A 121,263-nucleotide genomic window follows, 5' to 3' on the forward strand; every position below is an offset into this window, starting at 1 on the left:
CATATGCAATGACAGACGTAATTCTGCATGTCGTTGCCATGGGTATCTCATCGTTGGCGTTCGGTGCATGACAGATTTTAATACTCTTTGACATTTGCGTGCAGAAAGAAATAGCAGGCGTTTTTCCCGTACCGTTTGGAAAAGGGACTCTTTGTAACTTGAAAAGCGTGCGGGAAAAGGGTTAAACATTTTTTTTTGCATTTGATTCATCAAGCTATGGTTATTTTACAGCAATATTTTGTTGAGCGAACTGTTTTGTGTTTTGGAAAAGAAAGTTTCTGAATCACAAACTGTTTGTGTGTGTGTTTTGTGCTCAATTCAAATATTCAAAAATTATGAATTGGAATTTCATTCTTATATTGGATTATTTAAAGAATTTTCGCAATTTTTTTTTACAAAAACTGAACACAGTTTTTTCACATTTATCTAGAGCTGTCACTTTTTGGATGATAATATCCAATAATCACAAGAAAATTCTCAATTTTGTTTACATTTCAGTAAAGCACTGTTGAGAATCGCACTCCTCTTTCTCAAATCGGGAGGCTCGATCCTTACCTATGAAATACAAATTCGATTCCTACCAGTGTTGAATTGAAATTATAGTGAAATTTTTTTGTGATTATTGAATATTATCTTCCAGGGTGGTCCTGCAGACTTGTGTATCATTATTTTGACCAGAGACAAAATAGTGATTGGAGTCCAAGAGAAAGCTTCAATGCAAGAACCCTTAGCTATAAATATTTTATGATTCTGTTTTCATCCTTCAGGATGGAAAATAGCAGAGTAACTGCTATTCGCTTATGATTTGCTTTTCGCCATGGACAGGTAAAAAAAAATCTTTCCGATTCTTAAAAATTTTTTTCACGGAAATTCTTAGAAATTGGAGTATCTATACCCAAGGAATTAAATCTGATTCATCAAAGGAAAATGCCATTAGAAAATTTTCAAGGTACTGTTAGCTATGTATAATTCTTGGCGTTTTGAGTTGAATTTGATTTTACGTACTGAGAAATTGTTCAATGTAGCCACTGGGGTTACACAGAGGCCTGCAAATAATGATTCAAGTCTGACTGCTTGGTTAGAGAAATACTTTTGGACGCACCAGCCATAGATTAACTAAATAATATAGATGAACCACTCTTGTATCTGGCGTCATCTGTTGAGATGGTACACTAAACACGAAAAATTATTCTAAAAGTGATGGTTAGATGTCGTTACATTTGGGGCAAGCAGATCGTTACCACTCGTGAATGATCGTGATCTACTGAGTTCGACACGAATAATGTCCGTTTCACCTAACTTTTCAGTTTTCAGACAACTGATTGGGCGGACTTTTTTCAGGAATCGTCTTATTATAATTCGTTCGCACCAACCTCAATTCCAATTGACTTAGCTAAGTTTCGGATATTGGCGGTAAAGCTGAAGAAAAGTTCGAAAGACCACGTTATGATGAAAACGTTTCCATGGAAACATAATCAAACTTCAAAAACATCAATGAAATCATTCGAAAGCTAGAGAATTCATTTCAAGTTTTATGTGATATATTGTCAATGAAATGGATTGGATTGAATATGATCGAGTGAAGAGACAGAGAAGTGCTCAGAGATATTATCTATATTTCTGGTAAAGAAACTCTAGAAGTCTAAAAGAAAGTGCAGTAGCTTTGAACATACGAAGTACCTACTGAAAATCGTAGAAGATTCGTATTCACTTTCATTCTTCATTGAAAACAATTTCGCAATCAACAGTTAATGCGAACATTTCTCTAATTTTCCTTTGGAAATTTTTCAAAGATCTTTGTCTAGCCTGGATTATTATTACAAGAAAATTTGAAATATGCGCTGTAGAATCCTTTTCAATTTATTTTTTTTTCAAATTAGTACCTGTACCGCAAAAACAGATGACGCTGAGGCTTGTTTCTAGAGTGAGCTATCTATTCTCTGTTCAATTAATCTATGGCACCAGCTTCAATTGGTTTGAATGTCAGTAATAAAATTTCTAATAAAATGGTAAATTGTAAGACAGCATGTAAAATGTTAGAAAAATTGATAGGTTGTATGGTACTTGAGGGTTTAAGACTCGCGGAGTTTTTTTAGCTATTCATATAATGCAAGTATGTCTTCTGTAGGTAATTATATGGAAATTGTGCAGAATATTGGGAATATTACCATCTTCGCACAGCATGGGACAATGTCAGTGAATGGAAAAAAGATACAGATATTCTTATCGAGAGAATTTGTCTAGACGAAGATAGAATCAGACAGGGTGAGCAAGTTAAGAAAATGTACCTTAGTCATAATGCAATGATGTTAGTTCAAGAAGCAAAGTCGAACAGACAATAAGAAAGATCAATTCAAGAGTGCTTCAATGTGGCAAGAAAGGACACATAAAAAAGTTCTGCAAAGGTTAACCTTCTGTCAAATATATCCAATATTGTAAGGAAATTTACTCGTGTACCTAATAATCGCAAGCAAAAAGGTCATTTTGCTATAATCACCGTTGGTCTGTCTACTATCAGTTTAGACGGTATTTACCTAGATAAAGGCAAGGATAATGCGGTTAACCGTTTTTACGGTTTTTATCCTTTCTGACCTTCCAACTTTCATCTCCACTGCTCGTGTCGAGAGAAATATTAATATTGTCAAGATGGCAGTGAGTTTTTTCAAACAGAAGATAGAAACATCAAATGACAACAAAATGAACCGAGGCGTTTTGCTGAATCTTAAAGAGTTTATACCACGGGACTTTCTCGACGTCCGTATAAAGGGGGAAAGACTACCAGAATAAGGTGTTGCTGGAACACTTGAACAATAAGTAAAAGTTACGAATATTACAACAGTTTCCACTTCCGTTGAAAAGATGGCAGCACTAAACGAACGTCTTTTTTCAATTCCACCAGGATACGGATTGTAGCCAATGGCGAGACTTTTTGAGAAATTTCTTCATGTGGAAATTCATAGAAGAGATAATTGCACCTCGGAAAGTTAACGACATGAATGAATATTTGTTCTTCAATGAAAAAAGAAATTTGTTTTATTTTCCTTTTGACGAATGAAAAAATTTCTGACTTTCCCAGGTGACGAACTGATTGAATTGAATTATTATCAAAACGCCATAAAAATTAGTAGTTTTTGACGTAACATATCCATTTTCTCTTCTTGAACTGACCACTATAACGGTGTGGACCCCTCTTAACTTACGGACCTTTCAAAGGGACTATTTTTTTTCTAACTGAATTATGAGACGAATCTTTTACGTACTGGATAACTGATAGGAAATGGTTTCCATGAATAAGTTTGAATTTGATTTCGGGCTTTTAGGTTTTAGGAGACTTGATAATTTTATATACCTGAGGAAGAGAGAAAACTCAATGTAGACTCAGAAACTGCATTATCTTTCACAATATACAGTAACCAAATTTTTCACTTCAAATTTATTACAATTCTATCAGTGTTCAGTTTAAAAAGCCCAGAAACCAATAGAACTTCCTTCTAGCTTTTACGTCGCCGAAGAAATTTTTCGAAATTGTATTAGATTCAATTTCCCCGAATAAAAACATTCAAAAAGCAATCTCTGACTTCCGTTAGCGTATCTACAAGAACCTAATTTGTCCCAGGATGGCAGACAAAGTGCCCTGTACGGGAGACAAATAAGGTGTATTATATAGCAACGTTCGCAAAAAGCGCGATAAAAGCTTATAAAACAATTGTGTGTCATAAAGCTGATATATTCCCGAGGGATGAGAAATCGGTCCTTCGAAACTTGGAAAGCATCTTTCACTCCGTCAGGAGTCGGATAAACTTCTGTTCGTTTTCTTCACAGAGATTTTATACAACATATTATGTTCTGAAGGGATTGCAACCAGCATCGCATCAGGTATTGATATTTTTCAACTGAACCAATAAATAATAAAGATGAAGGCGTCATAATTGAATAAACTTTATGTGATACGAGCAAAATGCAAGAATGTATTTTACCCGCATCAGCTAGTTATTTGGGTAGATATGGACGCAACAACCATCTCATTGCAGAAAAAATAGTTTAAAACTGAAACAATGGATAGATAGGTTTATTGAAAACGGCCGTAAGAAGAGATTCAATTATATCTGAGACCATTCACCGTTACAGATTTTCTTTCTAGATCCGTAAATATTATTCTTTAGTTGTTAGTTGTTTTGCTTTAGTTTCAGTGAATTCCGAAGAGTTTCAAAGTACAAAGTAGTGAAAGTGAATTAGTGAGTGTGTAAATAAATTAGAGTAGGTCCTTGTATATGAATTAGTGTAGTAGTTGTATAAATAAATTGAAAGTTTTGGAAGGAAGACAATTTGATTAACCCGGAGAACGTTACTTTCATTTCCATTTTCTTAGGAAAAGTAAAAAACTTAATTTCGGAAAATCCTTTTTATTTGATCCACAGTTCCTGACCATGCAATAATTTTCGAACGACTTTTTGAGGTTTTCTACAAAAAAATTTTTAATCAACAACTAGGAAAACCGAACACAACTAGACCCTTAGGAAGACCACCGAAGAGATGGGCTGACTCCTGGACTTCATCGTCACAGGACATCGAATGAAAAGTTGGAAAAGACAGGACATTGTCCTAGCAAAAGGAAGAAGAAGAAGAAGAACTAGGAGGAGCAAGACAAACAACAAGTGGTACAAGAATCAAAATGGACCTCCGCAATCTCACGAAATTTCATGTTACTGCAGATTGCCCTCAAATTAATATTCAAACCAATCTTAGTAACATATTGGTAACACAAGATAGCGCTCACATCACTTGAGTCTTGTTAGAGTCACTGTATTTAGTCGCTTCGTTTCTCATCTTTCTTCTCTATTATCTTTGATCTTTCCATTTTCGAACTTTGTCTGAAGCTTTATCGCCCATATAATACTTGGCTTAGTAAATCGGAATTAGAATCAGGTAGCAAAAATAGTTAAAGTAGGTACGCTCTTGTCCTGTAAAGTAGGGCATAAAGTCGTGTCAAACATTGAGACTCGGTAGAACATGTTCACTCGCGATCGGCTTCTCCCGAACGTAGCGATACCTAACCATCAATTTTATAATAATTATATTATTCTTCGTATTTAATTTTTCTCAAAACTAATGCTATAGTTTCATATTCTTCCTTCATGGTAGTAGAATGACCAATAGGAATTGAGCCATATTTGTTACCGTTATGTTAAAGAACACATTTTAAACTACGTTTTGAACTGTCAATATACCATTTAACCTGTAACGTGTATCTCAGAAACTAGAGCTGATGGAAAAAATCTGGTGGCATTTTTGGAATCAGCACATTGAAAACATCTAAAATCAGATGGATTAGATTTCCGGCACCAAATTTTTTTTTTCATTTTGTTGGCCTGTGTAATTTTTCGTGTTCAGTGTACCACCATAGCAGATGGCGCTGAATTCAAAAGTGGTTTACAATGAACTCTTGTTAGAGTCTTTAACTGTTGTTAGAGTCACTGTAGAATGATTTATCTATATTTTTAAGTTGATCTATGCTTATGATAATCAAACTATAATGCAATTCAAATATTCGCCCTTATTGGAACAGACTTCATATGAACTATTCAAATATATCATAAATTGATAATCTGCAGCGGTTCTCATCAGTTGGAGACTTATTTCAATGAACAATCATTGAGTGTCCGTTATTGCTTGAAAGCAATGAATGGTCCTTATCAACCTACACAGCCGACAGAGTGGGGGGTTACATCGCACTGCTACCTCAAGTTCTATTGAAAAGGTCTTTTAGAGTTGACTGATTGTGCTCAACAATACGAGGATGTATTGATATCTAGTGAGCCTAGACATGCATAAAAAAAATTACGTTACCATAGCAACGAACAATAACTCATAAGAAGTGTCAGTGTGAAGTTTAAGGTCAAAAAAGTAAACCATAGTTACGCAATAAATTTAAACAAAGGAGATGTCAACAGAAATTGTGAAAATCGAAAAATTGGAGTATCGAGCCATCATCAAGTACCTGCATTTAAAAGAGTTAAGAGGTAAGCAGATTTACGAAGATATGCTTAATACCCTTGGTGGTCATTGTCCTTGGTATGCGACGGTGAAAAATTGAACTGCAAGCTTCAAAAGAGATAAATTTTTCATTGAAGATGATGACCGATCGGGAAGGCCAGTTTCTGTGACAGTCCCCGAAAATATCGATGCACTGATGCAGTTCATAACATGATTTTATCAGATCGTCGAATTGATCTAAAACGGATATCGGAAGCACTGAATATTGCATACGAAAACGTTCATCATATAGTTCACGTCAATTTGGACATGAGAAAAATTGCTGCAAAATGGATCCTCAAATGTTTGAATGTTGACCAAAAGCGTGCAGGGGTAGAAGAATCGCGTTCGATCTGTGGTCGATTTGGAAACGATGTAGACTTCTTAAACCGAATTGTTACTATGGATGAGACTTGGGTATATTTCTACGATCCAAAAACAAAGCAACAATCGATGGAATGGCGACACTCTGGTTCTCCAAGATCTAAGAAGATTCGTGTCCAAAAATCGGCTGGAAAAGATCTTCCTTCAGTTTTTTGGGATTGCCATGGAGTAATCATGAATGATTAATTTTTTGGATAAGGGTAGAGAACAATAACCGGAGATTATATTAGACATTTCTGACTACTCTACGGGAAAAAATTAAAGAGAAAAGTAGCGGAAAACTATCCAAAGGTGTTTTGTTTTTGCAGGACAACGCCCCTGCACACAAATCTCATTATGCCATGCAAAAAATTCGTGATTTAGGGTTTGAATTACTAAAACACGCCCCCTTATTCACCAGATTTGGCTCCATCCGACTAACATCTCTTTCCTCAACTGAAAAAAAGTTTAAAATGTCGTAAATTTTCTTCCAACGAGGAGGTATTTAAAGCTGTGGAGGTCTGGTTTGCAGAGCAAGAAGAAACATTGTTTTTGAAAGGTCTAGAGACGTTGCAGGTTCGCGTTAATATAATGTATCCAATTAAACGGAGAATATGTTGAGTAATAAAATATTTTGACATTGAAATTTTGTTTGATTCTATAGTAGGCTAAGAATTTCTCAATATATCCTCGTAGACAGAGTGAAGAGCTTGATCCTATGTACTGTATCAAGATTTATCGAATTGTTGCTCCTCCCTGTTCTCCGTTTTTTCTCTCAAATCCTATTCAACAACGAGATTGTAATAAATACTCGTGCAACTGCGTATTCCAATTTGTGTTTTGTCAACAACAAAAAAAAACATAGTATCTGAATAAGTCCCGTTTTCGACGAGACACTATTTACAGAGCTTCTCTCATTAATTTCATCGCAAGTTTCAATATTCGAACAGAAAAAATGAGAACGAGGGACGAGAATAGCTTTTGGACCAAAAACGTCATTTTCAGTTGGTGTGTTACTCGTGTTAGCTTAATATTCAGTATCAATCGATAAAAACCTGTAGCGATCTCGACCTGGAACTTTTTTAATGTCTGAATGAGTATGAAATTCATAGTCCTCCATTATTTCCGTTTACCTTCCTTTTCGTAATGAATTTAAAATCTCAGACATTCGTATATAGTCATTTATATTTGAAGCAGTCATTACAATATTGTGTTTTTTCAGTTTTCTTTTCATTATTGGGCCTATATCAAGGACTTAGTATCACAAAATACCAGTTTTCTTTCTGAACAAAGAGATGCAAAAACTTTTGAGTGGCTAATACCCGATTTCATAAAGCTTGATCGGGGTATCAACGCTTGATTGACAAATAGACGTCAATTTGTTTTCAATCGATAATTCAATCATGATTATTCAGAATATCATTCTCGCATCCAATTATGAGATTCATACTTCCATTCAATTATTCTCAATTGCTTCTTCTTCAATATATTCAGAAATGAGAAAGTTTCCGTGATTTCGTTTTAGAAATTGGCGACTGTCAAATCGTTGATCGGACAATCAAAGTTTTATGAAACCCGCTGTAAGTGAAGTAAATTTCACTGCAGTCTTGGAAATTCTTGAAAGTAGATCAGTTCGGGGCATTCTCTTTCAATGGAAAGAGAATGCCCCGAACTGATGAACTGATGAAAAAAATGTTTTTCATCATTCATTCATTCATTCATTGCTGCATCCCGTTGCCGGGAATGAATCTACAAAAAGCCCAAAAAAGGGAAAAAACAAAACAAAAAAGTGCGAACAGACTTAAAATTTTTCAGGGCTAATTGCGGCTGTGTGCTCTCCTGTGACTGTAGAGACCCAATCGTGACCTACAAATCCTACCACATTCCGGGCATGGATAGTCACCAACTAGATCTGGCCGCCGCTGTATCCTTCTCGAGTCTCCATTATAACTGTGTACCAAAGACCTCCACTGAGACCTGTCTAACGCTAGTTGTTCCCAGTTATGATTGGCATTAACTGATTTTATGGATTGATGTAGTGTATCCTTAAACCGCTTATACTGGCCTCCTGGTATCCGGGCACCCTCAGTGAATTCGCCATATAGAGCTATTTTGGGGAGTCTTGCGTCTTGCATCCTCAGAATGTGGCCGCTCCATCTGAGTCGGGCCCTCGTTACTTGAGTCTCAATTGTGGTACAACTCGCGCGTTGCAAGTTTTCTGCATTCGAAACTTTGTAGAACCATCTGATGTGCATTATCTGTCTTAGATGACGTTGTTGCGTTTGATCAAACTGTTTAATATGTCGCCTGTAGGGCGTCCAGCTTTCGCTTCCGTAAAGAAGCGTTGGGAGGACCACTGCTTTGTAAACAGCTGTCTTGGTCTTCAGATTGAGGTCGTGATGCCGAATTGATACGGTTTTGTATTTCTGTGTCTAGATGAGCCCTAGTATTTATGAAGCTTCCCAAGTATTTGAACTGCTCGACCTGTTCTAGAGTTTCATTCTCCAGGCTGATATCTGTTTGAAGGCTTTCTGGCGGACTTACCAGGATTTTGGTTTTGTCGATATTGAGTCTAAGGCCTAAAGCTTCGTATATATGTTTATAGAAGTCGAACATTAGTTGTAGATCCTCTGAGTTGCTAGCGATAAGTGAACAGTCGTCTGCATATTGAAGTTCAGTGATAAACTTGGTACGGGTTTTTGCTCTGAGGCGCTTCAGGTTCATCAAAAACATAGCGGATGATCTAAAAGCTACGGATTCTGACCAGAAGCGAAATTAAAAAATCAACCAGATAACTCTTATACCAATATCAAGTACAAGGTCAGCTTCTAAGGTGAAAAGTTCAATTAAAATTACCTATCTGAGATTTGGGGCGAATTGATATATGCCACCTATTGTCAAAACGACAAAGTAATAAGTATCCTCGCTAATCTTCGCTGGTTACGATCCTTACTTATAGTCCATTCGAGAATGATTGACATCTTTAGTGATTATGGAAATCGAATTTAAGTTGGTAATAGTTAGGTTGAGATTTTGTGTTGTGAATTTCAGGTTGGTATTGTGAATACACAGTAATCTATATACCTATTATTATTATTATGTACTGACCGATAATTTGGATTTTGTACTGCTGTTTATGTTCTGAATTATCGAACAAATAAAAAACATAACTACATATATCAATTTCATTTCACATCCCTTCATCTTCAAATGCTAAATATCTTTTATACGACAAGGAATGAGAATGTTTCCTACGCATGATATACCCTTACATATATTGATGTTATACAAAAACCGCAATTTGAAATATCAAGCGATCTGTCCGAGTATATTTACAACAACAAAAATGTATCTACTGTCTTTGTAGCGGTACCCTTCAACTATCTACTGCGTTTCACATGAATTCAGCGCTCTTGTTTCAAGGGAGAAACGATAAAAACCTATAGTATCTTTATACAGTGCGAGATGCCCTTCAATATGGAATATTTCAGCTTATTTCGTGAACAATTACAATCCACTACACTCACGGGGAGAAAGGGTTTTTTTACTGAGGTTTTTCCCTAAGCTCTTGTATCATACACCAATTTGTATGGTACCCCGTTACGCTAACCTCTGCTAAAACTGTATCTCATACACATGCTATAATTATTGTTTGCTGTTCAAGATTGTAATGCTCTATATCAAAAGAATATATATATATATATATATATACAAGGTTGAGCATAAGTCTGGAATAAAATTAATATTTCTTCAATAACCAACAAACGAGCATTAAACGCCTAAACCCATCAATTGATTTTAAACTCATTTTCTGCGATAAAATTCAGTGTCTTTCTTCAACTCCTTAGCCGTACCCCATTCAACTTCCGTTTTCAAATGGAAACATAGGTATATGTAATAGGTATACCTCATTCGCTTCAATAAAAGCACTCGGTTGGTCATGAAATAATTTTCTCAAATTTTGTAACTACAAACTTATGATAATAAGGCATAAGGACGTTTCCACAATTTATTAATTTACATTACAAAAATGTCGAAATTTATTGAAGAAGAGAGAAGAGTTGAGGGCCGCTCATTCAAATAGTAACCCTAAAATCTATAAGATATATCAGACTTTATCGTACATATTCAATTTAAGTAATAGTTATTTACGTAACGAGTAGGATAAGTATATCATTAAAGCACAAAAATGTCATATATTGAACAACGAGGCTTAATATGAGTCTTCGAGTATTTACGTACAAGGTTTTATCTGCGACTGAAGACTTATTATCTTTCCGAGAAATATTCTGGAATATTCAATAAGTTCGAACTTTCTTTCATTCAAATATGCAATCTCAGAGATAGATTAGAACCTATGTATGCAGTTCTGTTTTTCCACGAACAATTGAATGAGAACGGTATCTATCCGTTGCTACGGTTACATATATTATGTTTCTATAACAACAGATATAAGTGCCGTTTGAACCCATATATCTATTATACCAATATTAATAACACGCGTTCTATGCTATTGGAAAAAGTGTGACAATCAGGGATATTGAATAGTTTGTTTTCACCTTTGACATTTTGAGCGAAAAGTTCATGATTGCCTTCGGAATATCAAATTAATCGAGAATGTATCCATTGTTTTTCAATTTCCAGATGGATCGGATCGAAAAGAGATCAAACCAAATATGTGCATAAAAACTATTCACCCAATATCATGATTTATGAACTGTGAAATCATTAATAAGTGCCGAATATGAATGGTATTGTCCATAGTTAGTGAATTCAAGAGTGACATAATAAAAAGTTCGTTTTATTACTGTTTCATACAAGTTTCAATATTGCGTGTACGTGCATACAGCATACATAGTTCATAATTCACATTCTGAAGCCAATTCATGCATCCGACATTCTGATACACCACGGATTACAGAGTAATCTGTGCGATGCACTACCGAAACCATTCTTTTAGCTCAACTTCGCATTCGGTGGCTGTCAGCCTATTCTATAGATAAAGCACTGTAAATAACTAATTTGGGCTGAATTTCCCCATTTTGTAAATCTGCTCAATAATGAGCAACATTTAATGTAATGATACATATATAAAAGTAACTAGAGCATTTTCTCATTGAAAAAGCATGCTATGCTATGCGGTATGTTGAACATTAGATGGAAATTTAGGTCTGAAAGAACCCACAAATTGAGATGGAATTAAAACTCTACTGCCAAGACTTATGCCAGACTTATCTGGAATAATCTGGATATAATGTAGATTGTAGGTAACATATGACGGTAAACAAACTGTTTTCACAGACAAAATTTCTTCTGTTAATTTCCGTTTGTTTTTTTGTAGAAAACATAATATTTTACTTTTGTTATGAATCCGAGCGCCTAGTATTGCAGCGTAATGAAGTTTCATGAATTTTTACTTCTAATCTGATTATAAGAAATCAACAATAAAATACAAGGTACCATGTAATGTGAACCTGAGTTTGAACCTGATATAAACCAATATCACCACATTTGTTAGGTTAAGATCGACAATATTCGGATGATTGTGAAAAAAAAATCGTTACTTGTGTAGTTGTGTGTTGTAGACGTGTTGACCCATTAATCTGACAGTAATCAGTGGGGGTTTTCTTAATCTGACACTTTGAAGATGATGAAAATGCATTTTTTTCGAATATCTCCTTGCCTGTACCTCTAATCGTTTTTGTATTCATTATAAAAGTTGTGGATAATAAACTTTTATACAACTTCCGTCTGAAGCAATTTTACCTACTCTTAACCGTTTTCTAGTTAGAGGGGATAAGGGTGAAGACCTTAGCTTAGTTCATTTATTTTTTGTGCAGCTTCAAAACGTCTGGCAAAAGTTTTGGCCCATGGAAAGTGTCTGTCACTTATAATACAACTTCAGAATAATATTCTTCAAAACACATATAAAAATCAGCCATGAGAAACTAAGTTAAGTAACACTTATTTTTAGTTATCTTTGCCACCTGGTATCTCCCCAGGTGTCACTAGGCAAGCTCCACAAGTTCGCAGGTATTCAAAGCACATGAGACTCTACTGAGATCCTAAAGTTTCATCTATGTGAAAATTAAGTCTGGTCGCTCTGGGATCTTGGACTGAATTTACATTAATCGACTTACAGCTCAAAAACGTTTGAACGTAGAAAAAATTCCTTGAGACTAAATTTGTAGGAAATGTTATGGTCTACAACTTCTATAATGAATGCGGAAAAGATTTGAAGTCCAGGGGAGGAGATAATTCAAAAAAACTGATTTTTGTGACCTCAATGGCCAATTTTTATTGTTTCGGCTTGCTAAAACTGTCAGATTATATTTTTTCCGTTATTCTTGAATCATTAGCTTCAAAATAAGAAAAAACGCCACCGCGCTTGAGAATGTACACGTGACGTTTTTTTTTGCAACTTTGGCGCCCTCCCACACATTTTCGACAGGCTTAAATTGTCAGATTAAGAGAATATATACTTTTTAACATGTAATTAACCACATATTCTTTAATCTGACACGCTCGAGTATGTACAATGATCGTTTTTTTTTTACTATTCTGACAAGCTGTCCTAGACAATTCCCCCTATATACAGGTCTAATTTTTGGCAGAGGTACTCTACAGTGTCCAAGGTATCTCTCCTTGTATTAATCTGACACGCTCGAGTAAATCCAGAATTTTCCTCTTCGGCTCTCCAACTATTGTAATGGATCCATAGACGCACTAGTATGGTTATGGAGATTGTTATGATATTTTCAAGAGTGTCAAATCACACTCATTATGTGACAGTTGTAAATAAATTTATATTATGTTTCATCTGAATCTGAACGACTTACCTACTTCTATATTTTAGCTGAATGTTTTACAATCAGAAAGATTATATATAAGAAGAATAAGGTGGATGACAGAATTTCCTTCTATTGAGAGATCTAGAAAGGTGGTGGCATTTGAGGACTTTATTTCAGGGTCAACAAACGCAAAAAAGTTACTTCAGTGTTAAGGATCTCCGATTAATATTCCAGAAATTTGAATTTTTCTATTTTTCATGTTCCTTGTCCTACACATTGTAGATGTCTTAAAAATATATTATTATTTACACATTTACAGACGAAAATATGAGCCAGTTGTCCTGTCAATTGTTAATTTATGTGAAATTTTTAAAGTAGAGGGATAAGTTCCTCTTGCCTAGAACTCCTTTTAATTATTTTGACTTTCATTAATGCAAGATGATTTTTGATTACTTTCTTGTAATTATCCATTAGATAATTCGTTCGAGAGATACCCATTCCCTACCACTTCATCAGATGCATTTTTGGGTTCATTTTTTTTGAGTTTTACCTTTAACCTTCAGCCAAAGAGGATAACCAACTCCTACTCAAGAAACTGCATATTATGTATCAATGATTAAATTTTCTTCCATAGCAAAAATAAAATATATTTAAAAACTGATCTCTTGTCCTTTCCATGCAAAGAGCTAGAGTACCTGAAAATCCCTTCAATCAGTTTGTATAAACTTAAATTAAGTTCGTTATGTTCATTTATATAGAAAGAACAACATAGCCCTGATTCAAAACCCAAAAATGTTATGATAAACGACATAAACGTAATAACACATTTTCGTACTATGCAGTGTTGAATGTGTCGAATTTCCATGGCCAACTGAGTGCTTTTATAAAAGTGAATGGATTATGCCATGATTGTTTTTTTAATTAATTATAAATTTTATTGTTCTTCAAGAGACTTGTTCCTTCCGATAACTGCAAAATTAAAAAAAAACAAGATTATAGTCGAACTAGATTTTCCGTGAGCTTTCAAACGAGCCCACACATGGTATATGTTTCCATTTCCAGGGGTTGAAGAAAAACGCTCAATTTTATTGCCAGATAATGAGTGTAATTAGAAATCAATTGAATTGAGTTTTCATTTTGGGTTATCGATTATTATTATTGAAGAAATATTAATTTTATTCCAGAGTTATACCCAGCCCTGTATCAAACAAATTTGTTCATCGAATATGAACCATAGAGGGGGTGACCAATGGACTTTAGAGTATGTAGGTATAATTCAGTGGAAAACGGTAAAACACAGGTACGTTCACATTCATCATATTAGTATCAGAACCGATATCTGTATTTCAATTTCTCCCTTCCTTCATGGACAAAAGCAACCGTTGGTGGGATATCAAATGGGTCCATAACTAGAATAAACTGCGCCATCAATCGTACGTGGATCTTTCAGATGCATCAGGAATATATCTACCGTTACCATTAATTCGACACCTGACTGATGACGCTCGAAATCCAATGAATGAACTTTATGGGGGACGTCCTCGACACAAGCGACTGTCGCTTGTCGATGGAAATGCAACATCCAGCATCAAAAAGAATGTTATGTTCCAATGAACATGTCTTCAGCTTATAGCAGACAACTTTCCTTCAAAGCTTCAATGCTTGGGTCACAATATTTAACTGAATATTGAGTTGCGTTGTCATCGGATATCCCATTGTTCCAATTCGGGAACGAATTAACAAAAATCGAACGGCATATGTAATAACATTGATTCCATCCTGTAAAAGGCAAACCGGTACATCAAAAACTGAATAAACAAAGCAATTAATCGAATTATGTCAAAAATGAGAATAACATAAAGCGTCGAGAACCCAGTGATAACTCTGTAGTGTTGTAACTATACTCCATTCACTTTTATTTTAGCACTCGGTTGGCCATGGAGATTTGACACATTTCACTCTGTATAGTACGAAAATGTGGGGTTATGACGCTTGTCAAAACATTTTTGGGTTTTAAATCAACGCTATGTTGCCCGTTCTACGTAAAAGTTTCTGTTATTACGTTTTTTATCACAATGTCGAATCTCTTCGGAAAATATGTGACGAACATAAATGAAGTTTATACAAACAGATTGAAGGCATCCAAATCTAGTTATTTGCATGGAAAATACAAGAGATCAGTATAATATCATAATATGCACTAGCTTGAGGAGAGTTAATGTTGGTTATCTTCTATGGCTAAAGTTTGAATACGTTACATCAGTTGTAGATTTCAAAAATATTAACCCAAAGATAAAATGCATATAATGCAGTGGTTGGGAATGGGTATCTCCCGAAGGAACTAATAATAATTACAAGAATATTAAATTCTTCAACAAAAATCATCTTGCATCAATATAAGTGAAAGGAATTAAAGAAAGTTTCAAGTCAAGATGCACTTCACCTTTGAACAAAAATTTCACATGAATAAACAATTAACATGACAACTGGCTCGTAGTTGTGGCTGTTCATCTTAATACATTGATATAATAATAGTAATTAGGTTTTTATTGGTACCTTTAGACATTTACAATGTGTAGGACAAGTCGAATGAAAAATAGAAAAATCAATTTTCGGTAACTTATTCTACGATGACATTGATCGAAAATCCTGTAGTAAACTTTTCGCATTAATTTACTCAAACATAAAATTCTCGAATGCCACCACTTTTTTGGGTCTCCCAATAGAAGGAAATTCTTTGTCATCCTCTTCATTCACAATCTTTCTGATTGTGGAAATATTCAGCTGAAATATAAGTCGTTTAGATTCAGATGAAACATTAGGTATATAAATTCTCTTATATTGAATATGTTCGCTACCGTCTGACGTATTGTGGATTTTAGAATATCAGGGTATAACTATTTGATTGAGCGGACCTAAATTCTAAATAGCACTTCCTGAAACCCTATCTCTTCGGCATTTTCGTAATAAAAATTGATATAAGTTGTGTCAACGACGTTATGACATTAACGACATTTCATAAGTGCCAACCTTACTCCGTTCTAGTTACAAAAACTTGAGAAAATAATTTCATGGCCAACCGACTGCTAAAATAAAAGTGAGTGCAGTATATGCACTTTGGTGACGTGTAGTTGAGGATTACCGGTTCATCATCTAGAGGCCGATCTGAGGTCCGCAGGAATTCTTGGATATGAGGTTTGAAACCTCTGGTTTCATCCATTATTAATTGATTATGGATTGAAAATATTTTCTTCCTGTTTCAAAAATCCATTTTCTTATCATACTTTGTTGTTTCTTGATATGTCTTATGTCTTTCAGGTTCTTCGGGATCTTATTGTTATAAATGCGTGGAGCTAAGTATGTGAAGCGTCTTTGCCCAATTCGCTTTTCCGCTCGAGGAATCACGTGGATTCATTGCCCGCGATAAGAAGTATAATTCGTCTGAAGAAAACAAGTGGGGCTTTCCGAAGATTACCCGGAATTTTTTTTTGTGTAGCAGGGGGAAAATCTGAAAGACAGACAAACACACCCTCACCTGAGGGGGAACAAGTGTGGGGATTCTCACTCTCCTGAGCTCTAGACCCACTAAAAACCCTAAACTGCTTCTTTATAGGTTCCGGGCATTTTGCCTATTAACCAGTTGACTCTTATGATTTCTGGACTCTCACACGATCATAGTCGTGTTGATAGTTGTATGTTGCCTATATCTTTTATAGGTTAAGCTCTTCTTTCGTTACTTTCTAAATCCTTAACTGATGTCTCGGTCTTCGGTGATAGGTTCTTGACCTTCTAGCTTCTTATGTTGGATCGTAGTCGACTAATCTTCGTAGTTCCTCATTTGGATGTTGTTTGGCTTTGTCGAATATCCTTTCCGCCTTTCTCTTCATAAATTCTGTAACTGGTTCCCATTCCAAGTCCTTGTAGATTTGTTTGTTCCTAACAAACCAGGGTACATCCATCGCCATTCTAAGGAGTTCATTCTCAGTGGCCTGTATTCTCTAGATGTGGGTCTTGGCTGCGAAGCCCCATGCCGCCGATCCATATGTGAGTTGTGGTTTTAATCATCGTCAACTTGATGTTCCTATTCATATGACTTCTTCTGCCTATGAGTAGATAAAATCTACTCATTGCGGCTTTTGTTTTATCAACTGCACATTTGATGTGGTTTTTCCATGTTAGTCCTCTGTCAAGCTTCACTCCTAGATATGTTGCGTCATTTTCCCATTCAACCTCTTCTCCATCAACTTCAAGGTTTTCTTCCATCCTCAATCTTCTCTTTTGCAGTAATATCGCTTGAGTCTTTCTTCCATTGATTTGGATTTTTCATTTGATGCACCATTTGAGTAATTCATCTATGGCTTCCTGCAGTCTCTGGTGTATAATCTCTGGGCGTCGATGTCTGAACGCTATTCCAGTGTCATCTGCGTACAAGGTGAGCATATTTCTAGCATTCTTGGGGATACCGTAAACGTATACAAAAACTTGAGAAAATTATTTCATGGCCAACCGACTGCTAAAATAAATTTTAATGGGGTATAGAACACTAACAACTGTAAGGAATTATCATTTCCTTCGCTGACGAGACTATTTCGAGAAAACTACTATAGGTTACACGATGAATATCCAGTAATCCGAAAAGAAGAATTCAACAAAATAAAACTTAGTTTCCAAAGTTTTGAAACCGGACGTTTTTTTCACTGCGTTGTATAAGAGCATTTTCACCTGGACATCAAATACACCCCATTAGTCATCCTATCATGCTATGCATCAACTGTGTTCATTATGTATTGAGAGCAAAACTTCAATATTGGGAATTATAATGGGCGACTAATTTCCACGAGAGCAATTATATGATAAATTGGAAGAGCATCAGGGGTAAAAGCAGCCGCGTCATCTTGGGACTGGCAGGGGTTCTCATCCTAGCGAACCGTGGAAGTTTGTGGCTGAATTCTTAAGATATCTATTATTGAAATTTGGTAGGAAACAAGGACGTTAAGCACGGCAGGAGTTTGTAAACTTTAATAGGAGCTCTTTGAGTAATGATGGTAAAATCAGTATAGTCTTAGTGAAAGCAATTCAACAACTTTGAGTGTCAGTGAAACTTAAATCTACAAATTCAGAAGATTTTGAGTGAGGAACTTCCTTCGTGTATAACTTATATTTCGAGGATCTCTATTGAGAAATATACCCAAAATAATTAGTAGGATATCTAGTTAGACTAGACCAGTGCATAAAAAAAATATTGCGTTACCGTGGCAACGAACAATAGCTCATTAGAAGTGTCAGTGTGAAGTTTGAGGTCAAAAAAGTAAACCAGAGTTACGCAATAAATTAAATGAAAGAAGATGTCCACCGAAAAAGTGAAAATCGAAAAATTGGAGTATCGTGCCATCATCAAAAACCTGTATTCAAAAGAGTTAAGAGGTAAGCAGATTTACGAAGATATGCTTAATACCCTTGGTGATCAATGTCCTTCGTATGCGACCGTGAAAAATTGGACTGCAAGCTTCAAAAGAGGTAAATTTTTCATTGGAGATGATGACCGATCGCGAAGGCCAGTTTCTGTGTCAGTCCCCCAAAAGATCGATGCAGTTCATGACATTATTTTATCAGACCGTCGAATTGGGCTAAAACAGATATCTGAAGCACTGAATATTTCATACGAACGCGTTCATCATATAGTTCACGTTAATTTGGACATTAGAAAAATTGCTGCATAATGAATCTCCAAATGTTTCAATGTTCGATCTGTGCTCGAATTGAGAACGATGTAGACTTCTTGAACCGAATTTTTACTATAGATGAGACTTCGGTACATTTCTACGATCCAGAAACAAAGCAACAATCGATGGAATGGCGACACTCTGGTTGTCCAAGACCTAAGAAGTTTCAAGTCCAAAAATCTGCTGGAGAAGTTCTTGCTTCAGTGTTTTGGGATTGCCATGGAGTAATCATGATTGATTTTTTGGATAAGGGTAGAACAATAACCGGAGATTACTATTCGACATTACTGACCACTCTACGGAGAAAAATTGAAAAGAAAAGATGCGGAAAGCTATCCAAAAGTGTTTTGTTTTTACAGGATAAGGCCCCTGCAACCAAATCTCATGTTGCCAAGCAAAAAAATTCGTGATTTAGGGTTTGACTTACTAGAACACCCCCCTTATTCACCAGATTTGACTCCATCCGACTATCATCTCCTTACTCAACTGAAAAAAAGTTCGAAAGGTCGTAAATTTTCTTCCAACGAGGAGGTTATAAAAGCTGTGGAGGTCTGGTTTGTGGAGGAAGAAGAAACATTTTTTGTGAAAGGTCTAGAGACGTTGCAGGTTAGGTGTAATAAATGTATCCAATTAAGAGGAGAATAATATGTTGAGTAATGAAATATTTTGACATTAAAATTTTGTTTGGTTCTATAGTAGGCTACGAATTTTTCAATATATCCTGAGAGCCACAAAGAATGGTTTACAAGAATTTCTATGAGGGATGTCGAACATGATTCGAATGACTCTCCACAAATTACACAGATTACTCTGTAATCTATGTTACTCTCTTTTGAGTAATGAACACTCTCTCGCTCTGTACGGAGTTACCAGAAAATATGACGTTGTAGGAGAGGTGGCAGTATACTAGACCGAAGTAAATACACTGCGCAAAAAAATTAACGCACATTCTGAAAATCTCAATTTTAATGAAAGTTAACTCTACATTGACTTCATAACTTTATAACAGTCAAAGATATTCCACCCCATACCATAATCGATCCTCCCCCGAAACCAGTAGTATTCAGGAAATTGCACTGAGCATATCTTTCATGTGGACGTTTGTATACAAGGGAACGTCGATCACAATAGTAGAGGCAGAATCTAGAGTCATCTGTGAAGAGAACTCTTTCCCAATCGGCCTCTTCCCAATGGATGTGCTCTCGCAAAATCCAAACGCGCCCTTCGATGGGCTAGGGTAAGAGCTGGGCCTCTTACCGCGACATGAGGCCTTAAATCATATTCTCTGAGGCGATTTCTTATTGTCTGAGTGCTAATTTGCACCTCATGAGTTTGCTCAAGCTGAATTTGAAGGAGGCGAGCGGTTGCAAACCGTAGTCTCAACGAAGAAACTCTCAAGTAACGTTCTTGAATGGCAGTTGTTACCCGTGGTCTACCCTGTCCTGGTCTTCGGACATTCATACCTGTCTCCCTGAATCGCTGCAACATTCTGGATACACTTGTATGGGAAACTCCAAACCTTTCTGCAATTCTTGTGTATGTCCACCCTTCTTCTCGCAAAACTACCGCTTGGGCACATTCCTCTTGGGTCAAATTGCGTGTTTCGCGTTGCATAGCGATCGAGTGTAGAAAATCAAACGAAAGAAAAACTATTGATCACTAGAATTGATCGAGAACAACTGATTTTAGAATGGAGCCAATACATTCAAAATCTGATAATATCATCTTTTTTTATTCCTGCTGGGAAAAAACATCTGTATTGAAGAAAACCGTTGAAGATGGATAACAGATGCATGCATAATTCTGATAAAATAATTATCATTGAGAACACCTTCAGTTATAGAATAAATTTGAGATTTCCATAATGTGCGTTAATTTTTTTGCGCAGTGTAGAAAGCAACGTCGAGTAAGGCGTGATTTTTTAATTTCAATCCAATTTCGTTTGATGCATTCGACCATACGTACGATACTGATTTCATATGCCCGGAATAACGCCATCATCGCATTCTCTTTCCATGTCATTTCGAACTTTTTGTGGACTCCTCTGCGAGTGAAAATTAACGAACATGAAGGTACATCGCTGAATTTCGAGCAGATGTGATACTGTATCATAGAGAGGATAATTATATGACCCTCATAATTCTCTTTGAGAGGATACAGAATAGATACCCTATCAGTTCAGCACTCAGGTTTCAGTCGTTAATCGTGGGAATAATAATAATCGATCGATTCAAAAATTCATAACTTTCGAACTCCTCTCATTTACCACGGTTGGATCTCTGAGATAAGTTTCGGGAGAGATATTGAATAACGAAATCATAAATTTATCCAAAATCCGTTGCTGTGGGTGGTGAAGATGAAATATTCCCAGACTTTGCTGCAGAGTTGGGCAATATACTATAATATTTCGAGAAGCTGTGAAAAATTAACGAAGTAACATCTTCGAAATTTATTATGTGAAGGTTCAGCATTGAGAAATGTTCAATAAACATAATAAAATAAAGCTGGAATTCATTTTCAATCGAAATTATTCAGTTGACTACCTTTGTGTCAATATATCTATAACGGGTGGCCCACCCCAGACGCGACGCTCATTTTGAGGACGTAAATGAAGATATTTTGAAAATCTTTTCTTGTGGTTTTTGTACGGTAGAACAATTTAAAATTATTGTCATATATACAGGTTGTTCGAAAACAAAGAGACCAAAGTTACATTTTTTTAAATGTAGGTATTTGACGTCAAAAATGGAATGGCAAGCTCAAATTATGATGAGTTTCTTCAGATCACCTTATACCTTAGAAGCACCATTTACGTGATAATTGCGAAAAATTGAAAATATGGAGTTTTTTAAATAGCAATTAATGAAGAAACTAGTTACGCCAGCGATACAGACAGAGTTTTTTCGATTAGAAAAGTTGGCTACTCCTACACATTAAAAAAATTTCAACTCTGGAATATACAGAGTGATCATAATTAATTCTCAAACATCAACTACAAATAATCGTCAACGAATTTTTTGTGTAAATCCAGACTTTGCGTAAGTGACATGGAAATTAAATTCTACTATCATCTAAACCTATTCTGCCCTCCAAAGCCAAAAAGGCGTATCTCAAATTTGCTTGTTTTGAGATGTAAGAAATTTAAATGAATTTCAAAACCGCACCTACGAACATTCGAAATTGGGATTTTTGTTAAGGAAGTCTTCATGCATTGCGGTGAATGGTAGTAACTCTATTTTGCTAAGGAAATGGATTAAATACAACTCAAAGTGTCCTTATATGAAGAAATAAGAAATTCAGTGAAATTTGAGATACGTCTTTTTGGCTTAGTAGGGCAGTATTGCTCCGCAATGTAAGACCAAACGAATATTTATCTCATATTTCCGTATTCCTACTACCTACTATGGCATAAAAATCATTCTGTAGGTAGGGGAGTCCGGGAGACTTGCCCAGGTTAGGAGACTTGAACCACCTCAAATATTTCAATTCAACTTTCGCGATACCGGTATCGTAAATAGCTTGCGACATACTCGTAAAAACTAGTGGCGGCTCCATTTTGGCCGCCATCAGAACAGTGAGAGGGTTGAAAGTGATTTTTTTGTTAGCAAGTAAGAAATTGAATAATTTTTGTTTGTTACAACGTCTGAAAAGTTTAATAGGTGCGTGGTGTTATTTAGTTTTATTGCTTTCATTGATTGATATTGTTTTACAAACGATGAGCCTTTTTAGTAATATTTCTAACAGTGAGTTTCATAACACTTTGATTGTCTGATCAACGATTTGACAGTCATTCGATTTCTATAACGAAATCACTGAAACCTTTTCATTTCTGAATATATTGAAGAAGTGGCACTTGAGAATATTTGAAGGAACATCATAATTTGATGCGAGAATGATATTCTGAATGATCATTACTGAATTATCGATTGAGAATAAACTGACGTCTATATTCGTCAATTAAGCGTTGATTCCCTGATCAAGCTTTATCAAACCCTGGGTAAGAGTTTCAAGAAATTATCTGTTGAATAGAGTTCGGGAAGTTCGGGAAACTTGACCTATGCTACGGTCGGGAGACCATAGCAGAGACATAATCAGTGGTCCAAGTTTCCCGCACTGAGATAAGATGGAAGATTGCTTCAAAAAAAAAATTGAATAATAGAAATAAATATAAAAAAATATACAAAGGTTTAAAAAGTGAAAAACATCTTGGAACTAAGTAAGAGTGACTCTGAAATAGAAAATATGTATTTCATACGCTGATACATCTGATAATGAAAACCTTGACATAGACAACCGTTGGTTATTGGAAATTGTTTTCTTTCAATGTTTTTCCTGATAAACAAACTTATGGTCAAGTCTCTCTCGACCCCTGTTGAACTCTCCCATAAGTTAGGCAGAAATGAGCCGAGCCAATTTTCAGTTCCTAAAAAAAGAATTGCTGTACCCAAAATATTCATCTCACCATCACTCTACTACACTGAGCAGAAAAATTAACGCACATTCTGAAAATCTCAATTTTAATGAAAGTTAACTCTACATTTACTTTATAACTTATTTTTATGTTCTCTCGGGAAGGTTTTGAACGAAACAAGATACATTAAATGGAAGAAAAATTCAGGATTTCACCGAATCTTATGTGAAAGAAGAGAAATGAACAATTTTCAAAATACTGAAATGCTGATAAGTGATTTTATACTTACTATTTCCACCCCTTGCGTTAATTACAGCTCGGCAACGACGGTTCATACTCAAAATGACTGATCTTAAAAAGTTCTGATCTAATCCTTCCCAGATTTCTCCGAGTTGGATTCCTAAGTCATTAAGAGTAGCTGGATGATTTTCTGAACTTCGCAGCCTTCTATTGAGGTTGTCCCAAACCTGCTCAATCGGATTGAGATCTGGACTTGCTGGCCATTCAATTCGAGAGACTTCAACCCCTTCAAGGTACTCCCGAACGATGCGCGCACGATGGGGTCTGGCATTATCGTCCATAAAAACGAAATTTTCACAATGTATGGGGCAAATGGCACTACATGCTCTTCAAGAATGTTCCTTATATACTTATCAGCATTCATAGCTCCATTATCGACGACCACTAGGTCTGTGCGAGCAGTCAAAGATATTCCACCCCATACCATAATCGATCCTCCCCCGAAACCAGTAGTATTCAGGAAATTGCACTGAGCATATCTTTCATGTGGACGTCTGTATACAAGGGAACGTCCATCACAATGGTAGAGGCAGAATCTAGACTCATCTGTGAGGAGAACTCTTTCCCAATCGGCCCCTTCCGAATGGATATGCTCTCTCGCAAAATCCAAACGCGCCCTTCGATGGGCTGGGGTAAGAGCTGGGCATCTTGCCGCGACACGAGGCCTTAAATCATATTCTCTGAGGCGATTTCTTATTGTCTGAGTGCTAATTTGCACCTCATGAGTTTGCTCAAGCTGAATTTGAAGTAGGCGAGCGGTTGCAAATCGTTGTCTCAACGAAGAAACTCGCAATTAACGTTCTTGAATGGCAGTTGTTACCCGTGGTCTACACTGTCCTGGTCTTCGGACATTCATACCTGTCTCCCTGAATCGCTGCAACATTCTGGATACACTTGTATGGGAAACTCCAAACCTTTCTGCAATTCTTGTGTATGTCCACCCTTCTTCTCGCAAAACTACCGCTTGGGCACATTCCTCTTGGGCCAAATTGCGTGTTTCGCGTTGCATAGCGATCGAGTGTAGAAAATCAAACGAAAGAAAAACTATTGATCACTAGAATTGATCGAGAACAACTGATTTTAGAATGGAGCCAATACATTCAAAATCTGATAATATCATCTTTTTTTATTCCTGCTGGGAAAAAACATCTGTATTGAAGAAAACCGTTGAAAGTGGATAACATATGCCTGTATAATTCTGATATAAATAATTATCATTGAGAACACCTTCAGTTGTAGAATAAATTTGAGATTTCCATAATGTGCGTTAATTTTTTTGCGCAGTGTATTATCTATCGTTACCTATTTGGGCATGATATCATCACGCAAAAAAATGAGTTGCTACCATTTACAGATACAACTTAAGTGCCTTCAGAGTGAAAAGGGGTTCAACTCTTCTGGTTGGTAGAAAAACTGATCCTTGCTTATCCTGACCAAAACAAATATATTCCTAAAAGTTCTTCATCATAAATTCATTAATACTGAGTGTTCTGTTTTCTTTTTTCATTTAATGAGGTTAACTTCTTAAACCGATAAGTCATAGGAATTCTATGCTTAAGCGTCGTTGAAGAACTTAATCTTCGTTTAATGAAACGGTGCATACTGCATACGGCCATTAGTAATCAATAACTCCGATTGTTTCGAGTGCATGTTCATTATTAGGATTATTATACAGAACCTCGATAAAAAAAACTCTCATCCGACAGATTTGATTCATCATTGAGTGTGGGACGTATTTTAAACCCATGCCGTGAACTAATGAAATATTTCCAAGTTATTCAGGTCGCATATGAGAATTCGGGAAAACAGAAATAGAAATAATGAATAAAGGATTGATTAATTAGTGTTGAGATTAAATTACGAGAGTAAAGCAAAACCTTGTCTCTTACTCAGTCAGAAAATGCACGATGACAATGTGTCATAATGGGATTGATTCGGTCGGTAATATTATTAGGAAATGGAAATATCGTGTAAATGGAGTAAACAGTACTCCTCCAAGTGCCAACCGGACACGTCGAAAATATCAAAACTGGGGACAATTCCGTACAATTGTCGTTGCAATTATGCGAGCTAGCCATGAACGAGCGTAGGAAATCCCAGAGAAGTTGAAACATCCTCACGCAACTGCAGACCGCTTTCGGGATCATTGTCCTCTCATCAGTACAGTGTAGCGTTAAATTTTCCAACCGGAGGATGGGGTCTTAAATGAAACCTACGAGATTTTCTACACTCGTTCATGACTAGCTCGCATTCCACGAAATTGTTGTCACCTGTTTTGATCTTTCCAAAGTGCCCGTTTTGGCACTTGGGCAAGTACTGTGTACTCCATTTTCACGGTATTTCCTGACAGAATGTGGTCTAGCGAGCGAGCCCTCTTGACTCTCCTGCGGTCGCTTGACGAATTGTTGTACATTCGTTGACTGCAGGTAATAAGTTGAATTGGCTCAGTCTTTGTGGCGCATCATGATGATAATTGAAATAAATTCTCAAAACGTCGCCTCGGCTTCGTTTAATATAGGTATTAATATTTAACGCTACACTGTACTGATGAGTGAACAATGATCCCGAAACCGGTCTACAGTTGCGTTTAGATGTTTGGATTTATCTGGGATTTCCTATGCTCGTTCATGACTACCTCGCTTTATAAAAATGACAATTCTATTCTATTGCTGGCAATAGAGATGTTAAATAACAATCCCCAGCAGGGTTCAACTTCGAAACCATCATGTACAGGGAGGGCAAAATTCGATGAGATTTAATGGCAGCTCTGTAACTGTAAGAGATAAGAAAAAATCGATGCCACGTTTCCGACCTCGATTTTCAAAAGAATGATAATGGACAAAAACGCATCTCTCTATCTTCTTCTGTGATATCGTAAAACAAATGTTACATTCTTCAGACACTTTTTCATGTAGAATGGTGTGGCGTATTCAAAGATTTTTTTTCAGTCCGCTACTTCAGTGATATAGTGATAACTTTTTTTTTTTCAAATATAAACCCAGTTACATATTCCAGTCCCATATTTTTTCTCATTCAGAATATACAAGGTGTACCTAAAACAATCCCAAATTGGCCAAATTTCACGGTTTTCAAGATATTTATTGTTTTTGTATTTTTAGAAAATTTCCAAGTGCTTTGAATAGCCAAAGTATGAATCTTTGTATGAACTTCAATAGCTGAATATTGCTACAATAGACGCATGTGAAATAATCATTAAAAATAAAATAAAATGAATTATTACCAAATAATTATTTTGGAAATAAATGAAGAGTTCAATATAATGTATATGCCGTATAATTGATTTTGTAAAAAACAAAAACCAAGATAAAAAAATCATAATAGCTAGGTATAATCATTCCTTAACATTAGATAATAAATGAGCTCAGAATAACGATTTTTAGACTATGTTTGTATGTTTGGAAATCAAGTACCTAGTCATGAGAATGAAAAAATACAGAATGTCTAGGCTTATGATACCTTTTTGGAATGTGCACTAACTAAGCAAGTTTTTAAGATAATGGCTACCAGGAGCGTCCTACATTTTCATTACGCTGTAGCTGATCAAACTTCAAAGAAATTTAATTTAGTTCTCAATTTTTTTTTTTCACTAGTTTTCAACTTTTTACACTCGTTTGATTAATTCAAGTCTTTGTTTCCGATAGCTGAACTATCTGATGTGAAATTAAAAAAAACATATCGAAATACCTCTCCATTTGTAGAAATGGAACTAGAAAAACTGATCGCACTTGGAAATTTCATAAAAATACAAAAAAAATAAATATCTCGGATACCGTGAAATTTTTAGTAAGGTCGAAATTTGGAATAAGGGAGGACACGACTATGTCTATCTATAGTTACAAGTTTATCCATTGTTTAAGGGACACCCTGGATAATATACGTCGTGTCTCTAATTGAATAAAAAATACTCGATCAAGTTGGCAGGTCATTTTCATTGATAATACGATAATGAACTTCTGTATTGTGTCATGTAATATTTGTTTTTCGATATCACTGAAACTTCAGGAAATGGAGGCACCAATTCAAAGAACCGAAAAACGAGTTTTACCTTATAACTTGAAAACAAAAAAGGATAGTGAGATGCGGTCATTATCCATCTTTTGTAAATCCAGGTTGGAATTGTGCCACCTCTTTTTCCCCAGCTCTTAAGGTAACAGAGCTGCCATTCAATCACATCGAATTCTGCCCAACCTGTACCAACATATACTCTTCTATTGCAACATGCATACTTACCGTATTATATAAGCATCTTTTAGGAATAAGATTTCTCTTCTTTTTCAGGTTTGATGTTCATTGAGAGTATGTATAGATAGACCTCTGTTAAATCGATGAATCAATATATTATATGTGTAATAATCTCCAGTTTTCTGAGAAAAATTGGAGTTCATTTTAGTGCATTCCTTTCATTTCACATTTCCGCCTTTGAAAATATTCAGTACCTACATTCATTCCGATAGACAGAGTAAATGTAGAAAACCGTTTATCTGTGTTTAACGTTGTTTTTCTCGGATGCCGATGAAGATTTTGACGTTTTTCTGATGTTGATATGCGATAAACCGGAGCTGACGACGTTTTTCACTCTTGTCGCATTCTGGAATTTTCAGATTTTTAACGTGTGGGGGGATTTGCCTATAAAAGCAGACGGCCGCGACGGCCACTTTGACTCTTTTACGCTCTGTACTCTCTTTTCTCTGCGATTCGATTTTAATTGTGTGCACGACAAGCCGTTCAGCGAATTTAGAATAAATTTTGTATTACGAAGTTAGTGCTCTTAGGAATTAATTTTAGTTTTCGTTTGTTTTCCGCCAGTGCCTGAAATAAAGGAGGTAGGTCCCCGTCTTTACCGTTCAGTTTCTTCATTAGACCTACACCGGTTACTTCTTTGACACTGCTGTACTGTATCGCTTTCTGTTATCTTTTATCGTACTTTACCCTGTTACGCGAGTCTGATTTTTCCCTTCGCTATCAGTCATGGTGCGTAAGCCCTTGGGGTAGTGAAGAGAAAGTCCCGTCAACCCCCCTGTTCGCGTTCCGCGTCATAAGTGTTGAAATCGAAATCTCTTCTTTTCTATCAGTCATGGTGCGTAAGCCCCTGGGGTAGAGAATAAGAGATACCGCTCGTCGTCAGTAAAATCCCGTAGTTGCGCTAAAAATAGACCTTTTCTTCGCTATCAGTCATGGAGCGAGACCTTGGGGTAGCGAATAAAAGTCTCGAATAGATCCGCCCTGGTTGTGTTTCTTTTCATTTCTGGAGAAATACAATTAATTACATCCCGATACCGTATAGCAAGTCATTTCACTTCGCGAGGTCATCCTTAGTATCCATTTCGTTAGTTCTGGTTGGCGCATTTTATTTAACAACCTTTGATTTTTCACCGTACCCGGTATAAACTTTACAAAGTGCTCGTGATCGGATAGAATTTCCAGAATGTATGTTTTCTGATAGATTCGCTCATATTTTATAGCTACACATATTTCCGTTGTATATATAATCAGTTTCCGAAGGTGTGAATAAACTGGTACATAATTTGATTTTGACTACTTCGTTATCGCTACCACCCTAGATAACAGCGAACTCTGTCTCCGACTAGCAGCTACTCTGGTAGGTTTGCTATTCTTCCTAGTGAAAAGAATAGCTGGCGCTCGAGATACAAGTGTTTCACAAAGTGCCTTTCATTAAAGAAGAACTTATCCTGAACCATCCTATAATTTCCAACAAAATGAAATGAAAGATTTTTTATTCATTATTTTTCATAATTTTACAATCGTTCCAAATCAGAAACAAAACACATGAGGATGGTGTACCTAGATAAAAAAAAATTTCCTCGAACGCTAAACCTGAATTAATTGCCTGAGAATTGTTCGATTTTCCGTATAATCTAGTTCGCGTCCATTGCCTTATCACGTGGTCTTATCATCATTCTCGCCTTCTGTAAACTGTAACTAGGTCCTCTGAAATCCCCCCAGTACATTCCTTGGTAAATTAAAGTATCAGGTAGTTCTCCATTCAAATATTTCCCGTTCAAATTTGCTTCATCGCAGGCTTTATACCACCATGCACCATCTGTAAATAAATATATTTTCGATTACAATCATAGACGGAAATAGGGGAGGGCCAGGGGGGGGGGCGTGCCCCCCCCAGATGCCCATGGTGCCCCCCACAGAAAAGAAGAGAAATAGGAAAACAAGAGTAAGAAGCAGTTATTCTGGAGCTTTTTCGTTTTTTTTAGCCACTTCTAGAATTTTTGCACATCTTCTCCATTCAACATCTTTACCTCGGGGGCGGTCACCTCAGACCTCCCTAAGGAGTGCCCCCCCCACAAAAAATGTTTATTTCCGCCTATGATTACAATATAACTGTGTCTGCTGGAATATCAAACTAACTTAAAATTTCCAGTCTATCCAGGGATTACCTGGATAATTCATAAAAATCTTCTTTATGACGAATCGTTAAAAATCACGAATATATATTATATACAGGGTGAGTCTTTGTCTCGTAGAAATATTTTAACAGTAGATTCTTGAGGTCAAAGGAAACACTTTTTTCCATTACCATTTTTTTCGATTCGGCCCCGATGAAAAGATATTTTAAATTTTCATAATAAACTGTGCCAGCTCTGGAAAAACAAAATAACTTTCAGTATAACTAGCTAAATCTGTGACACTACACATTTGTGGATCTTTTATACAGAGTTGTATACAGCAAATATTTCACAGATAGTTTTTGATCTTTGAAGAAATTATTCGAAAACGGCGCTTTATACGAGAAAATATGAGGAATACTTTAATTTTACAAAGCGTTCAAATATTCATTATATAGCGTCCAACTTATAGTCTCAAGAGTTGGGTTCCTCGAGTTTTTGGTATTTGTATGGTATGTAATGGAGAATGAGAAAACTTGAAGACGTGGGTGATATCTTGTGTTTGAGAAAGATTCATCAAATAAATGAAAAATTATATTCTGAAATTCATTTCATTCGATTAAACCGTTTGTGAGGTAAGTAGAACTAAAAATAACATTTTTTTATGGTTTTTCAATAGCCTGTATCTTCTAACACGAGCTGATTCGGAAAAAATGGTTAGGGAAAAAAGAGTTTCTTCTAACCTCTAGAATCTACTGTTAAAATATTTATAGGAGCCTGTATATACAGGGTGTTCCAAATTAAGTCGCCATTATTGCCAACTCATTATTGATGCTACGAATTAGGTTAAATGGGCTACAAGTAGCATTTTCAATGATCTTCTTTTTTCGAATTCTTTGTTTTTTGGCGAATAAAACCTTTTGATTGTCCAAACACCCAAAAAAATATAATCATTCGTATAAGTACCAAAATTGGATGTTTGGACAATTACAAGCAAAGAAATTTTTTGTGCTAGTGAATGAAATAAATATTTCCACATAAGTCGTTCATTTTGAACTTTAGGAAGAAAGGTGATGTTGAGAATGTTATTACGAATCGAAATGCATGATAAAATATAGGATATTCTATTTAAAAATATTTCATTTTGTGAAATAAAATGAAAACGCGACTGTCAATTTTGTTTCTGTTGTCGGCATCGAGAAGGCCATTAAAATGCTACTAGTTTTCCCATTTAACCGAATTCATAGCATCAATTATAACGGAGTTGGCAATGGTACCGACTTAATTTGGAACACCCTGTATTCTATCCGTCAAAACAGTATCTCCCTGTTCTTATGACAAATCGGGATTTTTTTTAAGACTCACTATGAGATCGTGCACAGCTTCCCTCATCCCAACTATCTTGATCCATGTCTTTCGTACTAAATCTACTTCCTGCATGATATCTCATGGAATCTCCGGCATCACCCTCATAACCAGTTAGCAATTTTATCGAATATCCTTCCATTTCAGAGCCAATGCTGAAAGCTCCATAATGGGCGTATTTTCCTGTGGACGTATGGTCGACTAATTGAATGAACAACTCGTTTATTTCGTTGCCTGAAAAAGAAGAATTAAACATCAGAAAAAGTTATATGACCAAAGGAAAGCCTTGGCGCCATTCAATAAATCCATTTTAATTCAAGTTGTTTGTTTCATAGTAAAAGAGATATTTATATCAGATGATTGACATCGTAAATGAGATATTGATATAAAGAATAAATATACTTCATTCAACTTTATTTTAGCAGTCGGTTGGCCATGGCAATTTGACACATTTCACTCTGTATAGTACGAAAATGTGGGGTTATGAAGCTTGTCAAAACATTTTTGGGTTTTAAATCAACGCTATGTTGCCTGTTCTACGTAAAAGTTTCTGTTATTACGTATTTTATCACCATGTCGAATCTCTTCGGAAAATATCTGACGAACATAATTGAAGTTTATACAAACTGATTGAAGGCATACCAAATCCAGTTATTTGCATGGAAAATACAATATCATAATATGCACTAGCTTGAGGAGAGTTAATGTTCGTTATCTTCTTTGGCTTACATCATTTGTATTATAGATTTCAAAAATATTAACCCGAAGATGAAATGCATATGATGCAGTGGTTGGCAATGGGTATCTCCCGAAGGAATTAACAGATAATTACAAGAATGTTAAATTTTTCAATAAAAATCATCTTGCATCAATATAAGTAAAAGGAGTTGAAGGAAGTTTCAAGTTAAGATGCAACTTCACCGTTGAACAAAAATTTCACATGAATAAACAGTAAAAGGCAACTTGCGCGTATTTGTGGCTATTCATCTTAATACATTGATGTAATTATAATATTTAGGTATTTATTAGTACCTTAAGACATTTACATTGTATAGGACAAGTCAAATGAAAAACAGAAAAATCCATTTTAGGGAACTCATTCTACGATGACATTTATCGAAAATCCTGTAGTTAACTTTTCGCATTATTTCACTCAAACATAAAATTCCCAAATGCCACCACTTTTTTGGGTCTCCCAATAGAAGGAAATTCGTTGTCATACTCTTCATTCACAATCTTTCTGATTGTGGAAATATTCAGCTGAAATATAAGTCGTTTAGATTCAGATGAAACATTATATAAATTCTCTTACATTGAATATATTCGCTACCGTCTGACGTATTGTGGATTTTAGAATATCAGGGTATAACTATTTGAATGAGCGGACCTGAATTCTAAATAGCACTTCCTGAAATCCTGTCTCTTTTTTCAATCACTTTCGGCATTTTCGAATTTTCGTAATAAAAATTGATATTAGTTGTGGCAACGACGTTATGACATTAACGACATTTCATGAGTGCCAACCTAACTTCGTTCTAGTTACAAAAACTTGAGAAAATTATTTCATGGCCAACCGACTGCTAAAATAAATTTGAATGAAGTATACATATTTCTATTTCCTGTCAGGCCACATTTCAGGATTATTTATTCTTTATCTTTTGTTTTACAACTGTAAACAGTTATATGAATAACACAGATTTTTCTCAGAGTTTACTTCAATTTGTATATGTTGAATGAGCTCACATCTATCATCTATCATAATATCTGGTGATTGCACCAACTTGTTACGTCAGTCGTCAATCCTGCATAACTACATAAATGAAGCCCTTGTTCTAATTTTCATCGATCCTAATCAGCACATCAAAATGCTGGATTAATAATTAGCCACAATTCATCCATATATACAATGATTATCTGATTTCATGTGTATGTATGAGGAACATTTCTGTCATGTAATGGTCAATTATGCACTGTCTTTGTCAACACGACCAATTACTCATATTTTTTGCAATAAAAACTGAGAACCTCCTCGAGAAGGAGAACTTCTGAACTGAATGTCATATAAGAATTTACTAGAGCAATCAATATAATACAAGAAACTATGCATTTCTGTAGCAAATATCAAGTATAAAGTATGGACGAGTTTTTTTAATATAAAGGACTCATATATCATACATTTCTTTTCAAAATACAAGAAAAAAACTGTTTAATATGACATAAAAGAATGGAAAAAGTTAATCTGATACGGGCATCTGTAAAGAATGCCAGAAAATGGACACCTTTATATAAGTTTTAAAGGTGCATTGTACGATTTCGGAATCTTCAAGAACTTGCATATTCTTAAAATTACTGGCAACTCACGCATACATTTTTTTTCCACTGCGAACACTTTAACACTAACAAAATATTCATACAATTTTATATACAGATTTTTGATTCAAAAAATTACAAAGCAAGTCATATGATTTTCTGCATATCTAATCTATTTGCATATTTTATACAGAATCTTTTTATTTACCACTAAAAAAACTGTAGATTCGATTTATTTGCAACCGTGGTATGAAGAAATTCAACGTGGTGTAGTGGAAAAATAAACTTCTACAAGGGAATAGATAATTTTTTCAGAGCATCCAATAGCTCTTCTATGAGGTATTTCAGGATTTTTCCATTCATTTTGTGATTCCTATATATAAAAAATAATGATAAGGATCCAAATACCTTTTCCTATGCTCTTCATATACACTGCGCAAAAAAATTAACGCACATTCTGAAAATCTCAATTTTAATGAAAGTTAATTCTACATTGACTTTATAACTTATTTTTCATGTTCTCTCGGGAAGGTTTTGAACGAAACAAGACACATTAAATGGAAGAAAAATTCAGGATTTCACCGAATCTTATGTGAAAGAAGAGAAATGAACAATTTTCAAAATAATGAGGATAAATTTTTAATAATTTTCAAAATACTGAAATGCTGATAAGTGATTTAATACTTGGTATTTCCACCCCTTGCGTTAATTACAGCTCGGCAACGACGGTTCATACTCAAAATGAGTATGAGTGATCTTAAAATGTTCTGATCTAATCCTTCCCAGATTTCTCCGAGTTGGATTCCTAAGTCATTAAGAGTAGCTGGATGATTTTCTGAACTTCTCAGCCTTCTATTGAGGTTGTCCCAAACCTGCTCAATCGTATTGAGATCTGGACTTCTTGCTGGCCATTCCATTAGAGAGACTTCAACCTCTTCAAGGTACTCCTGAACGATGCGCGCACGATGGGGTCTGGCATTATCGTCCATAAAAATGAAATTTCACCAATGTATGGGGCAAATGGCACTACATGCTCTTCAAGAATGTTCCTTATATACTTATCAGCATTCACAGCTCCATTATCAACGACCACTAGGTCTGTGCGAGCAGTCAAAGATATTCCACCCCATACCATAATCGATCCTCCCCCGAAACCAGTAGTATTCAGGAAATTGCACTGAGCATATATTTCATGTGGACGTCTGTATACAAGGGAACGTCGATCACAATGGTAGAGGCCATGGGCGCCCGCAGGGGGGGGCCAGGGGGGCCGCGGCCCCCCCTGAGATTCCGATAGACACCGTTAGAGAAATTTTTCTTTCAGTAAAACTAATCGTAGATGATATTTTGCCCCCCCTGAGAAAAATTTCTGCGGGCGCCCATGGTAGAGGCAGAATCTAGACTCATCTGTGAAGAGAACTCTTTCCCAATCGGCCTCTTCCCAATGGATATATGCTCTCTCGCAAAATCCAAACGCGCCCTTCGATGGGTGGGGTAAGAGCTAGGCCTCTTGCCGCGACACGAGGCCTTAAATCATATTCTCTGAGGCGATTTCTTATTGTCTGAGTGCTAATTTGCACCTCATGAGTTTGCTCAAGCTGAATTTTAAGGAGGCGAGCGGTTGCAAACCGTTGTCTCAACGAAGAAACTCTCAAGTAACGTTCTTGAATGGCAGTTGTTACCCGTGGTGTACCCTGTCCTGGTCTTCGGACATTCATACCTGTCTCCCTGAATCGCTGCAACATTCTGGACACACTTGTATGGGAAACTCCAAACCTTTCTGCAATTCTTGTGTATGTCCACCCTTCTTCTTGCAAAACTACCGCTTGGGCACATTCCTCTTGGGTCAAATTGCGTGTTTCGCGTTGCATAGCGATCGAGTGTAGAAAATCAAACGAAAGAAAAACTATTGATCACTAGAATTGATCGAGAACAACTGATTTTAGAATGGAGCCAATACATTCAAAATCTGATAATATCATCTTTTTTTATTCCTGCTGTCAAAAAACATTGAAGAAAACCGTTGAAAGTGGATAACATATGCATGCATAATTAAATATTGATGATAAAAATAATTATCATTGAGAACACCTTCAGTTGTAGAATAAATTTGAGATTTCCATAAGGTGCGTTAATTTTTTTGCGCAGTGTATGTATAAATACAGGGTGAGTCTTTGACTCGTACAAATATTTCAACAGTAAATTCTTGAGGTCAAAAGAAACTCTTTTTTTCCTTACAATTTATTCTGAATCGGCTCGGTTTAAAAGATACAGGCTGTTGAAAAGAAATGTTATTTTCAGTTTATCTCACAAACGAATGAAATGAATTTCGGAATATGGTTTTTCATTTATTTGATCAATCTTTTTCAAACACAAGATATTACCCACGTCTTCCATTTTTTCTCATTATGACATTATGACCATTAAGCACCATAAGAATACCAAACACCAACACTTAAAACTAAGTTGGATGTTATCCAAGGAATAGTTGAACGTTTTGTAAAATAAAAGTATACTTCATATTTTCTCATATAATGCGTCGTTTTCGAGTAATTTGATATTCAAAAATTAAAAGTTATCTGTGAAATTCGAAAAATTGAGTACTTTGGCCGAATACAACTCTGTTTAAAAGATCCACCGATGTGTAGTGTCACAGATTTAGCTAGGCATTCTGAAGGTACCTTTGTTTTTCCAGTGATGGCAAAGCTCATTACGAAAACTTAAAATGGTTACATCCTTTTATCCGGGCTGAATCGGAAAGAATGGTATACGAAAGGAAGTGTTTCTTTTGGCCTCAAGAATCTGCTGTTAAAATATTTGTACGAGTCAAAGACTAACCCTGTATACATCAGATGAAGAGATGAATATGAAGAAATTTCGTCATTGTAGGATATGAACTTGAACAATGAACTCCTCACTCACCCGTCATTCTGTATAAATTGTCCAAACCAAACCAAAACTCTCCACCCAAATTGCCGAAACCATGTTTGTAGTCATGCCATCCAAGGTAGAAGTTTTGAAATCCATCGTATCTATTCTGAATCACAGCCCAACCTCCGCCAGCTGTTTCCATTTCACAAAGAACCATTATACCTTTATGGTTGTCCTCGGGATAAACTTTATAGATTCCAGATTTTTTTCCCTTCCTCTGAAGATCAACGCAATCCCTAGGTTTATCTGTAGGTTGAATTTCACACTTTTCATTTCCTGAATGTCGGACGATCAGGTGGTGTTTAACTTCACCCATCGCATCGTTGAAGTAATCTTTGTTTATTAAATGGCCGTGGTTGTCCGCAATATTCCTAATAAAAAAAATTAATTTTCGAAACTTATGACTTGAAATTTATACTCACTCTGTATTATTTCTGACTGAAATTAAATCTTGCTTCAAGGACTTCAGTTCAGCGTTGTTAAGCTTAATCGCTGCTATAGCTAGATGAATTCCTTTCGATAAGGACTCGATCTTTTCTTTCAACTCCATTATCTCTCCATTTTTATCTATAAAAATTCCCTAAATGAGAAAGGAAATTCCATCATCAATGCAGCAGCCATAATTTGATATACAAAAAGAAATGCAAGACACATTGTGCATTTCTTGCTTGCCACAATAAGATGTCTTCCTGGATGAATAGATTTTTCTGTTGAGTTGCAGAAAAAATAAGGGTTTTCCCAAACCACACATCATCAATAATAAAAAAAATATTTAGGCAATTGGAAGAACTCCTATCAAGAACAGATCATATAGAGTGTGTAAAAAGTAAAAAATTCGTATCGAATTTTCCCTACGCAACTTTTCATGTATAAGTGGCAACCAGAAATAGATTCCTGGGGATGATTTGTTCATTAATGGGGTTTTAATTTCAACCCTTTCCAAATTACTTATGAAATTCCGATTTATCGATAGTTGGACGAAAAAAAAGTTGTTCTGAAAAAGTTTGCTTTTGTATCCAGGAGAGTGGTTGATCAATATTTCACTAAATCCTCAGTTCAGATTTTCATTTATCGGTGAATCGAAAGAAATATATCTATGGAATTTTTTTATCAATTTTTACTGCTTGGAAAATAGTTGAAAAATATTCAAAAGTGGACCTTGTTAGATTTTATTTTTCTCACTAAGCACAAAATTTAGTCTCCCATCATATTTCCGTGCACTATATTTTAATGAAAATCTCCCTCTTGATCTTTATGTTGTTTTGAAACTTTTTTGAATTATAATATAATGCATGTACCTAGTTTATAATAAAAATTGTTTACCCTCATTAAAACCTCTTGCAATTACCTTCACAAGAATAAATATTCAATTCGATAATTTAAATTAAAAAACTAATTAACATGACATGATGACAGAGATAGACTCCATCTGCGTAAAACAGACTTGAGTGAAAGAAACACATCAGTATGACACATTCATTGAAGGCATTCTGCGAATAACCTATATACCTATTGGTTATATTGAATATTTTGAATGATGTTGCTGTGGTAAGATTTGATGATTTGAGATTGTTTGAGGACTGGTTAGGCGTGTATCATAATTTTGTGGTAGGTAAAGTTCTACAAGTGAAAGATTAATCATTTTGATTAATCATTAGTTGGTCATTAGTTGAACCAATCCACGTTTACTATAATCCTGAGAAATTCAAGTAGAATATGATCTCACAAGGAAATGAACCATCAGGTTGATTGTTTCATTTATCATATAGGTGACATCTGTAGATGCTGTGCGACAGTTTATACTAAGATGTTAATACCTTGTTATTTTTTCACGATATTAAAAATACAGGGTAAGTCAAAAATGTGTAGCTTTCTGCCCGAGCTTTCTGGGGGAGAGTTCATTGAAAAATAAGTAAGTCAATATTGCAATTTTAGCTATTGTATACAGGGAGTTTCATTGGTAAATGAACATACAGTAAGCTGAGCTAGAGCTACCCTAGACGAGTCCAAAAAACCCATATATGATAGGTCTAATCAATTCCATAACCGAGATACAGGGTGCTTCATGTATTCACCTAAAATTTCAATTTCTCATAACTTTTGAACCAACCAGTATAGTCGGTTGATACTTGGAATATATGATTCACTTGCACAGGTCGATAGAATCACATTTAAATCGCCAAAAAATTCCAGGTCCGTAATTAAAAAATATGGGACATCTTTCAAGCTGGCATTCAACACTCTGTATATCAAAATTTTTGGATTTGATGGAGATATTTGAAAAGAGCAGAAAAATTTGAATGAGATTCAGTAGATATCATTGTTCCGCACGTCATTTTGCTCAAAGGAAACTCCAGGGAAAACGAAGTGAGAAATGTTTTCTTTGCTTATTTTCCAAAAATGTATGGTCTGGCGTTTATAAAAATCGATTAATTGGACCACATGTCAAGACAGCTTACGGGTGATCTTCACTTAGATTTCCTCCGAAATCATCTTCCTGTATTTCTCGAAGGTACGGACATTGCAGGAATGCATTTTCAGCATGATCGCGAGCTCCAAACCATTCAGAGTAATGGTCAGACATTTTTTGGATCAGCACCAATCCAAATATGTGGATAGGTACAAGTGGACCTCATGCCTGGCCCGCTAGATCACCAGATTTCAATCCGGTTGATTATTTTATTTGGGGTTATTTAAAAAGTTCAGTATACTCATCTGAAATAGGAAGTGGGGAGATTCTCATTCAAGTGGGGGGAAGTCCCCTGCAATGAATTACGCAATAATCCAGACATGATAAAAAAAACTATCAGACATATTTTGAAGATGGCAAGAATGAGTATTGCGCAAAACGGTATTTTCGAGCACCTTATTTAATTTACGTTAAGTTTTTATGTTTCTTTATTTATTTATTCATCGTTATTGTCTTCGAATAAATTTTTCTTAATCAATCATGTTTTTCCGGTAATAACTTGAAATGATTCTTCAGAATATTATGAAATACGAATGTGCAATAAATGGGGCAAAAAAGCCAATTCGATCACAATGTACGATTTTTCTGAAGATTAGAGTAATTCCAATATACAATTTGATCTTTCCCTGGAGTTTCCTTTGAGCAAAATGACGTGCGGGACAATGAAATCTACTGAATCTCATTGAAAATTTTCTGCTCTTTTCAAATATCTCAATCAAATTCCAAAATTTTAATTTACAGGGAGTTGAATTCCAGCTTGGAAGAAGTCTCATATTTTTCAAATGCGGACCTGGAATTTTTTGGAAATTTAAATGTGAATCTATCGACCTGTGTAAGTGAATCATTTATTCCAACCGACTATACTGGTTGGAATACATATGTATTCATCTAAAATTTCAATTTCTGAAGCACCCTGTATTTCGGTTTGGAATTGATTAGACCTATCTGATATGGTATTTTTGGACTCGCCTAGGGTAGTTCTAGCTCAGGTAACCGTATATTCATTTACCATTACCAATGAAAGTTGCTCCTTTTCACCATCCTTGATCGTGTAAAGAGCCAAAAAGTTCGGATTGAAAAAATATTGCTCTCTTTTATCAGCTGATTCAGGACATAGTCGGAATTTTTCAATAAATAGGTACTAATACTTCATAACATTAATTGGCTTAAATTTGATAATAATTAACACATTTGAATCCAGTTTCAACAACCAATCTTCAAAATTGGTAAAAAGCAATTATAAACCGAGTAAAAAGTATTTATTTGACGAAAATTTCAAACTCCTCTTCAAAAATGACAATGACTGCATTAATTTCGGACCAAATATTATAGAGTACATTCATATTCTATGTGCAATCTACGCTGCAGACTACATTTGAATTCCCAACATGCAATATCAAAATAATATCAATGATTTCATCCCTGCTCACTGGAATTAGTCCTACTGAATGTTTCATATCAGTTTGTGTAAAGTAATAAAGCTCTATAACATTGGCATAACGCAATTCAAGCAGTGAAAAACCGTTGCACCATGTAGCTTTCATCATCAGTATTAAGCGGAATGAATATTCAACATTCCAAAAATGTTTCCCGTTTTCCGAGGTATCTCTACTAAAACGAATTTCCACTTTTGAAAGTACAAAACAGAAGCTCGTAGCGAAAACATTCAAAGTTGTAAATTCGCAGACAATCCCTTAAATATTGAGTTTTGGAAGTTTGAGAACTCGATTTATCTTTATATCTCCTTGTTTCTCGAAGAATTTATATCACATGGGGTCTCTTTTCCCAGATATACTTGAGAGGAGCATTGCAGATTGCAAACATATGTTATACTTTCGTCAAAAGTGCAGTGTTCCTGTGCCATATACTCACCGAGGGCGAAATGAACAAGTTCGAAAATATTTATTTATTCACATAAACACATTATTTGATTATTTGAAATGCGAAATATAAAGTGATATATTTACCCTGAATACTGACTAGTTTTGAAGTCGAAACTTGGAAACTATAGACTGACTACATATAAAATAAATAATATCTTATCTCAACATTCAGAGTTTCATTATATATTCTTGAATTCTCTCAAACCAGAGGTATCGTCACTGTGCAAGGACAATATCCTTATACGATGCTTCTAGCATCGTTTTTAAATGAAAGCCAATTTTTACCATCATTTTTATTGATTTATCTAAGTTTGTTTTCGAGAGAAATCCTGAAAAGCAGGCTACGTATGAAAGGATATTTTTATTCGTTTTTGGCCTCTATTGACACAGGTATATATTATTTTTTTCACATGACTGCAAATTATTCACTGAATCATTTATCTTCTAAGAACATACTTATATTTGCTTTCGATATGTTAGTCTAAATTCTATTTATTCACGATTTGATGTTCTTGTGTCTTTTTCTACTATCAACTTTTCGAATGGTATCTGAAGTTTATTAGTATTAGGTACCTATAATCATTTTGTTTGAATACAATTTTGCATCTGGTTGTCCATTTCATCCTTATAATTATGTATAACGCTGTTATGTGTATTTATTTTTATTCTTTTGTTCGTAACACAGAGGTAACCAAAGGGTGTTCATTGAGGAATGCACCTGATTCACTATGCTCGTTAGTGAAGAAACATTATGTCCCCTTCCGATCTAGGCTGTCAATGTGTCAAAAATGTGAATTTCTCTCATGTGATGGCCACGCATTAAAAGCTTGTTGTTAGTAACACAGAGATTTCCTAATGACCCTATAATAGACGACAGCCATCTCGCTGGGTGTTTTCTGACAATTTAGAATTGGCAATTCCTGTACTTGAAGCTGTTGGTGCTACCCAAAATAATTATTATGATATAATGAGGGAAGAAGAAGTGAGTTCGTGAACCCTTAAATCTCGCATAGTTCCCTTTGAAAAATCGTTTTTCCTTTCAGAAAAGAGCTATTGACGTTAATTAAACAAGAAAATGTTGAGAAAAGATCAGGCTTCGAAAACTCATTTAAGGGGAAGTAGTACATACGATTCGAGATCGAGACGATCGGCATTGGTTGCTTTACGGATGCAACCCCAAAAACGGAAATGTGTCATACAGGGTGGTCCAGATCGTAACCAAGAAATTTTAACCACGTATTCTACATCAAAAATAAGCCCTAGTTTGTCATATAGACATATGTCGAAAAATGTTTCCTCTCCGAGATATGGGGTGGTAAAATTATAGAAAAAAAAATGTTTTTTATTAATAACTTTCACACTGCTTGAAATATTTATATGAAATTTTGAGTGAGGAGCACTTTTTGCATAATATCATTCCTTTTTTATTCTACCAGTGGCGAGAATTAATATTTTCAGATAAAAAAATGATACGCCACTGGTTTTTCCGACAATAAAAATCATTATTTAAATTCTTATTTAATTTGGAGCAATTTCGGTTTCTAGACTTTTTGCTGTACGAGGCACCGTTTCCGGTTAAAAAAATAAAACACATTCTCATGTATGAAGAAATCGCCAAAATTTGATATGGTAGGTATAATGATAATAAGACTATTCTTTTTGCTATATCAAATTTTGGCGATTTCTTCATGCATGAGAATGTGTTTTATTTTTTTAACCGGAAACGGTGCCTCGTACAGCAAAAAGTCGGGAGACCTAATTTGCTCCAAATTGAATAAGGATTTAAATAGTAATTTTTATTGTCGAAAAAACCAGTGGCGTATCATTTTTTTAACTAGAAATATTCAGTCTCGCTGCAGTACGGACGACACTGGTAGAATAGAAAAGAAATGATAATATGCAAAAAGTGCTCCATGACGCCCAAAACCTATGTCTCGAATTTCATGAAAATATTTCAAGCAGTGTGAAAGTTATTAATAAGAAACATTTTTTTTTCTATAATTTTATCACCCCGTATCTCGGAGAGGAAATATTTCTCGACATATGTTTATATGACAAACTAGGGCTTATTTTTGATGTAGAATACGTGGTTAAAATTTCTTGGTTACGATCTGAACCACCCTGTATATTTGAGCAATAGCAATTACGAACTGATACAGTTGAAAAATTGAAATTACAATGCGAGGGGTAATATTAGGAATATTGAATAATTTTCAGTTATTCCTGAATTTCAGCGTAATTTTAGTATATTATATCGGTATGAAAATTTTTGCAATATACAGGGTGTCCCAAAACTAGTGAATCAAACGTCACACCACGATAGAGTAGACCAAATATTATAGAATGACACCAACATTAGTTCAACAAAAAAGTACCGTTTCCAAAATAATCAGAATTTTATTAAAATACCTAAAGTGGCCGATTTTCGAACTATTTTTCTTAATCACAGGGCCAGTTTGTGACAAAGGATATCGATTTCAAATTATATTGAACTAAGAATATTGTTTTATCTCCCCTGATTGAATATATTTCAAGTAGTTAATCGATAACCTAAGTAAATGTAAATTAAAACAATTGTTTTTTCTACATGATTTTTATTACTCAGAATAAACTCCCTCTATAGAGGTGATAATATGGGAGAAAAACGCTATCCTTAATCACAAATTGGCCTTGTGATTGAAAAAATAGTTCGAAAATCGGCAACTTTAGGTTAGGTTTTTTCATAAACGGTACATTTTCGCTCAACTAATGTTGGTGTCATTCGATAGTATTTGATCTACTCTATCGTGGTGTGACGTTTGATTCACTAGTTTTGGGACAGCCTGTATAAAGAACTGAATCGCCGATGTCACCCCGTCGCTATTTTTATGGAAATATGAGGAAAAACCGTCGAAAAATGATTTTTGACAACAAGTTTTATAGGTATTAAAGTTCAACTTTTTTTTCCTCATAAAAAACCAACTGAATTGGAAAAAAAAGAGACGGGGTGACATTAAGACGTCCTTTAACTTCAATTTAAAAAAAAAATCGAAATTGAAGCGTAAATTGAGAACTAGTTTTCGAATGGAGATTTTTGAGGTATTACTTCCCCTTAAAGACCCAGCATTGCATCTCTCATCTTCCACAGGCTGTTCGGAAATTCAGAGGAAATTGCTTTCAGTTCTACCCTGTATACCATCAAATCCAATTGAACTTCCTGCAGACTCGACATCAGGTGATAAACTAGATGAAATAGAAATAGGCTACAAATAGACAACAAAATGATCAAAATCGATGCATACCTCGAAAGTTATTTTGAAATGAATTTGGTGAAAAATTTTTTTGTCCGGTTTGTTTTGTCCAGGAGTGTAATTATAATTATTAAAAACTAAAAGGTGAACTGTGAGTGCTGATTCGAGTATAAGAAACAGTGAGCTTAAAAGTTCGATGTTTGAATGGGATTTCCCAATATGCATTTCACGCGTCAGTGCTCCAAGCTCCAAATGAGTTGGAAGCAGTCGGCTATCTGGAATGATGTCGTCTATTATTGATCTCTGAATTGGAACTTCAAAGTTATGAGGTTGGAAATTAATGAATAAGTCCAAACATACCATCGTATCCCGCTCTCGAAACTGGATTATGTTCTATCGCAACGAGACGACTCATCTCATTTTTGAAGCCCTCTATCGCCGTCACGACTTCACTGTTCTGCCATTCCAAAGCCTGTAATCTTCTATTGTTTTCACGAAGCTCTGATTTTAGTGCTTCTCCCCTTTCTGCTGTTAGCACTTCTAATTTAGTCAGCCTGTATTCGACCTGCCCTGTGTTACATGATGATTTAACCAGATTTGGATCCTCTTCTGTCTGAAAGCGGGTTACGAATTATGATTGGAATTTAATCTTTAAATCAAGACCGGCAGAAAGGCAATTTGCTTCAAAATCTGTTACATGCCTTATACCAGACAGCATTTACCATACGTATTAAATGCATCAAGATTCGTGTTTGATCGCTAATTGCAACTTTATCATAGAATATCGGCCCACCTTTGTGGGCTTTCCATTTTTTTCTCTAGTCATTAGGTTGAAATATGCTAGAAGCACATTCTCTTTGTGAACTGTCACATTTTTCGAATTACACCAAATCACGAAGTGATAATAAGCTGCAGAATATTTTTCAATAGACCTCCATGGTCCAAGGGAAGAGACTGCTTCATTGGCCAAAACCTCAATTTCTGAAGAAATTTTCACTTTCAACTCACCAGCTCGCCAAATTGATAACATTCAATTATTTTGCTTTATATGAATTTTGCGTGGGAAATGTTCCATAAATCACTCAATTATAACGATCGTAAATGGATAGAATTATATGCGTTAATGTAAATCAATCCAAAGGTGGATATTCAGATTGTTTGAATTTCAAAACGTTTGAAAATAAAATAACATATTTCATTTGGAATTTTCATGGCCATGAAAAGTGACACTTCTCCTCCTTATGATATAATATACTTTTCCTTTCTTCAAGCGTTTAATATTAAATGTTAATAAAAGATTGATGTCAGGAAAAGTACTTTAGGAAAGAGTAGAAACAAATTTTCAACTTTCAATACCAGGCTAATTAGAAATTTTATCGCCTGTGTATCTCAAAATTGGAGAAGTTCGTGCATGGCAAGTTTTTTTCTTTAAATGGGTCTTTGAGGAATTTCCTATATGCCACGATGAGTTTTTGGGAAACAAGGACAGGTGTGTATTAAAAATGAGATATGCTCATGATTGACTCAAATTGATTTCTTCATTTGCTATGACATCATTTGATATTCATCCATTCTTCTGATGATTACCAGTGATCTAATGATTTTATTGAAAAGAATTGATCAATTAGCTAGTAGGATTAATAAATTCTTTTCTCGCTCATATAATAAAAACGATTTCTTTTGTATTGGTTCTAAAAACTGATTGAATATTATTATTATGTAAATACCAAGACATTCCAGAGAATGGAGTCGTGACATATACGTGATGTCAGTACTAGATCGTGAAATGTTAACCAACAAATGAGACTGAATCAAAGTTTCGTCATTTCAAGTCATAATTTTCATATACAGGATGTCCCCATGCAAAAAATTGAAATAAAAGAAGTATGAGAAAACTGAAAAAAATCATTTTGCGTGGTTTCACAAAGCTTGTTCGGGGAAATTTTGTTAGTTATTTTTTGAATAGGGCATACAATTTCTAAAAAAACTCGTTTTCGAAAAAATTTAACTATGTAGGTAATTTCATTTTATTATTTTGGTAATTTTTTGAATTTGAGTCAATACAACAATCACCAGTAATGATTTGTTTCCAACAACTTTCCTTTAAGAGGGGTCTACACCGCTATAGTGGTCAGTTCAAAAAGAGAAAATGAATAGCTCACGTCAGAAACCACTAATTTATGTGAGGTTTTCGATTCTATCAGTTCGTCACCTCGGAAAGTCAGAAATCTTTTTATTCGTCAAACGTAAAAAAAAAATAAGAAAAATTTTTTTTTTTAAGAACAAATATTCATTCATGTTATCAACTTTCCGAGGTGCAATTATGTCTTCTATGAATTTCCACATAAAGAAATTTGTCGAAAAGTCTCACCATTGGCTACAATTTGTATCTTAGTGGAATTGAAAAAAGACGTTCGTTAAGTGCTGCCATCTTTTCTACGAAAGTGGAAACTATTATAATATCCGTAACTTTTACTTATCGTTCAAGTGTTCCACATTGTTGCAACATTCTGGTAGTCTTTCCCTCTTTACGCCTTATACGGATGGCGAGAAAGTTCCGTGGTATAAACTCCTCTTAAGTTTTTAGAAACTCCAGGAACTGACTGACCCTAGCACTTAATGGTCAGAAACTTTGGCGTAATGTTTCATGAATATTGCAAGATATTCTATTCCAAACATAAAATGACCCCTACCCATAGAGAATGTCTATGCCCCTACCTTTTTCACCTCCTCTTCCTGGTGAAATATTCCCTTAAATGGAATTTAGATTTGAAAATAACTATTTCGAGAAAAATTGTGGATTTAGTTACTAGTTTTAGTATTTAGTAACCATAGCAACAATAAATAATTTGCAATATTCATAAAAAAACATATGTTGAAATTCGATCATAAAAATGCTTTTAACGGTGCATTTTTCGATGTTGCACCGGTATACTTTTTTTTGCAGAATTAATTGTAAAATACATAAATGGAGGAATTTCGCCGATATCTTCAACCAAAAAATGTTTGTGCCCTAGGGTCAGTCTGTTTCTGGCAGAAACTTTTGGGGGAGTTGTTGGAAACAAATGATTTGTATTGATTCAAACTAAAAAAATTACCAGAATCGGTTTGGGCGGAAGACGGAAGATATCACAAAAAAATTTATTATGAAGGTACCACTTTGATGCACATATTATCTTCGCAGGTAAAAAACCAGATGGCTCGTCGTAGGAAGAAAAATTGAAAGCATTCCTGACCCGTCTCTATATATCTATACAGGGTGTCCCAGAACTCAACGTCAAGCCGAAACGGGGTGACAGGATTGATTGTAACCATCAAAAAAAAAATCTATCCCATGCAGTTTGAAAATTATGGGCATTTAAAAAAAACCTAAAAATTTGGTCGAAGTGTAACCATTTTCCGGTTATTGTGGTAAATTTTTATTATTTTTGTTCATTTAAGCTTTGGAACCGTAAAATTGAGAACCTAACAAGAACTTGTGCGAATAAAAAACAATTTGACTGAGTAGAATGGGTTAGCAAAAATCGTGTTACTTGAGGTTTTTATTTTTCTCTTTTTTTTTTTATTATGAAACTAACAAGTATTGTACCATTTTACAATCGTGATTAAATGCGCCAACTCTTAATGGCATTTGCCAAGGCACTCTAGTACATTTTTTTTAAGGAGGGCCTATCAAAGTCGACAAATTTTGAAAATTTTAAATTCATAGTTTAACAAATAGTATTGATTCTGAGAAACTTGGGGCAATTGTGTCATTATTTTTGACTGTGATTCTAGAAATGTTATTTAGGGTTACGGTTCCAAATATTAAATGAACAAAAATAATAATAATAAAAATTAACCACAATAACCGAAAAACGGTTACACTTCGACCAAATTTTTAGGTTTTTTTTTAAATGCCCATAATTTTCATTATAGGATAGATTTTTTTCTGATTTTTCTTATGATGGTTACAATCAATCCTGTCACCCCGTTTCGGCTTGACGTTGAGTTCTGGGACACCCTGTATACAGTTTCATTTTATTATTATCATAAAGAATACATCTGAAGAGTTGAAAGATGTTCATATACTCTTGTTCTAACTAAAAAAATGTTTCAAACATGTTTTTCAATAAGGTTGGGATTAAAAAATTAGAGTAATAAGAAATATAGTTGATGATTCAAGCTGAAAAGTGCCATCGGGGGAAAATAACAGTGTTCAGACTCCAAATCTAATCATTAATTTTTTTGGGGTTGGACCTGGAATACGACTTTTTTCATTGTATCAATCTATAGCACTCCGGAGAAAGAAAATACGAAACAAATATTACGAAAATAGGTGGTTAATAAGTTATAACTAATTGAAAAAAGGACAAAATTAGTAAATCAACCTGTATCTGGTTGCAAAGAAGGGTAGACTCATATATAGGTTATTTAGAACCAAGAACCACCTCAGTGTCCTCCATCTATCCTGATTGTATCTTATAAAAATGTTTCTTCAATGGCTATTTCAAACTTCGGAAAATACCAAGTCCTGACGTCACCCAGAAATTCCCAAAACGAAATGAAATTGAAATATATTTCACTTCTATTGAAGAAATATGTAGGTAGTGCACATTCAAGTCTGTCTCAAAGTTTTAAAAGAAAAAATAGGGAAATCTGCCGATAATAGTGAAGCAGATAAGTTGCACTTCGGTGAAATCTTGACTTTTTTATGGAATTTGGGTGAAGAAAAGTCATTCAACTCAGTTATAAAGTATATAAGAGTGGTCGTACAGAACCAACAACAAAATTTGATGTAGGTATAGCGACTTAATTTGAAAAATAATTATCAGCAGTATAGCTGCCGGTAACCTTCAATAAACGTCTCATTGAAATAACAAGATTTTATATGAACCATAATGGGAGTAGACAATCAAACCCCAATTTTATCACTTTTTACGCATTTTTTTTCCAATGTGATCCTAATCAAGAAATGGTTTAGATGAAAAAATACCAAGAAAATATCTTCCAAATAAAAATACGTGCATGATTCATCTGTACTCAACTTTAATTTATTTTTCACAATTATCCATATGTATGAATTGTTCAAAAACTTACGGATTTGACGCTTGGTCTAACGGCTGAACTCCATGAGATCAAAAAAAGTTCAATGAAAACTAATTCTATTATTAAACGCATAGCGTTGGTTCACGTTCAACACTGAACGATCACTGGCTTCATTGGGTTCTCATTTCAATGTTAAATCGTTATTTTTATGAATGCCTAGTTTTTAATCCATCCACACTTTATCTGTTCAATCTCAACGAAGGCGTTAGACATAATCAACATAATATTGGAAATAATAATATCGTCATGAGCGATGAACTAAGTAAAAGAATGGAAGATATGGAACTTGGGATTGGTGTAGTGATACTGCAACTAATTAGTGTTCTTTTCTTCCATCATCCTTGAAGATGAACTCTGCAGATGGAACCGAAAAAGGAATGTTGTTTGTGGTAACCACTTAATTCGATGTGTTTGAATTTACTTATATTTTGAGTTGAGGTAGATCTGGCGTATTTTATATTCATGAGAACAACTTCATTTACATACACCAATATTTGATAGATAGGTTCTTTTCTTCGACAAAATCATGAATCACGATAAATTATCAATGTATAGGTACATATCATAGGAGTAGCAATTTTTTTTTCTGGCGAGTGGGGACGTGGGAAGCTCAGTGTAGTTTTATGCTTGCTTGAAAATTTAGTCGATTTCAATACCTGGGATGAGAAGGGTGTCACTGATAATTTTGGGGGGTGGAAAATGCTCACCCTGACCCTTACCCATCTAAGCCCATGGTACATGTAAGTATAATTTCAGTGATGGGATATTTTGGGGACAGTTCTTCCCACTTTTGGGACGATTTTGCGTATCTATATGAGAACGGATTTAACAATAACATGAACTTTGTATTTCTATGTTATGACAGCGCTTGTCATGTATTAACATTGTTATTCTCTCTTCTCTTCTTCTCTCTTCAAATCCAAAAAATTGAAACGATTAGCTGTAGAAAAAGTATTGTACGTAACACGTTCCAAAAGTGATTTCACGAGACTCGCAGGACTACAGGAAAGTTCTTAGTCGTCCCGTAAAATATACTTTCGGAACTTGTTGTGTAAATTACTGTTACCTATATTGTGGAAATAGATGTTTTTCACTTATAAATTTATATGAGTGCTTCAAGGTGAGAATTGTCTTACTCTGATACAGTGCCGGACTGGCTCATACTTACCTAGTGAGATTGTAAAAACTGTGGGGCCCCCAATGGTAAACAAATAGAAACTTCTGATAAAGATAACTCATAAAAATTAATGAAGAAATAAACTCTGAAAAGAACTAAAAATAAATATGAAGAAGAGATATAGAGGCTGTTTCCAAATGACCTGACAATACCATATGCCAACATAGTAATCTTATAAAGCATTTGCGAGATGCAAGGTGTTATATAGGACATTTTTCAGCAATATTTTGTTGAGGGTTGTGTGTGAAATTTTCCTTTGACGAATCAGATGGGTACAGATACTCCATTTTCTAAGAATTTCCGTAAAAAAAAATTTAACAAAAATCGAAAAAAATTTTTTTACATGTACATAGCGAAAAGCAAATCATAAGCGAATACTTTTCGTAGTTACTCTGCTATTTTTCACCCTGAAAGATGAAAATAGGATAATAAAATATTTATAGCTGAGGGTTCTTGCATTGAAGCTTTCTCTTGGACTTTTGAAAAAAAATTTCCAATCACTATTTTGGCCCTAGTCAAACAAATGATGAGTCTTCAGGACCACCCTGGAAAATAATATTCAATAATCACAATAAAATTTCACTATAATATTAATTAGTAGGAATCGAACTCTCCCCACTCTAGGATCGAAAGGTTTGATCCTTACCTCTACAATGCGCTGGTAGAAAAAATGTAAAGGTAAGAATGATGTGTATTTTGTATAGCTCTACAAAATTTAACTTTTCTTGGTAGTTTGCGTCTGAGCAGTCACATTCTTGCAGTGCTACACAATGTGATTGCTGCTTGGTAGTTGCGTATGAGCAGTCACATTCTGCAGGCATATCCGACGTACTACCGAAACCATACCTTTACTCAAAAGTCTTGCATGAAGAGAGGGCGCTATAAAACCAAGAATCTGAATGGGGAATTAGTGATACCTCATTTTAAAAGCCTTCGTTTTAAGAAATGTGTCCCACTCCACACGAATTTCTCAAATCAATAGTTCGGCAAGAAAACTTCCATTCTATGTAGAGTGTAGAGCCTCTAGTGTTGAAGACATGAAGACATTTGTCAAACATCTAAGATTCTACCTCTTGCAAGTATTTATATTGTGATTTCTGGTTATTATCAACATCTAATGAAGAAAAACTTTTTTTGCATTCATTTCTATGATTTTTATTTGTATATAGTTTTTGGAATGGTTATTTTCTATTATCGTCATTTACTGAAACTATGGGTAGATAAAGTTTATTGAAAACGGATGTTTTTCTCTTCCGGTAAGTCTATGTTGAATTTTGTTAGATAGTTTTGGTATAAGTGGAAATCCAGTAAAAATGCTTCGCACCATTGATCGATTTTCACTACTAAAATACATGTTTCTTGAGTGAAGAAATCGAAATTCAAGTACCCCCTGAAAATATCAACTAAGTCTATTCATCGTTTCGGGTATACTCGGGGTGAAAAAACATCTGAATTCGTTTCTATATTTATCTGTAATTAGCTTTTTGAATGGTTATTTTAAAATAACAACTAAGTCTATACACACTAGAGAAACTAATTAGCAAATTTTGATTGAAGAACCCATTTCACTCCAATCAAGAATAATCAAGGAAATGGTTTTCAGTAAGTATACTAGTGGGGAGAATTGCCATTCAGATTCGGGTTCTCCAACATGTCACAAAGCAATTCCAGGAATTGGAGAGCGCGAGTCCGAAGTGCATGATGTGTTCATTTGCATTTCCTCATATCCCAAATTCACCAATAACTATACGCATAAGCAATACGGTGGTTTCGGTAATTAAGGTCCACTTGAAATGCATAGAAATCTGTGAGAACGATACGTTGTACGAAACAAGGGAAAGTAGTGAAGGTTTACTACTACAGAATGCAAAATGGAAAGACGTTTATTTGAAATCGAAAATCTCTCCACTTCTAATCTATATCGAAATTTGCAATAAAATGCACCAAACGGTATGAGGCGCCGCTTAGGTAAAATAATTTCTTGTCAAAGTTGACTTTTTCGACGTCCGGGGACCGGCTATATTTCATCACGATGCGATACCCAAAAATTCCGTATGAAAAAGGTGGAAGTTTTCATTTCAATTTCATTTTTTCCATTCGGTGTGAAGGGATCGAACATCAGTCGAATCAAAAGTGTCATCTTTGGCACGAAGCACAAGTATCATTTGTGTGCGAAGCACAAGTGTCATTTGTGTGCGAAGCACTAGTGTCATTTGTGTCTGAAGCACTAGTGTCATTTATGTCCGAAGTATAAGTGTCATTTGTGTGCGAAGCAGAACTATCACCCATGTGACGAACGATGATCAGAAAAATTTATACCACACATAACGGGGCGGTGTTTTACATCGATGGGAATCGTATAGGGGCGTTCGTTATTTACCATCGGAGAATGGTACGGGGGAAAAAAGATACACTATAGAAATTTCAGATTCTGTATTCTGGAACTATAGTATGCGAACATATTCCTTTACTTTCCAGAGAAACTGCTTCCAATGCTACTTACCAGAGGACAGAGATAACTTGTTGTTGTCTCTGCCAGAGGATCATGTTGGAGTTGGATCCTATAGGATCCGACTCGAGAGTCCCTGGTGTCTGCTCATTCATTAATATAGGCAACAGATTTTGTTGATTAAACAGCTAACCGCGTTTTCGATTAATTTAAGTTCACGAGGTTCCTGGAACCCCAATCGTTGAAGTCCGTGCTGAGTGCTGACTCAACATCTTGTCTCTATGCTATAATCATACAGTTTACGATTTATCTGGTGATCGGGACTAGGAAAGTAACTAAGTTGATGTTAAGATCGGGAATGGAGACCTGTTGGTCATAGGAAATGCTGGAGTAAAGTGTAGTCTCGTCTGCAAAGGAGAGGAAGCGGTTGTTTGTTGTCCGTTGCGTACAGATCATTGATATGAACCAGAAAAAGGGATTACCAAGCCCTGTGGTGTAGAAACACAGTGGAAGCAGGTAACCCGCTTACTGGTGGCCAGTACAGTGACTTTATACACCAAATAAAGTCACGATCAGCGCTGTTTTTTCCGCTTATGGTGGACAGAGTAAATGCAGGCTGAAGCTGGTAGTTCTGTTTAAAACAAAAATAAATCAAGATATCATTATCTGATGATATGAATGCTCTATATTCGGTAGTTTTCAAATTTGCAAGAGAAAAAGTCTGTATTCATCCCATAAACCGCTTCAGATTAGGATATGGCGAATATCATCACTTGATTGAAATATTAGAAAATTATGACGAAAGGTTTTTTAATCTTCTCGAATGAGCCAAGAGCACCGCCTAGCCATAAATGTATGTAATTAATTTACACAAACAGCCCATACTTCATAAAGAAAGATTAGTCATTAGTTTCAAGTAGCTCATGTCTTTAATCATTATTCAAATATAATGATCATACGAATTGAATTCAATTAGGGTGCGCTTGCTCACAATACGATAACCAGTTCCTTAAACCTGCTCTAAAGAATTGAATATTAATTTCGACTAAATAGCCGGTGCTGGTAGCATGCGCCGACAAGCTTCAACCTGCCTACACTGCCCTGTGTAGCACCAACAGTATTCGAAGCACTGGGCGAAAAAGATTGTATTAAGCAAAAAATTGAAATTGGTTTTAGGAATAAAAAACATTCGATTCTGAAATGAATATTTTTATTTTCTGTAAATTTCATATAGATAATAGGGAATACTCCTTCTGAGGAAAATGATGTATTTTTTATGAAATATCTTTGAAACATCACATTTTGAAAAAACCATTTCAACCTTTCCCCAAAAAAAATTATTTTAAGCACTTAAAAATGAAAAATAAAAATGGGTATTTAAAGTATAAAGCGCTTTGTGAGAATTGCACAAGCTGGCAACATAGGCTGAAATATGCCTTGATAATAAAGGACAACAAATGCATTAACTTGATGAGATAGACAAAGATGGCCGTCTATGAAGTCTGCGACGAACGAGGAAGGTCGTAATATTTTATGGGATTTTTATGGCCGGTTGCGGTTGAAGCTCGCCAGTAAGTTCACGCCTGTAGACCAACAGCTGTTATTTTATAAACAAGCTGATCGGACATTGTTCTTTTCATTGTCTTGTATGCGCTGTTGCCAAATCGTAAACTCCGCACAAAGCGATTTAAATTTTAAAACCTCATATTTGAAGGATGATTTTGAATAGTTTCCGCGGTGAATTTGAAAAAATCATGAATGAAACTCATAATTATTCAGTTTAAACTTGCATATGCAGTGATAAACCAAATTGAGGAGAATTCCCCATTCCTGAAATCTGAACCAGCATTTAGCTCATCAATTGAAACACTAAGGAATATTTATTTTCAGCAATTGTCTTTCTACAGCAGTAATTATTTCCTAAGACTTATTAACGGTTGGTTTTTTCAATCACAGAAGGCTTTCGCTGGGGGAAATTATCTGGAAAAATTTCCAAACAAAAAATACTTTGGATCTGAATTCACATGCAAATCAAGGTTTTCCATAATTCCTGTGAAAATTCATTTTCTGTCTAACATAAACATATCCATGCAACTCTGGGTGATAATTTAAAAAGGATTTTGCATATGTCATAATAAGATTCTAAAATTGAACATTTTCAAGCTCCTATACAACAGATATATCGAAATTCTATTCGATAAAAATCTGAAAACAATTGTATAAAATACATATAAATAACAGTGATCAAATCAATAAAATTCATCGTATATAATTCATTACCTATACCTCATAAAATAAATTGTCAACTACTCTTTCTTTTTACGTATCGGAGTATGCTATTACCTATCATTTTTTCTGCATTATTTTTAATTGAATCAGCTGATATATTTTCAGCATTCCACATTTTTTCCAAATTTTTTGCAGTATGGTAATCAGAATGACTTAATACTTCTGAGATACTGATTTCCTGATTGCATATTTCACACAGTTCTGTTGATTCTGTGGTAGTCATAAGTTTATGAGGTGTGGAGAATGTAGACGCATTCTCATATTCAACAAATTTTCGTTTCTTACAAGATTGATCTGAACTAGAACTTGAATTATCGTCGGTTGACTTGTCTTGTTCATGTAATTTTAAAGCAAAATGATAATCCATATGAGAACTTATGTCATCAACGTCAATTGCCATACCACATTCTTCGCAATCACGCTTCGTGATTGCTTCATCAACACTATTTTCAGAATTTCTAGAAAAGGATTCATGGTCTCCTTCTCTTGGTAAAGATTCATTATCACAATCAACAATATTCTTATTAGCTATTTGACTGAAATATCGAACAAAGAAAGAATGTTTCATATTGTCCTCATCAATTTCTTCATCACTTTCTGAGTGAGAAGAACTATTTACTTTCACAGAATCCTTCTCCTCATCACACAGTCTTTCATTGCATTCACTGTTTTTACTCGTTTTTTCTTCATTTTCAAATGAATCATAATCATTATGTGAAGAATCATTCCTTCTTAGTTCCCCTGTTGAACTGTTGCTCATAGAAAGAGAAGAAATATCACTTCCATGTTGCAGATCACTAGTTTTCTGTAACTCAGAATCTTCATGTTTGTCTTTCTCCTCTTTCATTTCCATAAGTTTTGATGGATTCACATCATTGACTTCCTGTCTCACCTTCGCATTCTTTTTCTCCAAAAAAAACTTTATACCCTTAATATTTTTGAGATTTTCGAAGGTCCCAACACTTATTCCCAAATATTTCAAATAATACAAACCATTCGTTTTGTTGCAAGACTTCTTCAAAATTTCAAAAGCATCTTGAGCAATAATACTTGATTCATAGGACCTTAGTGAGAATGTCTTGGAAGTGTTCACATCTTTCGAATTAACACACTGAACATAACTAACTGTTGCCATTTTTGCTTTTCTGTTGTTCTGCTCTCGATCTGTTGTTAATCTTTGTGCAACTTCTATAGCTAATTCGTTTATCCAGTACTCTACATCTTTCTGTTGGAAGAGGGCGTTCTTTCCTGGAAATCTCTTGCAACAACTTATCGATTTAGAAAGTAGTTTTGGTTGAACTGGTTCTTTATCTATTCCTCTTGCGATATTGTATAACCACTGCCTAGAAAATGGTGAAAATAAAAAAAATTATTTCAAATCTGCGTAAATGTGTTAATGCTTTCCATTATACTCACCCCACTTTGGAATCGAACTTCCTTGAAAGTTCTTCTTGTGAAAAATTGAATAGCTCACCAACTTTACTAATATTTAATTCTTCTGATAACTTTCTACCAAATTTACCGCCCAATCTTTTGATTTTCTTCAAAGGTAACTCTGACAGAAACTGAGGTATCGCATTTCCAGGTAAAATTGTTTGCTTATTGGGTTTGTGCAAACCACATACCAGCTTTGCCAATATTTTATTCTGTGCTATTCCAGCAGAGCATCTATAACCTGCACAAGAAGTAAATAGTTATTAGAATGACGAAAACAACCAGTTTGGTTGAATATGAAGGTGAAGAGTTAGGTCAAAATGAAAAACATCTTCCCACGAATATTTCGAGTCGCCCGAGGTCGGTAGATTCGGGTGACTTGGGAAAATTACCCCCCTTGCGGATTTCTTTGTTTCTTACCATTTATGAATGAAGAGACAAACTTATAAGATTGTGTAGCGTCTTTTCGGTTAGTTTAACAATTAATTCCTGTTGAGTTTGCCATGACCAGAGTGTTTGAATTGACAGGAAAAATTAATGAATTCAAGAGAGTAAATGGGCCTTATACTTTCTAGTGTCCTGTACATGTGTTTCACTTTGTGTATGTGTAATCCTTTTTCTGGATACGTGGGGTATGTATTGGGATATTAAATACGTCATGAAACAAGGTTGTTTACAAATCGAACGGCAACACGGATCTAATTCATTTATTTTGTTGTTTCATAGGGTGACTTGGGAGTCTTGGGACAATGCCGAATAGATACAAGCCGCGCATTGGCAGCAGGAAATATGCCGATTTTTCGCAGGATACTATTATTTACGTTATTTCCACAAGGACATCACCAAAGAATGAAAGGAATCAGAGTTCCCTTGTTTTGTTTAGTTTTTTTTTACATTTGAGTTGCAATATATTTACTTTCGCTGTATTAGGGGTTTATCATTTAATTTCCTTACCGAATTTCAACTATATAATCACAAATTCTAATTTTTCAAAACTATACACCGTCCCAAGTCACCTATATTTCATTTGAGAGTTGAGAAATTAATAGATTATAACTTGTGTCCCAAGCCTCCCAAATCGGTGAGTGACTTGGGACAAGTATATTTTATTTTTTCAAAATTTATATCCTAATTCTGAAGCATGGTATATATCCTAATCAATAGTCTGAGTCATTAAGCATATTCGAACCTATTTTTCAGATAAAAATAGGTCACCGTTTGGAAAATATAACTAGTTGAATTCAACAATCGTCCCAAGTCACCCGAATCTAGGGTATTCCAGAATGGATAAGGACAACTAATATTGATTAATTCGTAACCATTTACTATTCTAGTCTGTAACATATTCCGAGTTACGTTTATTTTGTGAAATTTGTGCAATTCCAAAAAATAACAGCACAAACAGTATTTGACAAATAGGAACATTTATTCTATTTAAGCTATAGTAAAATAGCTTCGCTTCGCTACAGTAAACGATACCAGTTGCTACCCGATTCTCAGTCAGCATGGGGGCTGCACATAGTGTATCAATGAATCTAAGAACTCCTGTTTACCAGAAATTCCAGAGGCCAGATGATTTAAAACACCTTAAACTGTTGTGCGAGTACGTTGTTTATCTGATGAATAAATCGTAAAAAAAGCTGCAGATATTTTCCGTCAGCGGATGAAATCAGGAAAATTTATTGCACTGCACCATCTAATTTTATGATAGCTGCAACAATGCGTGTTAGTGTGACGTTGCGTGTGGCGATACCGAAGTGGCCCGAGTACTTCCTATCTACTATTGCACCTCCTTTGCTATATCTTCTTGGTAAAAAGCAGTGAAAGCACTCTGCTCTCTGTCAATCTTTGTGTCATGTCGAAGGTGTGTGGCTATTGCTAGCTTTGGAGAGACCTGGTTTTCAAGCCACATACGCTCTGGAAATTTGTGTTTAATGACGCAAAATGAAATAAATTCGCATGCAACACTTCAAAATTAACTAATGCAATCTACCAATTACTCATTACTTACAATCTATTTTATTTTAAATAAAGAGCGCTTACTTTGAAAAGCCCTCTGCATCATAGTCTTTGAGACAACTTTTTTCAATCAACACGCAACGTTTAAACTCTAACCTGTTTTCTCATAAATATCGCTCCTCATTTTTTCCACAATGATGCCGCCAATCGCCAACTTCAAATCATCTTCACAAAATCCATCGGTGTCCTGATCGCTGCTAATACTTGAAATAAACTCAGCTGTGTTATGACCGACAATATGGGTAGTTTTTAGCCTGTCTAGAGGGATGCTCGAAATACCTTTCCCCAATTCTGCATTCACAGCCTCCGTTAAGTCTAAATAAGCTTCATCTATAGAAGCCCTCTCCAAAAGAATGGGAAAAGTACTGAGGACATCAACGACTTGATTACCAGCTTCGCGATATCTGGAATCGGTTCAATCAAATTATTATAAGAACACTGATGTATTGTCGGGTAATTGAGGTTGTATATTTAAGAAGATTTGGATCCCTTGCGGTTTTATAATTTCTTATTGTCCATGGTTACCATATTATTATCCTTGAATTTCATCTATTATCCTCTGTCCTTGTCTTATGTCCTGCAAAATCTCTGCCACTTTCGTTCTTCTAATATATTCATTTGTTTTTCCGTCTCTCAAAGAAATATCGAGTATAGCCGTTACCTCCGATATGAACTTAGCTTGTATAAAATGATAATCTCCTTGTTGAAAATGACAAGGTTTCTTTATGCATCTTTAATTCACAATCAACAATGAAAGAGAGGCTTTCATTCTAACAAATCAAACCTACTTCGTTAAATCTGCTCTCCCTCGGAGTTCAGCTACTCTTGCAAATTGTATTTCTGGGCATAAATCTTTGGCTTCGTGCTTCCACATACCTTTAGTCACGCCTTTTGCTTTGGCTAAATAATTCGCAGCAATTATCCTAATCAAAACAAAAATTTATTATCGAACTAAATCTGAGTTTTAACAACCCCTACCCTCCTTCTCGCCAAAGGTTATACTGTACAACAGCAACAGGTTTGCCTTGAAGTTCAGGATTTAGTTTTTCTTCTACCTGACAATAAAAGCAGTCCATATCCACTAGAGCAATTACCCGCATATTTCTTAGGATATTTATTATTCTGAATAAAACAGCAGAGCGGTTCGTTCTCTAGAAATTTTAAAATTTTACATAACCTTTATAAACAAATTTTCCTCTATGACATGATCGGTGTGAAGTTGGAAGTTGGCTGACAGAATCCCGAAGATGCCCGAAGTGGTGATGGTCGCCAGTGGCGTACACCTCTTCTTATTTTCGCCGAAATAACGCTTCTGCAATTCGGAATGATATGAGATTAGAAGACTACCCCTAATCGACCTTTTTCCGTAAGTAACTTGTCAATCTGAGGCACGAAGTTTTTTCCATATAACTTCTATGTTTTAACTACTGCCAAAATGAGATTTCCACACAAATGATTGTTGATTATTCAGTATTCAAGATTCATATTCCGTAAAAAAAATGTCTTGTACTGCTTGCAGACTACCCCTATTCGACCCTTTTGGGGTATGCGAAGAAAATGAATCTTGAATAGTCAAAAATCATTTTTGTGAAAATATTGTTAACAGTCGCAGTTGTTGAGTTATATGGAAAAAATTTCGTGTCTCGCAGATCTGCAAGTCGAAGTAATATATACGGAAAAGAGTCGAATATTGGTAGTCTGCAAGCAGTACAAGAATTTTTTTTACGGAATATGAATTTTGGAATAGTCAACAATAATTTGTATGAAAATTTCAATGGACAATTTCAGAGTTATATGGAAAAAACTTCAACAATCTTTAGGTTCATGGTTTTTCTTTTAATGGCACAATTTATCACTTTTTCACAAGATATACCCATGTATTAAGGTTGGAAACAGATGACAACATTAGAAATTATCGTTTTTATTTCGTAGAAAATTTTGCCATATTGTTGAATAGTGGATATATGTATAAAATATACTTTTGTTTATAATAATAATAATAATAATATTCTATATTTCTAAATGAAACCCCAAGTCACAATTAGTATCTAAAATAGAAATATACTCATGTAAGTTTCAGTTCACGAACTCTTCTACGGAGTATGGTTCCAACTCCATGAGCAACCTGAAGACCCTTTTCATGTAGCAGGTTTCATATGTTTCCGCCCTTATCTCTGGTGAGACCCTGTTGAAGTACCTGATGCAGCAATATTTGGGTCCATGCCAGAGACAAATCTGTCTCTGAGATAATGCCATATCGAAATTTGATTTCAGAAACAGCCTGATACATGACTTTCAGAGCTTGTATATCTAAATATCTTCTCAGTACGTTCAGGGAGTAACATGTGTGAGCTAACTTGTCCGACAGGTCTTGTATATGGGACTCCCACGTAAGCTTTTCATCCGAGTATAAATTCCCAAAAACTTTGCTCGCTCAGACAATTCCACAGAATTAGTAATATGTTGTGGAATCTCTAAGGAGTATGAGGTTTTCATTAGCATGGCCTTGCAGGTCAGGAATTGCAGCTGTTATTCCGGCGAAAATAAGAATAGGTGTACGCCACTGGCGACCATCGCTACTTCGGGCATCTTCGGAATTTTGTCAGCCAACTTCACACTGCCGGTTTGTGGTTTAAATCAGGTTATGTTTGTTGAAATATTTAATATTTCTATGCACCTGTGGAAACTGTACTGTGCTGATCCGAATAAATTTTGGAAAGTCTCATGAGGACGTTAAAAAGTCCTTAATTATTCAGGAAATTATTACTAGAATGTGGCCCATTTTAATGAGAGTTGCTAGCCGCTACGCTCCTTATGTAACATTGCCGTTTGCCGGTATTATAGGATTTATAGGTTATAATCTAGAAAGTTGGCTTTCTGACAAATATACCCCCTATAATGGTAATCATATGAATTTCTGTTATTGAACGAATAAAAAATACCGCAATTTCAGAAGCAATCAAAGACTCAAGAGGTGATCGTTTACTTAGCGATGAAGCATTATCTAACTCTACAGAAGTTGAAAAATTGAAACTGTCTGGCAATGCATTGAATCGAAATCTTTCACCTTCTCTACAATGAGTTTTTTCACTGTGATACAACATAATATGTCAGGTAGTCAGAAAATTTATATAAGAACTGTAAAAATCGGTATATTTCATCATGTATCATAATAGAATTTCTTTAGAATTGTGTCTTTCAGTAGATAATAGCATTCTTATTCTTCAACATGTATGGTCTTTCAACCCAAGCACCAAAAATGAGGAAATTATTACCTCCAAACAACATTTTAAAAAAAATTGTGTGTTTAATAATTCAAACTCACAGATTCAATATCATAAATAAAATAACATATTTGATCTATTCTAACATTATGTAATATAAAAAAAATTACACAATTGTTTTCAACTTAGGTATTTTTTCAAGTCTTGTTAAATTTGTATAACATTACTGATAATCAATCAGTGAGCAGTAAAAAGCAAAAGCTTCAATGCTCAGTAGTCATCACACAGGGGATCTAAACTAGAACTCCGATGATAAGCTGAAAATTAAATAATGTTAATGTATTTGATACATTTTCTATTTTATTGAGAAGGCATGGAAATCTAAGAAAAATAAGGAAATAATGCAACACATACATTTCAGTATAAAATGAATGTACCTCATGCGAAGTAGAAATTTCATGATGTATTATATGAAATGTTAGTCGTAATATAAATTATTATTATAAACAACGGAATTCACAACAATAACATGTGGTGACAACCAGGTACTCTGATAAAACATTCTATGTTCTCCAACCTTTGCAAAAATTTAATTTGCTAGAAGAGTAACCATTGAGAATAAGCTTTGAATTCCAAATAGAAATAGCCATTCTCTTCATTTTGATAAAACTAAAATATGAGAGTTCATGAGACTAGCATAGATCAACTTTTATATTGAATTAAATTAAATCAATAATCAATAAAAGTTGATTGTTCAGTAGTTTCAAAAAAGTGCTTCGAATCATTGTTTGAGGTGAATTTTCAACTAAATTATTTAAAAAAAATATTTATATTGGTATATAATATAATCATCTTTTGTTTGGATATTATGAGTAACATCTTAATTATAGCCAAGACATAACAAGAGTTCAATTGGTACAATAGTCGTCAAATATCAATAGTGTCTGGCATTTTTGGTTGAAACATTATAGGTACTGTTCCTTTGAATGAGCTGCTGATCACTTAAGGATCTCTGTTATTGTTCTTGATCAAAAATATTGGAAAAAATAATATACATAAATATAAAATTTTGATAATATAGTAGAATCTAAATGAGGAGAAAACTTTCAAGTGAGAGTTTCAGAAAGAAGTTTCAAATATGATTGGTTGACCATTCTCGTCAAATTGCTTGGGTTTAAGAATAAACTGTTTTTCATTAGTTTCTGATGAGTCCATTTCAACATCATCTTCAGGTTCATCTCCATTAAGACACTGAAGTAATGATCCTGTAATTTTACTATCCGACAAGTTTTCTAAATCATCAGAAGTGAAATCATCAGTTCTACTTGAGAAACTTAAGTCCTTTGGTGAACCTGAACAAGTTAAAATATCACGAGAGCTTAAATATTCACGGAAGGTTGACGTTAAAGACGTGCTCGATTTTTGTTGGTCATCATTGTTACAGGTTTCATGATTTGAACTTTCATCATCTATTGTATGTACGGAATCTATTTTAGAAAGATGATTAATGTGGTTTCCAGATACCAAAAGAACAGGTTTTCGACTTCTAGGTGTCATCATTGTTTCCTGCATAGCCCGAGTCATGCTTTGAGTGGATCTTGTAATAGGAGACATTGATTTTCTATCAGATCCCTCTGGAGTGAAACATGAATAAAGTGGAAAACATGCAGGTGTACTAGTTAAATATGAATTGTTAAGATGATCATCGTCTTCATTAGTTAAATCAGGCTCAGACAAACTTTTATGTATATGTTCATTATCAAGCAAAGGTTGGAACATATCTGATGTGTTAGTCATAAATTTTTGTTTTTCCTCTTTCCCTTTATCAGGGCTTGAATCACAGTTTGTACAAAAGAGCCTTGCTCTTGATAAAATACCTTGTGCTGGAGAATTCAAAACTTCTTCACTTGAAGATCTCATTTGCGATAAGCTCTGCTTCTTTATGGTACGCATAAGCTTCTTATTCAGTATGTGTTTCTTTATCGAGTCCCCTATGCTCTTGCTCTTCGGTGCACTACTTCTTAAAACTTGTAAAGGAGTTCCATGTCCATTCTCCTTATTGAATTGTTTCACTAGTTTTCTTTTCTTGGAAGATTCAGGTAAACTTTGAATGTGAGCATATAGTTGGGCTATTGCTGTTTCAGTAGAATTTGATTCATTTTCTTTTGCAGTCAGTTCTCGATCTATGAAAGTAAACACAGTGTTTGCAGCGTGTTGATCTGTTACCGATTCATTCATACACATTTTAGGTTGCAATATTCTTTTTTCAAAACGCACCCTAAAATCAACTATTAGCTTTTGTGGTATTTTGAAAATTTCATTACAGTGTGTAATCATGAATGCAATTATTCCAGATAAATTTTGCGAATTAGCATGCAACTGCTCAGCTGACAATTTTCTAGGGCATAATAAATGTGGTGTGAATAAAGTTGCCAAATTATCTGGAGACATTTTGTTAGCATATTCATATGATGCTGTTAAATGCAGAAGATCGAGAATATCCTTCAGCAGGACTCTATTTTCAGATGGAAGAAGGAGGAGAATCAACTGTAAAGCTTCTAGCAACTTTTCTTCTTGAGTTGGTTTCTCAATAATTCCACATAATTCTGCTATCTGACAATAAGCCGGGAAGTGGCACTCTGTTAATAAAGGTTCAGGAAGTTCAGATAAAAAAACCTTGAGTACTGAAGCACAGTCATGGACACTAAAATTCCCACATTCCAAATCAATAGTAACACCTTGGCACAATAAAGTTTTTAGTTCATTCTGACGATTTAAGGAACCTGTTCTTCTGAAAATACCTTCAATTTTCAAATTTTGTTCCTTTTTTAAATATTCAATTAACTGATAAACTTGAGATATGCCTTCTTGAGTAAGAGGAAACCCTTCTAATGTATCTGTTGATTTAGATTTCTTCATAAAAGAAACTAGTTTCCACTTCTTGTTTTTAGATTTTTCATTCAGATACTCGTTTTCCTCAGTATTTAAATCCAACACAAAAGAAAGATGCATTCGAACTAAAATGTTGTATTGTTCAGAAAACTCTTGGCGAAATTTTTCAGCCAAATCTTCATCTGCGAGTTTCAGGATATTCATATTTTTGTCACGATGTTCTATTGTGAGACGGTTTTCAATTCTGATTCAAAAATATTTTCTGTAGGCTTCATTCCATTCGAGATTGTTTTCGTCACATTTTACGATGTACGATGATAACTTTATTACTTTCATTTCATCTCAATGATATTTGTTTTTAATTGATAATTAGGTTGAAGAATAAATTTTGAAAACTAACTCAAATCAACGGACATTTTTTTTTAACAGACACCATAGAAAAACGAAAAACCATAAAACTTGTTCTTTTAAAGACCATACCTTTTCTTGTCTTTTTGAATTCTCGCGATTGACTAATGATTATAGAAGGAATAATTTGAGAAAAATTTTCAGTTAATGCAAATCTATTTCATATCATGCACTTATGTTCAATCTGTAAAAAAACCTTGATCAAGGTCATCCAATATTGCTGTGACAGTTCGACTTAACCTAAAATAGTAGGTTGTCTCTGCTTGAAATGTATCAAAAAAACTAAAGTAAAATCAAAAGATGATTTGAAATTATTGGATACATCTTATACATTCGAACGAAAATGTTCAACTGAATTCTCGAAGTTACTTTGAGACATTTTTTAGGATCTACACAAAAAAATTCACACAATGATCTGAGGTACAGAATGTAAACAATGAAGCAAAATAAATGTACAATACATTTTGAATAGTTTTACAGAATAACCTTATGAGGGAACTGATTGCGATATGAAGTTGAAATTTTCCTATATTTGCAGCTTCAAGAGGAAGAACTGTTATTAGACAAGATGTTTTCCTTAACAAATGGTATGTTTTCTTTGAGTTCGGGTTTTGGCTATATAACTGAAATGGAACAGATAATTAGTCAGCTAGAACGAGGTACTCTGGTCACAAAATTTTCGTGGAGAAAAAAAGCTGAAAGAAAAACTTTAGCCATAAGAAGAGAAACTCAACAACTTGTATGGTCCAGAATTACCAGTCCAACAAAACCTACCGATGGGGCAATTGACTTGAGAGAAATCAAGGAGATTCGTTTAGGAAAATGTTCCAAAGATTTTGAAAAATGGCCAGATGATACGAAAAAGATTGAAAACTTAAAGTGTTTTGTCATATTTTATGGTTCTGAATTCAAACTTAGAGTTTTGAGTATAGTTGGTGAGTTGATGATTCTGAAGATTGTTCCTCTTATTTTTACCCAATTTTGTTAGCTTTATCTGAAAAAGAATGTGAATTATGGATAAAAGGACTACGATACCTTGTGAAAGATACTCTAACTGCTCCATATTCCATAAGGGTACAAAGTTGGTTGAGAAGAGAATTTTATGCAATGGAAAATATGAAGGAAACGTGAGTTACATTGATTCTTAGCTAACTTTCATCATTAATTAATTTGAAATTATTCAAATTTTATTCTTTTAACCATCAATTGGTGATCATTAGATTGGAATTGAAATATTTATTTTTCATTTTTTTCTTAGGGTGAATCTGAAAGATCTAAAGGCTTTTTTTCCAAGAATAAATTACAAAATTTCCACGAACAAATTAAGGGAGATTTTCAATGAAGTGGACACTAGGAAAAGAACAGAAATAGGGTTTGATGACTTTGCAGTGCTCTACCAAAAAGTTATCTTAGACGAAAAGGTTTGTTCCTTTTATCTTAAGGTTATAACATTAATTAACATCTTCATTTTCAGAAATTGGACATTTTATTTGATAAAATCTTGAATTACTCTCCTAATTTGAAAACTGTCAGTTTGCATGATCTTGCCAATTTTCTAGCTACGGAACAATCTCAGCCAGTAAATGATGAAAGAACTCTTTCAAAATTCATGAGTGATTTCCTCAAGGTAAGTGAATCGGTGTTATTACCTGATTATTCTCATTCCATATGATTACTTGAAATTTTTGTTTGTATATATTGAATTAGACAGTTGTATTATCTTCAGGATCCACAGAGAGATGTACAAGATCCATATTTTACGGTACCGGAATTTATGGATTATTTATTCTCCAAACAAAATGATGTTTGGAATCCTCTCAGAGAAAATGTTTACCAAGATATGTCCAAACCTTTATCACATTATTGGATATCATCATCACACAATACGTAAGTTGACTCTTTAAAATACTCCAACTAGATCTTTCTGAATAAACAGAGTTTATGTCGTACCTGTTAAAAAAAGATCAACCAACTGATTGGTTAAAATGCTGTTTGTTCTGTAGTGATGGAAACTATTAAATTTTTATGACTATCATATTTGAATTTTTCCAGGTATTTAACTGGAGATCAGTTTTCAAGCGAGTCATCTGTGGAAGCTTATGTAAGATGCCTTAGGATGGGGTGTAGATGCATTGAACTTGATTGTTGGGATGGTCCAGATGGCATGCCTTTTATTTATCACGGACATACTTTGACGACGAAAATTAAATTCATAGATGTTATAAAAACTATAAAAGAACATGCTTTTTCTACTTCTGAATATCCAGTTATATTGTCAATTGAAGATAACTGTTCCCTTCCTCAGCAAAGAAAAATGGCATCTTCAATGCAGGTAATTGACAAAAGATTCATGGCATATATTTCAAATTGTGTATTGGGCAATGGGGCACGAAAATTACATTAATTCAAAACCTCAGACTAGAGCAATATTCTTTCTAGACTTTCAGAGTGTGTGATTTCAATTGCTCGTTAATTTTCGTTACTTTCTACTCCACTCATTCGTTCAGTTTTTTCAACAAAAAATATTTACAAATTTTCAACAGGCATAAGATAAAAATAATTCATATCCGTTTTCTAACTGTGATAACACTGATTCATAAAATAAATATAAGCTTTGAATTTGTAATATTCCATTTACCAACAAATTTGGAATTTGTTGTATATATTGTTGACTTATTTATCTTCTCTTGTTAACAACTTTAATAGCTTAATTTATTATTATTTCTCAATTATAAAATTCCAGGAAGTTTTTGGAGAGATGTTAGTTGTTCAGCCTGTTGATAAAAATGAGAAGCAATTACCGAGTCCTTATCAATTGAGAAGAAAAATAATATTAAAACATAAAAAACTACCAGAGGGACAAGAAGAAGCTGCTGTTCTGATAAGAAATGATGGGAATGAGCTAGACCTTAGGAATTCTGTTAAAAATGGTATTATGTACATTGAAGATCCAGTAGATAAGGAGTGGAATCCCCACTTTTTTGTCCTCACCAACAGTCAACTCTTTTATACCGACAGTTACAGGTAATTTACATTCTACCTATCGTTCATTAGCATTGCCTCGAGGTTATGTCCCCAAGATTCTCCAGTTAGCTATTTGAGGTGCCCTACTATGTGTTGAATTTTCTTGATAACCAAAAGACTAATAAGGATATAAAACTCAGATGCTACAAGACAATGCAATGGGCAATGAATTCTTGTAAAGGAAAAATTTTGATCAGATTTATGGAATGGGTCAAATAAATATCAAAAGTATTATAATTAACATACTGAATTCAAATATTCACTATAATTTTTAGGAATAAGTCCACTGATTTGCTTTTATATGGTCATTTCTAAGAATGAGAACGTTAATGTGTTTAATTTTCGAATTTTGAACCTGTATTGGTCTGAAACAATTGTGTTGGATTCAAAAATGAAAATTCCTTTATTAAATTCAATTGTGAAAAAAAAACTAGGGACTTTAAATTTTCAGAATAGTTTCAGGGTTCAAATGCGCCACCTGTTGGTTTCAGAGTTACTGGAGAAAAATATACGGAATATTTGAAAAAATACTGGCCTAATTGAATTGATACTCTGTAACTAGTTCAATTTAAGGATACAAACATCTGTGGAGAATTTAGTGGGGATTGTATAACTAGAAAATAAAAAAAAATTGTTTGTCAAAAACTATACTCCAGATGGCTCCATAATTTTATACCTACTTTTAAAACATTATATCAGAGTCAAATGCTAGTTTGCACCTTGATCAAATCTGAATTTTTGGAAGTATCAGAGAATATTTTTTTTCTGGGAGCGGACTACTCAATGAAATAGGAAAGAATAACTGGCGGAATGCGTAGCCATTGCAAGCCAACAAAAAAAAATGCTTCGGACAAGAAACTTGTAGGAGCGAGTAATTAACCTCCTTGATACGGATAATGGAGTTCATAAACTGGAAATGAAGGGCGCGCTGTCGAAAATGTAGAGGCAAGAGCCACTACATTTCAGTGCATCACAACCCCGCTTTAAATCTACAATCTACGTAGACTCATTTTTAATGTTAGTTATAATGTTAAATATTTCACACAACTTTTATTCTTTACAGATTGGATCAAGAATCTGAAAGGTCTGAAGATGAAGAAGACAGTTCTTCATCATCTTCCTTCCAACGTACAAAATCTGAAATTCCAAATGAAGAACTACATTTTAGTGAAAAATGGTTTCATGGGAAACTTAAGGATGGTAGGGATGAAGCAGAAAGGCTTCTTAAAACCTATTCTTATTTGGGTGAGCGCATATGATATTATTGTTATTGTATTTTTTTTATCAAAAAATTTCAATGCCAAAATAACATCAAAGACCAAAGTATTTACAATTAATACTTTGAACTAAAGGAATGAAATTTGTTTGCTTTGCCCCCCTCGAAAAATAATTTTAAGTCTAAAAGTCTAACCTTACAAAATAGTGAAGCACAATCTGTATACCATTGTTAATGGGTACTCGTCAGTGAAACGTCGACATTGAGATATGTTCTCTTGAAACAAGCGTTTGTTCTACAGGCTACGGGCTGTCCTGAAATTAATGCAGCAAAATTTGGTCACAGATTCTCGAGACAAAATAAGAAGACGAGAGTGACGTTTTCAAGAATTTCGAGTATCGCGAAATGTGTACCCCTACAAGCACTATTGAAATAATTCCATTGAATTTGCTAATCAATATACATAGAGATATATTCTTCTTTTCATTAGGACAGCCTGTACATCTACAATGATCAGATCCTCACTAGCATTTAGTTCTTGTACTTCTACCTCCAACCAAACGCCAATAATTGTTATCCCCGAAAAAAACCTCAACTTAATGGTCTCTAACGAAGGGTGGGTTATATTTCAGGCGATGGAACATTCCTTGTTAGAGCAAGTGTTACTTTTGTTGGAGAATATTGTCTGTCTTTTTGGAGATGCGGCCAAGTGAACCACTGCAGGATAAGATCTAAACAGGATAAACAACAAACGAAGTTTTATCTAATGGACTCGAAATATTTCGATAGTCTATACAGTTTGATTACTTACTACCGATCCAATCCGTTAGTGACTGCAGAATTTGCAATAACTCTACAGGAACCCGTTCCTCAACCGAAAAAGCACGAAACTGAGGTGTGGTACCATAAAAATACTGGGAAGTTGCAAGCCGAGGAAATTTTGAAGAGGGTAAAAACTGAAGGTGCTTTCATAGTGAGACCTAGCGAAAATGACTCAAATTGTTTCACCATAAGTTTCAGGTAGGAAAGGCTTTTCTTACTGTTCGATTAATTTGGTTTATTTTGTTTGAATTTTTTCAGAGCTGATAAAAAAATCAAGCACTGCAGAATAAAACTAGAAGGCCGCCTGTACACTATTGGAAATGTCGAATTTGAAAGTCTTGTTGAACTGATAAATTATTATGAGAATCATCCACTCTACAGAAAGGTCAAGTTAACATATGCTATAAGTGAAGACGCAGTAAGAAGAATGTCCTCGGTATGTATATATAACCTTTCATATATAGAAAAAAAACAGTCATTGTTTCTTCCAATTTTTATATTACACATAAAAGTGGGACGAAATGTCAAAAAAAAAATTATCATTATGAAATTCGCCAAATTCGAAAATTAAGTTTTTTGTTGATATATTTTCAGCTCTAGTATGATTGAGGCAGAAATATTAAATGAATGGGATTCGTCAAATGCGATAAAAAAGTAAAACTGAATAAAATCGTTACATGTTGTGGTATCATATTATGGTACTTTTAATGCTTTTTTGACGTTTCGAGTAATCAGGTTAAAAGGAAAAAGTGTAGAAAAGTTGGCGTTGGGTGCATAGAGACATGACAGAATTTAATTTACTCTTAAACATTTGGTTGCGGAAAAGTGATCCCTCGATTGAGGTATAGCTCACCCCCTATTCCCTATTGAGAATTTAGGGTTGATGGCTCCTATACACCTAGGGTTGAGGAGATTTCAGCTCACAATTCTGCTCAAAATATGTCCCCCTATGAATAGAAATTGATCTGTTCCGGCATTTTCTCTGAAATCATCCTTGTCGTGACATAATTGGACTGGCAAGTTTTCAAATTGTCACCCTGTATCTATGCCTCTTTAGATAGCTGATTGGATGATAATTTCAACAGTTCTTTGGGTAAAAACTCAACGGTTTAACAATTTATTCAATTTTGCTATCCGTAGTACCATCACGCTTTTTGCTGTTTGGACGAAATGTACAGGGTGATTATGAGAAAATCATCAAGTTTGACAAATATAATTCATCAAAACTCAATATTTTCTAATTAAGACCTATATTTTTTATTATTTCAATCGATTCCACGTAAAAAAGGGGGTGGTTACCAACACAAACCCTATACCTGAAATGAAAAATTTCAGAGTTATCAGTAAGAAAGGAAAAACAGCAATTTCGTACTGCTTGATTAGCCTGTCACTTCCGGAAACACCAGAAGGAAACCAGGAAACTGAAATTCGATGTTCCAATGAATAATTTTAGCATTTCAAATCATTTACCATATACCGGTTGGCCCACCCTAGACGCGGCGCTCATTTTGAGGGAGTGAAGATATTTTGAAAATCTTTTCTTGTGGTGTGTGTAGGGTGTTTAAAGGCAAAATTTAAAATGATTATTATATACATATACACGGTCAAGATATAGACCAAAGTTACACTTTTTTAAATGTAACACTCTTTATTTGACCTCAAAAATCGAATGGCAAGCTCAAATTATGATGATTTTCTTCAGATCACTTTATACCTTAGAAGGACCATTTACGAGATAATGGCGAAAATGATTTACTAGTTTTGAATTGAAAATCGAAAATTACTTAGAAACTATCAGGTTTAGATGTAGGAAAGTTTTATGAAGATCGTTTCGAAATTAATTTTTACGTTAAACGAGATATAGAAATACCTGGTGTGCCATTTGAAATAAGAAAGTTTTCGACGATTATTTATAGTTGATATTTGAGCATTAATTATGATCACTCTGTATATTCCAGAGTTGAAATTTTCTTTTATAAGTAGGAGTAGCCAACTTCTCTACTCGAAAATTTTTTGCCTGTATCGCTGGCGTAACTAGTTTCTATTAAAAAAAAAACATATTTTCGATTTTTAGCAATTATGTCGTAAAGGGTGCTTCTGAGCTATAAAGTAATCTGAAGAAACTCATCATAACTTGAGTTTGCCATTCCTTTTTTGAGGTCAAATATAGGGTGTTACGTTTAAAAAAGTGTAACTTTGGTCTATACCTTTGTTTTCGAACATTCTGTATATATGAAAATAATTTTGAATTGTGCTTTGCGACATCCTACACACACCACGAGAAAAGATTTTCAAAATATCTTCATTTACTCCCTCAAAATGATCGCCGCGTCTGGGGTGCGCCACCCAGTATATACAATTCATGAAATGTCAAAATTATTCATCATAAAATCGAATTTTTTATTTTTGATCACTCCCAAATTTTTTTTCATAGTTTTCCCGTGATAGCTCTGAAAGTTTTCATTCCAACCAATCTCGGAATCACTCTTTATGCCCTAGTGCCGGAAAGTGAATTTCTCCCCGGCTATTGGCGGAAAGCGATTTTTTCAAGCACTAGTGCGGAAAAGTTATACATATTTTGGAAACTCAAATGAGTATGCTTAAAGTGTCTTCCTTTTTTGCGTCGTGCGGTCAACGGGAGTCGCGTGCAGACTTCCAAGTTTTAGATTCAATAAACCTCTACCCGAAAATAGATAGGGATTGTTCTCTCCTGAATTCCAAATGAAAAATAAGTCAAATAAAAGTTCGTTTTTTTTATTTTCTTTTATTTTCAAGTATTGGTTTTAATTGCCTACTTTTTGGGTTACATTCCGAAACATAATAAATTAATATTTCCTAAGTATAAATTTACACATAACCATAATCAGTTTAATTCTTATATGAATAGTTTATTCTTCATGAAAATTTCGGTTTCTCTTCGTCATTAACATTTTTGTTACCCAAATTTGACAAATATCTATTAGGCACTGCTAATGCTTTTATAACATGAAAAGTAGGAACGTAAGGTACTTGCATATTGATTTTGGTGGGCTGTAAGTGCTTAGGATAGTAAGCAAATTGATCGAAATCCCATGGATTCCTCGATGCGTTTTCTGGGTCCACATATGGTACTGGAAGAACAAATCGAAGCTGAGTAGCCAGATCTTCGAAATCTTGGTTAATTTTAGTATCATCCTGCAAAGGTGTAGGTGCTGTTGTGGTTGTTGATGCTGTGGTAGTACTGGTAGTTGTTGATTCTGTTTGGTAGGAATCCGCGTTGCTCATGGAGTAAAAGGGGAAAAGGTTTCTGAAACTATAGATACTAGAAGCTGTTGTGGTTGTTGTAGCTTGCGTGGTTGAAGGAATGGGTACAGTTTCTGACTCTTGTTGAGAGTTCTGATACTGTATAGCGCTCGGCAGAGATCTGTGCCAATAATAAACGACTTTTCCGTTAGTCAAGAATGTTTTTTGGAGGATCACAGGTTCCAGTTTGATATATTTAACATTAGGTTGTTCCTTTTTCGACGTTTTTGGTGTTGTACTTTGACTCGTAGCTACCGTGGGAACCGTTGTGACATAGAACCCTTTTATTTTAGGAGTGGAGTATTTGTTATCTTTTCTACCTTGAAAATATACAGGATATGTTAATGGATATTTTTTCCTAAACATTGATGGAGTTGAAGTTTCAACAGGTTTCGAATTCATCTGCGAATCATTTTCGAATTTTGAATTATTCGCTCTGAATAATCTCTCTAAATGTTGACATTTCACTCGGAGATCTTCAAGATTTATTTCAGTGTAATTTTTTTTTAGTTCTGTAGTATCTGAGGCTGGCTTTTCTGTCTGCGGGTATTCCAATTGAATCTGTTGAGTATCTGATACGATTTTTTTAATCGCTTCAGTCTGTTGGGTCATTAGTTTGTCGACCTCGCTGTTGTTCAAATTTAAATCTATTATCTCTTTGTTTTGATTCTCATCGAAAATGGATGCCGTGTTTATCACCGGGATGAAGCAGATCTGAAAAGGAAAGAAAATTAATCATCCACTTGATGTCCAAGGATTAGTCAATAGGTCACCACCGCATTCTACAATCAATAATATTGGGGAAGAATCAAATAGTTTTTTTCCAAGAATATCAGTCTTTCAAAAGTACGGCCCTTTTTGAACTTCTGGAATATTTTTTAACCTATAATACGTTGGTGATATATTGACAGCTGATTCTGGGACACCCGGGGTATATCTTTCAACTGAACTATTACAAAATGTGTAGATAGATCCATGAAGTTGTTGAAGATGAAATATAATATTTTTGAAAATAATTTTCGTACAGTGGGTACTCTATCCTCTAATAAAAAAAATCTGTAGTCATTTCAACCTCAATGTGGAGCAGAAATCTCCTTAGTCAACACAAGGAACCGGTATCAAGACTTCTCATTTTTTTTGCGACTTTTCGAAAATTTCAATTGCCACATATGTTTTTATCATTGTATTTTCACATTTATTGAGTAACTGCGATCCTATTGGATGTTTTCTATTTTTAATTATTCAGTCATAATTTTAGAATCTATTCATGTGTCTAATGTGAATTGTATTTTCATTACCTAGGAATAAGAAAAAAATTTCTCTCGAAAAATTTTTGCACTTTTTTAATGCCTTCTCGCTCCCATAGTCTGCTACATTTCATTTCCGTCAGTTTTCTGGTTTCCAAAAAGAAAATTTTGAATTTGTTGAGGTGGAATGATCCCTTGAATTTTTTGCAATTATTAATTTACAATCTGTATATTTTATAGAAACATTTCGAAACATAGGTGAATTTGTGAGAAATGGTAAATCAATATATTCTTGTTTTGATGTTTGACGTTTAAACTGCGTATCTTCAGTACCTAGCGCAATATATAACACGCTGAAATCAAGACAAGCCATGGGTTCCAGAAATGTTTAGTGTATCTCGGGAAAGTCAAATGTAACCAAGTTGAAAGGTTGTAACTGATTTGTTCTGGTTATCACTAACTAATTCATTAACAAGAAATCCGAAAACCGTATATAAATCTTCTTAAACTCACATTCATAGCGATTTTCAGATAATCTGATAAGATAATCTGAACCATTTTAGTGAAGAGCAGAGTGAAAAATTCCATCCAGATTTTCGGACTATGAAAGAGCATTATAAAAGAGGTTGAGAATCTGATATGATTATACCGACTACTGTTGCGGCTAGCTACAAGAGGTCCTTTCAAAAAAATCCTATGGAAGATTATTTAAAATTTATTAGGAGACTCCTATTTTTATTTTTACTGGGCCACAGTGTCTTCAGAACGATGTATTTTAATTCCTTGAAAATTGTTGAACCGTTTGAAAGCCCATTCAATTGAAAAACTTTCCTGTCTCTAGCAAATATTTCATGAAACGCAATTTTTGAGAAAAATCTTGAAATGTAATTGACAAGTAGAATTTCATACTAATCTCGAAATGCAGTCGATAAAATTTTTAGATTTCTCTCAATCATCGTACGTTTCATGAAAAAATTGCAAGACAAAAATTTTTTTTTATTGAATTGGCTTTCTGAAAGTTTAACAATTTTTCAAGGAATTAAAATACTAGGTAAATGTTTAATGGTTTCAAGATATTGTGGCCCAGAAAAGTGTCTTAAAGTCGCCAAAATTGTGTACCAAAATGCAGTATTTGCATATTCCTAGAATTATCAGAACTGGAGAATGCTTTTTCAAAAAACAAAGGCTGTTAGCAATCATTATTAAGTAATTTTGTGTTCAAGAGAGTCCCAGTCGTGCTCAATAACAATAAAAAAAAAAATGAGAAAAAAACCTTTTTTTATTTTCGTTTTCTGAATAAGAAATTAACTCACCAAATAGAAATATGAATTCATCTTCATAATTCAAGAAAAAACACGCCCCTTTTCTCTCAACGGACACCAAATTCGAACTGAATCACCACCTGAGTTAGGTCTGTCTGGACTGTCTGGAAACTACTTGTTTTGAAACCCTTGTCTAGGAATGTAACTGTACCCTTTCCCCCTGCAACCCCGGATGCCCATGGTGCCGCGGACACGATTTAGATACACCGCGGATTTTATACCTCATTCAATGATGGACCTGATCTATTAAGGCCCTTTAAAGTGGGCCACACATTGTCGCGCTCCAAATTCCTAAATCTAGGAAAATTGGGGGACAATATTTATTTTATGTATTGTAGTGGAAGTTAATGTAATCATTCAATTTTTTTCTGTAAAGACCCATAGCTCGAGCATATTTCAGAGAGTTGCAATTTGATTTCTTGAAATATTATATTCGTATAAATCTGGTAGTCTCTGGGCATCTTAACGCCCTCATGTCCTTCTGTCACGTATCTAATTTGAACGAGAACAGGTAGTATGTTTGAGCTGGCTGGCGTAACAATTGACCGATTAAAGTTCTTCTTCTGTTAATCACGCAAGGAATCTTGAGCTCTTATGAGAAATAATTTACATATTTTCGTGATTTGTTTAAGTTGAAATCCTATAGCTATTCTTTAAATGTCTTGTATGTTGTAATGATTGAATGATATTTTGGTAGCAGCTCAGCTTACATTCTTCCAGAAACTTAATTTGTCAACAAATTGTCTTTCTCAATATCTGAAATACAAGGAGCAATAATGAAGATGGTTAACAGAAATGATTCTGCGTTAGAATTTATGCACCATATATCCGAAACAATGTCGCCTTAAAAATGATATTGAAATAACGTGAAAAGTTCAGTCAAATTGGTAACTATTCAATAAGGATTCTGTTCCCACAAAAGATTTAATCATTCTCTTTGTCTAATTAACGTCCCAATTAAAGAATATCCTAGGTTTTCCTCCTTGGACTAGGGAACTTAACTTTCAGAGGCCAAAAATATGTCTGCGAAAGGAGTTTTTGTGGTTTTTAGGTGATATTTCCCCCAGTATTAAAGAATATCGACCCAGCGTCTATAAAAGAAATTTAATTACAATATCAGAGATTGTTGAGTGTTCGTTTGAGTTAGCCGGTATATAATGAAAGCAGCCCATCTAATTTGTAGGAGTGTTGATTCTGCATCGAATGAATTTAATTATGACTGCAGATTTAGGAGTATTTTGAGATGTTGAGAAATTAATAGCAATTGAAATGAGACAGCTATGTTTGACTAGTCATTCGACATTACTTTGGTGACGTTGAATTCTCCCTAGCGCAGGGTATTTTTTTCAATTCTCGTAGAGTGTGAATGTATGAGAGTCAAAAAACATTTCTTCTAGGAAAAATTTGGGAATAGTGGAGGGACTTACAATTTTTTTTATGTTGGTTGAATACAAAGTAAATTTTGTTTTTATCGAGTGAAGAAGTGGCTTTCGAAGTGGCGATATGAGTTTTGGTAAGAGAAAAATGTCGGTGGGTGCCAAGTGTCCGTTCGAGGAGATTTTTTGTATTTTGCCTAAAAATTTGGTCACATCGGTTGTGAAGTGAAATGATACGTTATCGTGATGCAAAATCTACAAGATTTCTTTCACGAATGTGGTCTTTTACGACGTATTGGCTGTCTCAAACACCTTATGACTCTCAATATCATTAATTCACTGTCTCTCCTTCTGGAAAGAATACTCAGTTTGAAACACCACCATAATCGAGAACAAGCGTCATATTCACCTTTGATCGACTGATTTGCATGTTAAACTCATAAAACCATGTCTAATTTGAAAAATCGGTATATTTTTGTAGTACCAATAATTACAATTTTTTTTCCTAGGATCTCCAGGAATCTCCGGTCTATAATAGCACCCCATCATACATGGATCCGAGCGCATTTGTCCCCCCAAAAATAAACGTGAAGGCTCTCTATGATTACAGAGCGCAAAGACCAGATGAACTGTCTTTTTGTAAACATGCCATCATCAATAACGTTACGAAGCCTGAAAACAGCCTCGGCTGGTGGCGAGGTGATTATGGGGGTATGAAGCAATTATTTTTTCCTGCTAATTACGTTGTGGAGATCGACGATCAACAAGAATCAGACGATGGGGTAAGCGGAGGATAATATTCAAATTAGTTCATATATTTTTTTTGACAACCACTTTCAATATTTTCACACTTTCAATATTTTCACACTTTCACGTACTTTCATCACTTTCTTCAAAATGAAAAGTTAAACACAAATATTAGTAGTATCCAAGCTTGGTGGTTAATATGAAAAACTGGCAAAACCAATGAATTTTCAGAAAGAAATATCTGGGAAAATAAGTATAAAGTGCACAAAACTTCAACCCTAGAAATAAGCTGATGCAATATCTTTGAGAAGTTTTTGGAAACCAATGAATAACTAAGAACCACCTAGCATTTCTCATGAATATAACTTTTTTCACATGTTTTCCTAAGTAGCTTTGGATCATGCATCCTTGGACGATACACGATAACAACCCTGTATTTTGAAAAACCTGTTGGAACTATTGAATGTATTCATTCATATTGTACTACACTGAAGATTTCATCAAAATTAAATGATCTATACCAAAGTTAATGATAAAAGTAAAATCTGTCGAATCGAATAAATCATTGTTTCGAAACCGAGAAGTGTAAGCTTCTCTTAAAATCGTGATTTCGTCATTATTAAAATCCAGTTCCTTTAGTTTTTTTGTATCTTTATTCCAAATTCATTTATTTCGCAGTCAATGTTACAAGGTCATTTGGATATGAGTGGAGCTGTAGTGGATCTACTTCAGAACCCCGATAGAGTAGGCTTGGAATGGGTTCTCAGAATTGTCACTTCCACAGCATGCACGCCTTTTGAAGTTGCAGTTCACTCGAAGGAATTGGTGAGTGATACTTTTTATTTTTTTGAAAGCCTTTTCATCGATGAACTTGTCCAATAATCATTCCTTCTATTTGTAGTTGTTATTAGATGTTATGTTTTCATTAACCACTTTAAATAATCAGAATTTTTGATTAAACATTCTAGTTGTTATAAATGGGATATAATCTAATGCGTAATATTCATCAGTCAAAACATTTTAATACTAGAGTCTTGCGAGTAGAAGTGATTAATTGAAATTGAATACATAAATCCAACACATTTAAGCAGAGCCTTTTTTTGTAGGCTTTAGAATGGTTACTGAACATAAGGGAAGTTGCGCAGAGGGCATGTGCCCTAGAAACGCATCACAAACAGATGGAAAAGGCGTGCAGAATAGCCAAGGAAATGTCAAATTTGATAATTTACTGTCGGTCTGTTGCGTTCAATTTGGAGAGGGCTCGAACTACCCCATTCATTCACAATGAGATGTCATCGTTTCCAGAAAACAAGGCAGAAAAGCTCATTTGCCAACAAGAAAGGCATTTTTTCCTCAGGTACCATCAGGTAAGATTCATATTTTTTTGTGTGTAGAAGCATCAGACTCGGCAACTGTATTATAATCTTACATCTTTTTTTTGTAAATAGTTAATTTTCGTGATAACATTGATTGCTAATTTTGCATAATGGTGTGTCCATTGAACTATTATATAGGGTTATTGACGGAGATCGTTCACCAGAAGTTTCAGAAGAATTAGGGTCAATATTTATAACTGAACTGACTAAAATCCATTTAATTTCATGAATAATTGCATTTCAGCATAATCACGAATGAATACCAGTTGAATATTATTGCAACTAATTCTCCCGAAGTTTCTAGTGGATGGTCTATGTCAATAGCCTAGTATTTCGTCTTTATTACTACAACTCCCATATTTATCCAATTCTATTATAAATTCTGCTAAACCAAAATTTGATATGTTGTACAAAGATTTGCTATTTAGGCATCAACCGAATATGACTTTTAGTCCATTCACTTTTATAGAAGCAGTTGCTTGGTCATGGAATAATAAGTTTTTGTAGGTAGAACATTGTCATACATGAAATGTCGTTAATATACAAAACGACTTTGCCAGATCCTATTTCTTATCGCTGCACAAATGCCGAAAGTGCTATTATAAAGAAAAAGTATCAGGAAGTCCTATTTTGAATTGAAATATGCTCATTCTAATAGTAACCCTGATATTTTTAAATTGACGATTCATCAGACGGTATCTAACATATTCGATATAAGTAAATTTACATCATGTTTCATTTGAATCTTAACGACTCATATTTTAACTACATGCTTACACAATCAGGAAGACTGTGTGTGACAAAAATAATGACAATGACTTCCCTTCAATGGGAACACCCAAAAATATATTAGGAGTGAAATTTTGTTTAAAAAAGTTGTTCCCCTAGCTTCAGAACTTCCCTTTAACTAGTTCGAATTAGGTAGAGTACCTCTACCAAAAATTAGACCTGTATATAGGGGGAATTGTCTAGGACAGCCTGTCAGAATAGTAAAAAAAAGATCATTGTACATACTCGAGCGTGTCAGATTAAGATATATGTAGTTAATTACATGTTGAAATAGTTATTTTCCTATCAAGTGCGGAAAGTGATACTTGCCCGCACGAAACTGCCGTTGCCCGAACGATGCGAAGCAGAGTTCGGGTAAGCAGTTGAGTGCGGGCAAGACACTTTCCGCAAGAGTTAGGAACAATATTTTTTCTACAAGCTCTTGAAATATATAAATGTTTCCATTTCGCAAATGCGTGCGGGAAAGAAATAGCAGGCGTTTTTCCCGCACCCTTTGGGAAAGTGACTCTTTGCAACTTGGAATGCGTGCGGGAAAAAGGTTGAACGCGCACGTTTGTAGAAAAAGTATATATTTTCTTAATCTGACAATTTAAGCCTGTCGAAAATGTGTGGGAGGGCGCCAAAGTTCCAAAAAAAAAACGTCACGTGTATATTCTCGAGCGCGGTGGCGTTTTTTCTTATTTTGAAGCTAATGATTCAAGAATAACGGAAAAAATATAATCTGACAGTTTTAGCGAGCCGAAACAATAAAAATTGGCCTTAAAGGTCACAAAAATCAGTTTTTTTGAATTATCTCCTTCCCTGGGGTTCAAATATTTTTCGCATTCAGTATAAAAGTTGTAGAGCATAACATTTTCTACAAATTTTGTCCCAAGCAATTTTTTCTACGTTCAAACGTTTTTGAGATATATGGCGATTAATGTGAGGTGTTTAGCGATACATGCTGAAGCGAAAATTCACTCGTTGGAAAATAGTACATTCTAAGGTTCAGTCACAGACAACACTAAAATTTTCGTGACTAATTTCGAAATTGTCATCATAGAAATATCTTGTCATTTTGGCAATTGTAGATTAGACTGGGATTCTACATTGACCTTGCCTTTCGCTTGTGTGGCTAAGCTTCTCGCACTTATCGCCCTCTAACTCGAGAACGGTTAAGAGTATGTAAAATTGCTTCAGACAAAAGTTGTGTAGAATTTCATTATCTATAACTTTCATAATGAATACAAAAACGATTAGAGGTACAAGGAGGGAAATATTCGAAAAAAAGGGATTTTTATCATCTTCAAAGTGTCAGATTAAGAAAACCCCCCCTGATTAGTGTCAGATTAATAGGTCAACACGTCTACAACACCCAGATTAACCATCTGTATGAAAATCTGACACGCTCGAGTATGTACAAGTAACAATTTTTTTTTTACATTTCAAAGGACCGCTGTGACCTTGCGTCACGTCCAAATTGTCAGTCCCTTGAAAAGTAGCTTCCTTTGGGTCCAATTAACATATCCTCCAAAAATCTGACACGCTGGAAAATTTTTTTTTACCATTTTCAACTCTTCCGTACGGTCACTCCCACCGCGCAAACTGTCAGATAAGCATGAATTCATTATCAGAGACACGTAGGGCATATACAGTATCTTAATCTGACACGCTCGAGTATGTACACCTGACGATGTTTTTTACATCTTTGAGACCCTGCAGACGCTTTCGCCACCGCTGAAAGTGCATCTACCATCTAATGTTCAAAATCCACTAGGTCTCCACGACGCTCGAGTAAATCCCGATATAGCGTCGTCGGCCCCCCAACGACCCCAACTATTATCTCTGGGTTGATTTTTTTATTATATACTTTAGAATCAACAACTGATATCGTAACGTCTTCTCAAGCATCTGCATATTATTATGTGTCAATGGTATAATTTTTTTTCATATCAAAAATGAAAAAATAAATATAAAAGTGAATGGACTATATGTCTAAGGAAACTAACATATACAGCAACAATGACAGCTGTTGAAGGAAATTTATTTATTGTAGCGATTGATACTTATTTCAACCACCAATAATGAATGAATCTACAATCTAAACGAAGAAACATTTCAATCATTCCAGCACCAATTTTCTCGCGTGTATCCAAAAGGCCAAAGAATCGACTCGTCTAATTACAGCCCGGTCAACCTGTGGAACTGCGGTTCCCAGATGGTAGCTTTGAACTTCCAGACCGGTGACAAGGCTATGCAACTGAACCAAGCGAAATTCAGGGATAATGGATTTTGCGGCTATCTGCTGAAACCAGACGTCATGTTCAGGACAGACTTCGATCCCTTCGATAAGACGTCATTGGTCGGGGTGGAGCCTTTACGGATTTCGATCAGGGTCATTGCTGCTCGTCATCTGAATAGGTCCAAGAAAGGCACTGCCAGTCCTTTCGTTGAAATCGAGGTACAGGGTGCGCCATACGACAGCGGCGTCAAATTAATCACGAAACCTGTTGGTGAGTATACCCTTAGATTTATGACCTTTTTGAACACACTATTTCTGAATATGTTTTAACTTCAACGGGTACTGATTTTCGATACAAGCAATCATTAACAACGGATCAAGATCTGCAAACGTATAATAAAACGATTGTAAAGAGTAAAATTTTGAAAATTACAGATATTTGAGCAGACTCTCCTATTTACAATTTGATATAGAAAAAAGTAAACTGCTCCACATGAGTTAGGGATATTGAGTCAAATTGCAAAAAAATATAGTTAAAATAAGATTTTTGTGATGAAAATTCATATTATTATGATTTCAAGTTGCAAATTAATTTAAGCCTGTAGGTCTGCAGCGTATACAGGATGGTTAAGAAAAATCGAGTAAAATAACGAAATTTGTTTGCCAGAGAATTCAAGCATTTTAAGACTATCAATACAATTTATGGCCTCCACGGGCATCAATAACAGCTTGACATCTTTGCATACTACACACGAGGTTGTTGAACATTTCTTGAGGAATTTGGTTCCATAAACGGGGCAGAAGCTCTCTCAGATCATTTAAGGATTCTGGGTTAGGTTGATGAATATCTAATCTTCTTTGGAGCATATCCCATGCATGTTCTATGCAATTCAAATCTGGTGAGTGCGGAGGTATTGGTAAATGTGGAATACCAAGCTCCTCGAGCGCATTCTCAACTATGGCTGCACGGCGCGGTCCAGCGTTATCGTCTAGGAATTGAAAAGTTTCACCAATAGCAGCGTGAAAATTTGGCACAACATTGTCTCTGACATGCTCCCTATAGTGTAAGGCGGTCATATTCCTAGGACAAATGTGTAGATCTGTGCGCCCGTTGAAACATATCCCGGCCCATACCATAACACTACCCCCTCGGAATGGATGGACTTCTTGGACATAGCGACGATTACGGGGTATGCGTGGGATTGTCCATACCCTTATACTTCGAGAATCTGAAAATTGTCCATATCTGTCTTCATCAGTGAAAAGGACACTACGCCATTGATCGTTCCAATTGATATGTTGCCTTGCCCATTCCAGTCTTTGACGCTTATGGTCACGTGTTAATGGAACTCCTCTTAATGGACGTCTAGAACCTAGATTCGCCTCTCTCAAACGTCATCTGATGGTTTCGATGGAAACTTGGACCCCATCTGCATTTTGAAGAGTATTCCGTAGCATTCTACACGTAGATGTAGGGTTTCTTCTCGCCGAAACGGTGATGAAAGGATCCTGAGCAGGTGTTGTTTTTCGTCGCCCACCAAGCCTTGGTCTTTCCAACACGGAACCTGTCTCCCTGAACCTATTCCAAAGTCGAGATATCACGCTTTGTCTGACTTGGAGCCTTTCCGCTACAACAACCTGAGTTAGGCAACCCTGTAGCATTCCGATAGCCCTATTAGCCTCAACGTTTGTTAATTTACGTCTTGGCATTTTCAGAAAACTCGTTTCAAATCGAAGCCGTTGATAAACTGACTTCATTTCAAAATAAGAACATTCATGAAACATATGCAAAGAACCAAACTTCAGAAAAGAGGCGACCAGATTGACGAAATGTCTCATACTGATTTTTATTGGATCGATTCAAGTTGTTATTGAGTTTTAAATGATTTTACAGCGATTTTCTCGAAGATTACATACTTTTAAAAACGATTGAATACGATATCCCTAACTCTTGTGGAGCAGTTTGTTTGAATGCATTAAAATCGAATTTTATTGTATTTCAGCTGATAATGGTTTCAACCCAATTTGGTTGAACGAATCCTGTGACTTTGTGGTGTTGAATCCTCACTTTGCCCTCCTCAGATTCCTTGTGCAAGATGAGGATGTTTTTGGAGAACCAAATTTCATTGGACAAGCTACATATCCGGTAATTTATTTTCATAATATTATGGCTTTGATGGTACAAGGAGGAATCAATAATTCTCTAAACCGAAATATCTGCATATTCTTGTTCATAATCGTTTAGTCATGAGGTATTATCCTCTGTCTTGAATTTTGTAATTTCCTTTTCGTGAAGGGAATAGTATTTGTCATCATTACAACTTTGTCATGTCACGCCTTATTTTCAAAAATTCACGCCTACTGCTCTTTTAACATTCATACATTGCGAGTCTCTAACAGTAGTCTAGTATGATATTTGGTACGCATGTGTACCTTGGTGTACATAAGAATAGTCATAAAAAAATAAGGATTGTCATTTAAGAAAAAATTTCAATGACGCCATATCTCAAATTTGGGACACGCTGTATAACATTTTGTTGCATGAAAAGGAGCTCAATTTGAAATACTAATTGACCTGTCCGAGCTATCAACAACAAAAACACTGTGTTTGAATTTATTCCAAGTTAGAGAACCGCAACGTATCATTATTTTTTGTTTTATTCAAGAAATATTTATTTGGAATTACAGGTCTTATGTTTGCGGACTGGCTACAGGAGTGTATGGCTGAAAAATACTTTTAGTGAAGACTTGGAACTTGCATCTCTCTTGATAAATATACGTATAAAACCGAGTTCTGTAAGTATGAATTTAATTGAAAAACATTTGTGCATGCTACTTTGCATGTTTAACGTTATTTCAACAAGCATGTTTTTGATAACTTATAGTATCCCTAAAATTGATGTTTCATGTATGTACAGAGTAAGATCTGGGAAAGGATGACAATAATTTATCTGGATATTTGGCTACACCACTTTACACAAAACTTAAGACAGCAAAAAAATCCAAATTTTAGGTGATTCTCAACAGGCTGTACTAAGGGAAAAAAGGCGTCCAGCATTTAAAACTGAGCAAATTCTAGCTACAAGTGTCTGGTTTTCGTAGCCGAACTTAAAAAAAAAATTTTAATGATTTTTTTTGAGGTTAGGAAAAATTCTTTTTATTGGTCCACAGGCTTGGAAAATTTATTTTTCTTTACTCAACCTTAATGTATACCAGATAACCGATTCGTTCAGCTTGAATTTTTTACGATCACTTTAAATTCAAAAACTAGAGTCTCATTTTCAAATCGATTTTCTTCTGTGCACTTTACTCTCCCTAATCATATATTTATTGAATAAATCAAAAGTTGATATCCCCAAGGCAAATCAAATATTGAAGCAATAAATTTTCTGCGAAACTTATTATAACTGTGGGGCAACTAAAATTTTTCTCAAAAACACCAAATTTTTTGATTTTCCGTTTTTATTCAAATTCACCTAGTAGCTGATGCGGAATTGAGGAAAAAAGTTAATTCAGTGATTTTTTTTCACTTCGATTAAGATTACGATCTCTGAAAAGATCACAGAGCGGAAAATTTTTCCAAAAATCAAATCGAGTAGGACAAATAAAAGGCTGTCTTGATTGAATTTTGGAACTTGATAAGGTTTTTTGAGGTATATTCAACTGTGTATCGCACTACAAAAGGCACACTTGACATTAGTGCTTTCCTCGATGTTTTCGATAAACGCTCTAAGATATTCCAAAACAAGAAAGGATGCTTTTTCAGATTCTTATAATGCTAAAAAAAATTTTTGATGAATCGATGTTTGAACCTTGTATAGAATTTATTCATGTTTTCGAAACCCACCTTGTGATTGAGTCAGAATTTTTTTTTCACGCCAGTAGACCTAAAATCTCAGATCCGAAAACGACTCGCGGAGATGAACAGAAATTTTTTTTATTACTTGTAATTGTTTTTTCAGCCTGTTTAAAATAGATTTTAGTCAGATCATGTATTCGAATATAACAGGTTTCAAAAATAAGAAATATCAAAATATCATCACAAAATATTTTTTCATTAATCAATTCGAACAATTCTTATCAGAAAGGTTGAACTGTGATAACTAGAGAATAATTCATCCCCCATTTGACAGTTTAAAAACACTAATCTTTGATGTTGTATATCCCAAAAACTATTAAATTGATGTGAGTCTTGATCATTTCAATATACAGACTGTCCGGATTTAACGTTCATATACATATTTCAGGGGGTGATTCTTGAGGTCAAAATATGAGCTCTTCAACGTGACCTCCAAAATCGAATCAATTTGCGATAACTTTGTCAAAATTTGGCGGATTGAAATGAAACTCAGTACTTGAAGGTTTTTGGATTAACTTAATCGTCTGGTGATAGAAAAAACTGGCTGATTCTCATCAATGGCCCCTCCCCTTTATCAGCTACCCCACTGATGAGAAGCAGTCAATTATTTTTTTTTCCGGACGATTCAGCTTATCTATTATAAAATCTCTTATATACTAAATTTCATTCGAAAACCGCCAAATTTTGAGAACCTGGGACCTAAGTTGATAAAACGGATTCTTTATCTTTTGACCTCTAGAATCGCCCCCCTGAAATATATGAACGTTAAATCCGGACACCCTGTACATCTGTTTGATTTAGTTCTTCAGTAGTAACTCAATAGGTTGAACATTTTTCTATTCTTACTTATTTCATAGTTTGTTTAATTTTTTTGGAAAACTATTATTGGAATATACCATTATTGTTACAGCAACATTTGCAGATTTGCGGGTCCCGAAATATACAAAATTCGTCTGTTAGGAGAAAAAAAAGGAATTGCTGTAACATCTCTTGAAATTTAATAGTTTTTTTTCGTGATTTTGTTTTAGTCAGTAATGTTAAGAATATAGAGTGAACAAACAGACATATGAAAACTTTAAATTATGCTGAATACCAAAGAGTGGAAAATCAGTCCTTGAATTTTTGTATAAGAGTTGGGCAAAATTATTTTCTTCCTGCATAACATAATTGGACATACTTGTACATATAACTTGTAATATATCAATTCCATTTTTGCCTATTTTTACATTTCTGATATTTGTGTTTGGAATACTTTTATGTACTAACAATAATAATAAAATTGCTGATTTTCTCATACACTGCACATTTTAAGGGAAAAAATGATTTTTCACATTACTTCCTCATTTCCATTACTAATCTCCACCATTCCTGATGTATATTGTGGGATTACATGTTAATCTTATGCGATGTTTTCAGGAACTACCTAATAAATGAGAGAAGTAAGTATTCTTTTATATATTTATATCGTAAAGGATTACACTGGATCTGCTTGATGTATAGGAGGTGCAGATCTCAAGAGTTGCAATTTTTAGCGTAACATAACATATCTCAAAGTTTTATATTTATCATATTGAATTGAAGTTTATATCTATTTTTAAGAGTTTAAAGAAGGTCTAAAGTATTTATTGAACGTGATGAGATGAAAAGTCAATATCTATAAGTATAGAAAACCTGTTTTCCCATCTGGTCATTTGAAATTTATTGGTCAAGTTTCATTATGTCGTAAAACCTATAGTCTTCACTAGATTTAGGGATATATTCATTATTATATTCACTATCAAAGACTTCCTATTGTTCCTGTAGAAGATTAGGTGATATAGTTAATATGTGATCTATTTTTAACCGAAATCTCTCAATGATTCAAGACATGTGACGTTAATTTTTTCTCGAATTTGATGATTGATCAAATCAGTATATTTACTTTTATAATAGTAATTGATTTGCATTTTCCTGGAGCACAAAATAATCATTTTAAATTTGCAGAACGTAATCTTAATTCTAATTATATTGTGCATATATCGTTTGAAATATTATTAACTGGTCAATAATTCGTTTTTAATAGATAACAAATATTAAATAATAACATATAATTATTCATTATCAGAAAATCGAGTAATTTAGTGAGTTTTTAATCGTCCATGAAGATATCAAATTGAGTCTTGCAAAGTCTATGCACTGCCCCTAACAATGCTGCAGATGAAAAGAAGCAGTTTAGTGTTAGAGTTCAGTGAGCATTATTCAGATGAGAGCAGATAAAAAGCAATAAGAATTGTAAAAAAAATTCAATGATTCGGCCTAATGTCTCTCATTCTGAATAAACAGCGATTCGATGCAAATTCGAATAATATTTTTAGTCTTTAACATATTTGTTATTTTTAATTAGTTTGCAAGTACATATTTACAGATACCTATGTATTCAGCCTTATGTATTTTTTATTTTTGCATTCCTTTTATGAGTAGACTATGGGATTGAAGATGAAAAATGCAGTACATGATGGATAGTTGAATTTCACTCGAGTTTTGTGATAGTATATTTTCTGATTCGTAATTGAAAATTAATATCTCTTGTCTACACTATAATTGTATCCATAATTAAGTATTTCTGAAAAGACTGGACAATAAACAATCAAATGATATCCATTATTGGTTCAAGTATATCAGTTGTATTGCGTGTTTAGTCCATTTTCTGTTTTGGAAAAAATGAATTATTGTCAAATTAATTATCCATATACCTACCCAAAAAAATCAATTTTGTTGAACAAATGACAGAACAAGCTTTACATATCTATTTTCCCTATTTGGAATATCATGTTGTATTTATATTTTCAATAAATTATTTAAAAAAAATCCTGATTTGTTGTAATATCTTATATTTATCAATATAAAGAAGTAATACTTTTTCAATTTGATGGATTGCACTTTCAACATTGTTGTTGGTTCTGTTCCAAGTATTGCCTTTGAGAATTCAAATTAATATTGTATCTTCACGTATTTTCCTTCAAAGACCCTAAAATTTCAGGTATTCGTTATCCAGGGCGCAATATCACCAGGGTATAATAGTACCATTACTCTGTACTATCTACATTGCTGTAAAATAACACTGTTATTTATATCACTGAGTATTCAATAATAATTAATAATAAACTGCTCCACAAGAGTTAGGGATATCGTATTCAATGGTTTTTAAAAGTATGTAATCTTCGAGAAAATCGCTGTAAAATCATTTAAAACTCAATAACAACTTGAATCGATCCAATAAAAATCAGTATGAGACATTTCGTCAATCTGGTCGCCTTTTTTCTTAAGTTTGGTTCTTCGCATATATGCTTCATGAATGTTCTTATTTTGAAATGAAGTCAGTTTATCAACGGCTTCGATTTGAAACTAGTTTTCTGAAAATGCCAAGACGTAAATTAACAAACGCTGAGGCTAATAGGGCTATCGGAATGCTACAGGGTGGCCTAACTCAGGTTGTTGTAGCGGAAAGGCTCCAAGTCAGCCAAGGTGTGATATCTCGACTTTGGAATAGGTTCAGGGAGACAGGTTCCGTGTTGGAAAAACCAAGGCTTGGTGGGCGACGAAAAACAACACCTGCTCAGGATCGTTTCATCACCGTTTCGGCGAGAAGAAACCCTACATCTAGGTGTAGAATGCTACGGAATACTCTTCAAAATGCAGATGGGGTCCAAGTTTCCATCGAAACCATCAGACGACGTTTGAGAGAGGTGAATCTAGGTTCTAGACGTCCATTAAGAGGAGTTCCATTAACACGTGACCATAAGCGTCAAAGACTGGAATGGGCAAGGCACCATCCCATACAGCACATGACGTCCAATGGACGTCCATTTTATATCCAAATGAAGTACAAACGTCCACGGACCTTATATGGAAGTCCAATGGATGTACATTTCTGGACATTTACTGTACGTTCAAAAATGGACGTTTTATGGATGTCCATTGTACTTTAAATAAGGGACGTTGGACCAACATCCATATACGTCCCTTATTGGACATCCTCTGGATATACAAATCTGGATCTTAATTGTACAATCAGAAATTGTACGTTAGTGTACGTCCATTCAACGTACAATTTTGGATCAACGTGAATTATCCATGATTGTACATCTTTTGGATGTTCGGATCTGGATACAAATATGTACATCCAGAAATTGTACTTTTCTGTACGACAACTGGATGTATCATTTTCTACTATCTATAATTATTCATTTCTCAACATTCGTAGGATGTACATTTCTGGACATTTACTGTACGTTCAAAAATGGACGTTTTATGGATGTCCATTGTACTTTAAATAAGGGATGTTGGACAAACATCCATATACGTTCCTTATTGGACATCCTATGGATATACAAATTTGGATCTTAATTGTACTATCAGAAATTGTACGTTAGTGTACGTCCATTCAACGTACAATTTTGGATCAACGTGAATTATCCATGAATGTACATCTTTTGGATGTTCGGATCTGGATACAAATATGTACATCCAGAAATTGTACTTTTCTGTACGACAACTGGATGTATCATTTTCTACTATCTATAATTATTCATTTCTCAACATTCGTAGGATGTACATTTCTGGACATTTACTGTACGTTCAAAAATGGACGTTTTATGGATGTCCATTGTACTTTAAATAAGGGATGTTGGACGAACATCCATATACGTTCCTTATTGGACATCCTATGGATATACAAATTTGGATCTTAATTGTACTATCAGAAATTGTACGTTAGTGTACGTCCATTCAACGTACAATTTTGGATCAACGTGAATTATCCATGAATGTACATCTTTTGGATGTTCGGATCTGGATATAAATATGTACTTCCAGAAATTGTACTTTTCTGTACGACAACTGGATTTATCATTTTCTAGTATCTATAATTATACATTCCTCAACATTCGTAGGATGTACATTTCTGGACATTTACTGTACGTTCAAAAATGGACGTTTTATGGATGTCCATTGTACTTTAAATAAGGGATGTTGGACAAACATCCGTATACGTCCCTTATTGGACATCCTATGGATATACAAATTTGGATCTTAATTGTACTATCAGAAATTGTACGTTAGTGTACGTCCATTCAACGTACAATTTTGGATCAACGTGAATTATCCATGAATGTACATCTTTTGGATGTTCGGATCTGGATATAAATATGTACTTCCAGAAATTGTACTTTTCTGTACAACAACTGGATGTATCATTTTCTAGTATCTATAATTATTCATTTCACAACATTCGTAGGATGTAGATTTCTGGACATTAACTGTACTTTCAAAAATGGACGTTTTATGGATGTCCATTGTACTTTAAATAAGGGATGTTGGAAATAACAGGAATGTGCATGCAAGGATATACCCTTGTATTGCTGCCATGTCGGTCTCGGCTCTTATTGGGAGTAGGTACATACTGACTATGTTGAAACCCAGATGTTCCGCCCTCTCATAATTATTCCTTTTTTTACTCTGGAACTTTCGTCCCAAAGACCGAAACATTTATTTTTTGAGTTTCATTTCAGTAACACACAGCGAAATATTGAATCAGAACAGAATATCTAAGAGAACCTCATTAATCTGTAATCAGTGGATTTTGAAGTGGACTCGACATATTTTGTAAATTTGTGAATATTTTGGCTTTAGCTTGTTGAACTACATTTGAGGTATAGTGTCTAGTTCTAGTTCCAGTGTGTGGTGCATATATTTGATACAAACGAGGTGAGTCAAAGTTTTTATTCTTGAGGGAAGTGGTAAATTTACGTGTAGAGAGAAAAATATAATCTAATGGGTAGAAATGTTGAAGGAATTGAATTTTGAATGCTTATACGAACCACGAATGTTCATCTCTGTTTCATGTTAATTTGATGATTTCATTAGTTATAATTATATTCATACTATCGTAAAAAATATATTTTTGTCTTTTCACAACCATGAATATCTATTATTTGGTAGGGGGGGCAACAATATAAGAATATGAAACGGAATTACGAGAAAACATCCAGAAATTCAATTTTCAATAGATATTATCACCATTCTATTATAATTATAGTATGGTGATGTACTATGATATGACAACAGCAAAATTTCAATGAAATAAATTTACAGAAACGGCCATACACTCCAGTAAAGGGGACAGGAAGGAGATAGAAGAGGCTATTTCTAAATGGGTTCGAGGAGCCAACGATAGAAAATATATCATAAGTGTTTCCTGTTCAGTGTATATATACCTATATATCTGCTTCTTTGATATTCAGTTTTTTATAGTTTAGTTTTTTTTTGCTTAGGGACAGTAGTCCAATGTTCAAATTATACTTGTTATTTATTTTATTTTAATTTTTCATATAAAGATGTGGAACATTTCCAGGCATTTCATTTTTCAATAATCCCAATCTCCTTATAATTATCAATAAATATATGTATTGATAGGTGGGATTTTAAAATACCCTTTTCGAATCAAACTTAAAAAATGCTAACCCCAATAAAATGGGCATTTGAGACTCCCAAATAACGTCCACTTATGTACAATGAATGGTCCAGAAAATGTCCGAACCTCACTGGATTCAACATCCTATGGACGTACATACAGGATGTACAATGGACGAACATATAGGTATGTCCATAGGATGTTAAATCCAGTGAGGTTCGGATGTACAATGGACGTACCTGTATGTTCGTCCATTGTACATCCTGTATGTACGTCCAATGTACATCCTGTATGTACGTCCAATGTACATCCTGTATGTACGTCCAATGTACATCCTGTATGTACGTCCAATGTACATCCTGTCTGTACATCCATTGTACATCCTATATGTACGTCCATAGGATGTTAAATCCAGTGAGGGTCGGACGTTTTCTGGACCAAACATTGTACATAACTGGACGTACAATGGATGTGCGTCATGTCCATTTTGTACGTCCAATGGACATTCAATGGATATACATGTGCTGTATGGGATATCAATTGGAACGATCAATGGCGTAGTGTCCTTTTCACTGATGAATCCAGATATGGACGATTTTCAGATTCTTGAAGAATAAGGGTATGGACAATCCCATGCATACCCCGTAATCGTCGCTATGTCCAAGAAGTCCATCCATTCCGAGGGGGTAGTGTTATGGTATGGGCCGGGATATGTTTCAACGAGCGCACATATCTACACATGTTGTCCATGTTGTGCCAAATTTTCACGCTGCTATTGGTGAAACTTTTCAATTGCTTGGTAATCCACATTTACCAATACCTCCGCACTCACCAGATTTGAATTGCATAGAACATGCATGGAATATGCTCCAAAGAAGATTAGATAATCAGCAACCTACCCCAGAATCCTTAAATGATCTGAGAGAGCTTCTGCCCCGTTTATGGAACCAAATTCCTCATGAAATGTTCAACAACCTCGTGTGTAGTATGCAAAGAAGATGTCAAGCTGTTATTGATACCCGTGGAGGCCATACATTGTATAGATAGTATTAAAATGCTTGAATTCCCTTGGAATAAAATTTCGTTATTTTACTCGATTTTTCTCAACCACCCTGTATACACTGCAGACCTACTGGCTAAAATTAATTTGCAACTTGAAATCATATTAATATGAATTTTCATCACAAAAATCTTATTTTAACTATATTTTTTGGCAATTTAAGTCAATATCTCTAACTCATGTGGAGCAGTTAAGTTGAACTGAGCTTTTGATAACAAATTCCCCTATGTGGTGCAGATTTTTATAAAATTATTCTTAAGCTCAACCTCAAAATATAAACTGTTTTACTGCTCAAACTTTCAATGAGAAATAATCACAGCATGAAATATTTTACTACCTTTCTGAACTAATTGATGATTAATGACTTTCATTCGATTAATTATCAGAAAGGATAAAAGTTATATCCTTTACTGAATGTTATTTTATTAAATGTTTGAATCCTGAAGGATATTTATTATTTACTATTGTGGGAAGACATATTACCAAGATTTTTTAGTCATTCCTTGAAATAATTCTGCAATATATAGGTATAAGTAATTTTCTAAAATAAAATTGAACAAGTATGCTGTTCAATAAATGAAATGCAATATTTTCAACAATTAAAAACCAAAACACAATTTTCATCTATTTCCACTCATACATTTGAAGAAAGGTTTTCACAGATTTCTCTCAAATCAACAGGTAATCGAATTTTTTCAATTTCCCAATATTTTGAACATATTTAAAAGAAAATTAACACTTTTGTATAACTTTATTTCCTCTTATATACAATAATCTCAGTATATATGTATAATTACTCTCGTTATTTCTCACAGTTCTATTCCCGAATAAAAAAAGGTTCAATAAAATTGAAAATAAATATATGATTCAAAAAAACAACAATTCAATGAACACAATATCAACAGTGTATAAATTTTGCGTTATTGGAGAATGATGTCTATAGCTATGCGAGGTTGATTTCTTCCCACTATCATTTTTCGTTTACAGCAGGCCCAATTCTTTTGTGCTTGAGAGGATTGAATGGAGATATATTTCTTATGTCTCCCTCAAGGTTATTGACATAAATATCTGCGGTGAGTTCTTCCAATCCAATTTCAGGTTCTGTTTTGGCTTTTTTCGTTGCTTCATCAACAACAGTTCTGATCTCGCCCTCGATTTTCTGCAATATGAAAAAATTGTCAGTTTCGAAAATGTTCCAACTATCACTTTTTTACCTTGAGTTCTTCCGGAGTTACAAGATTACTTGATATTATTTTTTCTTTGAAAGATGTTATAGGATCTCTGGTTTGTCTCACTTCTTGAATTTCTTCACGAGTTCTATAACTGGTTCCTGGATCTGACATTGAATGTCCAGAATACCTGAATTGTACACATCAGGCATTAATTGTTAAATGAAAGAATAATTGGTGAATATTTTGCTGTTAAACCTCTAAATTTACCTGTAGGTGGCAGTTTCTATGACTAGAGGTCCCTTTCCACTCTTGCAATAATCTACAGCAAATCTGAAAGCTTCTCTTACAGCCAGTACATCCATACCATCTACCCAGATTCCTGGAATGTAGTCTCCACGAGAATAATATTCCGTACTGGCGGAAGATCGTTCAGCACTCGTACCCATGCCATATCCATTGTTTTCAGCAACAAAAATGCAAGGAATATTCCACAATTTGGCAATATTATAGACTTCGAAAACCTGCCCTTGATTGGAGGCTCCATCTCCGTATAATGCAATGCTGACACCATCAGTTCCTTTATATTTAGCGGCAAAAGCTAACCCTACACCTAAAGGTACCTGAAATGAACAATTGATTAAATGAGTTTTCAATCAACATAAAGCTGAAATATGGTTGAGATTAAATCAACAGAAATTACCTGAGCACCCACAATTCCATTGCCACCATAAAAGTTGTCTGTGTACATGTGCATAGAGCCTCCCTTACCTCTGGCACAACCTGTTCTTCTACCTGTCAATTCAGTTAGAACACCTTCAACACTAACTCCAAATAAATAACACCAACCATGATCTCTGTATGCAGTTATCACCGAGTCATGGGGACGGAGGGCACTTTTTATTCCTACTGCTACTGCTTCCTTGAAGAAACGGTAAGAAATTAATTACATTAGTTGAAATAAGTGGTATCAAAAAAACACCATCAATCAAGAAGCATATGGGAATATTTAAAAGATATGGTCTGTTCTTTGTACCATGTTTAAATTTGTTTGAAATTTAATGTATTTTCTTTCAATAAGACGACTCTGCAAATTATACACATTGGCTTGTTATTTCTGCAATATGTCCTTTGAACATTCTATTTCATTTTTAAATATTATACAGTTTTGTGACCCGCTAAGAAAGGTACGAATGCACCAAATGCGAGCAGAGTTCTATTATAAATATTGTAAAACCAGATTTAAACCCCAAAACCGCCTGAGCTGAAACATTCAGTTTTGATATTTGTTTTTCGGAATTTATTATGTCCCAAAATGTAAACTGTAAAATTGTCAAAAAGGTACTTTTTGGTTCAAATCATCCAATTGAAAATTCAATCCAATTGACCTCAAGAATCTACTGTCAAAATATTTGAGTCCAAGACTCACCCTGTATATTGCATTCTACATTGAAAGACATTCGAATATAATAATGCACACTTCCATAAATAGCTAAAATAAATTTATTATCATTCTCACCTGCCCTGAATAAAGATGGCAAAATCCCTTCACAATCTTTTCTTTATATAAATTACCAGCACTGGTTTCTAACCTACGAATTGTCTGCATTTGATGAAAATATTTCAGAGCATCTTCTCTGTTTATAGAGACACTTGTTGAAGGACCTTGTTCTAATTTATGAAGTCTGTAGGGCTGAAAATAAATAAATTTTTCCTGTGAATTCAAAATATGAAATTGATCACAAAATTTGACTCGTATTTTCCATAAGTGGTTGTGGCAGTGAGTTTGAATTGAATACATTTTTCAGCATGTTTTAATACCGAAAGCACTGTTAGGATAGTGATTTCAATGTTAAGACATTCTCTACATTAAATTTGAAAAAGTGTTAAATGGCACATCCACCAAACGAACCAACAATTTTACATTTTCTTCATTTGAAGAAGAGTTATGGGCATCAAAGTTTGGGGGTAAAATAGGATACACATATATTATAAATACTTATCATAAACAGAAGTATATACTGTCTTGGAAAATAGTGAAGAAATTTAAAGAGGTATAATATATTACTTACTTTTGTTTCAAACGTAGCTTCAGAAGCAAACCCATTATTGAGCTTGGAGATTATGCCTGCTGCATTCTGCAAAATGAAAAAATCGATAACATGATACAGAAAGTTTACATCCTCAATTCATTACAGTTTTCAGCTTGAGGAAAATCTTCTTTGCCATATTTTACTAAGTATTTAGCTTATAACCTTCAAAGCAGGAACTACATATAAAACCACTTAGGATTAAATTTCCACCTAATTTTGACTTACTTTATTGTCTAAGGTCTTTTTTCCAATAGATCTAACACAAGTTGGTAACATTTTAGAAAATCGAATAAAAACACAGTAGGCACTTGAAGATTCCCACGTCCTTCAAACTTTAGAAAGGTCGTTACCACAGAACCAAAGAACACAGGATTTGACAGGATTTTGGAGGGCACATATCTGTGTAATTTTTATGTCAAAATTTTCATGAAACGTCAATGTCAATATTGTCAATTGTCAGATAGATGACGTTGATGCCGATCGCCCAGCATCTGATGTTTTCTATTTTCTGTTTCTCTAGTTAGTTATCTAAGATTATGTTATGAATTTATAGTGATGATATTACGAAGACTAATTTAGTTTCAGTCCAAAGCCAGAAATCATTTTGAAAATTAATCTTAAAACTGGCCTTATTAACATAATAATTAGAGTAGTGCTTTGTCTGAAATCATGGATTCAAAGAGCGAAATTGATTTAACTGGTAAACTTATAATTAAAGTTCAGTTAGAAAACGATATAAGAAGAATTCCAATACATAATGAAGCTATAACTTATGATGAACTTGTGTTAATGATGCAGAGGGTATTTAGAGGAAAACTAACAGCCTATGATGACATTACAATCAAATACAGGGATGAAGGTTATTAAATTATTTTTATTTCTTATTTCATACTTCTCAAATAACGAAATATTTACAGTTCTTTGGTAAAATACTAAGGGCTGAAGGACTTTGGTTAATGATCTAATTTTTTCAAGAATCAAGTGTATTCTAATGTTTTCAATTTCTCCAACAACTTCATAGTTTATACATTTTCAGATTTCAAATCATGTTGTATAAATATAGTCTTAAGTAGGGAAAATTAATCTGTTAGATCAATTATTTATTTAATAATTCCAGATGGCGATCTCATTACAATATTTGATAGTTCAGATTTATCATTTGCAATTCAGTGCAGCCGTATATTGAAACTGCAGATAATATTGAATAATAAAAAGGAGAATAAATTGAAGATTTTGTCACATGGAGACATCAATAATATTAAGCAGCAATTGAGGAATATCAGAAATGAGGTTAATTCAATTCTGGAAAACCTTGATGATTCAGTGAGCAAATCAGTATCAACAACTTCAGAAACAAGTAAGTCAAAATTTTGGCTAATTATAATTGTTTGGTTTTAAGTGTTGAAGAGAAATGGAGCAATTTAAGTTTTAAATTTTTTTTTATTAATTTTTTTCCCTAGAAAATACTGAATCTGCTACTAAAGATGCTCAGCCACCTGTGAATCCATTAAATAAGGTGAATCCCAGCGAATTTGATCCTTTACAAGAAAATAAGAATCAGAAAAATGGTAATGCTCTGGAGGCACCAAAAGAAAATGCAAAAAACTCAGCATCTAACATGAGCAACAGTGAGAAACCTGTTTCTAGACCTCAGTCTGTTCCTAGTATGCAGCGGGTTAATGAGCCAGTGGCAGTCTCTGCTGCTAGCAGTGCAAGTCAACAGCTGAGTGATTACTACAACAGGAACCCACCAACTTCTTATGGTCAAATTCCCTATGCAAGTGTGCCCTATCCTCCCCAACATTATGCTTATTCTGCTGCTGGGTAAGTTATTAACAAAATGATTAAAATCCTATTTAGATTTACCATTTCTGAATTCATAATTCATTAAGTACCCCTCACTGAATGATTTTCATCATTTGATTAAACTTTATTTATTCTTCTTTCGAAATCTATACTTAATTAATCTTATTATTGAAATCCTTGGATTGGAAAAAATATAAGTTTCATGTAGATCTTTTCACGTCCAACATACATTTCCTCAGTTATCATTTCGATGATTTTTAATATGATTAATTCAGTTTGTCATTCAGGTACACTCAGCAAGTCGATTCTCAGGTGCCCAATTCTGGTACTTATACAAGTCCACCACAAGGTGGTTTGCCTTATTCAGGCCAGCCTCAACAGTACAACAATCCAGGACTGTATCAAGCAGGGCAACCCAACCCTTATTCCAAAACTTACAGTCAACCTTCATCCCAACATTTCCTACCACCTCGTCAATAAAGTTGTAACACCACATGATCATGACTTTTAAGATTTCAAAAAACACCATAGTACCATAGTTGAAACATGATAAAAAAAAATTCATGTTAAATTTTTGTCAGTATGTGAATACAATATTTTCAACACAGTATGGTACTTTTAACCCAACAGAGTAACTTTTCTCGACTGATGCAAACTATAATACTCCGTTTTTATTTCAAGTTTAGCACTCTTTTTTTTTTATGACTCATTCATTTGAAATTCATTCTCTAGGCCAAGAATTTTTCTACTTTACTTCAATACTTAGGTCTTTAAGTTTTCTTTATCTATGTTATTAATTTGTTAAGCTGAAAGCATAGCATTAAATTGATTAAAAGGTATGATATGCTAGGTATCATTGTCAACTTGAATTGATTCAAGACTTCGAAGCTTTTCAAATAAATCTTCTTTAGCAAAGTCATAAAAATTTAATCCAATATTGCGTTCAGAAGGAAGAATTACAAAACACAATTAAACACCATACAATTTTTCGATAATTCTAAGCATGAAAGTGAAATATTTATAGTGATTTTGTTGCAAGATGTGCAGAAAAAATTCAAACCAAAATCAATATTTCTGAAGTTTCCTCCCGATTTTGGCTGTAAGCTGACAAAAAATATGTTGAAGATCATTATTTATGACTTACTGAACTAGAATTAGGAAAGATATGAATTGTGATAAGTTCTTTTAGTATGCTGTCAGCTATTTTTGAAGCATTGTAACGACTGATGAATTCAGCTTTCTGAAAAATGAGTTTCAACATATGTTGTTAAGTTATTTCTTAATCAATAAACCTATAAGTGAACATTTAGTTTTATTCAAATACCAAATTTCCTAGTAGTAGTAGTAGATTCCTCCTAGTTCCAATTGGCGCTGCTGCAAAATTACAGTGACTATATAGTCACTGTATGCAAAATAAGATTGCAGCGTTAGGGTACGTTCATACCGAAGATGCATGGATGAGCGCGGTGGAGGTCGCGGTCGCGGTCGAGGTTTACATCGATGCCTGGCCGTACATGTCGAAGATGCTTTCCTTTCAGTCAAAGCTCATAAACGAACTGAAAAATAAATACGTTACCCTGGTGAATGTCACGTGATTTGAAGAGCGCCAATAAGCGTGCAAGGTACCTCGCGGCAACTGCCCGATCGCCATATAAAATCAAAGTATTTTGTTCTGCTATCGACATCGCTGAAAACCGCGATGATGAGCGGCGAGGGTGAACAGGTGAAACATCCTTGGTATGTACGGTCTCATTAGAATATGAACATTTGTTTTTAAATCGATGTAAAGATCGCGACCGCGACCTCCACACCGCGCTCATCCAGGCATCTTCGGTATGAACGTACCCTTAGGGTGAGCAGTTACGTAACTATACTATGGCTGTTGTTGTTATTGTTTACCTCATTGTTTTTTGAGTGTTGAGTTTCGATGTGGGTTTTGTTGTTGAAATAGACTAAAAGTGACTATAAGGACTTTTTGCTCAGTGAATTTAATTACTGTCTTTATTATAATTCGAATCTACGTGTTGGTTCGTCAAAAGGTTCGAAAATTGTCTGAAACGATTGCCTAGGATTCACTGATTGATCAAATACAAGTCCGGCCTTAAACTGCTTTACCAAAGAGATGACAATTCAAATGAACAAGACTCAAGTGCTAAAATTTGAAAACTATCCCAAATACAGTGAGAGGAAAGAATTTTAATTTTACGATGTCGCCATGTAAATATTATTAATAAGATTAAATGCAGATGCATACCACCCGACGATATGAATATCGACAAGTGTTACGATCTGAATTGAACTAGCCAATTTGCCATCGTCAAGGCCCCAAATGGAATACGCTCCACCATATTATTATTTTGACCATTTCTATATAGGTTTGACTCAAAAGAATATGGTGATTACAGGTTGGGTAATGGGTATTCTAGGGATAGGAAATATCCCATGAGAGGAAGGTTAAAGGCAAATAGCATCAGTTAACAAAGAATTCCAGAATAATTTATCCCGCTTGACCTTGACATCTAATATTAAGTCACGTTTTCGGGAGAAATAGTAGATGAAGATGAGAAATATTGGTTCTCTTCATTTCGCGCCTGGTTTTGTTCATATATCTTTGTTTCATTCTGATGACAATGATATTGATGACAATGCAATTTGTCCAGGGAGCCATGGCTTCTCCCACTTGAACTTGAGAGAAATATTTTTTCGAATATTTTCTTCTAGAAGGGGTTGAGGTTGCTCTTTTTGTAAATGTATTACATTTAGATCTACCATAATTTTTCTGGGAGAAACGCTGGTCGAAACTGTCGAAAGTTCCTCTTTCGAAAATTTCCCAAAACAAACGAATTAATTCAGATGCATATGCATCCGCCGTTAATTAAATCAACAAAATGTTACGATCTAGTATAGTATAGTATAGTATGTGAGAAGTGAGAAGGGGTTACAGTTCACTGCGACCTTAAGGTCTATTGTGCCCCCTAACAGAGCTGTTTTCATCGCGCCCTTTACAGCTCGCCTTCCAGATCCAGAGATCTGATGAAATCCAATATCTGGGACGGCTTCAACGAGGATAATTCCCCACTCCTACAAGTTTCTCGTCCAAAGCACTCTTTCCTTTGGCTTGCAATGGCAAAGCATTCCGTAACCAGGTGAATAGGAGTTTCCTCCTCCTCCCCACAGAATCTACACTCGTCAGTGTCCGACAAACCCATTCTCAACAGATGCTTCTTTAGGCGACAATGTCCTGTGAGAAAGCCAGTGAGTAGGCGTAGTTACGATCTAAATCGAACTAACAAATTACCATCGCTCATCAAAGTATTACCAGAAATTCCATTTCGTCGGCAAGGAGTATAGATGCTGACTATGGTTTCGGTCTCATTGGACCTCGTCATGCAGAGCAACAAAACTCCTTAGTCAGAGACAAACTCTCACTGCCTTCGTCAACGAAACTAGATTGAACAAAGATTATAATCTTATATTCTATATAATCTTTGAGATTGAATAGCCGGCACTTTTTATTCCATGTCAGTAGCGGCAGAGACAAGTTTGTCTCTGACTTGTAATTTCTTAGTGCTAATTGCGACTGTGTGCCCTCCTGTGACTGAAGAGACCCAACCGTGACCTACAAATCCTTCCACACTCAGGGCATGGATAGTCACCAACCAGATCTGGCCGCCGCTGTATCTTTCTCGAGTCTCCATTATAACTGTGTACCAAAGACCTCCATTTTGTTACCTGTCCAACGCGATTTGTTCCCAGTTATGATTGGCATTAACTGATTTTAGGGATTGATGTGGTATATCCTTAAACCTTATACTGGCCTCCTGGTTTTCGGGCTCCCCCTGTGAATTCGCCATACAGAGCTATTTTGGGGAGTCTTGTGTCTTGCATCCTCAGAATGTGGCCGCTCCATCTGAGTCGGGCCCTCGTTACTTGAGTCTCAATTGTTGTACAACTCGCGCGTTGCAAGACTTCTGCATTCGAAACTTTGTGGAACCATCTGATATGCATTATCTGTCTGTCTGATAGATTATAGAGAACTCTATAATCTTTGAGGGAAAGACTACCAAAATGTGGGGTGTTGCTGAAGGTATGGATCTGAAATTTCAAAAACTCTCCAGCTCTTGAAGCTTTCCTGGACTGAGTAGTGAAAAATAATGAATAGTATTATTTTCAATTTTTATCCTTATAGTCAGCCGAAATCAGGCTATAAATCTTGTAAGTGTTCTCAGAATTGCAGGTAATTATGAACTTCACTGCTCAAAAATTGAGGTGGATAATTTGCGTATATGTAGTAATATAGAAAGGAAATAAAAAACGGTTTTGTCCCGTAATACCGAATAGTTTCCACTTTCGTCGAAAAGATGGCAGCACTTAACGAAAGTATTTTTTTCAATTTCACCAGGATACGAATTGTAGCCAATGGCGAGACTTTTCGAGAAATTTTTCCATGTGGAAAGTCACAGAAGAGATAATTGCACCTCGGAAAGTTAACAACATGAATGAACAAAATTTTTATTCTTTTTTCCGTTTGATGAATAAAAAAATTTCTTACTTTCCGAGGTGACCAACTGATTGAATTGAATTATAATGAAAACCCCATACGAAATAGTGGTTTCTGACTTAAGATATTCATTTTCTCTTTTTGAACTGACCACTAGAACGGTGCAGACCCCTCTAAAGTCCAAAATTCTTATATCTTTAGAGTGGCCAAAAACCGTTAAAGGATTAGGGAATAAATAACCGGCCAGCATAAATAAGGCTTAAGTTTGTCTAATTAATTTATACAGGATGTTTTCTAATTGAGTGTCAGTATTTATGAAGGTGACTTTTGGGCCCCTTTTAAGAAAAAAACTTCATATGAACAAATATCCTAAACGTCTTATCTTTTGAGATACAGGGTGGTAAAGTTTTCAAGATAAATCATTTATTATAAATATCTACAATACCACTTCAAATATTTTAATGAAATTTATCATACATGTATACTATGAATCAAGAGGCATTTTTTAATGTATCACTTTTTTCTTAATTTCCCCCAGTGGCGTTCGCACGTAATTTGACCTACCTATTTTGGCAGACATTGATAGTGCGCCATAGATTTTTCCTGAAATAAAAATTATTTTTGAAATTCCCAATCATTTCTTACCAAAGTTGATCACTTGACTTTTTTCAATCCGATTCACGGTTTCCGCTTAAAAAATGAAAACCGTTTCTCTGCATGATCATAACAATATCCTCAATACATACATATGACAATATCACCATGCAGAGACATACGAAGATTTCATTTTTTTTAGGTGAAACCCGTGCGTCGGACTGAAAAAATTCAAGAGATCAAATTTGCTCATAGTTGAATACAGTCAGTGGCGTGCCACTGACATATGTTCATATGAAGTTTTTTTCTTAAAATGGGCCCAAAAATCACCCTCATAAATATTGACATTCAATTAGGAAACACCCTGTATATTGATATAGATTTAATTTAAAGGGGTTCTTGAGTGAACCAAAAACCTGCAATTTTTTTTAGCCAATACCAAGGATTATAGGGTACTACTCTATAATCTTTGGCCAATACTATATGTTCAGAGCAAAAATTATATAAGCAACGTTTGTTGTCTCTGGTTCAGAGCTTCGAATAGAGACCTCTCAGAATCTTCCCCCACCCCTACCTAAACTACCTCGTGCTCTTCGCAGAATCCAATGAATAGAAATTCGGTTGAAAAGGGCATTTCGAAATACCCATCACAGTGATCACAGTCGAAGTGTATAGTCAACGGATTCACTTTAGCAAACGTGGTTAAGTCTGTTGTTTGTGAACTGTTATTCAAGGAAAAATTAATCTTTAGTGACCAAAATGGAAAATATACTTTATTACGTTTCGGATTTTGTTACTGACAAATTGGCGGTTTTTGCAAGTGATGAAATTGCTGTTGGTAAAGACGAGTCTTATCCATTACATGATGCAGTGGCCGAAGAGGATATTATGAAGATATTCAAGCTACTGAAGTCGATACCAGTCGATGCGGAGAAGCCACGAGGCAAAACGGCTTTAATAGAGGCCACTTTAAGGCCCTATACGCCAAAAAACATTGAGATAATGAAGCTTCTTCTACGAAAAGGGGCCGATCCTATGAAACAATTTCAGAATAGTTGTGCGGCGTATTATATCTTACGGAGTAAGAGTAAGTAAAATTGATAATTTGTATTCCATAACAACTTGGTGAATGTTCCACACTCAATCCGAACCGTGTATTTATTATTGTAAGTTCTTAATTTAAAAAAAAAATTAATTCTCAGGTTAATGCGAAAACAAAGAATCTATTTATTTGTGTGGTAGAGTAGAATTCGCAGGATAATTTTGGTTCTTGTTTCGGAAAAATAATTTCATTATTGAAAAAATATCTTTATATCGATACTAGTAGCATTCAGTATAATATGCCAGTAGCGTTAGACTCTGAAATCGACCAATTATGAAAAATTTGCAACTTAAGGTATTTATTGCTAGGCTTCAGATGTGTCCCAATAATCCCAATATGAATAACTTAAGTTTTTCCCCTTAGCGGAGTTGTGCACAAGGAGGGGGGGGGTTTAAATGTTCCCCCTTAAAGAGGTGTTTTCGCGGTTTTTCGGCAATATCTCCAGAGGGACTGAAAATTTATAAATTTCAAAAACATTGTTGATATGGAAGTTGAAGGGCATAAAATTCTGCGACTCATTTATTTTGTACTATTCGTTGTCGTTACACAGATCCTCAAATCATTGGTAATTACCAACAATAACCAACTGCATTCAAGCGCTTTTGGTCATTATTGGTTATAATTCGTGACGTCATGAAGTAGCCCTTCAACGTCATCATTTTGAACCGCAAATAACCGGAGATAACCATACTCGAGAGCTGGGTTAAACTTCTGGTTATTGAAGTGAGGTTAGAAGTTGTGAAGGGCCATAACCAAGGGCAAAACCAGCAATAACCGCGGTCATTACAGGTTATTCGCTTGAAATCGATCAAAATTTGAGCAATTTTTCAGAATTATTGTTGTATTTTGCCATCTGACTCATCTAATTACCTCTTCTTCACCCCCCTCTTCAAGGACCAATCCTGGGATCATAGTCTTGTCTGTTCGATCCTAGAACGTTCTCGTAATATTTTGTTCTTTTGTTGGCTCTCTCTCCGTTTCTGTGCTGTTTCCCCTTCTCGTAGTCATCATGACTCATGGGCCATGAGTCATAGGGTATGGTCCCCTGAACCTGTGGTCTCAAATCTGCCGATTTTTCGAACAACGAAATATATTCGGCAAGTTTTTTTGCAGATGAATACACACTGTACTTACTATTACCCTTGTTTATATATCCCTATTCCTATTAATATATGTATATCGGCTGTATTCGGGTTCGACTTTTGGACGGTCCGAGAATTGTTCTAAAACTGCGCAAAACTGTTGCGCCCTGGTATAAAATCCTCTGCGCAGTTATAGAACCATTCTCGGACTGTCCAAAAGCCGAACCCGAATACAGCTACTATTTCTAAAATAAACAAGGCTTTATTATTTTGATGCGTCTTAGAAACCCGATGTTAGACCATAGCATTTTAAATGTTGAAAATTTTCTCAGTTAAAAAATAATTTATGTAATAGTATTATGTACTTTGTTCAACATGTGATAAGTTTGTTATTGTTGTTGTTGGTATTTTGATAACACATAAACTGCTTCAAAACGTTGATAAAACATTGAATGGGAATTTGATGACGGCCCACACGAAATAATAATAATAAACAGAAAATCATTAAACATGATGTAAAAGTCAATATCCCAAATTTATTCGTTGATGTGAGATTTCCATGCATAAAATGACTTAATGGTTAAATGGTTCAAAGTCGTAAAGTGTACCTCAAATATGAAACGACGGTTTTCATTTCAGAAGATGTCATCTCGAGAGAAAGTTTGGGTCCATTTTCTCAAAAAAAACAAAAAAAACGTTTTATGGTTTCAATCTACATCTTTTAATGAAAAACTAACTTCCATTTTTCATCAGACCCTAAGGCCTAGATTGAATAAAAAGTTTTACGACCTGACCGAGTTGCGAACCGAACCAGAGTCGACGTGTTTTGTAAAATTGGCACGAGACTCAAACTTTGAGAAGACCATGTCATGGAAAGATTGTATTTCCCAGTTTGTCGTTGGTTCTGTATAGTAAAAATGGGAATTATATGGTAACATTTGATGCCTCATGCAGTGTATGTGACAGTGAAAAAAAAATGGATTTTACAGCATTATTGTGGCAATGTATTGTAAGTTCAGTTTCAATGTTTCAGTCAATATTTTTCCTTCCTTTATAATAAGTCGATGAAACCAATGTGTTGAAATTCATAAAATGTGCAGTCGGTATATATTTTCATTATTGAGTCATATATTTCTAGTTTTTGCGCCATGTTCAACTTTTTAGGCAATATGATTTCTTTATTTGTTATTATTTCCAACCTTCAAAGTTGACCGATAGAAAGTTAAAGTTAGAAGTCATTTTTAATTTCCGAAATCAATTTGCCCCGAATATTTGGAAAAGAGTGAATTATTTTCATTCTTGTTTTATTCCAGTATAATAGTAAAATAAAAATATCACAGAAGTGCTTAGAAAAATCTTTTCAACGACTAGAATATGGAAATATGAAAAAGTTTTATCTTTTCATTATTCCACTACTTCAAAATTATCTGAATTAATCTATGGTTATACTAAGAAACCTTGACTTATTCCTGAAATAAGAATTTTATTCAATAACGGCGAAACTACTTATTTTAACTAGTTTTTGACGAGCAATCGATGGGAATTACAAAATTATAGGGTTGCCATTTGAAAAAAATGAGATATCATAGTTTTATTGAGGCTCACTTTGGAGCCCTGTTTCAGGCACCCTGTATAATATTTCCTCATAAGTTATACAAGAAACAGTATCAGCGTCTTTCTCTTGTTCCACTTTCGCAAAAAGAAATTCTTACAATGAGGGATTTTGAAGATATGGACACTAATTTGTGACAATATTTTTTTCAAAAAATTTGATAATCAGGCTATAATTCAAAAATCGCTTTAGTGGTTGCGCATATCATACATCAAATCAGTGTAGAATTGAACTAAATATGTATTTGAAATAACGAAGTTACATTCGTTTCCGGTAAAACCGGAAGTAGTCCGCTTGAAAATATTTTACAATTCAAGTTCATGCACAAGGTGCGCCAAATTCCGAGCTCTTTTTCGGAGAAACAAAAAATGGTGAAAACCCCAGCCTCCTATGATATTTCGTTTTTGAATTTGACAATTTCCTAAAGTTCTCATAACTTTGAAGTCTTTGAAGTTACAAATCTGAAAATTGAACCTTCTGCAGGCACGTAGCATCCACTGATGAATTTTTTAAATGCAAATTTTCATTGAATTTGTTATTTTTGAATTGGAAAAAAACTTTTGTCAGTAGATTCAACGTATGAAAGTGCCTAAGAAGGATCGAGTTTCAGATCTGTAAGTTCAAAGACAAAAAAAAGTTATGAGAACTTTTCGGAATCGTCGAAATCTCAATTTTTGTTTATACCTCGAAGTCTAAAAATGATAGGCCGATTCTGTTTTCGGATTTGGATTAGTCATGAAAAGGAGCTCGGAAATGTGTCATTCGTTTTCTTCTAGCTGCTATAGTTCTCGAGATCCCCTCAGTAGACAACGAATTTTGCCCACCCTGTATCTGCGTATCTTGAATCTGTATCACAATTCCTTCCTCGAATACGTCTAGGGAAACACTCAAAAAAACCACCCTGTATAGCGTATAGGTATTTGACTTTATACTTTTCTAACATACTTTTTTTTTCAGATAAGGATATGATGAATTTTTTATTGAAATATATAAAAGATGTCAATGGCCCGATATTATACGACTTGAAACTCATAGACGTAGCTTCAAAGAAAGGTTACAGTGAAATTGTAGAGGCACTCATAGATATGGGTGCAGACTTGACGGCACGCAACTATCAAGGTATGACTTATTTGCATCAGGCGGCTTTCAATGAAGAACCACGCATACTGAAAATTTTATTGGATGCTGGGATGGACGTGAATGCACAAGATAATTATAGCCGTACAGCAGTACATTATGCCGCGGCGAAAAAGAATCTCCTTAGCCTACAAGTTCTCCTAGAGAAAAACCCAAATATAAATGCCGTCGATCGTCGGCACAACACACCTGCGAACGTGGCGGCCAAAGAGAACTTCTACAATTACTACGACGTATTGAAAGTTCTTTTAGAGCACGGATGTGATATAAATATTCCAGATGAATTTCGAAATACACCCTTACACAATCTTTTTTTGCGTTACCATCCAATCCCAGTGGGATGTGTAAGCTTGCTGATCGACCACGGGGCTGAGATAAATGCTTTGAATAGCTTTAGTTCATCGGCCCTTCATTTAGCAGTTAGAGGGAATCACGAACTCATTTGTGATTTGCTTATCAGGAAAGGCAGTAAGATGGACGGGAAAAATACGTCTCGTTTGACACCCCTAGAAATGAATGCAAGATCGTCCCCATCCGTTCTTTGCGTCGTCAAACACCTAGCCATAGTGCACCATCTGCGAAAAGAAAAGTTGAATTCACATATGTTAGGAATCATCAATTCTGATCCGATTTCAAGAGAGTTTTGGAATAATTGCTGCGATGAAATCGCTCAACTGGATAATTGTAAAGTACAAGGATCGAACCTAAATTACACCATGCTCTATTTTCTGAACAGAAAAGTAATCAATTCTTTGAGGAATGAAGAATTCTGCCAAAAAATTTCTTCTTCTGAACTTAGCGCTTTTCCAATTTATGGAAACATACTTTATAGCAATTTTCTGACAGGATACAGGGCAAGGATGTGGGAAGAATCAGCTGAACAATATCTGTACACGTTATTTAGAGATAGACTTCCTTATGATTGTATCAGAGACATTGTCACCTTTTTTTCCATAAAAGATTTGGAATTGTTGGTACAAAATAATTTTGCGGAATATCGTATGGAAAAAGAAAGGAAGAAAAATAGGTATTTTTCACAGTATCTCCTTGTGATGCACGTGATATTTATCGGTGCTGCCTTGATGGTGAAATAAATTGAGTATACAATTTCCAAATAGAAAGAAAATTATTCTTCATGAAAATCCATAGGATTCCAATAGTTAGAACAGTTCGAATAAGTTGAAGCAAGTGGATGAAATTGTAAATATGTATATAATTCATATGAAAGATTATGATAGAAACTATAAGAAAAACTGTGATATAGAGTCATTACTTGTATCATCACATTACTAGTAAAAGGTATGAATTCTTATTTGTAATATGTTTTTATTTCATATTAGAAAATATTTGATTTTTTGAGACAAAAAAGTGATCGAAAATGTCTTCTGATAGAATTCTTCTCAAATGTCAATATGTTTTTTTTAATGAGTTGTATCTCTATGTACCTAAAGCACTATAATAAACAATTCCGTTATTCTTGAGATTTGCATTATTATTATTTTTACAACCCAATTCAATCAAATAGTTGAAATAAATAAAGTTGCCATTGTTAGAGTGAAATAGTTATTTATGTATAGAGGACGAAAAACTGTTTATTATAATTGAGCCTACAAATTGATAGTCGGGGCTAGTGAGCAGGTGAGACAGTGGACAGTTTATTGCCGAGAAGCATACTACATTTTTTCGTCGACCTCGCATATACCTATAGTCTATCCAAATCCGAGAGGCCAGCGTAAACAAACTGACTAACGCGTGATCTTATTTAAGGTACTCCTCTTATTGGTCAAAGCTTCAGGAACGCCATGTTTGCAGGTGGGAGTAATGCAGTACCGCATTACGTTTGATTCATTGATTGTATGCGAATTGTTGTGCAGAACTGCAGAGATCATTCATTGCTTTTTCTTTCGTAAATTGGTTTATAGTTGTAGCAAGTTATTCAAGTTACAAGCATTTAAGATAATGTCAAGTACTGATACTGCTGAGGAATCGCGTGTTGACTTAAGTCCTCCAAAAAAGAGACGTCTGAAACGACACTTCAGTGCCGAGATAAAAGATATGATTTTGAATACTTATAAAATTGAGATTATTCAAAATGCAGGAATGTGTTTAAAGGACGTAGAACTCCGAGTTGCTGAGAGACTTGGCATTGGAGCTCGAAGTGTTAGGAGAATTATTTCCGAATACGGCGAATACATAAATTCCGGTGTTCTATCACAGCCGGCAACAAATCAAAATCGGACCACCAAATGGGAGTCCTTATCAGATTTCGATAAAAATGTAATACGGCGAAAAGTTCACGAGTTTTTCTTCAGAAATTAACACCCGACTATAGAGAAAGTATAAAAAATAGTTAATGAAGACTCGAACTTGCCAAATTTTAAGAAGAGTACCTTCTCTATAATATTGAAAAAACTTAATTTCAAATATGGACGTCGCCAACGCAACAGTTTTTTAATGAACCGTGACGACATTAAATGTTGGAGAAGAAACTATCTCACGAAAATTAGGACCTTCCGTGATGAAAACAGGAAGATTTACTGCTTGGATGAAACTTGGGTAAATACCGGTCATACTAAATCCAAAGTGTGGACCGATGAAACAGTTACATCTTCTCGGCAAGCGTTACTTGCTGGATTATCTACTGGATTAAAAATCCGTCTGGGAAGGTCTTGAATTTTGAGTTTAACCCTTTGGTTTCATAAAGCTTGATCAGAGAATCAACGATCGAGTGACGGATGAACGTCAATTAGTTTTCAGTCGATAAGTTGGTCATAAGCATTCTGAATATCATTCTTTCACCAAATAATTATCTATACACGCCCATTTGATGATTCTCAACTGCTACTCCTCCAATATATTCGGAAATATGAAAGTTTCAATGATTTCCTTCGGGAAATCGAATGCCAAATCGTTGATCGAGCAATCAAAGTTTTGTGAAACTTGATGTAAGTACCTTTTTGGTGGAAAACAATTTCAACATTCTTTTTCAAATGAAGTGAATATATTTTTCCAGGCAAAGGGCAAAGAATTATAGTGTGTCATATTGGCAGTGACACTGGTTTTTTAACTGGAGGACTCTGGACTTTCCAATCCAAAAAAACTGGTGACTACCATGAAGAAATGGATGGTCAGTCCTTCGAAAAGTGGTCGAGGGTATAGTTCCTAAATTGGAGGAAAATTCTATAGTAGTTTTAGATAATGCTCCTTACCATTCAAGGAAAATGGAAAAAATTCCTAATTCACAATTCAGAAAGAGTGATATCCAACAATGGTTGAGGGAGAAAAATATTGATTTCACCCCTGACCTCATAAAAGCGCAATAGTTGCAGATAGTCAGGCAGAACAAAGAAAACTTTGAAAAATACATTGTGGATGAAACCGCAAAGGACCAAAATATTACTGTACTTAGATTACCGCCCTACCACTGCGAACTGAACCCTATTGAATTGATTTGGGCCGATGTCAAGAATTTTGTGGCAGATAAAAACACCACATTTAAAATGGCTGACGTCCAAAATCTTTTTCAAGAGGCTCTCTCACGGGTTACTTCCGAAAGATGGAGAAAGTGCGTGAAACATGTCAAACAAAAAGTTGAGCTAGACATGTGGAAACTGGATAATATTATGGATGATATAACACCAGTCATCGTCAACTTAGAGGAAAGTTCTGCATCTTCTGACGACACTACGGGGTAGTCACTTTTACAAAAAAAATATTGTTACACATTTATATACATAGTATTTATTAAAGTGGGAACTTTAGATTAATTGTTCATTACTCAGACTCGTAGATAAGCATACACATTTTTCACCGGAACTGGAACACTCAAAAAGTTTTAAAATATAACGCTCTCGGAATTCAATTTATTAGTACACCTCTGCGTTATCACGTTCTTGACGCGTGATCACTTCATGCTGCAATGTTTACCGCTGGCCTCTTGGATTTGGATATACTATAGTAAAGCGAGTACTCACTTGTTTGCTGGCCTAGGCAATGTCGCAATAAGGAACTTTGTGAATTCAGTAAAATGATTCAATCCTCGTGCCTGTATCATAGTGAGGGCAGAGGACGAAAAGAGTTTAAAGACGATTTCTTAATCCCCTTTAAATATCTCCCCCTTCCTGTAGTACCTCTAATCGTTTCTGTATTCATTATAGTCCGGGAGGTGGTGTCACTTTTTTATTAGTGATTTATCTGCAAGTCAAATACGATTAATTAGAGAGTTGCACTATTACTGTACTCGAAATCGAAAGTCAGTCAGCGCGACCGTGGTGGGCGTGGGCGTGGGAGGCGATGGAACTCGCCGGAAAAATATCAAAAAAAAGTGATTGATCTCCACGTGAAACTTTGTAATAATGTAAATTATTCATTATTATGAAATTATTCATTATTATGAGCAGAAATGGGCGTCAGTCACTTTCCCGATGGTGGAAACATCGTCAGTCAGGCGGTTGAAGTGGTCGGAAAAATCTGAAAATTGACAAGTGACCCATCTTCACTTGAAATTTTTAAAACTGATTCTTTTAATCAAATCGAACGTCAAAATGGACGTCAGTCACGTTTATAGTGGTGGATTCTGCTTCAGTCAGGCTTCCAAAGTCAAGGGCAGTGACCAGCTTCCTTTGGCGCCCTGCACCTTATGCAGTTCAACTGACGCATATTCCACCGGCATTGCGCTGGCTGACGATTATTTATCGAGTGTACATAACAATTACTTGTTTATACAGGGTGTTTCATCATAAACTGGACAAACATATATAGTGGGTAAATGACGCCGGGAGAATCAATTTTGCCTTATGACATATACCCCGTTTTCAACGCATAAGCGACAAATAAGGTGTTGAACGTCGAATTTGAGCAATATTCTATTGAGTGTGCTCAGTTATGTATAAACCACAAAGTAACGGTTTCTGGTCACATCGGAGGATTTTTGAGTGCGCAATTCAGAAAAGATGAAGAAATGAATACAATTTTCGAACAATTTCTTTGTAGTTTCCTACAATCAGGAAACATTTCAACAATTTCGAGCTTTCATTTCTTTGAAACGCGTCATAAGGCTTATATTCAAACTTCGGTCACGTGATTCATGTCGTCCGATTTTCAGGTAGTTTCGTATTCTTTCTTTCCCTTGTGAATTCATCCTTAATTGTCTTGTTTATATCCACCTGATCATCGGAAAATACAGGAAATGCTCTGATTTTCATGGGTACGAAACATTACACACTGATACCATAGCCTCCCCAGGCATCATACAGTTAAATATGAGTCCCCACCGACTTATATAGGTATCAAATTATAAAATCATTTGCCCAGTCGCTTGAAATCAATGATTGGAAAATCTTTCAAGAGAGAAGTTAAGTTCCTTTCAACTAACAGGTAATACTATAGTTTGGAGGAGTTCCTTAAGGACTCCATTTGTTGAATTTGTTATTATTTTTCTCTTGTATTTGTCATAATATATGACTTGTCCTATACATTTCTTGAGGGTCCAAGAGGATCAATAAATTTTATTTATTTATTTATATGATGAAACACCCTGTATAAACAAGTAATTGTTATGTACACTCGATAAATAATCGTCACCCGGCACGATGCCGGTGGAATATGCGTCATTCGAACTGTATAAGGTGCAGCGCGCCAAAGGAAGCTGGTCACTGCGCCCTTGACTTTGGAAACCTGACTGACGCAGAATCCACCACTATAAACGTGACTGACGTCCATTTTTACCTTTAATTTGAGTAGAATAATAATTTTTCAAAATTTCAAGTGAAGATCGGTCACTTTTCACAATTTTCAGATTTTTCCGACCACTTCAACCGGCTAACTGACGATGTTTCCACCATTGGGAAAGTGACTGACGCCCATTTTCACTCATAATCATGAATAATTTACATTATTACAAAGTTTCACATGGAGATCAATCACTTTTTTTTAAGATTTTTCCGGCGAGTTTCACCGCCTCCCACGCCCACGCCCACCGCTATTGGACTGACTGACGCGCGGACCTCATATGTACAAGTGGAGAACTACTCATCCTAAAAAATTCGTGTGAAGATCGATCACTAGTTCAAAAGTGACGCCACCTCCCGGACTATTATGAAAGTTGCATGTAGATAATAAAATTCTATGCAACTTTAGTCCGAAGCAATTTTACACACTCTTAACCGTTTTCGAGTTATAGAGGGGGATATGGACGAGGAGCTTAGCCACACATGCGAAAGGCCAAGGTCAATGTAGAAACCCAGTCTTAATGTGCATTCATCGCCAGATATCTCAAAAATGTTCAAACGTAGATTAATTGCTTCGGACAAAATTTGTAGAAAATATTATGCTCTACAAATTCTATAACCAATGTGAAAATGATTTGAAGCCCAGGGGAGGAGATAATTTAAAAAAACTAATGTTTGTGACCTTTATGGCCAATTTTTATTGTTTCCGTTAAGAATAACGGAAACAATAAAAATTGAAATCATTAGCTTCAAAATGAGAAAAAAGCCACCGCCCTCGAGAATGTACACGTGATGTTTTTTTTTGCAAGTTTAGCGCCCTCCCACACACAATCGTCATACTTAAATTGCCAGATTAAGAGAAAATATACTTTTCAACATGTAATTAACCACATATATCTTAATCTGACACGCTCAGGTATGTATAATGGTAGTTTTTTTACTATTCTGATAGGTTGTCCTAGACAATTCCCCCTATAAACAAATCTAATTTTTGGTAGAGGTAGTCTAAAGGGTCCAAGGTATCTCCCATTATATTAATCTGACACGCTCAAGTAAATCCCGAATTTTCCTCTTGGGCTCCCCAACTATAGCTTGTGTGATGTAATTACAAACAATAAACAACAAAACCTCAATTTGAAATGATCCAAGTTACCTAATGTCATGATCTGCGAAAAAGGAAATTCATAAACTACAGGATAAAGTATCCCATACAAAATGATTATTCCTTAATTGACGTCAAATTGAGTTCAAGTTTACTTGTAAGAGATTTACGGCCGGTTTCATAATCAAACCTAAAGCCGCTTTAACTTTAAAGTTTCCTTTAACGTCCAGTTTCATAATCGAATTCAACGTCACTTTAAGCTTCCTTTACTGTCATTTTTAGTAGGGTTAAAGAAAGCTTCAAAATTAAAGCGACTTTAGATTTGATAATGAAACCGGCCGTTAATCAAATTTACGTCCACTTTAAGCGTAAAGCTTCCTTTAGTGTCATTTTTAGTAGGGTTAAAGGAAGCTTTAAAATTAAAGCTACTTTAGGTTTCATTATGAAACCGGCCGTTAAAGTCACTTAGAGCTTAGAGCTTCCTTTACTGTTATTTTTACGTCAAGTTTCATAATCAAATTAAAAGTCACTTTAAGCTTAAAGCTTCCTTTACTGTCATTTTTACGGCCGGTTTCATAATCAAACCTAAAGCAGCTTTAACTTTATGGCTTCCTTTAACCCAAAATGACAGTAAAGGAAGCTTTAAGCTTAAAGTGACTTTAAATTTGATTATGAAATCGGACGTTAGTAGGTTTAAAGCGGTGAACACATATGAGCGGCCGCGGCCGCGATCACGATCACGATCGTGAGACATCGCGACTGAATGCCGCTATATCGCTGAACAGATCGTGATATTATGTGCGGAATATGACATTTGCATGGGACGCTTCTCGATCGTGATCGTGGCCGCGGCCGCTCATATGTGTTCACCGCCTAATGGAAGCTTTAAAATGCAAGCGACTTATGTTTGATTATGAAACTGGCCGTAAGTAGGGTTAAAGGAAGCTTTAAAGTTAAAGCGGCTTTAGGTTTAATTATGAAATCGGACACGTTGATCATAAGTTGAATTTTACTCAGCATATCTTTATTATTACCCAGAAAGCTCTAAAGATGTTAGGATTTATCAAAAGAAAACTTAAAGATTTCCACAGTATCTCAGCTATTAGAACAGTTTATTTCACAAATGTCCGGAGCATTTTGGAATATTCATCTATAGTTTGGTCACCCCATTATGAAGTACACAAGAACACTGTTGAACGTGTTCAGCGTAAGTTTTTAAAATGGAATGCCTTCAAAATGGGCATCTGTAAAGAATCCATAAATTATGATTTTCTATATAATTCCCTATCAATGAGAGCACTGGCCATTAGAAGAAAAAATTTTGATATAATGTTTGTTTACAAATTGCTTGATAATTTCATTGACTGTAAATATTTATTGTCTAAGATAAGGTTAAAAACCACTAATGTAATTTTAAGACGGAGAGAGGTGTTTAATATAGATTTCTCCCCGACAAATTATGGAATGAACTCCTATTGAACGAGTCATAAAGGAGGTAAATTCAATAGAGGTTGATTTGTTTCAGATATCTATTTTCAGCCTGAAGAGATATTTTGAAGATACATAAAGGTGTTATTACAATCTCGTTCTATTTGAATAAGCAATAAGTTAGAAAGTTTTTTTTGTTCTTTCTTTGTGGTTTGAAAATTTTATAGCAATTGTAAATTGGCTCTGCCGTTTTTATATTCAATAAATGAATGAATAAATATCTATACGAGAAAAAAAAATGAAATTATTGAAGGAGAATATACAGGTTGAGTCTTTGAATTGTACATATATTTATCAGAATATTCTTGGGGTCAAAAGAAACATTTTTTTCCTTAACCATTTTTTCCGATTCAGCCAAGATAAAAAGATAAAACTATAACTATAAAATTACTTATAGATATTGATATAGATTGGTATAGATATTGATTTCACAATGAGCTATGCCACCCCTGAAAAGAACACTATTACTAACAAACAAAATTACTGTAAGAATAACAAGCTAAGTCAATGACACTACACATCTGTGGATCTTTTAAACAGAGTTGCCTTCAGCCGAAATGCCCAATTTTTCAAATTTGACAGAAATTTTTGAATATCAAATTATTAGAAAACAGCGAAATATGAAGAATATATTTATTTTCCAAAATGGTCAAATATTCAGCAGTGAGCGTTCAACTAAAATTTAAAATTTAGTTTCTTTGAAAGTCTGGTACTTTTATGGTATGCAATGGTCTTATTGAAAAAACTGAAAACTGTAGGCGAAATTTTTTATTCATCACGTCAACGAAAACCTATATTCCGAAAATTTTCGCATTCGCCGAAATCGTTTGTGAGGTATACACGTAACACAAAATTAATTTTTTTATGGATTTTCAACAGCCTGTATATTTTCAACCTAGCCGAATTAAAAAAAGTGCTTTTTTGACCTCAGGAATCTTCTGTTAAAATACACTGCGCAGAAAAATTAACGCACATTATGGAAATTTCGAATTTATTCTACAACTGAAGGTGTTCTCAATGATAATTATTTTTATCAGAATTATGCATGCATATGTTATCCACTTTCAACGGTTTTCTTCAATACAGATGTTTTTTCCCAGCAGGAATAAAAAAGATGATATTATCAGATTTTGAATCTATTGGCTCCATTCTAAAATCAGTTGTTCCCGATCAATAGTTTTTCTTTCGTTTGATTTTCTACACTCGATCGCTATGAAACGCGAAACACGCAATTTGACCCAAGAGGAATGTGCCCAAGCGGTAGTTTTGCGAGAAGAAGGGTGGACGTACACAAGAATTGCAGAAAGGTTTGGAGTTTCCTATACAAGTGTGTCCAGAATGTTGCAGCGATTCAGGGAGACAGGTATGAATGTCCGAACGTCCGAAGACCAGGACAGGGTAGACCACGGGTAACAACTGCCATTCAAGAACGTTACTTGAGAGTTTCTTCGTTGAGACAACGGTTTGCAACCGCTCGCCTCCTTCAAATTCAGCTTGAGCAAACTCATGAGGTACAAATTAGCACTCAGACAATAAGAAATCGCCTCAGAGAATATGATTTAATTCCTCGTGTCTCGGCAAGAGGCCCAGCTCTTACCCGAGCCCATCGAAGGGCGCGTTTGGATTTTGCGAGAGAGCATATCCATTGGGAAGAAGCCGATTGTAAAGAGTTTTCTTCACAGATGAGTCTAGATTCTGCCTCTACCATTGTGATCGACGTTCCCTTGTATACAGACGTCCACATGAAAGATATGCTCAGTGCAATTTTCTGATTACTACTGGTTTCGGGGGAGGATCGATTACGGTATGGGGTGGAATATCTTTGACTGCTCGCACATACCTAGAGGTCGTTGATAATGGAGCTATGAATGCTGATAAGTATATAAGGAACATTCTTGATGAGCATGTAGTGCCATTTGCCCCATACATTGGTGAAAATTTCATTTTTATGGACGATAATGCCAGACCCCATCGTGCGAGAGGTTGAAGTCTCTCGAATGGAATGGCCAGCAAGAAGTCCAGATCTCAATCCGATTGAGCAGGTTTGGGACAACCTCAATAGAAGGCTGAGAAGTTCAGAAAATCATCCAGCTAGTCTTAATGACTTAGGAATCCAACTCGGAGAAACCTGGGAAGGATTAGATCAGAACATTTTAAGATCACTCATTTTGAGTATGAACCGTCGTTGCCGAGCTGTAATTAACGCAAGGGGTGGAAATACCAAGTATTAAATCACTTATCAGCATTTCAGTATTTTGAAAATTGTTCATTTCTTTTCTTTCACATAAGATTCGGTGAAATCCTGAATTTTTCTTCCATTTAATGTGTCTTGTTTCGTTCAAAACCTTCCGAGAGAACATAAAAAATAAGTTATAAAGTCAATGTAGAGTTAACTTTCATTAAAATTGAGATTTTCAGAATGTGCGTTAATTTTTTTGCGCAGTGTATATAATTTTTTAAATCTTCCACAGTTTAAATAACCTGATGGAGTCCTTCCACCTGTTCTTCGCCGTAATCGCCAAAGTTTTCTGGAAAGTGATCTATATCGTCTTTTGAAGTAGCAACTAGCAAATTTAAACATGCTTATGTTACTACCAAGAATTTTTAAATTTGAAAGCATAGTTTCCATTAAATCTACGTAATTTTCTACTTTGATTCCCAAAAAATTTTGTAGTTGAAAAAAAAACGAGTTATTGTCGTTCATTGATATGAAGGTCCGGGCGTGCATTTTTGGCATCCGAGAGGCGACGGACTTTTTCGCCACGTGGCCAAAAATCGTGTGGATAAAGAATTTTTTGGTTCAAAATAACGTCTTCCCCTCATCTGGATATCAACAACAATTCTGAGCAGTCTGAACAGGTTCGAGGTCGAAAAACTAACGCCCCTATTGTAAATTATGGATCTTCAACAAATTGCTTTATTTTGGGATCATCGACTTGACGACTTCAAGTTATTCCGTTTTCATCCCAAGAAATTTACCTGACAAGTACCCAAAACAAATTCCATCTCGATTTGAAGCTTTCACGAATTGCTTCTGCATTCCCAACAAAGGCAAAGGCAAAAGTAATTTATAATATAAAAGATAAACTAAAAATTTTCTTTGCAAATAACCATATTATATACAGGCTTCACGAAAACGTAGATCCATTATCAAAACAGAAATTTATCAAAATCTTCATTTTTTAAATGGCAACCCATTGTTTTTTCTGTTCATTATTTAAAACAGCTAAAAGCGAACAAACAATGTTTAGAAAATGAACAGAAAAAAAACATGGGTTGCCATTTAAAAAAATGAAAATTTTGATGAATTTCTGTTTTGATAATGGATCTACGTTTTCGTGGACCCTGTATATAATATGATTATTTACGAAGAAAATTTTTAGTGTATCGTTTATATTATAATATAACTTCTGCCTTTGCCTTTATGTGAGTACCTCAAACTGTCAAAATATTAATAAAAAGTCAAATTTCTCGAAAACCGTTGAGAATTCAGACATAGTTGTGTAATCAAACTTATATTCAAATTAAACAAGGAATTCAAAAATGTAAAAATATATAGGGTGTTCCATATAAAATACCGAAGGTGATAGCTGTGCAGAAGAAACGAAACACTTTGTATAGTTATAAATAATTTTAGGAGATGCTCTACTTAAAAAGAGGAAAGTTTTATTTCAAACTCTTTTTTGTAAAGTTAATAGAATCAGAGTAATCGACCGCTGTCCCATGGCGAGGACACCCTGTATGTAGGTACATACCTACTAATTGAAATACTGCTGCTCAATCCAGCATAATTTTTTTTTAAATCACCACATCAAACATTTCAAATTACTTGTTGTATATAATTTTTTGTTTTCATATTGTCGGCATATTGTTGTGCTAAGGAACA

The 121,263-nt window shown here is 34.8% G+C and overlaps 9 protein-coding genes across 12 annotated transcripts; 4 read left to right on the forward strand and 5 right to left on the reverse strand.

Annotated features, from left to right (window-relative positions):
• Positions 1 to 29,360: 29,360 nt before the first annotated feature.
• LOC123311570 (angiopoietin-related protein 7-like) lies at positions 29,361 to 49,654 on the reverse strand. Its single transcript, XM_044895610.1, has 6 exons — positions 49,270 to 49,654; positions 44,551 to 44,803; positions 37,030 to 37,174; positions 36,599 to 36,978; positions 31,367 to 31,600; positions 29,361 to 29,703 (listed from the first exon to the last, which is right to left on the reverse strand). The coding sequence occupies exons 1-6, from the start codon at positions 49,348 to 49,350 to the stop codon at positions 29,519 to 29,521; spliced, it is 1,278 nt and encodes a 425-aa protein (XP_044751545.1). The 5' UTR covers positions 49,351 to 49,654; the 3' UTR covers positions 29,361 to 29,518.
• A 5,510-nt stretch (positions 49,655 to 55,164) lies between these two features.
• Positions 55,165 to 59,845, reverse strand: LOC123311871 (DNApol-eta-like). Its single transcript, XM_044895984.1, has 5 exons — positions 59,625 to 59,845; positions 59,435 to 59,569; positions 58,743 to 59,050; positions 56,610 to 56,868; positions 55,165 to 56,536 (listed from the first exon to the last, which is right to left on the reverse strand). Exons 1-5 carry the CDS (start codon positions 59,744 to 59,746, stop codon positions 55,207 to 55,209), a joined length of 2,154 nt encoding a protein of 717 aa, XP_044751919.1. The 5' UTR covers positions 59,747 to 59,845; the 3' UTR covers positions 55,165 to 55,206.
• A 1,449-nt stretch (positions 59,846 to 61,294) lies between these two features.
• LOC123307154 (small integral membrane protein 12-A) lies at positions 61,295 to 61,835 on the forward strand. The gene is made up of 2 exons (XM_044889401.1): positions 61,295 to 61,547; positions 61,600 to 61,835. Exons 1-2 carry the CDS (start codon positions 61,418 to 61,420, stop codon positions 61,725 to 61,727), a joined length of 258 nt encoding a protein of 85 aa, XP_044745336.1. The 5' UTR covers positions 61,295 to 61,417; the 3' UTR covers positions 61,728 to 61,835.
• Positions 61,836 to 61,974: 139 nt separating this feature from the next.
• LOC123306985 (rho GTPase-activating protein 19) lies at positions 61,975 to 65,293 on the reverse strand. Of its 2 annotated transcripts, XM_044889250.1 has the most exons (2): positions 63,748 to 65,293; positions 61,975 to 62,187 (listed from the first exon to the last, which is right to left on the reverse strand). In XM_044889250.1, the coding sequence occupies exons 1-2, from the start codon at positions 64,964 to 64,966 to the stop codon at positions 62,141 to 62,143; spliced, it is 1,266 nt and encodes a 421-aa protein (XP_044745185.1). In that variant the 5' UTR covers positions 64,967 to 65,293; the 3' UTR covers positions 61,975 to 62,140. The 2 variants fall into 2 exon arrangements, with proteins under 2 accessions (XP_044745185.1, XP_044745144.1); XM_044889209.1 differs by lacking the exon at positions 61,975 to 62,187 and having other exon boundaries at positions 62,683 to 65,290.
• A 100-nt stretch (positions 65,294 to 65,393) lies between these two features.
• Positions 65,394 to 87,637, forward strand: LOC123307246 (1-phosphatidylinositol 4,5-bisphosphate phosphodiesterase gamma-1). Its single transcript, XM_044889513.1, has 18 exons — positions 65,394 to 65,590; positions 65,709 to 66,105; positions 66,159 to 66,297; positions 66,429 to 66,591; positions 66,645 to 66,797; positions 66,897 to 67,057; positions 67,223 to 67,502; positions 67,914 to 68,194; positions 69,258 to 69,439; positions 70,043 to 70,430; positions 70,491 to 70,668; positions 77,969 to 78,241; positions 78,885 to 79,031; positions 79,313 to 79,573; positions 82,482 to 82,863; positions 84,596 to 84,738; positions 85,281 to 85,388; positions 87,362 to 87,637. Exons 2-18 carry the CDS (start codon positions 65,739 to 65,741, stop codon positions 87,443 to 87,445), a joined length of 3,690 nt encoding a protein of 1,229 aa, XP_044745448.1. The 5' UTR covers positions 65,394 to 65,590; positions 65,709 to 65,738; the 3' UTR covers positions 87,446 to 87,637.
• On the reverse strand, positions 72,991 to 76,298 carry LOC123307083. The gene is made up of 2 exons (XM_044889326.1): positions 76,075 to 76,298; positions 72,991 to 74,228 (listed from the first exon to the last, which is right to left on the reverse strand). Exons 1-2 carry the CDS (start codon positions 76,099 to 76,101, stop codon positions 73,128 to 73,130), a joined length of 1,128 nt encoding a protein of 375 aa, XP_044745261.1. The 5' UTR covers positions 76,102 to 76,298; the 3' UTR covers positions 72,991 to 73,127.
• Positions 87,638 to 94,694: 7,057 nt separating the features above from the next.
• Positions 94,695 to 97,592, reverse strand: LOC123309843 (probable pyruvate dehydrogenase E1 component subunit alpha, mitochondrial). Of its 2 annotated transcripts, XM_044893139.1 has the most exons (8): positions 97,450 to 97,568; positions 97,328 to 97,386; positions 97,204 to 97,269; positions 96,651 to 96,824; positions 95,835 to 96,053; positions 95,402 to 95,754; positions 95,177 to 95,321; positions 94,695 to 95,121 (listed from the first exon to the last, which is right to left on the reverse strand). In XM_044893139.1, exons 2-8 carry the CDS (start codon positions 97,358 to 97,360, stop codon positions 94,933 to 94,935), a joined length of 1,179 nt encoding a protein of 392 aa, XP_044749074.1. In that variant the 5' UTR covers positions 97,361 to 97,386; positions 97,450 to 97,568; the 3' UTR covers positions 94,695 to 94,932. The 2 variants fall into 2 exon arrangements, with proteins under 2 accessions (XP_044749074.1, XP_044749066.1); XM_044893131.1 differs by lacking the exon at positions 97,328 to 97,386 and having other exon boundaries at positions 97,450 to 97,592.
• Positions 97,593 to 97,671: 79 nt separating this feature from the next.
• LOC123309858 (protein TFG-like) lies at positions 97,672 to 99,774 on the forward strand. Of its 2 annotated transcripts, none has more exons than XM_044893150.1 (4): positions 97,672 to 98,083; positions 98,342 to 98,581; positions 98,685 to 99,048; positions 99,306 to 99,774. In XM_044893150.1, the coding sequence occupies exons 1-4, from the start codon at positions 97,894 to 97,896 to the stop codon at positions 99,508 to 99,510; spliced, it is 999 nt and encodes a 332-aa protein (XP_044749085.1). In that variant the 5' UTR covers positions 97,672 to 97,893; the 3' UTR covers positions 99,511 to 99,774. The 2 variants fall into 2 exon arrangements, with proteins under 2 accessions (XP_044749085.1, XP_044749092.1); XM_044893157.1 differs by having other exon boundaries at positions 97,673 to 98,083; positions 99,318 to 99,774.
• Positions 99,775 to 104,884: 5,110 nt separating this feature from the next.
• On the forward strand, positions 104,885 to 110,152 carry LOC123307155 (serine/threonine-protein phosphatase 6 regulatory ankyrin repeat subunit B-like). Its single transcript, XM_044889374.1, has 2 exons — positions 104,885 to 105,212; positions 108,879 to 110,152. The coding sequence occupies exons 1-2, from the start codon at positions 104,885 to 104,887 to the stop codon at positions 110,150 to 110,152; spliced, it is 1,602 nt and encodes a 533-aa protein (XP_044745309.1).
• The last annotated feature ends 11,111 nt before the right edge of the window (positions 110,153 to 121,263 follow it).

This window comes from Coccinella septempunctata, chromosome 1 (assembly GCF_907165205.1).
Source record: "Coccinella septempunctata chromosome 1, icCocSept1.1, whole genome shotgun sequence".
Lineage (NCBI taxonomy): Eukaryota > Metazoa > Arthropoda > Insecta > Coleoptera > Coccinellidae > Coccinella > Coccinella septempunctata.

What these genes read in the sequence shown, in the direction of transcription:
- LOC123307155 (XM_044889374.1), top strand. Translation starts at nt 104,885, where the DNA reads ATGGAAAATATACTTTATTACGTTTCGGATTTTGTTACTGACAAATTG. An exon ending in TTATATCTTACGGAGTAAGA is followed by an intron (nt 105,213 to 108,878) that starts GTAAGTAAAATT and finishes TTTTTTTTTCAG; the next exon opens with ATAAGGATATGATGAATTTT.
- LOC123311871 (XM_044895984.1), bottom strand. Translation starts at nt 59,746, where the DNA reads ATGCGGGTAATTGCTCTAGTGGATATGGACTGCTTTTATTGTCAGGTA. An exon ending in AACCTTTGGCGAGAAGGAGG is followed by an intron (nt 59,570 to 59,624) that starts GTAGGGGTTGTT and finishes TGTTTTGATTAG; the next exon opens with GATAATTGCTGCGAATTATT. An exon ending in GGGAGAGCAGATTTAACGAA is followed by an intron (nt 59,051 to 59,434) that starts GTAGGTTTGATT and finishes AACCGATTCCAG; the next exon opens with ATATCGCGAAGCTGGTAATC.
- LOC123309858 (XM_044893150.1), top strand. Translation starts at nt 97,894, where the DNA reads ATGGATTCAAAGAGCGAAATTGATTTAACTGGTAAACTTATAATTAAA. An exon ending in AATCAAATACAGGGATGAAG is followed by an intron (nt 98,084 to 98,341) that starts GTTATTAAATTA and finishes TAATAATTCCAG; the next exon opens with ATGGCGATCTCATTACAATA. An exon ending in TATGCTTATTCTGCTGCTGG is followed by an intron (nt 99,049 to 99,305) that starts GTAAGTTATTAA and finishes TGATTAATTCAG; the next exon opens with TTTGTCATTCAGGTACACTC.
- LOC123307083 (XM_044889326.1), bottom strand. Translation starts at nt 76,101, where the DNA reads ATGAAGATGAATTCATATTTCTATTTG. An exon ending in TGAATTCATATTTCTATTTG is followed by an intron (nt 74,229 to 76,074) that starts GTGAGTTAATTT and finishes TTTCCTTTTCAG; the next exon opens with ATCTGCTTCATCCCGGTGAT.
- LOC123311570 (XM_044895610.1), bottom strand. Translation starts at nt 49,350, where the DNA reads ATGCGTTTAATAATAGAATTAGTTTTCATTGAACTTTTTTTGATCTCA. An exon ending in TTAGACCAAGCGTCAAATCC is followed by an intron (nt 44,804 to 49,269) that starts GTAAGTTTTTGA and finishes ACCCGCTTTCAG; the next exon opens with ACAGAAGAGGATCCAAATCT. An exon ending in TCAGTCAGAAATAATACAGA is followed by an intron (nt 36,979 to 37,029) that starts GTGAGTATAAAT and finishes TTTTTTTATTAG; the next exon opens with GAATATTGCGGACAACCACG.
- LOC123307246 (XM_044889513.1), top strand. Translation starts at nt 65,739, where the DNA reads ATGTTTTCCTTAACAAATGGTATGTTTTCTTTGAGTTCGGGTTTTGGC. An exon ending in ATGGAAAATATGAAGGAAAC is followed by an intron (nt 66,298 to 66,428) that starts GTGAGTTACATT and finishes TTTTTTTCTTAG; the next exon opens with GGTGAATCTGAAAGATCTAA. An exon ending in TGTTTCACCATAAGTTTCAG is followed by an intron (nt 70,431 to 70,490) that starts GTAGGAAAGGCT and finishes GAATTTTTTCAG; the next exon opens with AGCTGATAAAAAAATCAAGC.
- LOC123307154 (XM_044889401.1), top strand. Translation starts at nt 61,418, where the DNA reads ATGTGGCCCATTTTAATGAGAGTTGCTAGCCGCTACGCTCCTTATGTA. An exon ending in CAAATATACCCCCTATAATG is followed by an intron (nt 61,548 to 61,599) that starts GTAATCATATGA and finishes CCGCAATTTCAG; the next exon opens with AAGCAATCAAAGACTCAAGA.
- LOC123309843 (XM_044893131.1), bottom strand. Translation starts at nt 97,500, where the DNA reads ATGTTACCAACTTGTGTTAGATCTATTGGAAAAAAGACCTTAGACAAT. An exon ending in AAGCTACGTTTGAAACAAAA is followed by an intron (nt 96,825 to 97,203) that starts GTAAGTAATATA and finishes ATTTATTTTCAG; the next exon opens with CCCTACAGACTTCATAAATT. An exon ending in ATAGAAACTGCCACCTACAG is followed by an intron (nt 95,322 to 95,401) that starts GTAAATTTAGAG and finishes TGTACAATTCAG; the next exon opens with GTATTCTGGACATTCAATGT.
- LOC123306985 (XM_044889209.1), bottom strand. Translation starts at nt 64,966, where the DNA reads ATGAATATCCTGAAACTCGCAGATGAAGATTTGGCTGAAAAATTTCGC.